The sequence below is a fragment of the Drosophila guanche genome, unplaced genomic scaffold (assembly GCF_900245975.1).
Source record: "Drosophila guanche unplaced genomic scaffold, DGUA_6, whole genome shotgun sequence".
Lineage (NCBI taxonomy): Eukaryota > Metazoa > Arthropoda > Insecta > Diptera > Drosophilidae > Drosophila > Drosophila guanche.
In genome coordinates, this window is record NW_022995743.1 from 5,824,093 (window position 1) to 5,947,300 (window position 123,208).

At 48.3% G+C, this 123,208-nt stretch overlaps 22 protein-coding genes and 2 long non-coding RNA genes across 30 annotated transcripts in view; 14 read left to right on the forward strand and 10 right to left on the reverse strand.

Moving 5' to 3' along the window:
• The first annotated feature begins 20,262 nt into the window (after positions 1 to 20,262).
• LOC117581323 lies at positions 20,263 to 20,603 on the forward strand. The gene is made up of 2 exons (XM_034268434.1): positions 20,263 to 20,393; positions 20,453 to 20,603. Exons 1-2 carry the CDS (start codon positions 20,310 to 20,312, stop codon positions 20,552 to 20,554), a joined length of 186 nt encoding a protein of 61 aa, XP_034124325.1. The 5' UTR covers positions 20,263 to 20,309; the 3' UTR covers positions 20,555 to 20,603.
• LOC117581318 (diptericin-A) lies at positions 20,530 to 21,115 on the reverse strand. Its single transcript, XM_034268421.1, has 2 exons — positions 20,949 to 21,115; positions 20,530 to 20,886 (listed from the first exon to the last, which is right to left on the reverse strand). The coding sequence occupies exons 1-2, from the start codon at positions 21,075 to 21,077 to the stop codon at positions 20,632 to 20,634; spliced, it is 384 nt and encodes a 127-aa protein (XP_034124312.1). The 5' UTR covers positions 21,078 to 21,115; the 3' UTR covers positions 20,530 to 20,631.
• Positions 21,116 to 22,249: 1,134 nt separating this feature from the next.
• On the reverse strand, positions 22,250 to 22,701 carry LOC117582148 (diptericin A). Its single transcript, XM_034269736.1, has one exon. It carries the CDS (start codon positions 22,655 to 22,657, stop codon positions 22,346 to 22,348), a length of 312 nt encoding a protein of 103 aa, XP_034125627.1. The 5' UTR covers positions 22,658 to 22,701; the 3' UTR covers positions 22,250 to 22,345.
• A 566-nt stretch (positions 22,702 to 23,267) lies between these two features.
• On the forward strand, positions 23,268 to 23,711 carry LOC117584434. Its single transcript, XM_034273336.1, has 2 exons — positions 23,268 to 23,380; positions 23,448 to 23,711. The coding sequence occupies exons 1-2, from the start codon at positions 23,327 to 23,329 to the stop codon at positions 23,589 to 23,591; spliced, it is 198 nt and encodes a 65-aa protein (XP_034129227.1). The 5' UTR covers positions 23,268 to 23,326; the 3' UTR covers positions 23,592 to 23,711.
• Positions 23,712 to 25,741: 2,030 nt separating this feature from the next.
• Positions 25,742 to 27,429, forward strand: LOC117579511 (juvenile hormone epoxide hydrolase 1). Its single transcript, XM_034265826.1, has 3 exons — positions 25,742 to 26,260; positions 26,325 to 26,529; positions 26,597 to 27,429. The coding sequence occupies exons 1-3, from the start codon at positions 25,860 to 25,862 to the stop codon at positions 27,395 to 27,397; spliced, it is 1,407 nt and encodes a 468-aa protein (XP_034121717.1). The 5' UTR covers positions 25,742 to 25,859; the 3' UTR covers positions 27,398 to 27,429.
• A 534-nt stretch (positions 27,430 to 27,963) lies between these two features.
• LOC117580252 (juvenile hormone epoxide hydrolase 1) lies at positions 27,964 to 29,747 on the forward strand. Its single transcript, XM_034267090.1, has 4 exons — positions 27,964 to 28,228; positions 28,288 to 28,487; positions 28,629 to 28,836; positions 28,904 to 29,747. The coding sequence occupies exons 1-4, from the start codon at positions 28,028 to 28,030 to the stop codon at positions 29,684 to 29,686; spliced, it is 1,392 nt and encodes a 463-aa protein (XP_034122981.1). The 5' UTR covers positions 27,964 to 28,027; the 3' UTR covers positions 29,687 to 29,747.
• A 675-nt stretch (positions 29,748 to 30,422) lies between these two features.
• LOC117578660 (juvenile hormone epoxide hydrolase 2) lies at positions 30,423 to 32,105 on the forward strand. Its single transcript, XM_034264700.1, has 4 exons — positions 30,423 to 30,668; positions 30,727 to 30,926; positions 30,990 to 31,200; positions 31,261 to 32,105. The coding sequence occupies exons 1-4, from the start codon at positions 30,459 to 30,461 to the stop codon at positions 32,062 to 32,064; spliced, it is 1,425 nt and encodes a 474-aa protein (XP_034120591.1). The 5' UTR covers positions 30,423 to 30,458; the 3' UTR covers positions 32,065 to 32,105.
• Positions 32,106 to 32,223: 118 nt separating this feature from the next.
• Positions 32,224 to 33,364, forward strand: LOC117581756 (microtubule-associated protein RP/EB family member 1). The gene is made up of 2 exons (XM_034269560.1): positions 32,224 to 32,580; positions 32,642 to 33,364. The coding sequence occupies exons 1-2, from the start codon at positions 32,451 to 32,453 to the stop codon at positions 33,298 to 33,300; spliced, it is 789 nt and encodes a 262-aa protein (XP_034125451.1). The 5' UTR covers positions 32,224 to 32,450; the 3' UTR covers positions 33,301 to 33,364.
• Positions 33,303 to 34,404, reverse strand: LOC117581049 (coiled-coil domain-containing protein 130 homolog). Its single transcript, XM_034268305.1, has one exon. The coding sequence runs from the start codon at positions 34,348 to 34,350 to the stop codon at positions 33,361 to 33,363; it is 990 nt and encodes a 329-aa protein (XP_034124196.1). The 5' UTR covers positions 34,351 to 34,404; the 3' UTR covers positions 33,303 to 33,360.
• A 56-nt stretch (positions 34,405 to 34,460) lies between these two features.
• Positions 34,461 to 38,199, forward strand: LOC117585279 (methionine--tRNA ligase, cytoplasmic). The gene is made up of 6 exons (XM_034274706.1): positions 34,461 to 34,675; positions 34,756 to 34,877; positions 34,970 to 35,805; positions 35,861 to 35,965; positions 36,019 to 37,170; positions 37,247 to 38,199. Exons 1-6 carry the CDS (start codon positions 34,573 to 34,575, stop codon positions 37,989 to 37,991), a joined length of 3,063 nt encoding a protein of 1,020 aa, XP_034130597.1. The 5' UTR covers positions 34,461 to 34,572; the 3' UTR covers positions 37,992 to 38,199.
• A 147-nt stretch (positions 38,200 to 38,346) lies between these two features.
• Positions 38,347 to 48,569, forward strand: LOC117578765 (protein dopey-1 homolog). The gene is made up of 11 exons (XM_034264470.1): positions 38,347 to 38,473; positions 39,298 to 39,533; positions 39,710 to 39,888; positions 39,956 to 41,200; positions 41,280 to 41,595; positions 41,663 to 42,458; positions 42,517 to 42,625; positions 42,685 to 47,021; positions 47,093 to 47,288; positions 47,351 to 47,693; positions 47,770 to 48,569. Exons 2-11 carry the CDS (start codon positions 39,381 to 39,383, stop codon positions 47,989 to 47,991), a joined length of 7,896 nt encoding a protein of 2,631 aa, XP_034120361.1. The 5' UTR covers positions 38,347 to 38,473; positions 39,298 to 39,380; the 3' UTR covers positions 47,992 to 48,569.
• LOC117578766 lies at positions 48,546 to 49,745 on the reverse strand. Its single transcript, XM_034264471.1, has 4 exons — positions 49,497 to 49,745; positions 49,041 to 49,108; positions 48,812 to 48,974; positions 48,546 to 48,751 (listed from the first exon to the last, which is right to left on the reverse strand). Exons 1-4 carry the CDS (start codon positions 49,615 to 49,617, stop codon positions 48,660 to 48,662), a joined length of 444 nt encoding a protein of 147 aa, XP_034120362.1. The 5' UTR covers positions 49,618 to 49,745; the 3' UTR covers positions 48,546 to 48,659.
• A 2,215-nt stretch (positions 49,746 to 51,960) lies between these two features.
• Positions 51,961 to 53,131, forward strand: LOC117590373. 2 transcript variants are annotated; one of them, XM_034282932.1, is made up of 5 exons: positions 51,961 to 52,196; positions 52,259 to 52,344; positions 52,424 to 52,577; positions 52,837 to 53,000; positions 53,035 to 53,131. In XM_034282932.1, exons 1-4 carry the CDS (start codon positions 52,010 to 52,012, stop codon positions 52,983 to 52,985), a joined length of 576 nt encoding a protein of 191 aa, XP_034138823.1. In that variant the 5' UTR covers positions 51,961 to 52,009; the 3' UTR covers positions 52,986 to 53,000; positions 53,035 to 53,131. The 2 variants fall into 2 exon arrangements, with proteins under 2 accessions (XP_034138823.1, XP_034138812.1); XM_034282921.1 differs by having other exon boundaries at positions 52,837 to 53,131.
• A 57-nt stretch (positions 53,132 to 53,188) lies between these two features.
• LOC117590360 lies at positions 53,189 to 55,643 on the reverse strand. Of its 2 annotated transcripts, none has more exons than XM_034282913.1 (3): positions 55,411 to 55,643; positions 53,723 to 54,265; positions 53,189 to 53,658 (listed from the first exon to the last, which is right to left on the reverse strand). In XM_034282913.1, exons 1-3 carry the CDS (start codon positions 55,463 to 55,465, stop codon positions 53,339 to 53,341), a joined length of 918 nt encoding a protein of 305 aa, XP_034138804.1. In that variant the 5' UTR covers positions 55,466 to 55,643; the 3' UTR covers positions 53,189 to 53,338. The 2 variants fall into 2 exon arrangements, with proteins under 2 accessions (XP_034138804.1, XP_034138795.1); XM_034282904.1 differs by having other exon boundaries at positions 53,189 to 53,661.
• Positions 55,644 to 56,973: 1,330 nt separating this feature from the next.
• LOC117592652 (kelch-like protein 17) lies at positions 56,974 to 63,934 on the forward strand. Its single transcript, XM_034286597.1, has 5 exons — positions 56,974 to 57,182; positions 59,883 to 60,089; positions 60,357 to 60,540; positions 61,294 to 61,390; positions 61,454 to 63,934. Exons 2-5 carry the CDS (start codon positions 60,064 to 60,066, stop codon positions 62,998 to 63,000), a joined length of 1,854 nt encoding a protein of 617 aa, XP_034142488.1. The 5' UTR covers positions 56,974 to 57,182; positions 59,883 to 60,063; the 3' UTR covers positions 63,001 to 63,934.
• LOC117592656 (prohibitin-2) lies at positions 63,862 to 66,517 on the reverse strand. Of its 2 annotated transcripts, none has more exons than XM_034286602.1 (7): positions 66,500 to 66,517; positions 66,236 to 66,380; positions 65,561 to 65,907; positions 65,268 to 65,501; positions 65,099 to 65,176; positions 64,942 to 65,041; positions 63,862 to 64,157 (listed from the first exon to the last, which is right to left on the reverse strand). In XM_034286602.1, exons 2-7 carry the CDS (start codon positions 66,366 to 66,368, stop codon positions 64,033 to 64,035), a joined length of 1,017 nt encoding a protein of 338 aa, XP_034142493.1. In that variant the 5' UTR covers positions 66,369 to 66,380; positions 66,500 to 66,517; the 3' UTR covers positions 63,862 to 64,032. The 2 variants fall into 2 exon arrangements, with proteins under 2 accessions (XP_034142493.1, XP_034142491.1); XM_034286600.1 differs by lacking the exon at positions 66,500 to 66,517 and adding an exon at positions 66,469 to 66,484.
• Positions 66,518 to 70,458: 3,941 nt separating this feature from the next.
• LOC117592654 (putative inorganic phosphate cotransporter) lies at positions 70,459 to 75,772 on the forward strand. The gene is made up of 4 exons (XM_034286598.1): positions 70,459 to 70,876; positions 73,905 to 74,041; positions 74,104 to 75,189; positions 75,261 to 75,772. The coding sequence occupies exons 1-4, from the start codon at positions 70,792 to 70,794 to the stop codon at positions 75,423 to 75,425; spliced, it is 1,473 nt and encodes a 490-aa protein (XP_034142489.1). The 5' UTR covers positions 70,459 to 70,791; the 3' UTR covers positions 75,426 to 75,772.
• LOC117592658 lies at positions 75,614 to 76,705 on the reverse strand. Of its 2 annotated transcripts, XR_004574560.1 has the most exons (3): positions 76,605 to 76,705; positions 76,217 to 76,479; positions 75,614 to 76,152 (listed from the first exon to the last, which is right to left on the reverse strand). It is a non-coding gene; the product is annotated as an uncharacterized LOC117592658 (long non-coding RNA). The 2 variants fall into 2 exon arrangements; XR_004574559.1 differs by lacking the exon at positions 76,605 to 76,705 and having other exon boundaries at positions 76,217 to 76,503.
• A 138-nt stretch (positions 76,706 to 76,843) lies between these two features.
• Positions 76,844 to 78,329, forward strand: LOC117592655 (zinc finger protein 277). The gene is made up of 2 exons (XM_034286599.1): positions 76,844 to 77,109; positions 77,170 to 78,329. The coding sequence occupies exons 1-2, from the start codon at positions 76,875 to 76,877 to the stop codon at positions 78,267 to 78,269; spliced, it is 1,335 nt and encodes a 444-aa protein (XP_034142490.1). The 5' UTR covers positions 76,844 to 76,874; the 3' UTR covers positions 78,270 to 78,329.
• Positions 78,330 to 78,384: 55 nt separating this feature from the next.
• LOC117592657 lies at positions 78,385 to 79,199 on the forward strand. Its single transcript, XM_034286603.1, has one exon. The coding sequence runs from the start codon at positions 78,460 to 78,462 to the stop codon at positions 79,036 to 79,038; it is 579 nt and encodes a 192-aa protein (XP_034142494.1). The 5' UTR covers positions 78,385 to 78,459; the 3' UTR covers positions 79,039 to 79,199.
• On the reverse strand, positions 79,142 to 84,526 carry LOC117592651 (long-chain fatty acid transport protein 1). 2 transcript variants are annotated; one of them, XM_034286595.1, is made up of 6 exons: positions 84,419 to 84,526; positions 82,964 to 83,154; positions 81,331 to 81,569; positions 80,621 to 81,265; positions 80,359 to 80,560; positions 79,142 to 80,291 (listed from the first exon to the last, which is right to left on the reverse strand). In XM_034286595.1, the coding sequence occupies exons 2-6, from the start codon at positions 83,054 to 83,056 to the stop codon at positions 79,350 to 79,352; spliced, it is 2,121 nt and encodes a 706-aa protein (XP_034142486.1). In that variant the 5' UTR covers positions 83,057 to 83,154; positions 84,419 to 84,526; the 3' UTR covers positions 79,142 to 79,349. The 2 variants fall into 2 exon arrangements, with proteins under 2 accessions (XP_034142486.1, XP_034142487.1); XM_034286596.1 differs by lacking the exons at positions 82,964 to 83,154; positions 84,419 to 84,526 and adding an exon at positions 82,065 to 82,225.
• A 7,124-nt stretch (positions 84,527 to 91,650) lies between these two features.
• Positions 91,651 to 93,806, reverse strand: LOC117591926 (protein twist). Its single transcript, XM_034285319.1, has 2 exons — positions 92,314 to 93,806; positions 91,651 to 92,224 (listed from the first exon to the last, which is right to left on the reverse strand). The coding sequence occupies exons 1-2, from the start codon at positions 93,591 to 93,593 to the stop codon at positions 91,963 to 91,965; spliced, it is 1,542 nt and encodes a 513-aa protein (XP_034141210.1). The 5' UTR covers positions 93,594 to 93,806; the 3' UTR covers positions 91,651 to 91,962.
• A 2,980-nt stretch (positions 93,807 to 96,786) lies between these two features.
• Positions 96,787 to 123,208, forward strand: part of LOC117591857 (Krueppel-like factor luna) — a 32,100-nt gene continuing 5,678 nt past the window's right edge. The window contains exons 1-3 of the mRNA XM_034285227.1: positions 96,787 to 98,362; positions 98,577 to 98,612; positions 101,367 to 101,424. Coding sequence (XP_034141118.1) covers positions 98,351 to 98,362; positions 98,577 to 98,612; positions 101,367 to 101,424 — 106 coding nt within the window. The 5' untranslated portion in view covers positions 96,787 to 98,350. The remainder of the gene's footprint in view (positions 98,363 to 98,576; positions 98,613 to 101,366; positions 101,425 to 123,208) is intronic.
• LOC117591859 overlaps positions 99,551 to 123,208 on the reverse strand; it is a 35,687-nt gene continuing 12,029 nt past the window's right edge. The window contains exon 3 of one of the 2 annotated variants that reach the window (XR_004574496.1): positions 99,551 to 100,244. This is a non-coding gene — a long non-coding RNA (uncharacterized LOC117591859). Of the gene's footprint in view, positions 100,249 to 123,208 lie in introns of both variants that reach the window. The other variant, XR_004574495.1, reaches the window with a different exon arrangement.

Below are 123,208 nucleotides of genomic sequence, written 5' to 3' on the forward strand. Positions count from 1 at the left end.
TTTGAATCCCTTTTATCTTTCACCCCCTGCTCCCATAGCCCTTTATGCGTCTATTGCCTGCAGCAATTGCTGACAAATCATTTGGAATTTGACTGCGCTGAATTTTTTTGCCTCAAATGTTGCAGTTTTTCCTTCCTTCCTCCACCCTCCACCCTCCATCCATTTAGTTGCTCGTTGGCTTTGGCATTTTTCCGCTGCGGTTGCCATTTTGGCATGTGCCAGCCGACATTTTTGAGCCCCATATGTCTGACAGCGTCTGGCTGTATCTGGCCACTGTCTGGCCATTTGTCCATCGATTGTGGCAGTGCACTGCAATGTTGCAACAGCCCTCGCCTCTGCCACACAGCCTGTTCTGTGTTCGTCGTTGTCCTCCTCCTTCATGTTGAGGAATGGATAACTTTACCTGTATCGAGGTCTGTATCGAGGTATTTGTCACTCTGTTTGGGCCAATTGTTGGTGTCGCTGCCAATGCAGTGGGCCATTTTTCACACACATATCAATATGCACTTCAGTCTGAGTATATCCCACTGCACTTGCCCTCCCTTCCTCCCTCCCTCCGCCACTCTTTGGCAGTCGCTCAGTGGGCGCCTGCCCCAAATTGCTGCCCATGTGTCCGGTTTTATACACATTCTATGTATTTAAACCCGATTTATGGACAAATAAAATTAAGAAAAATAGTTTTCATATTTTTGGTTTTGGTTTTTATTTGCTTTTGCTGCAGCAACTAATTAAATTATTCACTTCGCCCGAGAGGAAAACCTTTTAAAAGCTTTCATTTTTGACCGGGAAAATGTCATGGAATTTTGTTTTATTTCATATTTTTGATATGCTGGCGATGACTGAAAGTTTTTGAGCAACAAAATATTTAAGTTTGTACTAAACATTAACTAGAAAGGAGTAATATTATTTAATATCCGAAATCGGCCACGATTTGCGCTTAAATTGTGATTCGTAAATGTTACAAAATAATTTCCGATAGTTGAAGAAATTCGAAATTGAGTTGTTTGCCAAGGCGAAGGGGGGCAAAATTATGTAAAATTTGCCAAATGCAATAGAAAAACCTCCAAAAAGGCAAAAACAATAGATAAAAGTCTGGCTTTAAGGGCCGCAAACGCAGATACTCTTTCAGTTTGAGTGTTTTCGTGGAAGAAGTCTGTTTTTAGGTGTCTTTTTTTATACTTCGCGCGATAAAGACTTCAAAATAAGTATGGTCTGGTCCTCAGACGATGCTATCTTTTTATGGCTGTGCAGGAATGAATTACCCTCTTACTTCAGCCTCAAGTACCCCTCGCAAAGTGTATTAAAATCAACAGAAATTCGTGCACAAGTCATTCGATGGTTTTCCCAACTCCCTGCTCTTGGTTAGTTTTTGCTGCTGCTGCTGCTGCTGCTGGATATGATGATGATGCTGATGATGCTCTTTCCCCGCACCACTCATTCCCATTTTCATTCAGCTGTTGGTTTTGTCCCACTGCTTACCCCTCAAGCCTTGTCGAAGACTGTCACCAATTGGTTTTTGGCTTTGTCTTTATGACTTTATTTTTACCTCTTTTGGCATTTCATAACCGTAAGACCCAATTGGGGTGCTGTTCAATGCTGAAACTATTTTGGCAGCTTCGACCACCATTTGTTGCAATTTGCTGTGGCAATTATTTGCTGCGTCAATTCCGATTTAAGAAGAGTTTCAGAAGTTAAGCTAAAAATGTGGCAACAAATCAAATAATTTCCCCATAAACAATTCTAGTTATAGAACTCAAATTACAGAATATATTTATGGGCTCTGTCTTGCCTTTTTTGTCGCTCTCTCTCTCTCTCTCTCCATCCGAACTCTTTTTATTTCTAATCTCTTCAATTGTAGTTTTATCTCTTAATTTGCTTTGCAAAACTTCTTTATCATTTCACCACTTGTTGTGGTTCTTTTTGTGTCTGTGCCAATTTGTGTTCCATAATTGAATTGCTGAAATCTCCGATATGGAAACATATAATTGAATATAATTTGTGGGCATCGATTGCCGATTGCCGATTGACGACTGACGATGACCTGAATCTAATACCCGGACACAAAACTTTTTGGCTCGGAATCGGATTCCCTTATGTGTTCTCTCTCGCTCTCTCGCTCTCTCTCTCTCTGTCTGTCTCTTTTGCTCTCTTATGGCTCTGCCTTTTGTGGTTTATTTCCTGGCAAAAAGCTGAAAATTCATTATCATTGCCGTAGGCCACTCGAAAGATGAAGAGGGAGGAAAATGGTTGAAGGGAATTTCAAGTCTTTTTTTTTTGTGCTCCACGACGAAGACGAAGAACTTCACGATCTCCAGCGAACAGCAACAACAACGACATACTTGCCACATGCAACATGTTATTTAAGCGTAAATCATTTCTCAACGTTGCCCCAAGAACAGCCACAACAGTGCAACAACGTTGTTGCAAGTTGGAATTGGAATTTCGATTTTTCACAAGTTCACATGTTTGTGCGCCTTCGGGAGTGCGTTGCGCCTTGACCGTGGCAGAGGCAGAGGCAGAGGCAGAGGCAGACCCGCATGGGCAGTGGCAAGGAGTGGTGTGGAGAGTGGAAAAGTTAGCCAGTGGAGCGAGACCATGCCACAGATGATGATGAAGCCGCCAACGCCGCCGACGCGGACGCTGGCCCGCCACAGCATGGCAAGAAGATTTTCCATTTTCATTTTCACACGCGGTCATTAGAGTTGAACCCACTTAAGAAGAGAGTGAGACTGGGGACTGTGGGCTGGGGGACTACGAGACAGAAGACTTGGGGCTGAAACTCCTCTTTTGGCCATTTCTCACACAGCAACAACAACAACAACAACAACAACAAGAGAAAGAGCAAGAACGACAGCAAGAACTCCTCTGGCAGAGCCAGCAATGTCTGTAGAAATAAATTAAATTTAACTTGCATTTTACCCCCACTTCCCCAGACAGACAGACAAAAGGGCCCCTTGCATACATATGTATGCATCTCTTAGATACTTCTCTGGCGGAGAGCAGCCCTCAAGACACCTACTCATACTCCGGTTCTGATTCGGATTCTGATTCTGATTCCTTGCGACTCTGTGGGCTCTGCTCGAGCGCTTTTCTGCCATATGCAAATTACAATTAAAAGCCTTTTTGTACTGCTTAAGTTGATTTTTTTGCTGCAGCCACTCGAAGTTGGACTCGACCTGGAGACTCGTCTTTTGCCTATGACTTAACAATTTGTTTGGCTTGCTGCGACCGCCGCCGATAGGGGCCCTCTGAAGTGTGAAAAATGCCTTCAACTGCCGAGACACACAGATCAGAGCAGAGCAGCGGAAAGAGCAGAGGCTACATAGCTACAGAGGCACTGATTCAGAGAGATACAGATACAACTCAGCACAAAATGGACTGCGAAGCAAGTCTTTGGCCTGTCATTCCCACTTCTCATGCTCCTCCTCCTCTTCCTCCTGCTCGAACGTTTCTTCAATCTTTTCTGGCCAACTCTGACTTCATTGGCGCTGAACTTCTTGAAGCGGAAGTTCAAGGCGTTCACTCAATTGTATCGTGTAATGAAATGTTTTATAACACCAGACAACAGACACAAGACAGCAGAGAACAGAGAACAGAAGACAACCAAGCGGTACGGGGGGGTTCCATTTCGGATGTTGGCCTTCTGGAGATTCATTCCATCAATTCGACATTTAATTTCACTGTTTGGGTCATTGGCTTCTCTGGCCCTTAATCGTTTGTGATTTGATGCCTCATTAGCATGAATATATGTAATATTTATGCTAATATTTGCACTCCCCGAGAGAGAGACTTCTGTTGGTTCTCATCATTTGTCTGTTTCTGGCCATAGCTACTCGTAATTACAGTCAATAATCAAAGCTGGACTGGGAAATAATTAAAACTGAGCTATGGATACGCTTCGGGACCTAAACCGGGCATCGGTTTTAAAACAGAAATTCTCAAATTTGTTTGCCATGACATGAAAAATTGTCTCTTGCAGCTGGCAAACTTCTGCTCAAAGCTCTTCTTCTACACCTTCGTTCAGGGTATCTTGGGGGAGACATGAAAAATCTACCATATCACAAAAGTTGAAGTGACAGACAGCCCAGCCAGAAAGCCAAAGCGGAGCTCTTGGCCCAAGGTTGTAGACCTTCGCAGCACCGAAATGCCACAGAACCCAAAGCGCACAGGAAGGAGAATCGGAGTACGAAGCGCTGTGGAGCTATGGGAGATGGAGATGAGAAAAATGGTGGAGTAGGAAGGCAGAAAGCAACAAAAAATGATAAAGTATTCCAACAAAGGCCAGAGCCAGACGCACATCGAAAATTGACGTAACTTATTCGCATTTATATCACTCCTCTCATCGGGAGAACATCGAAAAAATACATATAAAGAGCAAGAGCAATAGTCGGGGCAAGGGATACAGATACAGATACAGATACCATCATCAGTGTCGGCTCACGCAACGTCCATAAACAACAACTACAACAACGTCGAGCAACATGGGGCAGAGGCGCGTCAAAATTAATACGTTTTTAAATGCCAAAGCCACGCAGCTTCCTGTAGCGAGGGAGAGGCACACACAGCTAGAGAGAGAGAGTGAGAGAGATGGAGCGATCGAAAGGTAGAGGAGACCCTCACAGTGCCAGAGAGCTTTCGTGTGCGTGCGTGTGTGTGTGTGTGTGCCAAAGTCTTACGCACATGCGTGTAATTGTTTTTCATTCTGAGAGCCCGCGCACCCAGGTTTCCAGGTCGGTGGTGGCTCCTCCACAGCCATCAGTTTTTTTTGGCGAGGGTGGCAAGAGAAGTTCGGCAGAGCAGAAAATATGGAAGTAGCTATATTCTCATTTTTGCATAAGCAAACGGAAGCCATTAAAGCATTGCTTAGAGGCATAAATGTAAGCAATTAATTGTTTGCAGCATTTTTGCTGATAAAAAATTAAATTTCTCAACAAATTATTTCAAATTTGATGTCTGCCTTCATTTCCTTATTAAAACATTAAAGTCCTCGCAGCACCCTCGCACCCAGTTAATGATGTGTACAAGCCGCAGCTTGGGCCCGAATCCGATCCCAACCGAACCGAACCGAACACCAACCCAAAGCCCAACCCAACCCATTGTAAACCCTTAACGAAGCAACAACAACAACAACGACAGCAAAGAAAAAAAGCGAAACCGAAATGTAAATTGAATTTTAAAAGGCAATTTAAAAGTGCGCGTTTGGTCCACGCTTGTGGCCATAATTAAAAATTATCTTCAATTTAACACTCGATATGGCTTGAAAAACTTTACATTTTTCTACGTAATCTACGCAATTTATTTATTATTTCGTTGGTTTTTTTTTATTGTTATTTTTATTGTTACTAAAGCTAATTAAGTGAAGACCCCCAGGGCACAAATATTCGCATGAATTATGCATTGCATTTGGAGAAGTATTTTACCTAAAATCGGATTTTTCCTCTGCTGATTTATGGGCGCAACGCAATGTTGGGGATAAACGGACAAATTGCATTAAAATTAATGCCAAATTAATTAGCTGCATTAAATGGTGGGGGGAATGACGGGCACGGCACATTGAAATCGCTTTACCGAGGACTTCAGCTACATTTAGTGGATTTTAATTGAATTTTGTTTGCCGCATTCAAGTGGAAAATATTTGTTTGCTCTCCCTAAGTCCCTGGCTTTTCCATGCCGGAGCCGAAAGGTGTCTGTCTCCATGGGGGATTACAGCAGGATTATGTGGATGTCTGCGCTTTTTTTTTTAGCAGAAAAAAGCGCTTGCCAAGCGAGGACAATATTTCTTCAACAGATTTACCTTTCCAAATGAATTTCGCAATTGTTTTATAAATGATTTATTTATAATCCACTTTCATACCGCCTACACGTCAGTTGGCAATCAAAAACTGCATTTTAATCTCAATACTCCTCGATGATTGCTGTTCTTGCTGCTGCCAGTGGGAAACGTTTTCAATTTGCATAAATCAACAGTTGATTTTGTTTTTAGCCGCAATAAATACAGACGTGCATGCCCTGCCCCCACGTGGCTGAATCATTTGTTTATCGAGTATGCGAGGGTCATGTCATGCATTTAATCTGTCAGTCAAGACTGTCATCCATTCCATCTAAACGAATAATTGAATACCTTTGGGAAATTTGGTAAATGAAGTCAAGAATTATATCCAGGCACAGAAATCGAAATATATGGTGGCTAAAAGTGTTCGCCACACAACTGATTTTACACGGATGGCACGCACTTTACATGCTTGTTCTTGTGTTGTATCGACAGCTGCCAAATAAATACGCTGCATAAAATTTAACGCATTTTTTATGATTAATTCGCTGTCATTTAATTGTCACAAAATGCGACAAAAATCGAGTATTCGCTTGGACCCCCATTTGCATATTTCCGAAATGCATATATTCATATGGGGGATAACAACAAAAAAATCGCTGTCCAATTGGCTTTTCGTATAATCGAAACATGAAATGGAAAAAGCCCAGCAGAGGCGCCACTTGCCGCAGTTTATGCAAATGCTGCCACGCGATTGTTGACATTTATTTAACGAGTAAGAGCGAGAGAGCGACACAGTTAAAACTAGCAGCATTTAGTGGGTCGTGAAATGGCTGAAACTTAAATGGATTCGCCGCCCCACACACACTCTCCCAAGCAGCACCCCAGGGGGGAAAATGTGAGGGTGGATGTTGCAAAGTGTAAACTTTGAATATAATTGAAAGATGCCGATTAGATGCCAAAAGGCTCAAGCCAGTTCTGCCTCAGATGCAAACAATTCGAATTAATTGCAAATTGAAATTTGAGAGATTTTATGGCAGGCGGCTGTCAAGGGACCATCAAGTGTAAGCACTGTATGCGTAAATATAAATATGTTAATTTGTTAATTAGGAATTTATCAATGAAAGCAGAGACGATATTCATGACGGACAAGGGAATTTCCAATGGGAGAACTTCTCACATCACAGACAAAGTTGGAAATGAAATAAGTAATTGAATGAAAGCATTTCCACTGCCATGAAAACGTTTAACATTAACTATAGCACTTTAGTGGTTTTCATCTATTTTGTGTACTTTTCTTTTATTTATTTAATGAGTCATAAAAACATTTGTTTTTTGTTCTTTTCAGAAGACATTTGTTATCTCACCTTTTAAATTGGATCTCAATTGATTGATTTTTATCTACTCCCATTCATTTTGGCCTAGCTGCCCGCTGGGTAATTGTTGCTTAATTTATTCATTAATTGGCCAATACAAATTAAAACACAAAAACGAAACAAACTTCAAAAGTAAAAGAGACACGAAAACACATGAATATTTATCAACCTCTTTTCCACTAACTTTTCTTCACATTCATTTATGAAACACACACAAAGCAAGAAATTGATGAGAAAATTAATATTTGAATTTACATTTTTGCATATTGTGAAATTCTTGATTTATGAACTTTTTGCTTTCTATTTTTCCAACAAGTTATGGGGCAAAAAAAGCTGCAAAGAAATGTAAAGAAAAACAATGAAAATTAATTAAATAAACAAGATAAATAAATGCACGAAATTACAGAAATATACACCAAAGACAACTAAAGCAAATAAAAGAATTATAGCATAAAAGTGAGCAAGTAAACAGGAAAAAACAGCAAATGAAATCAAAGGAATGTTAATACTTTGGTCGAAGCTTTAGATACCCTTCAAAACTGTACCCTTGATAGTAATATTTTGTAATACATTTTACTTAAAGTACACTATATTAGGCGCCAATCTTGGCAGCTTGGCAGCAAAACTCTAGGGTTCTGGGTAGATGCGGGTCCATCGTTCTTCTAATGCTAATCATGAACTTGCACCAGCATCATAGTAGCTCTCTGCTGCTAGGGTATTCATAAAACTCAAATATGAAAATCTGCATCTTTTTGGGTACTTGTTTATTTGGGGAAATGCTCGTACTCTTCGTGTACTTCGTATGGTATGCAAAAGTGGAAGCGCAAGGCAACATGGCAAACATTTGCCGGCAAACAAATGTCTGCGAATTTTCCATTTCCCCTCGCCCTCTCTTGGCTCACGTTCTGCTGCTGCTGCGGCTGCTGCTGCTTCTGGCTTTTGGGCTGTGGTCGAGGGCTTAGGCAAGGGTCTGTGTCGAGGTAGTGGGGAGGAAGGACAGTGGCTAATACTAAAACTGTCTCAAGTTAATCGCTTTTATTTATTTTCGCCATGTTCCAAGCCAAACACACACAGCCAAGGCACACACTCTCATGCACTCACACACACACACACAAAGAAAGACTAACTGCAACCGGTTTTTCCACTCACTCACACACACACATGCATGAATAGGGTTTTTTTTGCGCGCTTTTAGCTATTTTTCTTTTTTGTTTTCTTCTTTTTAATATAAACTTTTTTTTTTGTTTAGCCGCTGAAGAATTTATGAAAATCATAAAACAAAAGCGAATTTCATTTCACATGAGCGTAGGAATGGCTGTGCATTGCTCTCTCTCTCTCTCTCTCTCTCTCTCCGTGTGAGTGTGAGTGTGTGTGAGTGTGGAAGCGCTTAAGTTGCAGTTGCAACAGATAGATACCACAAGCTTTCAAGTCTAGCTGCTGTGTGTGGCTGCTGTCGCTGCTCTTGGCCAGGTTAACACGCCAAAACCTGGCGACGTCATAAAGTCAGCTGCCGCTTCTGTTTTCCTTTTGTTGTGGCAGCAGCAGCAGCAGCAGCCGCAGCAACTATTCGGTTGACAGTGCAGCAGTGCAGCAGTGGCAGGGGCACCAGCAGCAGCAGAGGCTGTGCGACAGCTTTCAAGGCTGTTTAGAAGGCAGCAACAGAGCTGAAGCCGGAGCCCCCCAACCAAACACACAGACAAGACACTCGCTCTGCTCTGTCTCTCTCTCTGTAGCACTCAAGCACTTTTCCTGTACATATTTAAACCATGTTCCTTCCCAGCATTAATATCAAATATTTACACAAAAGAAGGCAATGGCATGGCGGCTACACTATGATGCCCTTAACATAATTAATTTGAACAAATGCTTTATACAAGTTTTTCTTTCCATGGGTGTTTAAGTTGTTGAACTTTTTCTTAGTCTTTTTGGCTTGTTTTTTGTAGTCTCTGTGTTCTTTTTGTTGTTAGTGGTTTTTTTGTCAAATTACCGTTTTTCAATGTGCGGGAGTTAAAAACGTGTTTTCTTGATTTTTGTTTTGGCTGCGGCTTGCGGCAACTGTGGCGGCTGTGGCTTCTGTTGGTGGCTGTTGCTTCTTTTGCTTTCCGTACTACCGCGGACACGAACCACTTCTGACGGACACTCAGGGCACTACTCTGGCAACAGTTCGGACGGGGGGCGCACGTCGTTGTCGTTATCGGCTTGGCTGGCAAAGCTCAACTGAATGCATGCTAGACGGTGGCGAAGCCATGGAGCACAGGCACAGACCCACAGAAGCCGATGATGATGATGGGGGTCTGGCTGGCTGCCGAACAAGAGGAAGAGCTAGCGACGACGAACTGGTTTCGGCCTCGGCTGTGGCTTCGGCCTCAGCCAGCTCGTCGTACTTTGGCATTGCTCTGGAAATAGTAGTAGAAAAAAGTAGTAGATGGATGGGGAAGGAGCCATGGCGTAGGCGCAGAGTGCTAGGCAGGGGTTAGCGGGGTTCGCACATTCAGGATGGAGCACCGGACAGGAAGAAGACCATTGCCATGACAGGAATTCATTTGTGGCCAACATTCAAATAAATGAAGGCAATTACGACGCCTTAGTGTTACGGACAATCCACCCCAGTTTTGGCTACCACTTGCGATATGACTTGGCTCTTTTTGGTGCCCCGGTCTAAGCCTCTCTTAGCTGCTGTCGAAAGAGAGGGCGCCCATTTAACGGAAGTAAAGCGGCGGCAAAGAACAACAAACAGCAACACTGTTTTGTGGTGCCAGCCGGTTTGTTTACCTTTTTTCTGTTGCTGTTATATGTATGCACGCCGCTCAGCTGTTATACTGTTATACCGGCTAAACAGCTGTGGCGGTGGCAAACACAAACACAAACACAATCGAAGCACTTCCGTGGGCTGTTTGTGTTTGTTGTAGGTACGTGTTGTACCCTGCAAATTGAACATCGGCGAGAGAGATAAGAAAACTGAGTATGAGCTTGTACATTTTTTATTTATTCAAGTACTACAGATAATACAAAAACTTTGACGTTAGTGCTAACATCTCTGCTCTTCTGTTTATATTTGGAGCTTCGTGTTTTCTTACACTGCGTAGTACAGGGTATCTCCTAGTCGCATTGCACTACGACTATCAATAGTTCGGTAACTTTTTTTGTTCGTTTTAGTGGGTGTCTGTGGGTTGCTGCTGCTGGTTGCCATGGCGTGTTGATAAATAAACAAATAAATAAACAGTTTCAAGTGTTTGCCCAAATTGAGTCAAATTTTCACTCTTCCTCACTATGTGGTGTGCCAGCCCGCGCCGCCCACACTGGCGGTGGACTGCAGTGAAATAAATGGAAATACTTTTAGAGCCAGATTGATGGCTTCATTAAGTGCAAGTGCAACAATTAACGCAAAACTTTTTGGCCAAATGTGGCAACCATGTAGCAATGGAATGATTCTGAATGGATTCGAGTGTTCCTTTGTGCCCACAACGAAAATGTACAACGAAATCTGATGGCAAAGGCAACACTTACCATATGATATCTACACAGAGATTGTAGCCGTAGCCTGACCCACTAAAACTACGACAAACATATGTTTATCTTTTATCTGCAAGTGCCCCTGTAGCCCATTCCACCCACTATCGCTATCTCTCTCTTGAATCGTTAACCTCAATTATAGCCACAAATTGTAATTACTTCATCGATACAATTGAATTGTTTTCCGACTACTGTTTGGCCCCCACTCAACACTCCACACCCAGAAATAAATACAGCTCGAACATAAGACAGTGGTGCCCCCGCCCTCGGACCAACCCTCTCACCTGTACACTTACTTGGCCACAAAATCAATTGTGAACCTTTTTCTTAGCCATTTTGGTGATTTCATAACTTTATTAATTCATTTGTTCATTGTTTTTCTCGGTGGATCTGTGGAGGGTCGCTGTTTTTTGTTGTATCTTTTTCTTTTGTAGTTTCTGTAGTTGTTTACGGGTGCCAATTCAAGCGCGACAAAAGACAAGAAGCTAGAGCCAAAGCCAAAGCCCCAACCCCAAACTACAATTCCAATTCCAATTCAGGTTGTGGCTGTGGCTGCCAGAGTCGGGTGAGGTGCGGACCAAAGAAATTCCAATTAATGAAAATGAGCATAACCAGGCGAGAACGGTGGGGCTGGGATAGCGAACGAGGAGTGGACGAGAAACAGGCAATAAAATTATGCAAACAGCAGGTGTTACCCATTAGCTTTTCCAGTCTTTTGCTGCAATCACCAATTTGGGTCATTAGCTGGTGCTGTCATCGCGTCTCCATTTTGCGGAATGCTTTCTGTATACCCTAGAAAGAGAGTATCCAGAGGGGAAGTTGAAGGAAATGTTCTTGATGCTTTAAAATGTAGAAATTATCATATAACCAATAGCCCAAAATGGGGATATCCCACAGTCCCATCAATTCCCAGGTGTGTCGCCTTTTTTTCTGGCCCTACACCCTACATTTTGGTGTGTCGCAACCAATCAAAAGTTATTAAAACAAAAGACGAACAGCGCAGAGGGTGAGGGTCTAGCCAGGTCTGTTATTTCTTTTTCTGTTTCAACTTGTAGAAAATTTAATTAACTGCCAAATTAAATACACTTTTCGGCTCTCAACTTTGTTTTGTTCTACCTCTGATTCGCCTTTTCTTTCGTGTTCTTCTGCTGCTGTTGCTGCTGCTATTTTTTGCGGTTCCCCAAAGAGACCACAAGCAGAACCAGAACGATGGTACGTGCCGGCCACTCGTTGTCAGGGGGCTCCACCCGCATTGGAGCGTCCAGTGTGCTGCCCGCTATGGTTGTCGTTGTTGTTTCTATAGTTGTGGCTGCAGTGCGTCGGAAGTTGTCGCCGGTAAACCAACAAACCATAACGCACAACAAACCAACAAACGGGACTCGGCGGGCACCCCGTCGACTGCCGACTGCCAACAGTCAGTGAAAACATTTAACGCCGCTGCTGACTTCACTTCGTGTGCTCATGGCTTGAATATTCCAAATGGAGAAAGAACAAAGAATAAAGAAATTCATTAAAACTTCGTTGGCCAAGCGTTCCCTCAGCAAATTAGCCCAAGCCTAATAAGTGGCCTGAAAAATAGCCAACACAGTATAAATCTGACCACAACCAGGTATTCGGGCGCCACAAAACAACATTTTAAATGCATAAATTGTCCATTTAAAAATAAATGCTACACTCGTACCTATTAGAACGTATTAATAAGTAAGGTGACATAATTATAATTAAAATATTTGTATAACTTCAGCGGAAATGCAACAGAAAATGCAAAGAGGATGTTTTTATGTTATGAAATGCACTTCTCCCAAATGATGCATCGAAACCTCATCCTGTTATGCATAAATATTTATATTTACGATTTCAATCAACCTCAATATTTAATACATCCTAAATGTGCTTAGAAATCTGTTAACCATCCCCTTTATTTACTTTTATTACTCGAAATGGCCAACTAATTTATATCTAACGACGCGATCTGATATATTTCAATGATGCTATTTATCGATGATTATGAATCGCGTTGACCGTATGTCTTATGGAATTTGCTTGGCTTTTGTGCTTCGTTTCGTGGCTGTGTTGTTGTGTTGGTGCTCTTGTACTTTTTTCAATTTCCTAGCTATAAGCTGTCAATTTTATGGCCAAAAACGGCGCTTCTCTTTACGAGTTTCAACACCCATTCCACACATTATGCCCCCCTTCGTAGGCTGTCTGCGAGCACCCTTCAGGCCCCCGACCACCAAACGCACTAAAACAGAATTTATGTTGATGATTTTTTGTGTGCGGCCTATTGCCATAGTCACGAGGCATAGTCGCACAGGCGGAGGGAGAACGCTGCAGACACGAAGCCATCGTCGCAGCCAGAGACAGAGACATGGAGCCAAGGAGTAATGTAGGTGGGTGGTTGTGTACACGATTCTCTTTGACATTCTCTCTTGCTTGATTTTTATGATTCGCACATAGCGGCACTAAAGCTGGATGCTCTTAAGAGAGAGGTCCCTCTGAGTGAGCGGCACCCCAAACAAATATACCTTGGGCATAGCCATCGTCGCAGTCGGGGTTAGAGGCTCTATGGCCCCCCCTCTCTAAAGCTGGCGGCGCACGCAGGCTTCGCAAGACTCAAATTGGAGTTGGCATCGGGTGGCAGGAAGGCAGAGGCCAGACAATGCAGTGACTGCAGCGGCTGTGGCCTCGGACAGCGGTCAATGGACTGTACTGCCCACCCAAAAAGGCGGCACTAAATTGCTTTGAAATGCCGTTAGAACAATAATTGCGCGCACACCAGAACACACACACACACCCATGCATATGCTGGAAACATATGATTGGAAGGAAAAGATAGGCGATAGAAGGAGAGCTTTTGCCAATTTATTGAGTTGTAAAACGGTTGCTGGATGCTCGACGAGAGGGGTGAAGTGCACGGCAGCGTATTAAAAATAAATAAATTAACGTGAGGCTTTTCGAGAGGAGCCGTGCTCATTAGAAGGAAGCTGAAGTAGAAGTAGAAGGAGAAGGAGAACAAAAGTGAGGTTCCGTCCATGTGCAGACTAATTGCTCAGCATAAATAAGAGGCGGAGAAGAAGGAATACGATAATAGTTCAGACGAACGAAGAGAGTCGGCCAGCAGCCGCTGCTGTGTTTTTAGACAGTGACGAATGCCACTTCCTTATTGCAAGGTCAGCTGTCGGCGGCGACTTACACGATATTGCCATTCACCGACGAATTTGCAGCAAACGAGTGCTAGAATCCGTTTATCACCGCTGCGAAGAATGAAAATCGATGGGATAGTTATAAAAAGAGTATGCTGTGAGAGAACTTCTCACTCTCTCATTTCGCCTGCACTTCCTCACTCCAAACTCCTGTTCTCCCACACTCATGTTCTGACTCACTGCCGCGCTCCCACTCTCTCGCGCTCTGCTTCTCCTTCTTTGCCAATGCCATTGATTGATGCTTTGCCAGCTGCCGTTAGTCGTCGGCCAAATGCAAAACTTCACACCAAATTGGCAGAGCCTAATCTGTCCCAGGCCCAACTCCATGTCTCCAGACCCAACAACCATGTCCAGGTCCAAAAATAGTCAGCAACGCCAATTGCAAATTTTTTGTTACTCCAACAATAAACATAAATTAATGAAATGCTCTGGCGGCACCGCACCGCATTCGAAAGAGCGGGACATGTTTATGGGAACTTTTCCGTGGCTTTCTTCCTCTCTCTCTCTCTCTTGCACATGCAGCGGACCAATCTGCCTCTATCTCTGTGTCACCTTGTTAGGGGAACATTTTGTGAGTGTGTGTTTGTGTGTGGCCATTTTTGGGTAATTTGTTGAATTCTCCCATTTAATGTGAGGGAATTTTTGTGTTCTGCTTTGCTTGCGGTGCCTGAACAATTAATATGTCCCCCAACCGAATGCTCAAGAGGGAAAAGGAGGGCCACAAAGGAATTTTAACGACTCAATAAAGAGATACAAAAAAATGACACGACACCTACGGCCCCACTCCACCTCCTAGTGTTGCGTTCTCTGTGCTCTTTCCCCTCCTTAGCTGTTCCATGCAAATCATTAGAATGTTCTCCCAAAGACGCAGAGCTGGAGGAATCATCCGCAGGAGAAGGAAAAAGATTCCAGCGGTAGCACAGTAGTTGAAGCTCATCATTTAGATGTGATTAACTTAAGTACACAAGACATAAATATTTAAACGCTTGCGGCACTCGACAGATGGATGTGTAGACGGACAGACGCTACTCAGATGGACTCACGTCGAAAGCAACAGTCGTCGTTGCGGCAGTGGTCGAGCCAAGTCGAGTCCCCGGCCAAATGAAGCGTGTTAAGTGCGGTCCAGGGGTGCAGCAAGAAGGCGTCCAGATGGGGCGGTGGCGTACAGCGTAAAGGCATAAAATTGCTTTTAGCTGGCACAACGGTGAAACAACTTTATGCAAATGCGCGACCAACCTAACCAGAAGACGGAATTAATTGGCGGAACTATGAACTATGGAATACCCTGTAAAAAGGATGCCTAGGAAAATTCTGAAAAACTAAGATGGTTTCGTCGAATATTGCCAGTGAGTTTTTACGATTCCTGTATCAAGGATCTGCTCAAGTCCCACATACCCTAGAAATACCAGTTAAATACCGCGCATCAGGGGTGCAAAAAAATGCAAAAAGTCTTTGTCATGATGGCAGGGCTGCCAGTGGCCACGGCCGATTGTGGCACCTTGTTGATCAATAATTGCCACACGACAGCTAAATGGGCTCTAATGCCATGTTGGGCCGGCAGCAGCCCCCTTTCCAAGGAAATGCAAATCAAATTCTAATGATGCTGTAATGTAGACACCCCGCGAAGGTATGGCCTGGCCCGGAGAGGGCCAAGCGAACGGCTTAGACAATGCCCCGGCCAGGCACGCAAATGTTTCTGCGAGCAACGCAAAAAGACAAGAGTGCAAGATTATATTATTAGAATTAAACACGCAATCTGACAAGTGTTTTCTTTCACCTCAACCGAGGCTGCCAGCCAGCAGCCAGCAGCCAGCAGAGGGAACAGAATCGTTTCCTGGCCATCCCAGCTCTTGATCAGGCTAATTGCCCGGTCATAAACATAAACATAAACTCTGCACGGCCATGGCCACGGCCTGGCCATCGTCATCATGGGCGATTTATGATTGCATTTCCTGTGGCGGCAGGCCAAAAACCCGAACCAAGAATTGATCGGTGGATCACCGTTGCTTTGTCGCCCATGAGACTCACCGTTCAACGTAAGTTGCAAGTTGCAACGGAAATGCCACAGAAGTCGGTTTCGTTTCTCATTGATATTCCATACAGATGGATTCTGTTGGTCTGCCTGTCCCACTGTGTGTCGCTGTGACGACGACCCTTGTCTAATAAGGTATTAATAAGTTGTTGCCTTGGCCAAGACCAGACAATTGCCGTTGCATTCTTGGGCCTCTTTGTTGGCTGTTAGCTGTTGGCTGATTCTTGTTCCTGTCGATCGTGCTGCTGAATTTTAAATGCATGATTAACAATCCACACTAGACAACGGAATTGCGATGGATTATGGCTTTATGTGAAATATGGCTCTGGCATTGATTTGAGTAGTTTATCTGTTGTAAGCGCTATGACACGGAGTCAACCTCTTGGGTGGGCCAACTCCCAATTAAAACTGAAACTTCCTTCCAACCTGCGCTGCCTTTTGCAAGCCTTCAATTTAGGGGGAGGATGTGGGGGTGTCCTCTTCTTATTGATTGACATTTGAAGAGCACTATGAGCACTCCCCAAAAGGTTCTCTGGTTCTTTGTTGATTAGTGTTGACCAAAGACAATGACACATGCAAACACAACCGCTGACTGACTGACTGACTGACTGACTGACTGACTGATGCAACAAGCTAAAATTAACGTATGAATGTCAGATAGTTGCCGCTGCCTGCTGCTGCTGCTGCTGCTACTGCAACAAAGGTCAGGCAGCGCGTGCTTGATGATGGCTGGTTGAAAGTTGACGTGACCCGTTGGCCAACAATGCTGCAAGTTGTGGCTGACACTGGCTGGGGTTTCGGTGATTAATCAGACACATGACAAAGATGCGTCAGGTTATGGGAATTGAAGAGAGACTCTGACCTTAGCCAAGAGTCTGGGCAATGTCAGAATGGTTTGCCGCAGGAGAGCTGAAGCTGTGGGGAGGAGATGTTGTGGCATCGATTGGCAACAACTGGCACTGGCACTGGCACTGGCCGTAGCTGAAGTCCACTTGTGGCCACTTGTGACACACTCGGACGGCTCTACGTGAGGCTTACGCTGCTCGTGGTCCAGTCCCTGGACCTGGAGTACGACGAAAAGATGCCAATCGAAAGATAACCAACCACACACACACACACACACACAGATACGAGCACACACATACAACCCCACACATGTCTGGCATACAATTTCAATACAATATTTGAAATAATTGGCTACAAATCGTCATTACAACGCTGTTGCTGTTGCTGCAGTTGAAGTTGCAGTTGCAGTTGAGACCGAGATGCTGAGGAGTCCACTGGCATCGATGCCATGTCCTAGGCCACAAATTGCAGTTGGCTTAAACTGCCGCAATCGTAGCTGCCGTTTCTGCCCGTTGCTGCTGCTTCTGCTGTTGCCTGACCTACGACACCATCATGCGGCAGGCCTCCCCCCCAAAAAGCGGCTTCAAATTACTATTGATACTGCTGATACTGCAACTGCTGCTGCCACAAGCTGCAATTGCAGTTGCCAGTTGCAGCAGCAGCAGGCAGCAGGCAGCTCGCAGCAGGCACAACTCCACTTTTGTTCTTGTTCTCTTAATGCGTTACGGTAAATATTTTTGTCTTCATTTTTTGCGGTTAAGATCGAGATGAAGTTGAGGCATCATTGCTGCCTGTTGGGCAGCCGGACCTCGACTCCAATTAGCCAAAAGAACTCCTCTTGCAGCACATGCGGGTTCTCAGAATGGGTGGAGTACGAGGGGGAACGGTGGAGACATGTTGCTGCAGGCTTGGCTTGGCTTGGCTTGGCCAGGTGCCAAGAACTCAATCATTGCATTTTGTTGCATTTGGAACAATTGACGGTCTCCTAATGTGCAAAACGTGAGGCCAATTTGCATGACAACAGCCAAGAGCCAACAGCCACTGCCTCTGTCTCTGTCATATGCAACTGCAACAATGTGGCAGAGTCTGCAGCCAGCCTTCATTAGGAAGCAAAAGAATAAGCTAAGCACTGAAGTGTACTCTGTGTTGAATGATTTGGCCAGCATTAGATGCCGATTTGTTTTAAATCAAAGTGCAACTATTTATTAAACTCTTTTTCTTGGTTCGCATGTGCGCAGGGCTATAGCGATGGGTGCGTGTTTTGGTGTCGTGAGTGTGGAGAAATTATACGAAAGCAAAGCCAGAGAAGAGAGGTCCTTGCAGTACTTATGTATTGGATATTATTTTAACTTTCCTTGATATATTTTCATATTTATTCTCTTTGCCAGTCAAAGCAGAATTGCTCAACTTCCTTTACCTGTTCCCCTTCCTTTTGGTGCCCACTGCTTATAGTTCGTGTCACGCTGCCATCTCCTGCACTCCCAAATCCAGCGCACGTTCTCCGTCTGTTGCCGCTTCTGCTGCTTCGTCTGCTGCTTCGTCTGCTACTCAGCTGCTGCTGCTGCTCCATTCCATAGGTCACGTGTTTCGTCGTGTGTCTGGCCAAAATATCAGCAATTGAACTATAGACATTTTGGCCAAATGCAGTAAGCAGGCCAAAATGCCGCGATCCCGCTTTGTCTATTGGGAGTGGAGGAGGAGTAGGCGAGGGCGAGGGATGTTGTAGTTGCAGTTGCAGTTGCAGTTTGCCGTTTGCTTTTTGCTTTTTGCCGTTAAGCGCTCATCTTGCCCAAATGTCAAATGCAAATGCGAAAAGCCAAAAGTCTGTCTGGCACCTGCTAACTTTTGCACTTTTCATTTTGGTCATTTCTCTTTTATGCATCTCACTCTCTCTCAGTCCGCTCTTCTCCTTCGCGCTCGCTCTTCCTCTCACCTCTTCTCCTTCGCGCTCTCACTCACCGCTAAGCTCCACGCTCTCATCTCTTGCACTCTCTCTCTCTCTCTCTCTCTCTCCGTCTATCTCTACTTGGCTGCGTTCTCTTCTTTTCCGGTTGCCAATCATAATTAATACGCTTAACTTGACTAAGTTAGTCCCACTTTAAGCTGACAAAATGTCCCACTTCTCTTGGGCTTCATTAAAAAGCCATTAGATGGGCCATACAATATCCATCCACCGCTCTCTATCGCTCCGTCCCACCCCCATCTGTGTCGGCGCAAACCCAGACTCTCATTAGAAACTTCTATTATGGAGAGCATAAATCTCTGGCATGTTTGTTTGTTCGCTTCGCCCGATACAATCAAAGACAAGACGCTGAGTGTTGAGTGTGTCAAACAATTTAACTTGCGGCAATCGCTGAGAGTCGCTGTCCTCGGTCCACAGTCTCCACACGGACCTCTGTCCTCGGAGCAAGTTTTGCGTGGGAAATGCCGTCGATCGTCACGATCAGTGCGCCCCCAAGACAGGAAAAGTCTTCACCGTCAACTTTCGGCTACAGGCGGAAAATGTAAAGTTGATTTTATCGTTTGACTCTAACTCTGGGCTCCAGCCCCAGGCCATGTTGTCGCTGTCTCGCTGTCTCGCTGTGCCTGTGTCTGTGTCTGTCTCTGTGCCTAAACTGATTTGCCACTTGACAAATGAGTTGACTGCCACATGTGCAATTTGGAAAACAATCCAAAGCAGCCACCCCACCCCGCACACAATTTTTCAAGTGGAGCCAATTTTCCTCCAACAAAGGGAAAATCTCTCTCTCTCTCTCTCGCTGGAGAAGCTTTGACTTTGACAATTTGTGCATTGATTTAGAAAATGGCTCTTCCAGTGGAATCGCTGCACACTCCTCCACATGAAAATGACATGGAAAACGAACAAACAAAAGAGAAAAGCGCAGCGCACACACAGAAAGATGAGAAGTTCAGCGCAATGATGCAGGGAAGTTCCTACATGCCCTACCCCGGGGAATGGCTTATGGATGTGTCTCCAGTCGCACATCTCACCCTTGCTTAGAGTATAACAAGGAAAATTGGCCAGCAATTGGTGCTATCAAAAGGCAACTTCCAGATTTACCCAAACCTACTTCAAGTCAGTGGCGGAGGCAGACTCAGGGGCAGAGCGAAAATTTCTGTTTCGATTGTTGGGGCATAAGGAAAAAAGTCATCATAGCCTGACCTTCATTGTTGGCTCTGTGCTGCTTCTAACATTTAAATTTTGTTTTCCTTTATATTTTTTTGCTTCATCTTTGTGCCGCTTTTGTGTCGGTTTTGGTTTGGTTTGGTTTGGTTTCTTTTCGATTTCAACAGAAAACGTGCCAAAAAATGTTTGACTGCCAGTTGCACGTTCCACAAAATGTAATACAGTTCAAGTGGGTGTGGGTTTGGCTTTGGCTTTGGCTTTGGCATGGCTCGACCTGGTCTGTGTCTGCTCTGTGCCGCTGCCTCTGAAGCTCTTGACACACATCCGTGCCTTATCAGGGTCTTATCAGCTGGCGGGGGGGGCGGGAGAGAACCGACCGACACCCTGGACAGCAATCAATGTCAGGGCGCAGCTTCAGTTGTGTTTAGCATCTCTCTGAGAAATGTTCGCCGCCCTAAGTCTCTGGTTGATTCTGCATTTGATTGGCCTGCTCCAAGGTCGCTCCATTGTGGGCGAAAGTCAGGAGGTGAGCCCACAGCTTAAAGGTCATTGCTTTAATGTCAATATTCGATGTCTTTTTCCCAGTGGCTGACACCCCAGCCCCAGCCAGATCCCACAATCTTTGTGTATTCCCCGACCGAAAAGCAAGAGATATTTTCAACTGATGTTTGGATGAATAGTTTTTAATGTTCATTTCGAATTATATAAATAAATGTCAATGGCTGGATCTTTAACATAATTGCGGTGGTAGCCTTAGAGATTCCCTAGAACCTGAAGGTGTACTGTCCACCGACGCCGAACTGGGGGCGACTGTTGCCGTAGGGTCCACCGAGGTGTTGGGCATACTGTCCCGTGGCATCCACGGAGTGGCGTCCGTTCTGGCTCTGCCACACAGGGGCACGACCGCTCAGGCTGAGATCAATGCCCTGGCGAGGGCCACCGCCGCCGCCACCCTGCAGCTGCCACTGGCGACGCACACGCGGATGCGCCACATCCACGTCAATGTCATCGGGAAAGAACTAGAAAATAGAGGGGCCATTAGCTGGTGGACTTCTGCAGCGCTCTGGCTTGGGTTACTCACCTGCAAGGGTTCCATATAGACCAGATTCGGTTCATCTTCCAGTGCATAAACCAACGGATTGGGATAGGCAGCGACACAGAGGCAGGCACAGGCCAGGCTGAGCAGCAGGAAACTTGCTTTGAATTCCATGTTGTGGGTTGTACTTTGAGAACTGAATGCTGCTTGGACAGAAGTTTCCTTCTTTTATACCTCGGATTAGGGTCTTATCAACGATTGGGTATTGGGTTTGATTCCCCATCAGAGGGAATCCCATCGGAGTGGGAGAGCAACCCAGCTCAGTGCTTCACAAGTAGATCCCCGCATCTGCCAGCCAGCCAGCCAGCCAGCCATCCGCTGATTGATAAGAAATATGATCTATCAACAAGGGTCGCTCTCTAGACTGAAAAGTGAATCCCAAGGCAGCAACAACGAATGAGGTGAACAAATGAGACACTTAAAGTTTACGGAATTATTCATGGGCGCCTCGTCTTGCGACATGAATAATAAATCTTAAGTTATATATTTTCTTACATAAAAGACCACGGGGGTGCACCTGGCACATCATGGATGAATCTACGAGTACTTTCTGCTACTCTTTCAACCACACAATCTTATAAAACTCATTCGGCAACAGCAGATTGTCTGTCATTAGTCACTCCACCTCATATTTACTTTAAGCTTTTCCCGTATTTCTGTCTGTAGTTCTTGCAAATCTAAAAATCTTTCAAACATCATTCGGTAACCGTGGGTTGTGTGCAATTAGAGGCATTTATCTCAACCATCTCCCGCATCTCTGCCTGTCATAATTGTTTCCCAAGAGGATATCCCAAGCCACCCACGAAATATGCTTCCCCACATCGATCTGTCATGGGCCAAGGTCAGCTAATGATGTGAAAAGCTTTGGCTAAAACCCAAACATGGCCAAGAGTTTAAGCTTTAAAGAGAGCCTAGAACAAGTCGCAGCTAAATGAATCTGATGGCGTAATATTTTCTGTGTGTCTCAAGAGTTTTTGGGATTGAGATGATCTGCTGCGGATGCTGCATGATAAATTTCCACCGAAGGTTCTTTTGACAGTTTACGTAATAAATCCAATTAGCAAAAAACATTTATGTCTTGGCAGGTTTCATTAAGACCGCCCGTCATCGTCATTGGCAGCGCCTAATTGGTTATTACCCCGCCAGATTGTGGCCAAAAAAGATGTATCTACAATTAGCCAATCTGCAAGATCATCCATAGCCCTGTCTCCACCTCAAAACTCGTGAACGCTGAATGGTCCGGGGTAGACGAACACCGTCAAGGACACAAATTAAAAGTTAAAGCGTTTATGGGTAAATATTTGAATTCTTTATTAATAGTTCACAAATATGTGTAGTTGGGGTATGTACAAAGTTCGACAGAGTGTAGATAGGTCTACCATCTACCATCTGTAGCGATAGTTGGTGCCGACGCTGTAGCTGGGCTCCGAGTTGCCCCACTGGCCGCCCAAGCGCTGCGCATAGCCGCCGTTCACATCGATCTCGTGTCGTCCATTGTCGCTCCTCCACACATTCTCGCTGCCACGCACCCCAAAGGTGAGTCCTTCGCGCTCCTGTGCACCGCCACCGCCTTGCAGATTGAGCGGATATCGAGGCGCTGGCGTCGAAGGCATTGTCATGTCATCCGGCGACGGATATGCCACCACAGCACCGACAATGCAGCAGAGCAGAGCGAAAATAATTGTAGACTGCATCTTGATTGGAGTAGCTGAATGCGTTGACTGATACCATTGCTGCCCGCCCAGTGCTCCTTTATATACCAGTCCGGAGGTAGATAATCCCCCTCGAACGCAGGTCAACCCACTGCCGCGTGTGTGCATCCCCCAATGGGATTTTTGCGCCTCTTGTTTGAGTTGACAATTAGCGGCGTGGAAGCGGTGCGGCGTTGAAGGTGCTACTGGTACAGATAATATTGCTGCAATTCATAGATAAAATCCTTTCAATAATTAGACAGCTATAAGTTATGTTCAGATATCACCTTTAAGCCCATTTTATGAATGCAAAATCATGCTTATCTGTCAGACGGAATGCACCATGAAATATTATGCCCCAAACCGTACCGCTCTCTCTCTCTCTCTCTCTCTTATAATTCTTCAATTTTCCACATTTCTCTCGTTATTCATTCATATAAATCTCTCGCTCTCGCTCTCGCTCTCGGGCAAGCGGGCAGCGTCAGATAGAGCGCCGCGACATATGTACACACGTATGTACATATGTAAATACTCGCACAAATGTACATATGTCGGTACATTTTGCATATTTATTGAAATGATTAAAAATGTAGCGTCAACGTCAACAGGAAAACAGTGGCTCCACAGTAGGCTTCAGTGCAAGAGAGAGGGCGGGAGAGAACCGGACACATAATGTGGATACAATCGATATTCCTGCGAGCAGTGACCATTTTGTTGGTTGGTTGGGTAAGCCGAATCAGACAGCAGCCACTTCACAGCAACAGATCCACATACAAATTGTTTCGATTTTAAGCTGGGACACGTCATCTGCCAGTCGGATGAGTCTCATCTGCTGCTGTCGTCTGGCCAGACAGGCGGCGAGGGAGCACCAGCCAAAGCCGAGTTTCCCGTCTGGGATGATGCGCAGGGCGAGTGGCCAGGTGTGGCGGATCAGTGAGTCTAGCACCAAAAATACTTTCGCTTGTTTGCAGCGTAAAAGTATGCAACATTGTTGGGCCACTCAGCGTCTTTTCACAATTTCATAGCATACTTATTGGAGAAATAAAATGTGGAAAAATAATAGAAACCCGCTGCAAGGCGATTAATGTGCCAGGAAATCAATTTTAATTCATTTTCCCACCTATTAAATATTCCATTTGTGGGACTGTGGCAAAGGAATTGCTTGGACTAACCACCTTTTATTGGCTGGCCAGTATTTCCACGATGTTCCTATTCACATTCAGGACTGACCTGTGGAAAAGTGGTGGGAGAGCCAATTTGAAGTTCAATTTCCTGACACTCCCCCACAATTTTCTGTCTGGCTAAAATGCTTCATTCCACTGCTTTTTCATGCAATTTTTGATAAAAGGATTGGTCGAGCACGTGGAAATGGTCACCGAATAAAGGCTTTGCCTGTGTTTGATCATTCAGCTAAAAGATGAACTTCTAAAATCTCAGAACTTTTCTCTGGAACGGCAAATGAAATCAATTTTGCCGCAGTTCAATGGACTTTTACGACAAGTGCGTGTCAGTTGAATAAGAAAATAATTACGACCATTAAAAGCGAGCCCAGCCCAGCCCAGCCCAGCCCGCAATCAAGCTGAGGTTGCCCCGGGTAGCCGTGCCAGTAACTGGAACATACCCACTCCCAGTTGGCAGTGCTCCATCGCAGCCCAGTTCTAGGCACTCAATGAAATGGGAATTAGCCAGGAGTTGCTCCCGCATTAATGGCCACCGATTGGGTGCCTGGAATCCAACTCGAGTTGGGCCTGGAGGAGGTGGCAGCTTTGACACGCTTCCAAGTGCCATTCGCTGTGCCTGCGCCTGTGCCCGTGCCCTTGCCCGTGCCCGCTATCAATGCGATTTGGGGCAGGCACGCGAAGGAAACTTTTTCCGCTGCAGTTCATCGGCAGGATCGAGTCCTTTGGCTGCGGCACAGTAATTGCGTTAATTTTGCTCGAATTACGTTTCACAACATCCAAATTGTTTCTGCCGCTGGCCACGCCTTCTGCCTATTTTGTTTGGCTCCGTGTAAGTGTCTCGTCCTCCATTTGGGTTTGCATGTTTGGCGGCACTTTTGAGGATCCGTGAACGGCCGGTGCCTGCCAACCCACTTTGTCCCTCAGTCGAGCAGTTGCATGTCGACAACATAATTGTTTCGCCTCACAATTTCATACAAATTAAAGCAGGCTCGCTCGCGTCTTGCCTTTGACATGACAAGTGCATGTCAGCCGCCCAAGTTCCAACCACTGACTCACCCAGCTGCCCCAACAGGCTGAAAACAACCACCATCCAACAGGGTACACTGCCTCAGCTCTAGCAATTATACATGCATAATGCAGGGTTTCGACCAACGTGCTTGACCCTCACTGGGTCCACCCACAGGAAGGGTCTCCCTAGTCACGTCCTAGCGGGCACAGCAGACGGGCCAAGGGCAGGAAGTGGTTCGAAGTTCTATCTGCCATGGGAGTGTTTTCCTGAGTGTTATACACGTGGCCCACTGATCTACCCAAATTCATGCACAGCGAGCCACATCCGCGGCGGCAACGGTGCTCAGATTTATGATCATTTACCGGCAGGCAGGCCACAGCGCTTACCAATAAATAAGTTGAGTTCGAGTTCTCTGATAAGATATGACTTGCTTATAAGTAGCTGTGGCTACCCAGCTCTCCCATAGCTAGACGACACATTGTAGTCTCTATAAATGTGTATCGCTCAGCCAAATCAATGGCCCATTCAAGGTGCAGACGTGTGAACGAACCGCAGCTGCACCTTGGTGTGGAACCAGCAGAAATTCTCAATGAAGCCAATGACTTTTTGTTTTGCCCAACTGCCCTATGGCCCCAGACACTTAGTCACTCATTAACAGGCACACAGTCAGTGCAAATAGCCAAAAACATCAGTTAACAGAGAGTTGAAAGATTGAGTGGAAAGGTCGCACAGCATTTGGTCCCACTGTTCACGCGAGTATATGCATGCACGAATTTATCAAAATTTATTATTAGTTTATAGTACATAGAAAAAGACATTAAACTTTGATAGAGCTTTGGGCATCGGGCAGAGTCGTTCGTTGTTGGAGGAGCGGAGCCAGTCAGTTCGATAACGGCTCGCTGGGCGTGCGGTTCTGTCGAGACATTTGAGAAGGGAATCTTGGGACGCTTATCTACGGCTGTCGTTGTGCTCGCAGCTCATTTGAATTCAAGCCAAGAAGAGCTAATTTGCGGCAATGAAGTGCTTGATAATATTCGGACTGATTGTGGCCGTGTTCGGAGCCTTTGTCGGCTATGGCTATTTGGTGTTCACGGAGCTGACGCGTCCGCTGCCGAAGCCAGAGATCAGCGACAACACCTACTGGGGTCCCGGCGATGGCAAGGACTATGTGCCCGATAAGCGCATCAACGAGTTCCGACTGAGCGTGCCACAGGCCGAGATTGAGGATCTGCGTCAGCAGCTGAATCGCACCCTGCGCCTCACCGATCCACTCGATGGCATCTCCTTCGAGTATGGCTTCAACTCGCATGCACTGGAACAGTTTGTCGATTACTGGCGGGAGAAGTATCTGACCAAGTGGGATGAGCGCCAGGAGTTCTTTAACAAATTCAAGCAGTACACCACCGAGATTCAGGGGTTCGTTTGCATTTCATCTCGAAATTTGTACTTTAATCTATTCATTTTATTTCCTTTCTTGCAGCCTGAACATTCACTTTATACGCGAGAAGGCGAGCGAGGAGGCAGCCGCCAAGAAGCATGTCTATCCGCTGCTGCTGCTCCACGGCTGGCCGGGATCGGTGCGCGAGTTCTACGACATAATTCCCATGCTGACCAACGATCAGAATGTGACGGATTATGCCTTCGAGGTGGTGGCTCCCTCCCTGGTGGGCTATGGCTGGTCTGATGTGAGTTTTTGCTACACCAAAACTGCATTCAATTCTTGCTAATCGTGTGTCCCTTGCCCCTGCATAGGCTGCCAGTCGTCCTGGCTTCAATGCCGCCGAAATGGCCACCGTCATGAGGAACCTAATGCTGCGTCTGGGCCACAAGAAGTTCTTCATTCAGGGCGGCGATTGGGGCAGCATCATTGGCAGCAATCTGGCCACACTCTATCCGGAGAATGTCATCGGCTATCACTCCAACATGTGTGTGCTCAACTCGCCCTTGGCCATCCTCAAGGGCATCTATGGCACGTACTTCTCGGAGAAGATTATACCCTCGCGCTTCTTCTACGATCACCACTTCCCCGTGTGGGACAAGTACGCGGAGCTGCTGCAGGAGAGCGGCTACTTCCACATTCAGGCCACCAAGCCGGACACCATTGGTGCGGCACTCACCACCAGTCCCGTGGGCCTGGCCGCCTACATTCTCGAGAAGTTCCAGACCTGCACGAATCCCGGCGTGAAGCAGGACTTTGGGGCCATCGTCACGGTCTTTGGGCTCGAGCCGGTGCTGGACAACCTCATGGTGTACTATCTGACCAACTCGATCACCACTGCGGTGCGTTTCTACGCGGAGAACGTGTCGAAGGCGTACACCAATCTGCAGCTGGACCGAGTGCCCACGCCCGTGCCCATGGGCTGTTCCCGTTTCCGCTACGACCTGCCCTCCGTCACGGACTGGCAGCTGCGCGACAAGTTCCCCAACCTGAAGCACTCCATGTACTTCCAGCAGGGCAGCCACTTTGCCGCCTTGGAGATGCCCGCCATGCTCTACCAGGATTTTACAGCCTTCGTGGGCAAGATCGGTCTTCATGGTGAGAAGCCAAAATAAAGTAGATTTTTGTACCTATGATTAGCAAAGATCAACATCAAGTTTAATACTGGAACGGGTGGGTAGATGGTATTATTGCCCAAATTGGTACGCTTCCAAGCAAAGTTCCAAATTCCAAGAAAAAATAACATTAATTTGTTTATTTACGATCAAAACAAAAAGCAAAACAATTGCTTGGCCAAAGCTCGTAGCAGTTTGATGTCGGTAAAAGCTTCGTTTCCAATTGCAGCTTTCGCCTGTTGATAATTCAATTTGTGGTCAATCCCATAGCCACAGCGAGTGTCAGCAGCGCCGTCGGCACTTTATAATTGAAATTCTAGCCGGTCATGTAGATCACAAGTATATTTCGTTTCGAATTGTTCGTAGTGTTATCCATTAACATTCTAAGCATGAATCGTTTTGTAATAATATCGCCTCATCATGCTCGCATTGCAGGCGCAGACAGTTGCGATTACAAAGCTTAAAATAGAAGCCACAGTCCACATGGAATCCACAAGCAGGCCGGCCGGCTGGGCCAAAGCTTTCGTGCGCCTTGTGTTTGGCAAACCAAAATTATTTCTGTGCAGTGATCCGAGCCGATCGGCTGTGTGCAATTGTGGAATTAAAATAAATTAAAGTAAAGCAAACATTATGACAAATTTATTTGTTCGCTTCCTGGTCGGAGGCCTGGCCATGCTGGCCGCCATTGGGTACAAGAACTATCGCGAGTTGTCGGCGCCCGGCAAGCGGCCCGAGCTTGACAACAATGCCTACTGGGGACCAGAGCTGAGCAAGCAAAACTACAAAGAGAACAAGGCCATCTTGCCGTATGACATCAGCGTCAATCCAGAGGTAAGGGAGCATTTATTCGTGTATTCCATGTGATCTTATTGTGATGCTTTGTTGCCCAGGTCATTGCAGATTTGAAGAGCCAACTGAGTCGTCCCCTGAAGCTGCAGGCACCGCTGGAGGGTGTGGGCTTTGAGTACGGGTTCAATGCGAATGAGCTGCAAAAGGTGGTGAAATACTGGCGAGACACATACCTGACCAAGTGGGGTGAGCGCGAGAAGTATTTGAAAAAACTGGATCACTACCAGACCGAAATACAGGGGTGAGTAGATGGAGCTGCAGCTGCAGCTGCTTTGAACGAGTGCTCGCTCGGTTCGTGCATATTTAGTTGTGGAACTTGGAACGCATTAACAATTGACATTGCTAACCTCTGGTTAAACTCTGTTGCGCACTTTTGTTGCAGATTGAAAATTCACTTTATTCATGCAAAGCCGAGCAAGGAGGCCATTAAGAAGGGCAAGAAGGTGCTCCCCCTCCTCTTGTTGCACGGCTGGCCGGGCACCGTTCGCGAATTCTACGATTTTATTCCCCTGCTGACTGCAGGCAGCGACAAGAGCAACTACGTCTTCGAGGTGATTGCGCCCAGCTTGCCAGGCTATGGCTGGTCTCAGGTAGGTCTAAAAGCGTGCATTACTTCCCAGCAATGATTAACTCTCTTCCTCCTCCTGCTGCTATTAGGGATCTTCAAAGACTGGCTTTGGCGTGGCCCAGGTGGCTGTGGTGTTGCGTAACCTGATGGTGCGTCTGGGCTTTGACAAGTTCGTGGTGCAGGGCGGTGACTGGGGCTCGCTGATCGGCTCCAATGTGGCGTCGCTCTTCCCGGAGAATGTGCTCGGCTATCACTCGAACATGTGCGCAAACAACAGTCCCATGGGCAGCCTGAAGCTGATGCTGTCGTTTGTCTTTCGCAGTTGGTTCGTTGATGAACAGAACGCGCACTTTTATAAGGGCTTTGGCGGCATCTTCTCCTTCCTCATGGAGGAGATGGGCTATGCCCACATTCAGGCCAGCAAGCCGGACACCATTGGCAACGCTTTGATCGACAATCCCATTGGTCTGGCCTCCTACATCGGGGAAAAGTTCTCCACGTGGACGAATCCTGCGTTCAAGACGCTGCCAGATGGCGGCCTTACCAAGCGCTTCACCTACGACCAGCTGCTGGATAACATCATGATCTACTATGTGACCAACTCGATCACCACCTCCATGCGCCTCTACTCCGAGTCAATGAGCAAGGCACAATTTGCCCTGGCTGTCGATTCACTGCCCATTACGGCCAAGACTGGATGCACTCGATTCGCTTATGAACTCTTACACGTGCCCGACGGCGTGCTGACCAACAAGTTCCCCAATCTGGTGCACAGCACCCACCAGCAGGACGGCGGACACTTTCCTGCGTTCGAGCTGCCGCAGCAGCTGTACGAAGACTTCACGGCCTTTGTGCAGAAAGCTGAACTCTAAGCCCGAAATTTCGTACTCGCTTGGAATGCAATAAATACGCTTAGGTTTTCCTCTCTCTCTCTCTCTTCCCACACAATCGCATTCTTGGAAATTAAACTAAACCCCAAACCATTTGATAGCATTTGCCTTATCTTATTTAAAAAAACCGAAAGTTAAAGAGCCTCGCATACAGACAAAGAGTCCCCACAAAGTTTTGTATGTGTAAACTCTGAAACTCTTGCATAACATGTGGAGATCATAAAAGGTAGCTCTCTGTGAAAGCTTCGTGCACATTTACCAACCCCCAAGTCAGTCCCAGAGTGGCAATTTGCCTACCTGGGCCCGGCAACGTTTCAGCTGCGTCGCAAAATATCATCAGCTAACGGCGAGCTCAAAGCTTACTCTCGCTCGCGCTCTCTCTTGCTCAACCAAAAGCTCTGTCAGTAAAATAAACAATCAAAGCAAAAGCACAGGCTTGAATGACCTGGAAAACCGCTACAGAGTGTCAAGTAATGCCACGATAAGCTTCGACTGATCAACTCACCGTGCGTAGAGCATTAGTTTGCCAAACAAAAATGCTTATCATCATGAGTTACAAGTTTGAGAGCGAGAGCTGAGCTGCGCCCACAACAATGATACTCATGCTAGAGCTGCAGCCTAGAAGAATTGACAGTTAGCGTTATACACACATACATGTACATATGTATTTAGTGATATTCTGATTAGACTACGACGGGAGCGGTGCGGTCATTGTGTGTTGAGCTGTCGCGGTATCAGGTATAGTCGCTTCGTTATGTCCGTCACAGTGAAAATTCTGGTGCTGGTGCTGGCCATTGGCGGCGCTTTGGTCTATAGGAATGTTAGCCAACTGTGGGGAGATTTGCCGGCCCCGAAACTGGACACGCAGCAATGGTGGGGCGATGCGGCACAGCCCAAGGACTATGCTGCCTATCTGGCCAACAATTCGGAAGTGATCGGTAATCGCCTTAGCTATCCGGAGAAGGTAAGCCTTTTGAGCAAAGATTCCAAGTAACAGAATCTAAGAGTTTTCCCTTCCCCAGACCATTACCGATTTGTTTGGCCGCCTGAATCGCACTCTCCGCCTGACGCCCCCATTGGAGGGCGTTGCCTTCGAGTACGGATTCAACACAAACTATCTAAAGGAAGTGGTGGAGTACTGGAGAGACGATTACCTGCCGCGTTGGCGCGAACGTGAAGTCTTCCTTTGGCAATTCAATCACTTCACCACCGATATTCAGGGGTGAGGAGATAAGCGCTTATCGCCCGAGCGGGTCCAATGATAATGAATGATTGACAATTTCAGGCTACGCATGCACTTCCTCCACCTGATGGTCTACGACGACAACAAGGTGGGCAAGCACCACTATCCGGTGCTCCTGCTGCACGGCTGGCCGGGATCGGTGCGCGAGTTCTACGATCTGATCCATCTGCTCCATCAGACCAATCTCGATAAGAACAACAAGTATATTTTTGACGTGATTGTACCCAGTTTGCCAGGCTATGGCTGGTCCGAGGTAGGTTGAAGTCAAAGCTATAATATGCTCCTTCCACAAATAATGATCTTTTTGCTACAGGGTACTTCCCGTACGGGGCTTGGACCTGCCCAAGTGGCCGTGATTATGAGCAATCTTATGGCACGCCTGGGCTACAACAAGTACTTCATTCAGGGCGGCGATTGGGGCAGCATCATTGGCAACCACATGGCCACCCTCTTCCCGGATAACGTGCTTGGCTACCACTCGAATATGTGCACCAACATGAATCCCAAGTCCCAAGTGATCGGCGCATTGGCCGGCTTCTGGCCCAGTCTCTTTGTGCCCAGTGGCTTCGAGGACTTCTTCTTCCCCAAGTCGCGCGCCCTAGCCTTTCTCATTGAGGAAAGCGGCTACTTCCACATTCAAGCCACCAAGCCGGACACTGTTGGCGCAGCCCTCACCGACAACCCTGTCGGCCTGGCCGCCTACATTCTGGAGAAGTTCTCCACGTGGACCAATCCCAGCTACCGCGGTTTGCCCGATGGCGGCATCACAAAGCGCTACACCATGGACACCCTGTTGGACAATGTAATGATATATTATCTGACCAACTCGATCACCACCTCTCAGCGCCTGTACGCCGAGGCATACTCCAAAGAGCAGCGTGAGCTGCAGCTGGACCGCGTTCCCACTCCGGTGCCAACTGGCTGTGCACGCTTCAAGAGCGACATCATGCACAACCTGGATATTCAGATGAAGGATAAGTTCCCGAACTTGATACACAGCACATACCACAAGCAGGGTGGACACTTTGCCGCCCTCGAGGTGCCAAAGGTGCTGCACAAGGACTTCCTAGAGTTCGTCCAGAAGGTGGAGCAGAAGTTTAGGGTGAAGCCACTGTAGTCTAATTTTTTTAAAGTTTAAATAAAAGGGCGCTCTTCTGATATCGATAGCTTTGATATCGATAGCACGAGCATGTGAATATCATAATATCCCTTCTTCCCGTCACTGGATCCTGGAATGTATTAATTGGAAGCTGTGCGCCAATCGCAAAAGTGGCGGCAGAAAGGAAGGACAAAGGCAAAGCAACGATAGTTAAATAAAGCAAAAGGAAAACTGAAACCATTTTATAAACGGAGTAGGCCGGGCCCATTCCATACAAGCTTTTAAGTCTCACAAAAATATTATTTTCCTGAGTCAATTTTTTTCGCTTGAGCCAGAACGAACGCGACAGATCCCGTCAACGTTTATTCTAGTGAAAAAAGAAACAGAAACGAAAAGATCGAACAATGAGTGACCTTAAGATGACCGTGTCCCTGACCAGCGTCAATGGAGAGAATATGTCGCGCCATGACATGCTCCAATGGGTCAATACCATGGTGCAGGGCAAGTTCAAGAAGATCGAAGAGCTGTGCTCAGGTGAGAGATGCTCCAAGCACGCTGACGATCTTCATACTCAGTATTCAGGCCTTTCCCTTAGGTGTTGCCTACTGCCAAATGATGGAGTTGATCTTCCCAAGCTGCATCAACCTGAAGCGCGTGAAGATGAGCGCCAAGTTGGAGCACGAGTGCCTGCACAATCTGAAGCTATTCCAGGGCGCTTTTACACGGCTCAAGCTGGACAAAACGGTGCCCATCGATCGCCTGATCAAGGGCCGCTTCCAGGACAACTTTGAGTTCCTGCAGTGGTTCAAGAAGTTCTTCGACTCGCAGGCTCCTGGCATGGAGAATATCAAATCAGCGGCCAACGCGCCCATTCCAAAGCCCATCAAGCCACGCGGCTTCGCCAAGGAACTTGCCAAGGTAGTTTCGCCACTATCCAGCGATATAAGCGCAGAGGACGATTTAACTATTAGCGACTTGATGAGCGAGATTCAGACCTTGAGCCTGAAGACAGACAGCGCCGTGGTGGCACGCGACGAGTGCTACAACAAGCTGCTCCAAATCGAAGGCTTCATGGACGACATGATAAACGGAGGCAAGCACGTGGAGTTCTGCAATCGCATCTGTGCCGTGCTCTACAAGACCATTGATGGCCAGCCCGCTGCAGCAGACAGCCTAGGATGCAACGGAAATGCCAATGGCAACGCCGCTCCCGACACAGCTCTGGTGCCGCCGGTGGCTAATGAGGAGTATTGAGATTGTTTGGCGTGTCATTGTTGTTCTTATTTTAATTTGTATTATTATACTTATTGTGCATTAACTGTTCGAGTCGTTATCCGAGGAGGAGTATTCTCCCACCAGACTCAACGACTTTTCGGGAACAGAAGCCCCATCTTCCGACTTATCGGGAGCAGAAGCCACATCAGCGGACTGGTCCGACTGGACTTGCTTCCGTCGAATGCCCAAATCCTGCAGCTGCAGCTGTGAGTTGAGAATCTTCTGCCGCTTCAGGCCACCGAACGTTGTTGCAGTGGCTCCGGGCAATGCCGGTCGCATGAGTAGATCCAGGCGCTGCTCTGATGCCCGCTCAATGGCCGATTTGGTTTGAAGCTTCATCAGTGCCGCCATTTGCCGGTCCTGGTCTGTTTCTGGCAGCAGAGTTAAGTCGAGACTGCTCTTGGCCAGCAGCTGGCGATCCAGTTCCTGCTGGCCCTTTATTTCCTTCTTTTGGTGACGGAATTCGGTCCGCAGGCGGCAGTTGGCCTCGTAGGTGTCGTCCCACACGCTCTGGTTGCGCTCGAACAGCTTCTGGAGCACAGGCTTGGCGTCGGCGGCTGCCTTGGCATCCTTGGCCTGGTGCTCCAGCTTGTACATGGCGTCGTCGAAGAGCCGCTTCTGCACCTCCTTCGTTTCCGGCACCACCTGCTCATTCTGCAGCGGATCCCAGCGGTTCTCCTGGCGTCGCGCACCAGACAGGATGGTGTAGTCGAGGTTGCCGGGATCTGTTTGGATCTCGAAGTGATTGTCACAGAGGTGGCACTTCATGCGGAACTTGTAGATCGGTGTGGAGTAGTACATGCCCACCTTGGTCTTCTCCGCATTATAGCGCACACCCATCCCGATGTGGTTCTTGCAGCCGTCGCACCAGATATTGTAGGGCATCTCAAAGCGGATGATGATGATGCCCAGGTGAATCTTCCGGGCACGCTCCCGAAGGGCATGCGTGCCCTGGAATTTGTTGAGTCCGCCCTTCTTCGGATCATAGTCGGGCGGATAATATTTATTTTGTCCCTTACGTTCACCCATTTCGCACGAATTTGTAAATAAAACCTGGCTGCTACAGCTGTTTTCAACGTTTCAGCATGCTGTGCAACACTAGTTTATTGTGTCTGAGGTATTTCGATATTTATCGACTATCGATATTTCCGCGTTCACGCTGGCGTGCGGTGCAGCAAAACTTCGTAGAATTTATTTTAACCCTTTCTGCCACGTAAATTGAATTAGAAGTAGTTCTTGGATCTCTGCAAGATGATAATATACACAAACGAAGGCAATCCCCTGGGACTGCAGCTGCTGATGCTGGCCAAATTCGCCAAGCGGTCGGTGCAGGTGCAATTGGTTAACCTAAATGGTAAGGGAAAACTCCATTAGTATGCGGTGCACTGTGACTAACCAATTAGTGGCTCATGCAATAATTGCATTGCGTTACAGATGCCAAGTTCAAGGATTTGCTGATTCTGCCCACACTGGAGCTGGACGATGGACTGCGGCTGTTCTCACCCGCTGCCGTCGCCAAGTATCTGCTGGCGGATGGGGGCCAGCTGAGGGATGAGGTACGGAAACAGGCATAATTGTGCTTAATTTAAGCAATGCCCCTTCAAGGTCAAACCAATTCGTGTAACAATATTTTGGGTTTCTCCCACAGTGGCTGGAGTGGGCGATCACGTTGCTGGCTCCTGCCCTCGCCCATCACATGGCCGTGGGACATCGCGCGGACCCAAACGCCTTGCCAGTGCTGAATGCTCTGGTGAAGAAGCTGGACGATTGCCTGAAAGCCTCTCCGTACCTGGCTGGTGACAAGCTGACCGCTGCTGACATCGCCGTCTGGTCGCTGCTGGCTCCGGATGGCACGCTCAAGGGTGCGCAGAACCTGGACAGTCTGCAGGGCTGGTACAACCGGGTGAAGGCGCTGCCCGAGGTGCAACAGGTGCTGGCCGAGCAGCCGCTGAAGGATCTTAGCTTCAATGCGTTGCAGCAGTCGAATCGCTACGGCGGACTCCATCATGTGCCGCTGAAACGTCTTAGCCTGGCGGATTCGGGCAAACTGTTGGCCGAAACAGCATCCACAGTCGCGGACACAGTCACAGATGCGGAACTAGCTGCAGCAGGCGCTGCATTCACGTACACAGCCCACAAGGATGTGCCGCAGGAGCGCACAGTGCTGCCCAAAGCAGGCGAACGCAACGTGCTCATCACTTCGGCCCTGCCTTATGTTAACAACGTTCCCCACTTGGGCAACATAATTGGCTGCGTCCTGTCTGCTGATATCTTTGCACGCTACTCCCGCTCAGCTGGCTACAACACGCTGCTCATCTGCGGCACAGATGAATACGGCACCGCCACGGAGAACAAGGCCCTGGCCGAGAACCTTACTCCCCGGGAGATCTGCGACAAGTACTTTGAGCTGCATAACTCCATCTACCGCTGGTTTGGCATTGGCTTCGATTACTTTGGCCGCACCACCACCCAGGAGCAAACGGAGTGAGTGAATCTGTCGCTGTGGCTGTGGCGAAATAATATTCTGTTGATTTTGCAGCATTGTGCAGGAGGCATTCAAGGATGTCCAAAAAGCTGGCTACATCATCACAGACAGCGTGGAGCAGCTGCTCTGCCAGAAGTGCGACCGTTTCCTGGCCGATCGGTGGGTTTTCCTGCGTTTTTCTTTGCATTCATTTAATCTTTGAATCTCTTTAGCTTTGTGGAAGGTACCTGTCCGCATCCTGGCTGCGGCTATGAAGATGCCCGTGGCGATCAGTGCGACAAGTGCGGCAAACTGGTGACAGCCACCGAACTCATTCGTCCACGCTGCAAAGTGTGCAACACTGCACCCATCCTCCGCTCCTCGGATCAATTGTTCATCGATCTGCCCAAGGCTGAGCCCCGGCTGCGCGAGTGGGTGGACAAGTCGGAAAACGGCTGGACCCACAATGCCAAGGTGATCACGAGAGCCTGGCTGAGGGAGGGCCTCAAGCCACGATGCATCACACGAGATCTGAAGTGGGGCATCCCCGTGCCCCACAGCGGCTTTGAAAAGAAGGTCTTCTATGTGTGGTTCGATGCGCCCTTCGGCTATGTGTCCATGACCAAGCGCTACACCAAGGAGTATCAGCAGTGGTGGCAGCCAGCCAAGGGCACCGACGTGGAACTGTTCCAGTTCATGGCGAAGGACAATGTGCCCTTCCACTCGGTGGTGTGGCCCAGCGTGCTGCTGGCCATCAACAAGGGGCACACGCTTGTGTCGCACATCATGGCCACCGAGTATCTGAACTACGAGGACGGAAAGTTCAGCAAGAGTCGCGGCATTGGAGTCTTTGGCAACGATGCCCAGGAGACGGGCATTCCGGCAGATGTCTGGCGCTTCTATCTGGCCTCGGCTCGACCAGAGGGCCAGGATTCCAGCTTCAGTTGGAACGATCTGGCCGCACGCAACAACTCCGAGCTCCTCAACAATTTGGGCAACTTTGTCAATCGTGCTCTGGTCTTCTGCGAGAAGAACTTCAACAGCACCGTGCCCGAGGTGGTCGCCACAGAGGAAGAGCTTATTTTGCTGGCCCTGGTCAACCGCGAGCTGCGTGGTTACATCAACTCCCTGGAGAAGGCCAAGCTGCGCGATGGCATTCGCCATCTGTTGGCCATTTCCCGGCATGGCAACGGCTACATGCAGACCCAGCAGCCCTGGGTGCTCCTCAAGGGTAGCGATGAGCAGAAGCAGCGCGCCGCCACCATCATTGCTCTGTGCGCCAACATTGCCTGTCTGTTGGCCAACCTACTCTTCCCCTACATGCCCGCCACGGCACGCACCCTCTTTGCTCAGCTCAACGCTAAACAGACGCCGCTCAATGCCGAGTAAGTAAATGGCCTGGCCCAGTGCCTCAGCAAAGATCTATCCTAAACTAAACTGCGCGTGAAACTCTTTATTTAGGAAGCCGCTGGCCACCGTGCTACTCCCAGCTGGACACAAGATCGGCAAGCCCGCGCCACTCTTTGCCAAACTGGAGCAGTCCTTCATTGATGAGCTCAAGGGCAAGTATGGCGGATCCCAGGCATCGAATACGGTTGCGGACGTGCAGAGCCAGTCAAGTGCCGCAGATCTGGAGCAGGCTGTGCAGGTTCAGGCCGATAAGGTTCGAGAGCTTAAGGCGAGTACCAAGGACAAGGCAGTGTGGCAGCCAGAAGTCAGCAAACTGTTGGACCTGAAGAAGCAGCTGGAGGAGGCTAAGAAGTCCGCCGTTTCGGCGCCAGCTTCTGCTTCTGCCCCATCGAACGGTGCACAGTCGGTGCAGGATCTGGAGAAGGCCGTGCAGGCGCAGGGCGAGAAAGTGCGAAACCTGAAGGGCAGCACAAAAGACAAATCTGTGTGGCAGCCAGAGGTGAATGTGCTGCTCGATCTGAAGAAGCAGCTGGAGGCTGCTCAGAAGGCAGCCAAAGCGGCTCCCGCTGCAGCTGCTCCTCCTGCCCCGTCGGTCGATGCAGACAAAGTGAAAGCGTTGGAAGAAAAACTTAATCAGCAGGCTGAAAAGGTGCGAACCCTAAAGGCCGCTGGGGATGTCGCTGTGTGGAAGCCCGAACTTGAAATTCTATTGGGCCTGAAGAACGAACTGGCGGCTTTAACTGGTGCACCCCCCGCTGGCGGACAGGCCAAGAGCAAGGGCAAGAAGAAAAAGTAAAGTGTGTAAATCCTCCATTAGTATGCTGGACATTTTTACCTCAACTTTCTAATCACGCATTCGATGGCGACAAACCTTAGTCGTGGACTGGCACATCTCCAGTCATTTTGCTTAATTAATTTCGTTTGCATTTAACAAACTTTGTATTTATTTGAATTGTACCCAGATTCAGTTAGTAATTTAATGAGTTTGCGAAAGAGGCATTAAATCTATTGACTTTCATTCAAATTCGAATATTTGTTGCAAAAATCTGTTAAAAATTTGATTATTCACAATTAATAGCGATTATTTGGAGTTGGGTGAGTATCGATTACTTTATCGGTTACTTAAAAATACTTGTGACAAGTCACAGAGAGATAATATAATCGGCCATCTCTAGCAAGTTACAGCAAAAAATTTGCCATGTAAAAAAAACAACACACAAACAGAAGTGCAATATTAAATAATGTGAAATGTATTAAAACCAACCAACGAAAGCTGTGGTATGTGCCCCAACATTGCCAAATGCAATAATCTAATCGCTGCAACCGAAAAATGTATATGAATCGAAAACAAACACAATACAAGTCTGTCTCTTTCTGCCTGTACGAACTCCGCTTCGCCATCGTCACGCGCACCGCGCTGTCCCTCTACCCGCTGGTCCGTGCATACAGCAAAAATTCGTCATCAGCTGGTCTCTAGTCTCTGCCAACAGTCGCTGCAGTCGAGAGGAGAGAGCGACTTGGACGAAATAAAATACTTTATCCTGCCACGCAGAAGGGCAAGATTTTCGTCGGTTCAAATAAATTCTCGAGAATTGTTGATAACAAATAAAAAGTGGAATACTCTACGCGGAACGTAACGGGGGTTAACAAGGTGAAATTCGAAATTGGTTTAGAAACTCAATTAAGCGAAACGTATGTGGGGTACGTGCTGTGTCTGGCGGCGGTGTGTGTGTACATATGTAGGAATAATCAGCCAACAAAGAAGCCACCCTTGCCCGTTCCCGTGCCCCATCCCGTTATTCCCTTTCTCAGTTACGACAACTGCATTTAGCTCAAAAAATCAGCCAACCCCCCCTCCTACGCCCCTTGTGTAAGCAGGCAAGTGTTCCGGATGCCACACTTTTCCAATATGCAGAGCAGGGGCAGCGGAGCGCTTTAAAATTGAAACAACTGTAAAGGGCCATAAAGAATTCAAGCCCAAGGACACGCGACGCGAAGCGACGACGCGACACGATGACGACCACCGAATCGGACTCCAACAACGGCAACAAGTGTTTGTGTTTGCTTTCTGTTAATTACTATTGATTATTTTTTTTGTACAGTGCTCCAACTAAGCCAACGGACTCAATCTTGAAAGCAGTTATATTGAAAAGCGAACAACAGCCGACTGGCAAAAGACGTCGCCATGGAGTCTGCAGACGCACTCATGGAGGAGCAGAAGCTCATGGCCGAGGCCAAGTACCGCAACTACATGACGAACATCGACAAGGCGCTGCGCAATTTCGAGTACTCCAGCGAGTGGGCGGATTTAATATCAGCCCTGGGCAAACTTAGCAAGGTATTGAATCACCCAGCATCGAGCACCAGCCCAAGGGGGCTTTTATCGCCGCCAATGTGGCAACCGAGATATGACCGGGTCGAGCTCGGATGCGTGTGCTGAATCACCAACCATTCTTATCGCTTCGCAGCTTGTTTTCAACTGAATTCATTTTTGTTTGTTCTTTACTTTGGCAGGCAATATCAAGCAATACGCAGTATCAGGTCATACCCAGACGCCTGAAGATAGCCAAGCGTCTGGCCCAATGCATGCACCCCGCCCTGCCATCGGGAGTGCATCTGAAAGCCCTTGAGACCTACTCGGTGATATTCAGCAAGACTGGTCCCGAGCGTCTGGCCACAGAGTTTATTTACAGGTGAGTCTACAGCATACCGCTGCTCGTAGATTATTCTCTAATCCTTCTTCTGCATTTGCCCTTCCAGCGCTGGACTGTTCCCGCTGCTCGGCTATGCTGCCATGAATGTGAGGCCCGCACTGCTGGCCATCTATGAAACATATTTCGTGCCGCTCGGAGACAAGCTGCGGCCTGCTCTGAGTGGATTTCTGAACGGTGTGCTGCCCGGCTACGACTGCGGCCTAGACCACTTCGAGCGGATAAGTGCGCTGCTGAAGCAAGTGTGCAATGCCGTCAATCCCATGCACTTCTACACGGTGCTGTGGGAGTCGGTGGCCAACAATGCGGCGATCCGTTTGCCAGCCATCACCTACCTGCTGGAGCATTTCAATAAGCGACTGGACATGCAGGAGCAAATCTATGTCATGGGCCACAATCGGGAGATAATGATGTCGGCGCTGTGTGCCTGTTTGAACGACTCTCTGATCCTGGTGCAGCGCAACACGCTCGAGTTTCTGCTGCTTGGCTTTCCCATGCACACGGGCCTGCTAGCCGAAGATGATCTGGTCAAGCTGGTCACCAACGGCCTTAATACAATACTGAGACGCGACATGTCGCTGAACAGGCGACTGTTTAGCTGGCTGCTGGGCAGCGAGGTGGCCAAGAACTCGCCCACCTATGACACCCTCTCGCTGGACGCCTCCTCAGCGCCGCTGGACGAGCAGCCAGTGCCGTACTTTGTCAAGCATTCGAGGCACGTACTGATCCGGGCTCTGATCACAACGCTGCGGCTGAGCCTGGAGTGTGCCCCCATGGACCTGAAGCCCTATCGGATTATGTTGTCGTTGCTGGACAAGGCAGAGATTGGCAGCGCAGTCCTCGACTACGTCCTGCACGACATCATACGTGCCATGTACATATCCAGCGGCAATCCGGAGGCTCTCAAGTCCGCCAACCTGCTCTTCGCCACCTTCGATCCGGCGTACATATGGAGCTACATGACCAACATGTTTGAGAGGGCCTGCCAGCAGGCAAACTCCTCGCAGGACAAGCAGGAAAAACTGCAGGCGAACTCGCCCGAAGCTGATAAATTTGCCTGCGACGTGGGCTCTGGCGATCCGTGCGTGCTGGAGATCTGCGTGCTCACCGAGTTCCTGCTGGAGACCGTCTCCCTGGAAATGTACACGGAGACGACCCGCGTCTATTTGCCCAAAGTATTCCTGGCCATCACCCAGCTGCTGTCCCTACACATGGATCGCGTGACCAGCAGCGAGATTACCGCCTCCCTCAAGCTCTGCATGAAGATCGTCTCGAGGGTGCAGCCCATGATAACGTAAGCAAAACAAAAGCGAACACAGACAATGATCTTTGGTAACCTCTTCGTCTTCCTATCTGTTGTGTTTCTCCCACAGAAGTCCCATTAAACTGAACAAACTGATGGAACAGTGCGCAGGCTCCTCATCGGACGAGAAGATTACAGTCAATGCGGTGGCCATCGACAGTGCCAAAAAGGGGGTGCCGGGAGGCACGCACACGCAGGGAAATTCTCTGGAGAAGAGCAAGTCGGATTCGCGTCTGAATCAGTTTGCGGAGAACTCGCTGCAAAGCGCAGATCCCAACGACGAGGATCTCATACGACGCTCGGCCTCCAATCATAACGTGGGACGGCAGAGTCCCAGCAAGAAGAAGGCCAAGTCCATTTCACGACTCTCTGAGCTGGACAAGGACGTGAGTAGTCTCGTGTGGCAAGATTTATTGAATACAAATGACCTGAAAACCCGTTCTCGTTACACAGATAAGCGCCTCGGACACGGGCCAGCAGTCATCCTCGGACTTGGACACTCCGCGGAGCATCAAGAAGCTCAAGGCCAAGGCCAAGGTGCCCTTCATACGTAGTCCCAAGAAACAGCGACCCAAAGACATTGTACTGGTGCAGTCTGCAGCCGCCAATGACTCCGCTGACAATGGCCACGATGCCGAGCAGCCAAAGAGCGCCCCACCCGACCAGTCGCCGCAGTTCTATCTGGACGAGGAGAGCCGAGCCACCCAGCAGCGAGGATTCTCTATACTGGAGAAGTGCATCCGGCAGTACGAGATCTTTTTCGAGGTGTACGTGGCCCGCAAGCTGCTGCAAATCGAATCGGATGGCACGTCCGAGTGCTCGGTGAAGGTTCAGCTGCAGCGCAGCACCAGCAGCATCCACAGTTCCCACACCTCCAGCCTCTTCTTGGTGGAGCAGGTGCTGGAGTACGAATGCCCCATTCGCGAGTCACAAATCGAGCGTCTGTTCAATCTGCTGCGCGTGGACAAGGTGCCGCGCTCTAAGCAACTGCAGCGCCTGCTTAATCACTCGCTGCCACTGCTGGCCAGTGCCAGCGAACTAAGCAGCGACAGCGAGGCCACGGAGGCATCGGAGAGGCAGCAACAGAGTCTGCCGCTCATCGATGCCCAGACGCAGCGCAGTGTTCAGCAGCTGGCCGAACTGCAGCTGAGTTTGAGCATGCGCGGGGCCGTCAAACTGGCGGCATCATTGCTCGTGGAGATGTCTACGTTTCCCAACTGCAACAAGCACATTGTGCTGGACAAGAGCGGTGAGTGGTCTGGCACTTTCATAGAGTGAACTTTCCCTTAACGTTGTTTCTCCTTTAGAGCCAGAGCTGCCGAACTGGCTGAAGGTGCTGTGTCTGGTGGCCTGCTTTGCCCAAAGCGACAAGGAACTGCAGGTGTCGGCCATCACAACGCTCTTCGATTTGATCAGGTAAGCGACCAGAATCCTCTCCGTAGTCTGCCGACTTATGCAACGACTTTTGTTTACAGTTTACTACGCTCCCAGATCGAGCACACAACGAGTCCGGGAGTGACCTTTGTGGTGATGCTGCCGCTGCTAAAGTTCGGCCACGTCAACTACATGGAGCAGCAGACCCGAGTCTTTCAGCTGGTGAGCTCCATTCTGTGGGACTATCTGGGATCCGCCTGCACGGATCCAGCGCAAATTGCGGCGCTGCTGCATCAGCTGCACAGCTGCCTGGAGAGCGGCCTGGTGGAGACTGTCATAGGCAACCGAATGCAGGCGCAGCATCTGCTGCAGGCCCAGCCCATACCTGGCAGTGGGAGAACCGCTTTGCGCAGCTTCCAGCTGGAGCGGCTGGGCGATGCCCAGCTACTGTGCCCCACAGAGTCCACCGAGCGGCTGAGGGAGAGCCAGGCACGCAGCTTCAAGAAGTTCGAGCTGCTGTGGCATCTGGGCAGGGACAAGCAGACGTCGCGGGGATTCGAGAAGACCCTGCTCAAGGTGCTGGACACCTTGGGCCTGCCCCACTACATGTCCGAGCGGACATTCGTCACCAACTGGCTGCAGGCCTCGCTGCTGCGCGGAGACCTAGCGCGCCTGACCAAGCCGCTCTACAAGATTCTTCTCTCGGCCAACTCGAAGCGAGTGGGCATCGTCCACATGCAGCAGCTGTATCGCGAATCTACCGAGGCCGAGGGTGACACTGCGCCTGCCTTCGAGCGGGATGTGTACGCCATCAGCTCGGAGCAGGGCAACGTCAAGTATCATCACATGGAGACCTCCAACGGGACCAAGAAGAAGAGTCCCATCCGAAATTTACCCAAGAAAATCTTCGGGGTGACTCTGAGCGGTGGCAAGACCAACAAGACGTCCAACTTTGTGAGCGACAAGACGGCCATGGCCACGGAGGCAGCCCAGGATGTGAGCACCATTGGACTGATCATTAATCCCCTGGAGAGTGCCACCGACTTTGACGATGAAACAGATCTGGAGGAGCCGCGCATCGAGATACCTCACAAAGAGACGCCGCTGGAGCAGAAGCTGGCCTGTGCCATGGACGAGAGCGACCAGCCATCGCCACAAGAGCAGCAGCCACAGCAGCAACAGCAGCAGCTGGATCAGTCGTCGCACTTTGACCAGGACATAACCGACAACTCTGAGAGCAGCGACTTCGAGTCAGACTCTGAACTGCGAGAGACAAGCCTGGAGAAGGAGGACAGCCTCACGGTCAGCTCCAGTGCGGGGGTGAGCGATGATGTCAAACGATTCGTGGGCGACTGCGAGCGAGTCACTGAGGCCCTCACGCAGCACGAGAAGATCAAGAGTCGCAAGACGTATCGCCTGACACGAGAGAAGACGCCCGGCGAGACCAGTCTCAACTCTGTGGCCACAGACCAGACAGAGCACAGCCTGGCGGACACGCACGCCGATGCCCTGCCAGCGGATGAGTACTTCCGCGAGGACAAGAAGCAGAGCAAGCGCAAGAAGCTGCTGACGAGCAGCGACAAGAAGCGGCTGAGTTGCATTTCGAAGACGTCGACGGACAGCAACCTCAGTGGCTCCTGCTCCCAGGTGGAGGCAGCGCCCGAGGGTGAGCACCAGGGCGAGGAGGAATCGCCATCAACATCGGCAGTTGCAGCCACAGACTCCACCATCAATGTGGAGGATAAACGACGAAATCTTAGCCTGGAGACCAGCAAACTGCAGCCCGACTGGCAAAAGACCCTGGAGAAGGGCAAGCAGAACGTGGAGATTCTGCGCCAGAATGCAGCGGCGGCTGCAGCAGCGGAGGAGCAAACCAGTCTGCGAAGCTCCATGAAGAGCAGCAGCTCCCTGGCCGACGCAGCCCATCTGTACCACAACCACTTGCTGCTCTACCTGGCCATTTACGACACGCGCCAAACGCTCTACGCCCTGCAGACGCTGCGCAACATTATATGCTGCGACAAGCGCACCTTCCTCTGCCTCTCCATCACCACGTCCTTTTCGAGCGCCAGCCTGAAGCAGCTGCTCGTCCGACACCGCAAGAGCATCTCCGGCAAGGGCTTCGACGGCAGCGTGGGCAACTCGGAGTACGCCCAGGGCTATCGCGGATGCATGCAGCTGGAGCTGCTGGTCACGCTGTGTCTCTTCTATGCTCGCGGCTACTTCCAGCGCGAGTCGCTGGACGCCCAGCGGCAGCCGCCCACGCTGCAGGACGTTGTCAACAATCGGAGGATCCAGCTGGAGAGCATTGAGCTGCTGACCCTGATTTGCTCAGAGCTTATTGAAATTGTGAAGGGTATGGGCCGTGGCCTGGCGTGCTACATCGCCGATCTGCTGGCCCGCGCCAAGCTGCAGAAGGTGATGCTGCACTGCCTCAACAGCTCCGTGTGCAGCTACGGCCGCAGGGCAGCTACCGGCAGCTATGCCGAGCAAGTGCTCAGCTTCAACGATCCGCAGGACGATCAACTTCACGCAGACTGCTTCCAGCTGCAGCTGTTGCGCCTCCTGCTGTCCGTGATTCGGCTGGAGCACGAGGTGCACCAGTTGCGGCAGGACACACCGCCCGCAGCTGGCGAGGACTCGACGGGCAACGCCTCGCCCACCCGTCTGGCGGAGGGAGCGGCAGCCAATGTCAAGTATCTGCCCAATTGCCTGATTAGCCAGCAGCCCATGTTCCTAGCCGCCGTCTTGGGCGCACTGCAGCAGGAGCGGCTGCGTCACCTGCACCGCAACTGGACGGATCTGGTGACCTCTTCGCTCAACTGCTTCACCTTCAGCTCGCTGACGAACATCGTGATTAGCGTGGTCCATCAGCTGTGCAACAACCTCGACCGAATTTCCCGACTCGGCCTCCAGCAGCAGCGTCACTTTCCGCCCGACTATGTCCTCTCGCAGCTGGAGGCTGTGACCATTCTCTGCCACTACTGCCTGCTGGACAACACACAGCAGACGGCTCTCTCGCATCTGTTCAACCAGGCCTATCCCCAGACCAGCTCCTCGGCCCAGAGCTCCAGCACAGGCCAACTGCTGAACAGCATTGTGCACTCGTTCCTCTCAGCCAGCGAGACGACAACCGGCACATCGGCGCCCGCACCTCGCAATCCGCAGCTGCAAGCTGCCCGCAATGCAGTGCTCTCGCACCTGCCGAGGATCATAAGCAGTGTGGCGGCCGTTTGGGACAGCGAGCTGGGACAGCTGCGACCCGTGCGACAGCAGTTGATGGAGTTCCTGTCGCCCGTCTCGCTGCACCATGGCTGCAACTTCCTGGCCGCAGTGGCAGTCACCTGGCAGATGCGGGGCACCAGCAGTGCCTCCAATGGCGGTGGCTTGAGCATCTCCGACCAGTTCCAGCGCAACTCCACACTGCAGGCATGTCCGGGACAGCTGTCGCTGGTCTCCCTGGTATCCAGCATACGGGTGATGCCCATGGACTCGTTCGTGATGACACTGCACCAGGTGGTGAGGTCGCCACCACGCATCCATCGCCCGCCCGCCCATCTGAGCATCGAGGTGAGCGCCCTGGAGCTGTTCTACTTCTACATGAAGTCTGCACCTGGCTCACAGCTGGCGGATGCCTGGAGCTCGCTGCTGGCCCTCATTCGGGACGGACTAAATCTCTCGCCGCCGGCGCAGTTCGCGCTGCTGATGCTGCTCAACGAGTTCGTGCAGCGGTGTCCCCAGATGCCGTTCCAGGACAAAAAGGAGGTGCGGGAGCTGCACGATGTCACCTCGCGGCTGGTGGACTCGCTATCGGGTGTGGCCGGATCCTGCCTGGAGCAGACCACCTGGCTGCGTCGCAATCTGGCCGTCAAGGAGGACACCGATGGCCTGGCCAAGGACAACAGCATCGGCGGCGGCGGCATCCAGCAGTACTCGCTGCAGGCCCAGAGCGTTCTGGCCACCATTCTCTCCAACCTGCTGGACGTGGCCTACGGGTCGCAGGAGAAGGACAAGGTTGTGAATATTGTGACCCCACTGCTGTACAACATCACCCCGTATCTGAAGAACCACACGGCTCGCAATGTGCCGTTCTTCTATGCCTGCTCGGCGCTGTTGGCCAGCCTCAGTGGCTACCAGTACACGCGCAAGGCGTGGCGCAAGGACATGCTGGACCTGCTGCTGGACAACTCCTTCTTCCAGATGCACATCTCGTGCCTGCCCTTCTGGCGCATGATCATGGACAGCCTGATGACCTACGACAACACCACGTTCCGCGAGCTCATGACCAGAGTGTCGCTCTCACAGGCAGGCAGCCTGAACATCTTCACGTCGCGGGAGCAGGAGTTCGAGCAGCGGGGCATGCTGCTCAAGCGCCTCGCCTTTGTCATCTACTGCAGCGAGTTTGATCAGCACAACAAGTACATGCCAGACATTCAAGGTGAGTAATTGAAATCTGTCAAGCATATCGGGGGTTGCATCCACTCAAATGTTTCATTTTTACATGCTCAGAACAACTGGCAAACAGCCTGCGACTGGTGCCCATGGGACCGTCGGTGCAGGCGGCTGTATTCCTATGCTTCAGGGTGCTGCTGCTGCGCATGTCGCCCGATCATGTCACCTCGCTGTGGCCCATCATCATAGCAGAGATGGTGCAGGTGTTCCTACAGATGGAACAGGAACTTAAGTCAGAGAGCGAAGAGCGCAGGTGAGTCCACTAGACAGTCGACAGTTGCAAGTGTCTTGTAATCCAAACAATCCCTTTCCTAGTCAACAAATGCGACTGCCGTCTAGCATTGATGTGTCGTGGTCCAACAATTCGGGTGCCAGCAACGGCATCAATGCACAGACACCGATGCAGCATTGGCGATCAGTTCAGCTGGAGGCCTGCAAGCTGCTGGAACTTGGCTGTGTGCTGCCGGCGACCAAGCTGCCACACTTTCAGATGTATCGATGGGCCTTCGTGGGCACAGAGTTCGATGTGCACGAGGAGGAGGTGGGTCTGCCCAACGGCAGCCTCGAGAACCTGGCCACGCTACCCAGTGCGCTATATGTGCCCCATGTGAGACGCGTGGCACGGCTGATGGACATGAAGTACACCAGCCAATCCCCGGTACGTCATTATCTGCAGATATCGTGTCTGCACGTATCTTTAGCGCCAACTAATCCCCAAATCTTGATATTTGTAGGTGCTGCAGCGTCCCAGCAATCGTCATTTGATGCTGAACTTCCAGCAGCTGCAATCGCTTCAGGAACTGTACGCGTTCTTCTCTACGCTGGGAATTAGCTGTCCACAGCCGCGAAACTTTGCCGACACGGAGCGGGATGTGGCCAATTGCCTGGAGGAGATCGAGGATGTGCTGGCCAATGATTTCCTGGAGAAGCTGCCCAGTCTCACAACGCCCAGATGAAAACTGGCTGCGCCCCTTCGGCAGACCCTGACACAGACGCAGACGACGCGGCACGGCCTGTCGCAGTTTGAGCTCAAACTGAATGCGGATCTGGGCGAGTTTGCCATGCAACCGGCGGCACATGGCGCCCGCGGCCAGGCAGCTCGCATAATCGCCGCCATGCAGGCGACCCTCGCAAGCCAAAACGCCGAGACGAGCTTCATGCAGTTGCAGACCCACAACAATAAGAAGACCAACTTTCCATTTTATGTTTAAGTAAAGCTTACGCCGAGTATGATAGTTAGCTAGCTAGCAAGAGCACTAAGGGGCGCAGGGGACGCGTGGCGATATAGTTTACATATAAATCGTCTATATACGAGTAGTGAGTGTAGAGTGTGATCTGTCGTTTTAGCTGTTGAATGTATAAGAGAGAGAGATAGAAGGATGGATGGATGCCCCCTTAGCCTTAGCCCAATAATAACCCTTTAGCCCTTGTATTGTATGTAATGTATATGTATTTAATCTGGTTTAAACTGTTGATAGTTGCCCCGAAGTCGAAGTGAATAAGAGACGTGTTTACGACAAATTGCAATCAAATACAAGAACGTATTTTATTCCAAGAAAAAACACACAGAGCTAGAAAACGGATAAACAAAACTAGCCGCCTATGGCTATGGCGTCAATGAATTTCAAACGACAGGCACGGCCTGGGGTGTGCCCTGGCGGTTCTTCAGTTGCAAGTAGTAGGAATAGATAAGACGGGCGCAGAAGGCAACGATTACTGCAACAAAGGAGAGGTCTATACTTTCTGTCAACCATTTGGGCACAGGATGGCACTTACCGATCTGTACAATATACGACAGCAAGGCGCCAAAGATGTTATTGAATCCGGTGGCCTCGCGATACCCTCCGTAGTGGAAGATGACGCCGAATATGGCAAAGGGGAATCCAATGGCACAGATCAAGGCATATATCAGCCAGCCAACCAGCAGCTGGTGCTTGTACTGCAAAGGTAAACAGGGATTTATGAATCATAGATAAGAGCGTGCATGTCTATATCTTCCACTCACCTTAAGGCAGCCGATCAGCAATAGTACATTAGCCGCCACTGCAATGGCAAAGCCCACAAAGTTTACCACTGGAAATATATAGAATCGAGAAGTCAGACTGGATTATTGTGTGACACACAGACGACACATGTCGTCATCATCAGAAAAGTTTCACGGCATTCAATTCAAAAACAGAAACGACTCTGGGAGCGTGTTTCGTTTTGGGAGATGATTAGCTCATGCTTTATATGCATGTACACATGTATACACATATTAACGTTTTGGTATTCAAATGTATATAAATGAATACATGTGTATATGTATATTTATCATTGTTTTAAGGCTAGCTATGTAAGCTACATATGCACATATTTAGGCACACTAGTATACAATTTTATTGTGTTGTCGCAAGCGGACAAGCGGATTTCTCCAAATAAACAAATGCCACGCCTTGAGTTCCACACACAATTCACATACCATTTGGCGCAAAGAGCACACTAAATGTGATAGTCACCAGCGAATAGATCGCAATGCCAAGGCACCAGCCCCTGAGTTCTGTGTTGCATGGCCCCTGGTCGACAGACAGATCGATTTTCATCTTTAGATTCTTTGGCTTCGGTAGTCTTTTGAATTTTCCACAAAAGTGAAAACCGGTCGAGATTCTTTGGAGCTCTAACAACAGCCGACGACCACAACGCGCGAGAGATAAAAATTGAATGAGCGTCTGTCTAGTTCTGCCGACGGAGCAACAATTGCTAAATGGAGAAATGCTTGCCAGTTGTGTAGCTACAGTGGCTCTCACCTTAAATGAACCAAAGAATTGTTCAAACTTAAAAGTGGTATAACTTCTGAACCGTTTAAATTACCGCTGAAAATGTGTGAATGATTTTAACCGTACAATGACCGTAACCAAAAATCGAAATAAATCGGGATTTGCTCGGAACTCGACCATTTTAAAGTGCCTAAAGTTAATAATTCCGTCGTCTCAATTTTCATTTTCACTGGTGAGTTAGACGGTTCAGAAGCTATACGACTTGAAAGCTTAAACAATTCTTTGGCTCATTTAAGGTAAGAGCCACTGTAGCTACGTAGGGGGTTACGGTGCGTCGCGCTAGGTCTCGTTTTGAGTTGAATTTGTATTGTATTTTGTATTTTATAGTACAATTTCTACTGTTTTAGATTACCTCATGTCTGGATACGATTTTTATACACCTACATAGGTAACTTTTAATAACTTGTTTTTATTAAAGTCGGATCTCTGGATATAACCACTAAAAATGTACAATGGAGCCTGAACGTTAATGGAAACGCACTCGAAGAATTGTACATTAGCGTATTCAGCTCGCACCTCAAATGGCAGAAAAGGATTAGGATCGGATTAGAAAGTGTTAGCTGTACAACATCCACTTCATTTGCACAGTAGCCCCACATCGATCAAGATGGTTATTTCTGGAACTAAAAGAGCGTAGTTCGAGAATTAACCGCTCATTGTTGGAGCGCCACTGTTCTAGGTTTGCTTCACAGTGGCGACACGGAGCGGCCAACTCTCAAACTATGCCATTTTAGTTCCATAAATAGCCTTCGTGATTGCGGTGGCGCTACCGTGCTTATGAAGGGGTTGTTGAACAACAAACACTTTCTTGTTGTACAAGTAACCACGTTTGTTGTAAAACAACATAAATAGACAACAACCACTGGCAGGATTTGTTTTGTTGTTTACCACCGAATTTGTGGGCAAATCAGGACGTGCCAGACCTCCTCGTGATCAGGACAATGCGCTGATCGTTTTTAATCACTTCGGATGCAAGGACATTAAGGATATTGATATTTTAAGGATGTTTATGATATAGAATCCCCACATCGCCATAACTCGGCAGTTTCCTGTCGATTCATAAAGGACTTCAGGTCATGGCTGTTTTAAGCTATTCTCTAATAGTGATAAATGCAGCCTGAAAGTATGCCATATTTTTGTGCATAACACTAGCACAATGATTTAGTATATTTCTGGGGTATTTTCGCGCTCATGTTTGAAACGCAAACGGGCGAGCGTCTGGCAGGAGAGAAATTCCACCCCTACGCACGCAGCCGTATTTTGAATTTAAGGCTGTTTTATGACCGAAGAAGTGGCATGATCAGTTCTGAGAGCCCTGGCTTGTAATATTAAATAAAATATCAAAATCGAGGAAAGTGATTTAGGGATCGGTATATTTTTGGACTATTTTGATAATAAGATGGTATTTTTTTGAAGTTCATGTGGTATATTGAGTCTATAAATCCGCAGTCACACTGCGGATATATATTTTACTTGGAAAAAATATCAAAATAATATAAAATATATCACTATATATCGATATATTTGATATTTTTTGCTTGTAAATATTTACTTAAATTACTAAAATAACCCCCATAAAGAAAACAGAAACCTTTCGGAGGTGGTACTTGGGACCAAAGCCCTAACCATACAGTCAACGCACTAACACACACATGCGGTGTCCGTGCAAAGTCGAGAAAACCCCAGTTTCGAGAGTAAAACTTGTGAGACGCTTCGTACATACACTTGTATCAGTGTGATATCACAGTAATCTGGTTTCTGAGTACTAGACGACTAGCAAGACTGCCAGACGGACAGACAGACATGGCTATATTGATGCTGATCAATACTACTAACAACAAAATATATTTATGGGGTCGGAAACATTTCTTTCTGTTCAATACATAAATCCACCTTTGTGCACAATTACAATATACCCTATATATTTATTTGGATCCTGTAGTTAGTTACCGAACTTGAAATATTAAAAAATAATACAAAAACATATCAATATTTGGGGGAAAAACAAATCACTATTGAATATCTTTTTATTAAAAAAAATATCGATATATTGATATATATTTGACAACCCTACTGTCCATTCAAACAACAATTAGTAACAAAAAAAACTTTAACCTGATAACATCTTGCGAAAACCAGTCCGAAAACCCTAGTGAATATGTTAACCAAAGTACTTGGTATGCGGTTGAACACCTACGGTGTGGTTGTGGGATGGCTGGGAGCGATTTGGTCGTTCTTGACAGTGATCTTGCTATCCACAGCCCTCGGATTTTCTGATGAAATCTCAGAGGAGATAGCTAAGTCGTCCAACGATCCAAATATGACTGTCAGCAAAGTTCGTACTAGTAAGTGGTTAACCGCGTGCATTACATACACATGTACATGTGCATCCGTTATTCTTTTGCAGTGCTGGTAATAACGTGCAGCATCTTGTTGGCTCTGAAAGTGATCAATCTGCTGTCCTCGGCCCTGCTGGTGATGGGCACTGTTAAGGTATTCTAAATCCCAATCTCTCCCTGATGAAAAGAAACTGCATAATGGTTGTCTCTCTCTCCCTCACTCTCTATTGTAGGAGCGTCACCTTCTCCTTCTGCCCTGGCTGATCAACTCCGGAATAACGCTTGTCTTCACCATCACTCTGACTGTGCTCTCTTGGGTTTCAATCATAGTTAATGAAAATATTCTCCAGGCTCTTCCAGCGGTCCTCTTCACTGGCGTTCTTCTCGGTATGTAAAGCGTGAATCACGCACAAACACATGCACATCTGTGCACATGCATACAGCTATAATTGGAAATGGTATACAAAAAGTGTTGTGAAATTGCACACGCCATAGAGCTTATCGCTCGGGTTTTCTGTACACTGTACAGCTGTATGTGCATACTCGCATGTACAAATATATGTATGTACATACATATATGTAATTCTGTATTCGCAGATAAATCCCTAAACACATGGCTTTAATTGCGTATTGTTCTTTGTTCCAGTGCTTTGGTGGTACCTCTACTACGGCGTCTACTCTCTGTTCAAGCACATCCAGCGCTCCAGCGATCAGCAGCGCCCGCTGATCCAGGGAGCACCCCAAAGGTCAGGCGACCACTCGGCCACCACCTATCCGAACTACACCAAGATCTAAATGGAAATGGAAAACCAAAATATTGTATTTTCGAGGCCATGCTCAAGTGCAAGTCACCCGAACAAAGAGTTTTCCCTTTCCTACTAAATTTACACACACATATACACTATGCATATATAAATTCGCAATACTTACCCACACACACACACACCCACGTTATCGTATTCCCCATCGAATGTGATCGCCAAGATGCCAACAGAATATTTTTTTGCCATTTTTGCTGATTACCTTTAAATATATTTTATACACCGGCTAAAAACAAACAATAGCTCTGGGGCGGCCTACAACTAAAAAGCAGCTGCACACTTTATGGTTTTTTAGGGCCAGTCATAGGGCATTGGGCGGCGTTACTGTCATTTGCCCAGACCCAGCCACATGTAGCTGGGATCGATGAGCTGCGACCCGCGATAGCCCTGTGGATTGCGCGACACCAGCGAGCGGATCTTCTGCGAGGGTCGATAGGTGCGTATGGCATGCAGCAGCTTCGAGGTCTTCTGGTCCTGCTCCTGCTTCTGGACTCTGTCGTCGGTCGCATTGAGGGGTGTTTTCATTTGGAGCGGATGCGGATGTCTGCCCTCAAGCAGGCGGGCCTCCGACTCCCCCAGCTGCGACTGCTCCGCGAAGCGCACGTTCTCCTCTAGGTGGTTGAAGAAGTTGCCCAGATTGGTCATGGCTCCTAGAAGAAGACGGAAACAACACTCAGAGGCATCGAGATGGGGCCAGCCACAGCTACCCACCAGCACTGATCGATGGCATGTACCGGAGAGTCTGCATCTGCAACTGGTTCTTGCGCTTGCCGGGCCGCTGTCCGTTGGGCCAGAAGTAGGCGTACGGATAGCGCGGTTCTCCTGCCGACGGTTGCTCCACATTCTCCTGACTGCCCGTGGGGCCATCGAAGGGCCATTGTATGGGCGACCGCTTGGGCTTGGCTCTGGCCCTTGGCGGAGATTGCCACTTCTGCAGAACCAGCAACTGTTTGATGTAGTTCTCCTGGCGCTGACGCCATTCGCGGCTCATGAGCTCCGGAAACGGCGGGAAATAGTCCTCCATTGTCGAATCGCCCAATTCGTTTGCCATTTCCGCAGCCTTCCTTTTTGGCGAAGGACTTCCGTTGTCAACAAAATCAAGGTATGGGAAACGGAATGGGTCTGCCGTTGTCGCTTCTGGCTGGACCCATTCCCAATCCCTGTCCGGCAACCGCGCTCGCTCCTCCGGCAGCAAATCCCAGGGCACTGTTTTCCCCTCTGCTCGGCTGAGGGGTGCCGAACGCATCGGCGCTGCTGTGGAAAGAATCGAGGGATGATGGGCCATTAAAAGTGAGTTCCCCAAGGATTTTCAGGATAAACGCGAACAGGCGCGGAGGCATGAGCGTTGGCGTGACCTCGAAAAGGGTGCGTTGCGCTGTCCAATTTCCGTAGAAATTCTAAAGATGTTAATTACTGATAGGCGCCACTTCCCTCGACCAAAGGTCAATGTTCAATTTCGCATCAAGCGCTAAACAAGTTTAGTTTGCACGAAATAATATTTGTTGGGGTCTCCACCAGATGCGATCTCAACTAAATAAATGTATTTACTGTATGTATGTACATGTATGTGTATGTTCTGCATGTCCATGTTTCTGATGTGCACTTGCTGCAGGGTAACAGTGAAAACTCTATTTGCGGACATTATCTGCGACTTATTGTGGGATTTTAAAGAGAAATGTACGAGTATTTTATGCATATTAATTCATCTCTCTCTCTCTCTCAAATAATCGGCCTGGAATCATCTGTGGGTCTGTCCCAAAGGTCGTTTACTGTATTACTTGTATGTACTGCAATTGCTTCTGCTAAAAAATGTAAACATGTTCTCTGATTCAACGCAAATTGGTTGGTTGTGTATGCGTATTTTTGTAGACCACATAATGCACTCTAGTGCCCAAGGCACTGAGCAAGAGAAAACAAAGTTGACTCTCTCACTTATTTTGTTTGATCTGATACCATGTCGACTGATAACCTAACCATACAAACGTACATGAAGTAGCATTTATCTGTCTCTCTTTGTGATCCTCCTTGTTCTTATAATGTTTCAGTGTACATAAGTAGCTGTATAGCTGCTCTTGATTAAAAGTTATATAGATCCCATGATTTGGCTTGTTCTTCAATCGTTTGGCTACTTTTACAGAGTGCTTGAAAAGTATTAGGCTAAAGGTTTACAGCCAGAGGGAAGCTTTTCCGATAATCACTTTTCGCTTATGAGAGTTAAATAATTCACTCAATGGAACTGTAGTACCGTCACACTGGTCCTACTTTCTTTCTGCTATATCCTGATCGTTCTGCTAGATTTTTGCTTAAGTTTACTACACCATGGGATTGAGTGAGTCCGAACTATCCCATATTTGGGCACATTTTTGGTATAGATTGAAGGAAAGCAAAAAAAAACTCACCTGCAGATAGAAGGAACAGCAGCAGAACCCAACGCCTCATCACTAGATGCGACATTTTGTGACAATATTTCAAGCGTTGTTAGGGAGCGTTGTTACATTGTCTTGAAGGGGAAACCTCAAGACTAACCTTTTGGCTAAATAGTTTTGAAACACATCTCAGGCAGCTTAATTTTACACAATTTCAAAGGAAAACTGCTGCTCCCACTTGAGGGATCGAATTTCACGGCGAAGCTTCTGCAAGCGACTGACCATGAAGGCGGCCGCTTCATGCGTTTTTATAGCTCCACCAGGATGCGAGCTGAGCACGACCGAACCCATCCTTTGCCAACCAACACACCTACAAGCCACGAGCACCTGTTGCCCCTCAGCAACGACAGAGACACCGATAGCAGAGGCAAACTCAAAGGCAAAGGCGACGCTGGGGACATGCGCAGCAGCTCTGGACGACGCACTTGTCAACTTTGGTTTGGGGTTTTTGAAGTGCGACCTGAGCCGGGAGATTTTCTAATATGCAAAGCAATGGTAGCGGTAATGGCACTCGGAATGCGAATGGGAATGGCACCGGCAATGGGAAGATGGGAAGCGGAGTCGAGTGTCTGAGGAGTCGGTGCTTCGAGTGCTGCATTGAATCCTTTTGCTATTGGCATTTTAAAAGGACAATAAGGCTCAGGTGTGCCAAAGGTACTCGAGATTCGGGCAACGGACGCAATTATCCTGTCATATTGCGCAATTTTCCTAGTTTTTGGTATTGCATCTCCTTGCCAATATCCCGTTCAGGCCAGATAACCGACCGTCTGATGTGACGTCAACGTAAGTAAGCCTTTCGCTTTTTCAATTTTATATTTTGTATTAACATAATTGGGTCAGTGGCTGGCTGGTGGTTTCCCACCACTGGCCATTGTGCCATCCATCCAGCCATCCATTGTGCTAGTCCAGCCAGACCAGCTTTTGGCCCTGGACAGACCCCTGCCCTGACCAGTGCTCCTTTTCAGTCGCATACGTAATTGGATTTGTGTGCAACGCTTGCAGCTTCTGGGCGTGTTTGAAAGTCCAGAAAACTAGCCATCAGCAGTCAGTCCGGGCGGTACGGCAGCCGGACAGCCGCCAGCCATGATTGCCAGCTTCCAGGCGGCAACTTTCACGTAAAGTATTTGAAAAAGTTTAGTTTCGATCAACAGTTGACAAAAAGAGTTTCAACTAAAAGTTGAATAATTAACTTAGCACATATGTACGTATGTACTGCATACGTAGATATATATTGAATTATGTAAATTACTTTTCAACTGTGAGTTTAATGTGTGCAGAAACTACTCTATTCCAGCTGGGGCAGCATGTAATAATGCAACAAATGGCAAATTGAAAACTAATTTAACGATTTCTGTCATCTACATACATATTTCTGTACAAATGAAATGCCAGGCTGTAGCGCATTGACAAGTCGCCGCTTACCGTAAAAGCTTTCTTGCCGTTCCACTTCCATGTCGTTTCACTGAGTGCCCGAGCTTTGCTTTGGGGCTTTGGGATTGGGGCGCCGGCCTCAGCACTGCAGCACAGCGGTTATTGGGCCTCACTCGAATTCAAGCTTTCGCGCCGTGAAGTTGTGGCCTGCGCATCGCAGTTGTTGGAGGCGACAGAATAATTGGCTAAGCAGCGATTCGAAATTTGTAGTGCAAAGTGAATTCCGGTAAATACGGACTCGCGCCAAGTGCCGTTACAGCCAAGGAGCATCTTCGGAAACTCAAAAGGAACTCCTCTTCAATTTAGGGGAAAAGGTGCGGCAGCCAGGAATAACTTTCTTTCTTGGTCGGCAGGGACAGAGCAGAGCGCTGGGGTAAGGGTCTGCACATGCCGTTGCATTTGCCAGGAGAGAAGCCAACTCCCACCTCTGGAGTTGCCGGATGAGTGCGCAGACGCCATGGGGGAAAACGGCTGTTTTCACATTTCCCGCGTTGCCAGCAGGTTGACGACCCGCCGCATGCCGTATGCTGTACGGAAAAAGCCGGCTCTGACAATCGCCCGGGCCTGTTCCGGGGCTTCCACGCTCACTTTCGTTCATCGCGTCAAGGGGGTTGCGTCGTGGTGTTTGTAGTGTCCCTCCACCCTCTATCCGCTACCCAGTGATTCACACAGCCGATTCCCAAATAGAACAATCTGTCGGCTTACGCTGCGTATGCTCAATGCCCTGACAGCTGCCCATCGCTGGTGGGCCGTACGCTGTTTACTTGGCCCACATCCCGGGGTAACCCTTAGCCATATTTGGGGACGGATTATGGGAACCTCTTCGCCTAGCACGCACTGGCACTTGATTTCTGGGGGCGGCCTCAAGAGCCTCACTCATGCTGTTGTGGCTGGAACCGAAAATATGTGCTAAATATGGTAAGAGTTTCTGGAGCTCCAGTGAACGATCTTTGGATGCCCTACAGATACTCGATTGATGTTTATGAATGGAATGCTGTATCCAATGTCCGCCTCCGGTGAGCAAGAGCTTCCATAAATCTGCATGTTAGTCATTGATTTAAGCTGTAATTACGGCTGACTCGATCGAATGACACTTCCGCTGGCTACTGCCAAAGCAGTTAACCTTGGGGCTGCTGAGACAATGATGCAGTGCTGCATCAGCACCCTCTAATCATCAATGAAGCGTGCAACAAGAATCGCAATCTTGAAGATCTCTAAAAGCAGCAAGTCACGTGGAGAACATACTACAACATTTCGTTGGTAGTTGCTTGATGGCCAAGCAAATGTGCCGAAACAGCAAAGTTTTGCCCCACACACAACTATTGTACAACCAAGCAACCAACCGGTTCAATGTTTGCACAATTTTTGTCGAGTTTAGGGTTCTTTTTCTGTTGTTTTTGTTTCTGCGGTGCTTTTCGGTCTGTCGCCAAGCATTAAATATTACTGAATGACTGCGGCTGGCTCTCCCATCGTTCTGCACACAGTTGTAGGGTTGGGGGATCTACGTGTGGAGCATACTTTGCTCCGTCTCCAGCTGGTTAGCTTGTTAATTTGAATTTCACACAGACAAACACACACGTGCACACACACACAGCTTCTCTACCGGTCGAACGCTCTTTCTGCTCCCCTTGTGATAAACATATTTTCACTGGAGGGAGTGGAGTTTGGGTTATATTTAAGACAAAAGCTTTGGCCACCCTCGCACCGATTTGCCACACCTGAAGGTCTCCCAGAGTTACACCTAAACGAAAGGCACTTCCTGCTACTAACCACCTACGCCTCCCCCTTAACCACTTCCTGTTCCTGTTCCTGTTCCTGTAGTTTCGCTTCCTTTCCAGTTCGCCTTTGCGTGTGAGTCGAACATAAACAAATCGTGTTTCCAGTTAACTTTTAACATAATTTCATTGCTGCTGGTGCTGCTTGTTGGTTTAGGTGGCCACAAGCCACCGTTAGCTGTGCTCTGTTACTGAGACACAACCGCAACACACTCTGACCCTGGCTGCCTGCCTTTAATTACCCAAACGCCAAGTCGTGTCACGACTAGTGCTGACCCCGCCCAAAATGGCCGAGGAGTACGCAGCGAATGCAATGCGAATTGAGGGCTATCCCACGACTGCAGCTTGTTCTACGCCCCCTCCACACCCCACACTATTCTACAAACATAATTTGCTCTGCTTTTTGTTTTGCCTTTTGCTGGGCAGTTAACATTTGCCTAATGGGGCTTCTTTACCAGTAGGGGTGTCGAGCCCCGGGGACATTGCCCTCCAACACAATTGCGCCCTCAAGCATGGCAGAGCAGAGGCCTCTCTCCCTCTCCCCGTTTCTGGCAAAAAAAAAACTAAAAACCGAAACTGAAATTGTCGTCAATTTGTTTTGTGTGCAAAGTGAAATTTTGTTCGAGCATGTTTCAAGCTCTGGCTGCCTGACTGGCTGACTGTTATTTCTGTAGCTGTTGCCGCGTTTTGTTAATGCAGCGATAAATTCGTGATGTTCGTTTCATACACGATTCCCCACCACCCCACGGCCCGCCAGCGATGCCGGGGCGATGCGAAAGCTCTCCACTTCACTCTCTGCACTCCTCTCAACTCTACCTCGTTGAAGTATTTATTGTTTAGTATTCATCAAAACGGGGGGGGAAATGTGACTGGCAAAAATGTGCAAATTGCATGCGACAATCAATTTGGCCAGGCCACATCCTGGCCCCATTGCCTGATCCTCTTGCAGTCCCAACAATGCCTTGCCATCAGGACATCAAACGGGAGAACAAACAATGGCCAAGAGAACGGCGAGGATACTTAACCCAGTTTTTAGTTTCATTCAGATGCTTCGCATTCACTTTGACATGCCAAAAACCCCGGAATGATATCATGTCGGCCCTCGGCCCTCGGCACACGGCCCACGCTCTACGCTCTAATCCTCTGCCCTGCCCCCCACCAGTGACCTAAATTCGGCTCTATTCCATGCGGGTGGCCACAACAATTGTCCCAGGTATTGATTTTTGGCCTTCGTTTCAGCTGGAGTTGGAGTTGAACTGAACTGCCAATGAAAAGACTGAACAAACCGAGGACCAAAGCAGGGGAAGATGCGCTGAAGAGAGAAGTAGCTGCTGCCCTGCGATAAGGAAATAGCAACACAAGCAAACACATCTCCACATCAATATAAACATAAACGAAGCCATCAACAGACGAGGCCGCAATGTTTTTGCCTGTGAAATCAAATCAGTAAGTAGACAGTGAAATTCGAGTGGAGAGTCTCAGCTCCAGCTGGGGAGACTCCCCATTGACACCATTCCACCCCCGAAACAGTGGGCTCCCTTGGCAAAGCATAAACATGAACATGAGAACATGAGAATGCGAGGGAGCATGAACAACCCTCGAGCGAGCTATGGCTATGCCGGCATAGAATTTTCATGTTTCCTGCGACATCTTGGCGCCACACCAACATCATCATCGTCATCATTATGATTATACAATTTGATTCTGTTGCAGCTCGGGGGAGGCGAGTGGCAACAACGAGGATGTCACCACCACCAGCAACAATTCCACACAAACGCCCAGCGATCTGAGCCCACCGGGACCCAATGAGGAGGTCTTGCCCCAGGCACATCATCAGAATCCAGGACATTGCATTGCCTCCTTTGCGGCCATCAATCAGATGAGAACTAATGCCCAGGTATGTGGCAATCTATCAAAATATATCTTTGGGGGTTATTTAGGATAGGGAGTAGACCCTGGAGAGCTCTCAGCTTTGGTTTTTTCTTTAGTTTTTTTTTGGCAAACAAAGAAGAGGAGACTTCACAGTCCGAGTACCACTTGAAAGGGCATTGAAAACTGGCCGCGATTAATTGACAGATCTTGATATTGCTGTACTAATTGCATTAGGCGTGAACATAATTAAAATATTTATTTAGAATGGGCGCGTGATTGAGGCCGTCGCATGTTTTAGTTGCCGCTGTGCCACATGCCGCATACTTAATTTCTTTCGTTCGCTTCTCTTTATTTGGTCAGTCGGCAAACGATTAATTGTCACCCAGCTACGCCACCCCCCGAGCACAGAGTTCACCAGGGGTGGGGCCATTCGAGCAAATTGCCGTTTTAGAGCCTCAGCGGGCGGCTCGGCCTTAGCCCGAATCGAAGCCATGATGTAAGCGACACTTTGCCATCAAAGATGGGTCTCAACCGGGAGGGGGAAGGCATTGACTGCCGTTCGAAAGTTATTAATGGAATATGTCTGTGTGTGTCTGGAACAAGTCACTGTTGTAAGGATTCAAGGGGAGCCGCAGGAGGAGCATTGCAAAATTGAGCACGTAGCCAGGAATTAATCGGATTTGTCAAGCGACACTTTGTCTGGCCGTAACAGACGGGTGCCATGGGTACTCCATGTGTCAACAGCGTGTGTTAATGGTTCCTCTGGTTATCCTTTCAGCTCTGCGACGTTCGCCTGGAGGTGGGCGGCGACACCATCAATGCCCATCGAGTGGTGCTGGCCTCTGTCTCGCCCTATTTCTATGCAATGTTCAACGGTGAGTGGAGTTCAACGAGCGAGATGCTTGAGATTACTCACCCTAATATCTCTTCCCTTCCAGATGACATGCTCGAACGCACGCAGGGTCTGGTGCGACTCCACGACGTGGACAGCACCGCTCTGCGCCAGCTGATCGACTACACCTACACCGGGGAGATCACAATCACGGAACAGAACGTGCAGGTGCTGCTGCCAGCCTCGGGACTGCTGCAGATGCATTCGGTGCGCGACGCGTGCTGCAAGTTTCTGCTGCGGCAGCTGCATCCCTCCAATTGTCTGGGCATCCGCAGCTTCGCGGACGCCCACTCGTGCAAGGAGCTGCACACGCGCTCCCACAAGTACGCGCTGCAAAACTTCCAGCAGGTGGTGGGTACGGAGGAGTTCCTGCTGCTGCCCTTCGAGGAGGTCAGGGAGCTGATATCGAACAGCCAGCTGAACATCAGCTCCGAGGAGAAGGTGTTCGTGGCGGTGGTCAACTGGGTTAAGCACGATCTGGCCACGCGGCGGCTGTACACGTCGGAGCTGATGTCGCACGTGCGCCTGCCGCTCGTCAGCCGCGACTTTCTCATGAGCTGCGTGGAGGCGGAGACGCTAATGCGCGACGACTCCGAGTGCAAGGAGCTGCTGCTGGAGGCCATGAAGTATCATCTTCTGCCGGAGCAGCGCAGCGTGAATGGCAGTCAGCGTACGCAGGAGCGGCGGCCGGAGGGCATGAAGCCGTATGTGTTCGCCGTCGGCGGCGGCAGCCTCTTCGCCATCCACAACGAGTGCGAGGTGTACAATCCGAGGAGCAACAGCTGGAGCCCGGTGGCTCCCATGCTGTGGCGTCGCTCCCGCTCCGGGGTCACGTCCCTGCACAAGCAGCTCTACGTGGTGGGCGGCTACGACGGCGTCAGCGATCTGGCCACGGCCGAGAGCTACAATCCGCTGACGAACAAGTGGAGCAACATCACACCGATGGGCACCAAGCGCAGCTGCCTGGGCATCTGCTCCTACGACGCTCTCATCTACGTGTGCGGCGGCTACGACGGCGCCTCCTGCCTGAGCAGCATGGAGCGCTACGATCCGCTCACTGGCATCTGGAGCTCCTGCCCGGCCATGAGCACGCGGCGTCGCTACTGCCGCCTGGCCGTGCTGGAGAACTGCATCTACAGCCTGGGCGGCTTCGACTCCACCAACTATCAGTCGAGCGTCGAACGCTTTGATCCGCGCGTGGGACGCTGGCAGCCCGTTCCCAGCATGACCGCACGTCGCAGCAGCTGTGGCGTGGCCTCCACCGATGGCCATCTGTACTGCATTGGCGGCAACGATGGCACCATGTGCATGTCCAGCGGCGAGCGCTTCAACCTGAGACGGAACACTTGGGAGCCCATTGCAGCCATGCATTCGCGCAGATCCACCCACGAAGTGGTCGAGGTGGAGGGCGCATTGTTCGCGCTGGGCGGCAATGATGGCAGCTCCTCGCTGAACTCCGTGGAGCGCTACGATCCGCGGCTCAACAAGTGGAGCGTGGTCAATGCCATGGTGGCTCGCCGCAGCTCAGTGGGCGCTGCGGTGCTGGAGTGTTTCCATCTGGAGCGCGGACTGGTGCAGACAACGAACTTATGACCCTTGGCCAGCATCAGCGAGTCCTTCGCCGCTGCGTCAGCGAGCGCCGCTAGCGGCACCAACGGAACGGGAGGATCATCAGTGGCAGCATCAGTCACCGGAGGCACACTGACCGTGCCCAGTCGGGCGGAGGCGGCTGCGTTCACGGCCAACATTGCATTGAGCAGCTCGGCGCCGTCAGCCAGTTCCACATTGCGACGACACCGACGCGACACTCCCGGCCTGGCCGAGACCCGGAGAACCAACAGCAACGCGAGCAGCAGCAGCGGAAGTGGCAGCGGCAGTGAGAGTGGCAGCAGTGCCACCAGCGGAACAGGAGCGGCAGCAGCAGCAGCAGCAGGAGGAGGAGGAGTAAAGCCACCGGCGACAGCCTGATCCTGGTCTACGTCGCGTCGTTTTTAAGTCTACAAAAACTACAAAAAACTTACACTTACATACAAAGCTAACCCCACGCCTAATGCAGGAATTTGATTGATTGTTCAGTTCGTTATTAATGATAGATATATAGATGGATAGATACTCGTATATGTGCGACTATTCAGCCCGACGGAGATGCATGCAGCAGCCACTGACTGGGACAGGCCCCTGGCGGTTGTTCAATTGCTCAACAATGGATGGAGGAAAACAGAGCTACCAACAAGCACACATATTTCTAGTCAAGATCTCTCACATTAGACACGCCCACACACCCTAACACACACACACATTCACATTATGTACATGGGCATGCCGTAGGGGGCCTGGAGGAGCGCAGTCTGCTAGCAAGGATGTGGAGACAACAAACATGGAGAAGCAACCTAATCTGCCTACAATTTACATACATAAATCTCTATACACATAAATTATATACTATATACACTCTTATGTACTATTCGTATGTATTTTATACACGCAATTATAAAGATAAGTAAATGTTTCGTATTTGAAGACGGTCAAAGTCATCATTGTCTGCTATTTTGGTACGTTCCCCTCGTCGATATCTTGATATTTGTACTAGAATCAGGGGAACTGTGGCCTAAGTCAGTGCCCGAATCAAAGCATCCGTCCCGCTGTCTTGTGTGCAACATTGCCCACGTTGTTACTGCCGTTCTCCTGCTGCCCCGATGCGGCGACCATTTTTCCTGGATTAATCCAGTCCTTGGGCAGGCCCGTGCCAACTGTAAGAATGACGGGGATGGTGATTATTGAAGAGTGCATATGTGCAGGTGGACACGTCAGTTCGTTTTTTCACGAGTGTGTGCAGTGCAGCAACCGGTGGGAGACAAGAGAGAGAGAGAGAGAGCTGGAATCCATATTAACAATCGGCCATGGGGACATGGCCAAGCAATCGACAAGTTCGACAAGATCGACAGTTCTCAGTACGCATTTATTGTATTGTTTCCGTTTCACGTGATTCTTGATGATGGGACAAGGAACGTTAAATGCTGATGCGGCCATCTGCCCGCGTCGGCTCCCAAGCTCACAAACTGACAGCGGCGCTTGGCCCGTTGTGGTGCTGCTGTGCCCTGGCGCTTGCGACTCGTAGATGATGTGGGATGAAGCTGTCTCCGAGTGGCAAGGCTAGCGCACAGACAGCGCGAGCTGCGGCGCAGACAGTTCGTGAAAAAATGAGGACGACATGCCGCTTGAGAGTGGTTAAAACTAAACGGTACTTAGGCACTACCTCGAAAATGTGGGATAAGAATTAATTAACAAGGAATATTGGTCGCTTCTTAGTCCAAGTCGCCAGCTACTGTGTTGCGCGGGTGGGATGGAGTGGAGAAACGTAAACAGAACGAAATGTATGCGGCAAAAAGAGAGAGTACGAAGAACGCGTTAGAAGTTACTCAGAGAATATTAAGGCTATGTCTAAGTCTTGGTGGCCAATGATTGGAACCAAAAACCGAAACTGTTCAACTTAAAAGTAAACTCTTTTTGTTAATCAAAACGAGAGCTATTTACTTTTGTAAACCTTCTCGGTCATGTCATCGAAGGCAGAGTCCTGAATGTTCAACATCAAGCTGTCAGCCGACAGGTAGACCTTGTTCTGTGAGCTGGCAATCTGTGGAAAGAGATTAGATGTTAACATATATATTGGCTAGGTGAATATCAATCATACCGTGCGGGCAATGCTCTGTGCGGCACGCAGCTTGCGCAGCTTCAGATAGGCTGGGTTCTGCTTCACGGCCAGACCTAAGTAAACATATCGGTTAAGGGAGAAACCAAGAGGCAAATCGAATGGGAATTCCTAAATCTAAAGATAGGTTTGTTTGTTTGTAAAAGGATATCATTTTGGCTGCTTCGGCTTCACCCTCAGCCTGGACAATCTTCTGTTGCTTCTCCTGCTTGGCACGCTCCACGAAGAAGACGGCGCGCTGCGCCTCCTGCTGGGCAACCTGTTTGGCCTCGATGGCGGCAGTGTATTCCTTGCCGAAGCTCAGCTCGGTGAGGGAGACATCGTCCAGAATAATGTTGAAGTCACGGGCACGCTCAACCAGCTCCTTGCGAATCAGCAGCGACACCTTCACACAGGGTTATCTCGATTAAAATCAGGTCAGAAGGGGCTGCTCAATTCACTCACCTGTTGACGCTGTGTAATCAGCTGCGAGGCATTGAACTTGGCAATGACGCTCTTCAGCACCTCATTGCAGATGGAGGGCAGCACCTTCTCGTCGTAGTCCACTCCCAGCTGCTTGTGCAGGGAGGGTAGGTTCACAGAGTCGGGACGCGACAGCACACGCAGCGAAATGTTGATCATCTGCAAGTCTTTGGAGCCGGTGGGCGAGGTAATTTTACGGGGACGAGAGCGAATATCATAGATAATGGGATACTGGAACCATGGAATGCGGACGTGCAGACCCTCGGAGAATATATCATTCTGTATGCCGCCGACGCGATTGAAAATGATGGCGCGATGACCGCCGTCGACTGCAAGCAAAAAATGTGTGGAGTTTGTTATGCAATCGACTTCATATTAAAAATTAGTAATGGAAATACTGCAAGTTGTCAGAACTTTTACTCAAGGATGGGTCCGATCCTTAAAGCTTCCATTACCATTGGAGATTCCATTTAAACGAAGATTGTGCAAGGCTTTTTATTAGTTATGAAATCTGGAGATAGCGCAGGCCCTCGCACCCATACACTCACACCTTGGCACTGAATCGGGTTGAGGTTATGTGCACATGCCGCTTCGGCGTCCATGTTTCTGCTCTTATTCATCAATTCTGCGGAATTATTATGATGAACATTTCCTTACCTGTGTAAAAGGACTGGCTAACACCATAGGCTGCAGCTCCGGCGACCGCCAGAAGCTTCAATCCAATACCCAGTCCGGGTGGGCCACCTTTGCCCAGCTTGCCCGCAAGATCATTCAATTTGCTTTGTGCCATGTTGTTTGATTTCTAAATAGACAATTTGTTCATGAGTTTCTGTTTTTGAAGTATTTGAGAGCAAGGTTTGATTTAATAAAAGCAATAATTATGAAATTACATCGACAAAAAAAACCGCACGTTCTATTTACCTGGATTAGTGTGACAGCGAAATTATTAATTAAGTATACCGACAGACCCTCGCAAATATACCCTTTCATTTTTAAAATATACTGTAAATATACCATAAATCTATAATCATTTTTCGCGACTTTGATCTACTGTTTAATATTACCAGCTAGCTAAGTCTTCCAGCCCAAAATCTATAATTTATTGCGATTAACGAATCAACTGTCTATAGATTGACAGTCTTGCTTGCTGGAAATATGCAAAAGAAATACTCAAATAAGGAGAATTCGATTTCTAAGCATATGGTTCAGTGTATCTTTTACGACCACCCTGCTTAGGTAGCACACCTTGCAGTTTTCCATAGCTTTTTGAGTATTTAATCGACTTTCAGTATCGATAATTTGGAAAATGAACGCGTGGCCAGAGAATGGAGTATTTGTTGAGTGCGCAATTTAAATTTGAATTTGAATATAGTTGGATTTTATGTGCACATAAATATTAAAGGAACAATTAATTAAGTTGCTTGAAACTGAATAATTTAACTTCTCTCTTTGGGTTTTCTCTCTCAATATTTAATCTAATATATTCTGGTTTTCTTTAGCGAAAATCACACTTAGATTCCCATGAATTTATGGAGGTTTATTACGTCTCGTTGCCATCCTACCTTATCACGACAGTGCCAAGACTTGCCTTCAAAGCATTACAATCTTTTGCCTCCGCTGCGATTTGAGGATTTCTCTCTTTGTTTACGTATTTATTACTTAGCCCTGATACGGAAGTGGCAGATAAACGTTCGATGGCTTTATGACGCTCGCCCTAAATTGTTCACTGATGGATTTGTAATTAATATTGTATTGACTCCAACTCACCGATTAGATTAGAGCTATTAATTATAGCAGGTTGTTACCAGTGTTTAAGAGCTCTTCCGTTGTGCCATACACATCTCAAGTGTTGCGGAAAATTAAATGCAAGATGCGAAGATTCACTCCTAGTCTGACGTCGATAGGGTGGCGACGGGCCAATGTCAACGTAGGCAGAAATCAGCTTCGAATTGTACATATAAGAAAGTAAAAATGAATATAAATTCGATTGCTTTGCATTTGTAGAAATCCCCGAGAGAATCCCCACCACAAATGATGGCAAATTTATAATGAGAGTTGGGTGGAGAGACCGCAGAAATCCAGAGTAGAATAGTTAAGTTCCAGGCGGTGGGTGGGCGAAGGGGTTCGTCAGGAGGAGGAGGAAGTTCCTGGTTGTGGCTGTGGCCCAATCAATGTCATCTTGCTGGTCGAGCGCTTTGAGCGTTAATCGCCAGACAATATCGGCTATCAGACGGCAATTAGCATGCGCAACGACCCGCCGCCGCTCGCATATGGTCGGCCACCATAACACCGCATGGCAGTTGGCTGGGATTTCGGCATGGCCTAACAAAGCTTGCCAATTTGGCTGGATAGTCACTTGAACTTGGATTTACATGTGACCAAGTGGTGCGTGGGCGGGGGGAGAGTGTGCGAGTACTTAGGAATTGAGGAACTCAATTCGAGCCGAGACTCACTTGTCGATGGTCAAGTTCAAGCTGAAACGGCACGTTTTGCATGTCAGAACAAACATTAATCGAATGTGGGGTAAGATTATGCAATCGATTGACAAATACAAAACAGATACGAAAAAGGGAAAGAGAGTGGGAGAGTGGGAGAGTGGGAGAAACAAATAAATCTGAATTGCATTAACAACTGCACAACTGCACAACTGCACTGCGCTGTAAAAAATAAGTATGTCCAGAATGTAATTGCTAGTCCGTCAAACAGCTGCTCGGCCCGACGTAATATCTGCTGGAGGATGTGTAATTGCATTGACTGGCAATTATTTTGTGCGCCCCAATTCAACGCCCCCCACCCGCTGCCAGCCACCTCATGACACGTGAAAAACTAAAACACCAGCCTCAGTCTGAGCCGTACAATATTATTACCAGAGCATAGCGTGTTTGTTCCGATATAGCGGGTGGGAATGAAAAACTCTAACCCAAAAACTGCTGCATCATTTGGCAGCGGAAGAATCACGAAATGGGGGAAGAGGGTAGCTTTCCCATTTACATAAATCTACATTCGATTTGAGACCATACTTAGCCGAGCTGAGCAAAAACCCATTAATTGATCCACAAACAAACTTGGCTTGCGGTTCGGTTCGTCTGGTGGAAACTGTTGTGCCAAGCACGAGATTTGTAAAACGGCAACAACATTCGGCCAGGGGGACAAGAGCAATGCTCTAAAGCGTACTCAGCATATCAGCAAAGAAACAATTGTTGAGCATCCTAGGGGATCCTTTTTGATGCCCCAGAAGTCTGCTGCAAAATATATATTTCTCACCTTACACCTGACACCGTAAAACTGAAATAAATCACATCAGAAAAATCTGCACTGAACATTGACTGACTGCTGTGGCGGCTGGCTTTCCTGACAAATCCATCAATAAAATCCTGAGAGACTTGTGCCCCAATGGACCATAAAATTAAAACAGTTTTGATAAGACCTCACGCCAGAAGCATCATGACAAATGGATTAGACACTGCCGCGTCCCCTCTGGACCGGTGCTGGACCGCACATCAAGTAGGAGAGGATTTAAGACCGTTTTGCACAATGTTTGATTTTAGTGTCCCATTGTTTAGCAGCTTTAGAGTCCAACACCGAGATTATCACTTGTTTTTCTAGATGGATCGACATGAGACGAGCGTGTGGCTGAAGGGTGTCTGAAAGTGCGTCACCTCTTGGAGGGGAGGCTATCTAAGGCCTTGGTTGTACGCTTCGTTTGCACCTCACATCCGATCAGATCGAACTTTCATTTGGGGCAGCAGCGAATGGCTGTTAAAGTGAGAGTCGAGAGTTGGCAAATAAAATACGTAATAGGATTAACAAGTGCACAATCCATTGGTAATGGCAAAGAATTCTAGTTATTCTCCCTCCAACAATAAAAAAAGGTTGTTAGTACACAGAGAGAGAGGGAGGGAGAATGGAGGGAATCGGAACCAAAACGAATTCCATTGGATCAGCCAGGCATGAACTATGCATAGCCAAGAATTTTTAAATCGCACATACTAAATACTTAGTTACTGGGGCTCTGGCCTCGGGGAGAGAGTGGCTGATGCTTAGAACTATTCCCCCTTTATGCTGCCCAGGGGAAAGTGAAAGTAATCCACTCTTACTTCACCCTGTCAGTGTAATGTCAAGAGCACACCTCCACTCCCCCACTACTCACTCAATCACTACTCGGTATCGGACCGCAATCATAGCTCTCGGAACTCAGCTGGGTGGCATCCACGAGTAGGGCGGCTGATCGTTTAACCAGTTTGGTTTTTTCTGCCACTCTGTTTCGGGATTCCCTCGGAGCAATAATTCAATTTGTTTACCCAAACGTTTCATTCATACAAAAATCAAAATCGAACGCGTAAAAACAAAAACTTTGTAGCCATAAATTTTCCATTGGCCCATTTCGGTGGCTTTGCTGTCTTTTGGTGTCTTCTGGGGTGGCTTCCGCCCTGATTTCATATCACTTGTGGGCTCTGCTCTGCTGCTACTTACACCCAAATACATATAACACTGTGTCAAGAGCATCATATGAGCCTCCTTTGATTGGGTGCGAGGCGCGAACACTTCACCAAGGGGCCCTGACTTGCTCGTGGGCATGCCCCGGCCATGTCTATTGTGCTAGGTGTAATCTATAGATGATTCTGATAAGATTCGATTGAGTCGGATATCTGTGCCTGTACCTATGTACCTATGTACATTTGTATAGATGGACTCCCACGGGCTGTCCACGGGGCGCGTAAGTGGCCTGCCCTGGGCATTTCTCGGCAGAGTCGAGAGCTCTGCTTCGGTGACGTCGCCAAATGTTCGATACACGGAGCGGAGCGTGCTTGAGTGCCTCGATCGGGGCTCGCGTATAAATGGAGTCCCAGCGGCGACTCAGCGTTCAGTCGGTCTGAAATTGTAAAGGTGGCTAGAGCGAGAGCGAGAGCGAGAGCGGTACTAAACGGTAGCATCCGTCGAGCGGTAGAGAATCGAAACAGAATCTGTTACAATTTTGTGCTTTGTTGTGGCACCTGCAACCTGGCATCTGGGACCTGGAACACCAGCTAATATGCGCACATTTTCCTCGATCGATATCGAAACATTTCGAATTGCTGGCCAGCAGTGAGCGGGCCAAGAGACTGCGATTCCACGCCACAATAACTCAAAACGAACCATAAAAGTGCTAACACTCTAAAGAACAACAAGAATTTAACCAGTAGCTTTCAGTTCATTTAACTAAAACATTCAACATGAAGCTGCTGTGCTGTGGTGGGAGCAACAATAACTCCATGGACCTGAAGGACTCCAAAAAGGAGGATGAGGCCGAGGGCAAAAGTAAGTGGAATCCTTCGATAAGATCAGGCTTTAGATCTGAAATTGCATTTAGCTAGGGGAAGGGGAAGGGAACACTTCTGAAAAGATTACAGTCGATCCAAGGGAAATTACTCCAAGTCCATTAAGTGCGAAGTTTGAAAAGTCTTTAAGTGCTTTGTGAGTAAATCAAACAAATAGATTGTCAATCCACTGGCAAGTGGTAAAACTTGCGATTAAATCCAAAGCGCCAGTCAGCAAAAGCTGTCTTGTGTTTTTTAATCGGTGCCACGCGGTGCCAGTCACCTCCCGTCAATTAACAAATGAAATGTGCATCTGCTTTAAGGCAGTCAGTCCCTCATCCAAGGTGAACCAATTAAAGGTATCAATAGCAGTAACTGCACTGGCGCCTGGCCAGCAGTATGGGCAGAGACAGGAAGCTGACAGCCCACAAACATAAATCATCAAAGTTCGTATGCAAATTTGAGTCCAGCGCACAGCCGACAAGTGTCAGCACACCGCACAGATACCCCCCAGATAGTCGGATACACCGGCAGTACAGCGGCAATCTATCGGCTTTGTTTGGGTGTCTGTCTGTCAATGCGAGCACGGCAGCAAACACACACAAAGAATGCTCCAATACGCGACAGACAGACCGACAGGCAGTCTAACGTGAATCCAGTTTAGTACGCGTACCGGCGGCGACTAATGAGCAGCAGCAGCAGCAGCATCAGCAGCAGCAGCGACTAGCACTAAGCGGCGGCGACTAACGAAAACACGGCAACAAATCGGCTATAGATTTAGATAGCAGATACGTAAGATACGTTCTTTGAACAATTAGAGTCGATAGCAGTCGCTGCGTTGTCGCGTATAAGGCCAAAACATAAATCTCACATATTTCCTATTATGTTCCTGCTTTGACTTAACTTTTGCGCACTTGCCGCAGGCGCAGGGGAGGGAAGCAGAGTCGAGTTGCTGACAAACAGAAACCAAACACTGAGTGAAACCTTTTGGCAAATAAAAAGGGAAAGGGTGTATGGCGGATATCCTTACAGCTGATAAATCACACAAGTCTTTATTTAGAGCTGCCGCTGGCTGGCTGGCTGGCTGGCTGCTGCGTGCCGCATATAATTATCGTCCATTCGACTTCATTAACACTTGACAAAACACTGAAAATCTTCCGTCAGAGCATAAATTAATCGAGTGCGCTCAAAATAAACAACTAACTGTGGATTATTGTACGTCATATACATATGTGTACAACATATTTAAATAATTTTCACTAAATATTCAAATTGGCAAGGCAGGCGCCGCGGCAGGCGCCTAGCCGAGACGAGGCTGACACGCGGGTCGGCACCGCAAGTCGGGTCACAAATCAGCGACTTACCGAAGGTAAGGTTATCCTCCTGCCTCCCCGCAGAGACACTGTATGGGGTGTACCCCCCATATATGGGGAGGATCTAACCAAACCTGATACGTCTCTTGCTGCTCGATCAAAAGTCGGCCAAAGAATTCGTTTGATAAGGCACGGGCACGTGATTGGCTCTCGTCTGAGGTTGTTGTGACATCGATTTTGGATTTCTACATCCACTCGAAAGCAGTGGGTGCTCACTCCCTTCCCCCCAACCCTTGACAGGTGGAGTGGCACCTTGCTATCTGTTGACTGAACATTTGAAAGTCGTTTGGGGAAAGTCGGCCTCCGACTCTGGCCAACCCATATTGTTATCAGCCAGCGGCGTTCGATGATAAGTCGGTTAAGCTCTGATGCATTTATACAATAAGCGTGTCCAGCTACGACACCTCGTCCATCATTCCTCAATACGTTGCGCCCCCCGCATTGTAGTGGGAAAGCACTCCAAAGCACTGACACAAATTCAATAACAATTTGAATTATAATTGAGAATTAGTTGAGTTTGATAATTGCTGCCATAATTGCGTGACTTGCGGTTGCCCATTCCACCAATCCATCTGCGCCTTTAGCGGGTGCACACCGTAGCCAAAACCAAAACAAACGAAGCTTTCGGCGGGCTTTTTGGAGCAACCGAAAAGCTCTTCTCCTCCCCACAACACGAACAAAATTCAAGTTCAAAGCTAACGGCAACCGCGATTCAATATTGTCTGTCTATAAATCGAACGAACGAACAGTTTGATCCGCGATTGAAAGCTGACAGGCAGGCAGAAGCTTGGAGTGTCTATCCCCCTGGGCCATGCCTTGACCAAATGCCAGCCTCCCCCCGTTATCCCGTTGATGCACTGATGCACACGTAATGGCAGCCAGAATGCCAGCATTTGTTACAGCAGTGTCTGACGTACAGTTGATAAGCCGAAACCAAATGGAAGCGTTACAAGCCCCGAAGCTTACGTAGGGGTGGTGGTGGTGGCACGGTTCTGGGTCTGCATGACCAACGCACTTGAGATTAAGCCCAGCAAATGAATAGTTAAATATACACAAATTCCCACTATTGGCAGAGTACACAAAGAGGAGGGAAAAGGGGGCCGCCGCCGCCGCCGCCGCATCGTCGCCATTCCCTAGAATGGAATTTTTCCGCCAAAAATCTGTCGCGTTATCCAGAGTACCCGAAACCAGAAGCGGCCCAAATGCAAATACATAGCTGGTTCTGGTTGGGCTATCTGTCTGCCAGATAAGGGATGATAAATTAGAGTTAAATTACGGCAATCATAGAGGAGGAGCAAGAAGTAAACGAAAACCCGAAAAATAAGTGGGGGGGGCATAAATCTATTTCCAGCTGTGGCCAGTTCGAGTGGGTCGCACACGCAATTCAAAATCTGGGACAGACTTCAGCCTGCAGGCGACCTACAGGTGACCTACAGCAGGAATATGAATAGGAATAGGAATAGGAATACGAATACGAATACGAATACGAAAACCCCTCCAGAGCCACTCCACAGATAGCGCGGTCAATAGGCTGATAGCCGATCGATTAATTGAACTGACGGCTGAGCTGGGGCGCGCAAACGATAATCAGATTACCCAACCGCACCGCACCACAAAGTACCTCCCCGCTTACTAACCGATTCCATTTGATTGCAGGTTCCGGTCTGGGAGTACGCCACTTCCAGGTATTTCTGCTCTTCTGCGCCCTGACGGTGGCCTATGCGCAGCGCGTCAACCTGTCCGTGGCCGTGGTGGCCATGATCGATTCCGCCTCCGCCAATCCAGACTTTCCTGTAAGTAAACCTCACTGCACCATACCCAAAGCGAGCGCTAACTCAACTCTTTTGCTCCGTAGGAATACAACTGGTCGGATAGGATCAAATCCCTGCTGCTGAGCAGCTTCTTCTGGGGCTATGTGGTCACCCAGGTGCCGGCCGGCCAGCTGGCAAGGAAGTTCGGTGGCAAAGTGATGATCCTTTCGGGTCTCACCATCTGCTCGGTGCTGAACATCCTCACGCCACTGTGCGCCAAGCTGGGAGGCTGGCAACTGGTCTGCGCCTTGCGTGTGGTCGAGGGTCTGTGCCAGGGCGTGGTCTTCCCATCCACGCACACGATCCTGTCCCAGTGGGCGCCGCCGAAGGAGCGCGCCACACTCGGCACGTGCGCCTATGCCGGCAATCAGTTTGGCACGATCATCATGCTGGCCACCAGTGGACTGCTGGCCGCCTCCTCGGCTGGCTGGCCCAGCATCTTCTACATCTCTGGGGGCGTTGGGTGCGTCTGGTCGATCGTGTACTTCCTTTGGGGCGCCAGCTCGCCGTCGGAGTGCAAGAGCATCACGTCGGAGGAGCGCAAGTTGATTGAGTTGGCGCAGGCCGGAGAGGTGACCGCTGGACAGGACCAGCCCAAGGAGCAGCCGCCCACACCCTGGCTGAGCATGTTCACATCGCCCGCATTCCTGGTCCTCATCGTGGCGCACTCCACCCACAATTGGGGCTTCTGGACCCTGCTGACCGAGATTCCCAGCTACATGAAGAACATCCTGGGCAAGGACATCAAGTCGAACGCCCTGCTCTCGTCCCTGCCCTACGTGTGCATGTTCTGCATGTCCTTCGTCTTCTCGGCCATATCCGCGCAGCTGAACAACCGCAACTGCATCTCCACGGGCACCAGCCGCAAGCTGTTCAACACGATCGGCACCTGGATCCCCATGGTCACACTCATCGGCCTGGGCTACACGGGTGCCGATCAGGCCACGCTGGCCGTCGTTCTGCTCTGCTTCACCGTGGGCACCAATGGCGCCACGTACCTGGGCTTCAACATGAACCACATTGATCTGTCTCCGAACTATGCCGGCATCCTGATGGGCATCACCAACTGCGTGGCCAATATAATGAGCATCATCGCCCCGCTGGTGGTTGGTGTCATTGTCACCAATGAGGTGAGTCCATCGGCTACCCCTTTCCAATCTGTTACCACTTGCTGAATCAATTTCTACCTTTTGCTTTACAGAAAGATCCCGATCTGTGGCGCATCGTGTTCTTCATTGCCGCCGGCTTCTACCTGGTGGGCAACGGACTGTTTGTGCTCTTCGGCAAGGCCGAGGTGCAGCCCTGGAACGATCCCCCAACGAAATCCAAGGCGGACGCCACGCCTCAAGTGGAGTCGCAGCACTAGAGAGAGAAGAGAGAGAGAGTCTCTCTCTCCGCTAGTCAGCTAGTTCAGTTTTCCACCTAAACCACAGCCGCAATCAGATGATGGTCGGCCTGTCAACTGTCAATCCTAACTCTAATGGAGCGCAAGGCAATGCATTTTCGCATTATCCAAACTAAGTCGCGCTCCGTCTACACTGTACATATCTTATTTTGTTGTACATAATTATATTTGTAAACTATTCGTTACTGTGCTCCGTATGTGTGTACTCGCGTTACCCTCTTAGGTCTTAGCTTTAGTTTTAGAGACTAATTTATGTAAGGACAAAGTGAAGAGGAAACGATAATAATAATGTGAAAAGAAAACCAAAACCCACAAGACTGTTTGATTCCCAAACGACATAACCCAAACCCACAACTAGTGCAAGGTGAATTTATTATTAGGGGTCTATGAGTCTCTCTGAGAGCCGAGCGAGCGTGTTGAAAAAGTGTTTGATCCTCACCACAGCCATGAAGTAACTATATAAGGAGGTACATAATTCGCGTATCGTTTATATTTATAAACTTTATGTGATACTTAATCCGCATGTTTGCTTTGATTTGCTTGAAGTATGTTTCTGCGAATTCCAAGTATTTATTGCGGGTCGCAATTGTTGTTCAAAGTAACACAAGTCCAACAGCAATCGGGAAAGTCCATAGTCGTGTCTGTGACATTTTCCTTACACTCTTGGAACAAAGCCGGGGTTTGGCAGCTGAATTGAATACATTTATTTCATATTTCGAAGAACAATTCGACGAACCAATTCGGGTACTTACAAGCTGAGAGTTATAGTATTGGATCCATACAGGGAATACGTATCGTCGCATGAGAAGATTCCGCACAATCCTTTTGGTTTCCATTGCGTGTTAATTAATTGCCACTCATCAGTTTCGTTGTGAATCCTGCATCTGTCTTTCTTCAATGGTTTAAATGGTGCCAGATGGCGAGACATGGAATTCGCGGAGGCCACGAAAAATATCAGGCATAGGATGTACTTGAGAGCAGCCATATTTACAGACAATATTGTATTGGACTCTGGCTTAAAGAAGAGCAGAATGCACAATGAAGATGTCGCCTGGATTGGCGAGTTCATTTTATAGGCCTGAATGAAGTGCATTTCTGCACAGCTGCGCTTCCCATTAAAACTAGGGCTTAGGCGTGTACTTACTGCCATAGGAACGGTGTCCGCTTACATTGCTCAGCATTTTGTTTCATACAATTCCTTGTAAGTTTGGCATGTTGCACAGCAAGCCCTTTTATAGAGCATAGATTCGACCCAGTCGCCACCTGTTGGTGTTTACGCGAACTATACCCCAATTGGCATTTCTACATAAATCTACATAAATATAACCCACTATATAATATCGATGTTATATTACAATTATCGATATATTGATATTAATGTTTTTGTTTTGCTTTGGTAAATAACAAAAAATGGAACACGCGGCGGACACTGTGCCAGAAGTGGAAATCAAATGCAGTGCTACCCTGAAGCCGACGGCAAATACAGCCGTCAAGTGCCTGAAATGCGACAAGGTGTACATTTTTCCCGCAGACAAAGACGACTGCCTGGCGCATCTGTATCTTGAGCATCGCCTGGTGATTGCCGATGTGGAGGACATCGCGCTGCTGGAGGACTATTTGCAGTACTGGGAAAAGGAGTTTCACAGTGAGCGGCAATAGTGCAATTTCGGAGATAAATCCCCTTATTAAATATGGTTTCTTTCAGGCCATGAATTCGAGCAATACTGCACAACCATGTTCCTGGACCAGCTGCCCGATGGGACATATGCCAGGAACGAGAAATACTATTTGCTCTGTGATATACTGCCGCAGGACTACGAGCTGCGTCAGCGACTGCGGGAGCAACGACTGAGGACCGCCCTGGAGCGCCACCAATTCGAGCTGACGGACCGCAACTTCTCCAAGGAGTGTCTCTTCTGCCGAACCGTGATCCAGGGCCTCAGGGCCGACTATCTGGATCATTTGTTTGACAAGCACTTTCTGCTGGTGGGAAAGCCCGAGAAGTTGGTCTACGTCGACGAGCTGCTCAACCAGCTGGAGGCCAATTTGAATCAATTGGTTTGCCTGTACTGCGAGAAGATCTTCAAGGATCGCACCACTCTGAAGGAGCACATGCGCAAGAAGGGACACAAGCGCATCAATCCCAATCGCCGGGAGTACGACAAGTACTTCCTAATCAACTACAATCGCGCTCCGGTGGCCACACCTCGGAAACAGCAGCACCAGAGACGACGACAGCCCTCTGGATCCATGCCCTCAGATGCGGAGAACGTCAGCGTGGACTTTGACAAACACTTTTCTCGTCCCGACTCGGAGGGTGAGCACGATTCGGACTGGTCGGACTGGGCCGGTGATGGCGAGCCACACTCACTCAAGTGTCTCTACTGCCCGCACCTAACCGAACACTTCGCTGGCCTCAAACAGCACATGATCGATGGCCACAGCTTGGATTTCGATGCTGCCACCAGCGCACTGAACTTCTATCAGCGTGTCAAGGTGGTCAACTATGTGCGCCGCCAGCTGTGCATGCGTCGCTGTGTTAGCTGTGACCTCCAGTTTGACGAGCTCGACCTGCTAACCCAACACATGGCCCAGGAGTCGCATTGCGGCATAGGCGAGCGATCCAGCTGGGACAAGCCGGAGTTCTTCTTTCCGTACATGGAAAACGATGGCCTGTTGTGTGTGCTGGATGATACAGCGGACGATGAGCCCGATGCCGATGTGGTGCGCATCATCTCCGAGGACAGTCTGGCGCAAATCAACAAGGATGCGGAGTCGTTATCTTTAGAGAATTTCAAGTTGTAAAAGATTATAGTGGAGATATTTATATTACTACCGTACAATAAACGGTCGCCAAATAGTAAACAGCTCCGCATATCGCACTAAAGTATCGATATCTAGTCGAAGTATCGATATAGTGATTTATCAATACAGAAGCATCTCTAGCACAAGTGACATCATATCAAAATAGGAAAACAATTAAAAAACATTGAAAATGGAGGCACTGGACATTCTGGAGAAGCGTATCGATGCCCTAACCCGAGTCCTTGGGCCTGTGCGGGAAGCGGACACCGGCGAGGGCATAGTGGACTCTCTTTGTTCTGCCAACGCGCTGCTCAGTGAGGCGACCACTGGACGCACACAGCTGCAGCAGTGCGTGAGTCGGGCGGGGGAGCTGGAGAAGTACTTGGACCCAAACTTTCTGGACGAACACCAGCAGGTGCGCTCCAAAGAGGTTTACCTCAATGCGGTGGCGCCCGAGCTGCACACCCAGGCCGAGCAGCTGGAGCGGATAAAGCAGCTGGAGCCGGCCCTGGGTGCGGAATACTTCCGCAGCATACCCAGCGAGTGCCTGGATCAGCTGAAACAGGTTACTCAGAACAATGGGGAGTATGCACAGCAGAGTGAACTGATCGAGGAGAGCCTCATACTGGCCATGAAGCGGTACGGGGAGATACAAGAGGGTCTGCTCTCCTCGCTGGACGCCATGAGCGAGCGACTGGACCAGGTGGAGCAGCGCATGGAGCAGAAGAAGAAGAGCGATCTCAACAAGGATGTGCCCCCCACCGACTAATGGCTGATGGCACAACCATGCGAGACTGTCGATAGTATTTCCGATCTACTCTCCATCTATGACTGGGGGGAGAGCAGATGCAAGATGCTCTTTCCATTGTAAGTTTCCTTTTTATCATTATTTAATGCTAGCACAATAAACACAACTCTACCAAATTAAACCTAACAGCTAGACAAAGATTATAACTGGCGGGTAATGCCTTCCCTTTCGCATCGAAAGTGGAGGCATTGGCCCTAACTTCGATTCGATAATGAGGGGCACAGTCTTAGCTCAACCATGGAGATTTTACCTCCTCCTCCTGCTGTCTCCCACTAGAAGCGCATCTCGTTGCGTTGAATCCGCTCGTAGACGGACTGCGTGAGAGGCAAGTAGACACCATCGGATCCTACGTAGAACAACTCATCCTCAATGGCCGCCGGATCGAAGCCCTGCTGCTGCAGCTCCACCTTTCGCAGCTTGAACGTGCCGGTCAGGTCGATCTTCCGGAGGAATCGCAGGAACTGCGGGCGTGCATAGTTGGGCAGCACCTTGGCCAGCTCCTGGCCCAGCAGCTCCACCTTCACCTCTCGCGTGGGATCGTAAATGGCGGCCATGCCGGCACGTCCCTCCGTTTGGGGTATGCTGACTCCGTACACGATGACATCCTTGTAACCGGCCAGATTGCTGAGCTGTGCCTCCACCTCGCTGGTCGAGACATTCTCCCCCTTCCAGCGGAAGGTGTCGCCGGTGCGGTCCTTAAAGTAGAGATAGCCCCGCTCATCGGACACCAGCAGGTCGCCAGAGATAAAGGCCATGTCGCCCTTGGCAAAGACATCGTACACCACTTTCTTGGAGGAGGCCTTCGTGTCCACGTAGCCGAGGAACTCGCGGCAGGGATTGCCCTTCACAATTTTCCCAATGAAGACGCCCGTCTCGTTGGGCTCGCATCGCTCACAGAGACCCTTCTTGTTGCGCAATGGCTCGCCCGTGTGCGGATCGGCACGTATGATGGATATGGGATAGATTTGTGGCAGTACTCGCGACACAAAGCCAATCGCTCCCACAGTGCTGTCGTTGTTCATGATGTTGGCGTTGCCCTCCGTGGCTCCATAGAACTCACCGACACGCTTGATGGCAAAGCGCTCGACGAAAGGCGTCCAAATCTGTGGCCGCAGTCCGTTGCCAAAGACCATGCGCACCTGATGCTTGCGGTCGTGTGCTGCCGCTGGTGTGGACAATATATAGCGGGCCATCTCCCCAATGTATTGGCCAATCTGTCGGAGATGAGATGGAAATAGTGAGAAGGAGCGGAGGGGCTACCATGTAAGTCACTGATCTTACGGTGCACTGGAAGCGTGCGCAGTCGGCAAAGTAGCCTGAGGCACTGAACTTCTTGCGTATGACCACCGTGGAGCCAAACAGCAGGGCCTGGCCCATGCTCATCACTCCGCCAGCAGTGTGATAGAGTGGAAGCGGTGTATAGAACACATCCTGGTCCCTAAAACCGAGGGCATAGTGGATGCCAGCGGCAATAAAGAAGTAGCTACAGGATAAACGATAAGTGTCAAGCATCAGCGGATGATCGGGAGAAGGAAATGCTCACCGCGAGTGCGTGATTACGGCTGCCTTGGGCAGCCCCGTGGTGCCAGAGGTGTAGATGTACACCAGTTTGTCGTGATGATCCGCTCGAGTGGCGCCTGCGGCCACTTTATCTTTGGCGGCCGTGTCCAGCAGTCCGTTGAGCTGCTGGGCCAGACCCTGGCTCAAGCCCTCGGCGACGACATGTGCCTGGCTGCCCTCATCGTTGAACTGGTAGAGCCCCACATGGGCGGGCAGATCCTTCGCAATGTCCATCACAGCCGCTCGGAAGCTGGCCCCGTAAATCAAGGCCGTGCACTGGCCCACCGTGATGCTGTGCTGCAGCGAGGCGCCCCGCAGATTCGTGTTGATGAGCGGTGTGATGACACCAATCTTCGAGAGACCCAGCCAGGTGGCCACAAATTCGGCGCGATTCTCGAGCAGCAGCCCCACCACATCGCCCTTTTTGTAGCCGTGGCTGTGGAAGACGTTCGCCACGCGGTTCGAGTGCTCGTTCAGCTGTCGGAAGGTCCACTGCTGGGACTCGCTCACGATGGCCAGTTTGTCGGGATGCCGAGCCACACTTGCCTCGAAGATGTCGCCAATGTTGAGGTTCTTTCGCTCCTGTCGCTTCACAAACAGCAGCACTCGGATGTAGGCAAAGAGAGCACTAAATGGGGAATATTCTGGCTTGAGATTCGATTGGCGAGGGCCATTGCAATGCCAAGAGCTTACACAGTGTCGCGAGGACCAGTCACCGCCGCTATATAGAACCACCTCCAGCCGGGCCGCACCAAGAGTGTGGCTATCACGCCGCCATAGAGAGCCGCCAATCCATACCAAGCTCCCAGGTAATACCAGAGCGCTGCAGTGCCTACCGAGAGGACGGGCACCATTATCCACTGCAGGCAGCATCGCCAGTTGCGTTTCTTCTGTTCCTGCGGACTCTGACTGGGATCTATGGGTATGGAGACCTAAAGCAGCAGACGAAAGACTCTTAATATGGCACTCATACTTGACGTAGAGTCTCTTGTCAACGACTAATTATCCACTCAATACACCCCGGAACCTCCTCCATGTGGAGTTTCTTCAAAGCTTTTCTTGATCTTTTGCTAATTAGCTGCCATTTTGTTTGCACTTTAGTGCTGGACAGGTAGTCAGCATCTATCATTTAGCACTTTATTTAAACAATTTGCAAACAAGACAAACCAAATATAAACACAGAAACGTTGTATGTACACATGTGGATGTATGATATGTGGATACTAGTATCCCATTTTATGAACCTTATGACTCGCGGAGATCTCCCTGAAATGCAACACAGCTTTGTGCTCCGCCTCGGCAGTCAGTTTGTTGGATAGCCGGATCAAAACGCAAATAGTCAGAGCGGAGATGAGGCCCAGCATAAAGAACAGCAACTAAGATTGGGTCTTATAGCTTGGGTGGGCTTGTAAGGGAACTCCCCTTACCTTGTGCCAGATGGTCAGGCGGTGTTGAGTGGCGGCCAGGCCGCCCTCCTCCACCAGCGGGTCGATGTCGGTGCCTGTCATCATTTTGGACAAATTTTTGCTCAACTTTTTTGACTCTTCTCACGCTTGAATTGTTCGGTATCGACAGGGTTTTGTTTTGAGTACAAATACCAAAGTAGACAGTTTTTTCACGGGTGGTTCGTTCGGACATGTCTAACGGTCAATGATGTCACTGGGAAAAGCTTCTTTGAACGTTAACTAATATTTGTAGTTGCCCTGATCTTGACTTTCAAGTTCGTTTTAGCGCCAAAAATACACCATCAAGATGCAGTAACACTGCCACATAAACCTGATACAAAGAAAAAAGACACCAAACAGACGTCAGTTCGCATAATTCTCGCAAGACCCAGACCTAGTCCAACAAGTAAACTGGTTTCAGTTTTAGTTTAAGATCTTGTTGTACTCTTTGCAGGGGGTATGATAATTTGGATAAGATGTTTGCTATCGGCACTACTGTGGGATATGAATGAACTCAATCTTTACAAGTAGAGTGCAGAAGAGTTTTTCTGGGAGAAACTTTAAACCAGTTTCAACTCATGTGACCCACATATGAACCCGCAATTTGATTCAAATACGATACTCATGTTATATAAAAGGGTATCTACTACTTCGACCACCGATCTGCTTATAGTTTTGGTTGCTTTAATGGCAACGCGAGTATTATTGTCGTCAGATAAGGTGGCGGCCCCAACCAACTGAATCACAAAGCGACATCAAGCGAAAACCGAAAATATGTTAACCATATACACAACTGCAATAAATACTAGTATCACCTGCATGTGTGTGTGTGTGTGTGTGTGTGTGTGTGTGTGTGTGTATCTTTTGTAAGTGGCATTTACCTGGTTGGAGTTCAAGGCCGTCGAGCCATGGCTGGGGCCAGCAGCATCAATAGTAACTGCGGCAGCCCCATCATCAGCGGGAGCAGTGCACATGGTATGGTGTCGATTTTAGTAGCACTTAACAGTGCCTGCTGCCAGTATGTGGGTAGATGGGAGGTTAGCTCTGTTGTTCCTATCGCTTTTGCTGGTTACTTTCGCAACCAAATGATGGGTAATTAGTCGACACAGGCAGACACAGTCGAAGGGAGGAGGAGGAGTAGACAAAAAGAGAAAAGAGGTGAGCGCTAGCTGGCAAGATGAGGAGCGGAGCTGTGGGGAGGAATTCACAATTGTAGTGCAACTGTGACACAAAAGAAAGAAGATGAAGAAAAATTGTCTTTTTTGTTTCTCTCGGGGCTGACTGATGCTGTGACGCTTTTGTTTTGAGTGTATATATTTGTGTGCTTGTGTGTGAGTAGCTGAGTGTCTGAGTAACTGTGTGCGAGGAGTTAGTGCTTTCAAGGTGAGTTTTGGGGTCTGCTCTGCTTGCTTATGTGCGTCCAATTGCAGACTAAGCCAGAAACTTTGGCTTAAGCTGGCCGATAAAACCCGTTAATGGGTGGTAAAGCCGCACTTAATGTCAGCGACAATTAAACCACGTTTATTATTTAGGAAGTAAAACGATTGTACGCAGCAGTCGCTCTGCATTCAAAGGGGAAGTAAACGGTTAAAGCGATCAATGAAAGATATTTAGCATGAAATTAAGGGTTTAAAGCATTTACAGAATGCTGAAGGCTTTGTTTATATTGAGTAAATATTGAGTTAATAAAGAACTAGCCAGTATAGTAAACAGCTAACAAAAACTCTATGAAGACCTTGTTTTTAAATGGGTTTATTGGCTAGGATTGGACTCTGATTTGACCACAAATCGAAACTGTTCGCCAAAGGTATGAAAAACTCTCCTATTTTTACTCTTGTCTTGTTCCATTTTGAGCATTTCGCATTTCGAAGCACCCCATAAACAGCACTCTCTCACTTTCTGTTGGACTCAATATTTAAATTTCAGTCCTCAGGTTAAGTTGTAAATTAGTTTTTGTTGTTGTTTCTTTTACAACATTTGCGCATGCAAAAATTAAGTGTTGTGGTTGTTGTTTGTTGTTTGTTGCTTGTGTCTGTTTTTGTTGGTGGCACACATCGGCAGACATCATTAAGAGCCCAACCTCATCAAGCGCCTGAGACGCGGATGCGGTTGAAGCTGCGCCAACTGATGCTGCGCGACGCTTCATCACTTTCACTAAAATCTTCTTCTCCTTTCTTTTGTTGTATGTATTTCTTAGCTTGTATTTCCCTCACATCTCGTACTGCTCTCGAGACTAAGATATCATCGATCTCGGAAAGTATGTGAGAGATGAGCGTGGAAATTGCCTATGAAATTGTTGAGCACTCGATTACGCTTGATTGATTCACTGCACGCACTTGGTAGAACGAACATCCAGTCAGGGCTTCTCGGTTGGAAGTCGGAGTTGTGGAGTTTATGGGAGCTTAAAGCCGGTCGCGTCTTTCGGCCAGCAGCTACGTTCATCAACTGCGCCCCAAAAACCTGACAGCAGCCGGTCCGCAGCCTGGCGCTGACTCCGAAGCTGAAGCTCTGCCAGCGTCAACAGGTCGACAGCAGCGCACGAAGCTCGCTTCGGGTCGGAACATTAAGCTCTACCTGCACCTGAGCTAAAGTCAGAAACGGAGCCACACACAGCCAGACACAGGTGAAGCAGGCGTGTTTGCATGTGTCTGCGTGTGTGTTATTTGCATTGTTATTAAGCTGAAATTGTCGGTTGCGATTCTGAGATTGTGGTTTGCACGTGATTATTCCGCATGCAGCATGGAATTTGGTCTTTTATGCGGGTTTCCCTTTTGGCCATCAACATGTCAACAACCACACAGCGTCAAGAATGCGCTTCTAATGGGCGACGGCGGAGTATGTACTAGTCGGCACGGCGCGGCGCAACTTCGTTCCCCAGCTGAGGGGAATGGCAAAGCGCAGCGAAAAGGGGTCCAAAGAGTGCGGGAGAGAGCGGACAGGCATTTAATTCAAAACACGTGTTTCGCTTTGCACTCTCTTCGCTATGCTCTACCCAAGGCGGTGTGTTACATTTATTGCAAGTCGCAACACTCACGAGCGTGTGACCCATATCTGACTGCCTCAAAGAGTATTTAAAGCTTCGACTTTATTGACTGGGCTTCGGTTCTTGTTTGAATATACGCTGCTGTCTTTGCCGCTGACTTCGCTGCTGTCTCTCTGATTCTTTTTCTGTCTTTTGCTTTACATTTATGCATTTGCCTCTATACAAGACTGAGGAATTGATGCGTTACCAATTCCCTGCCCTCCACTCTGCAAAGCCCTGCAACAAGTGCAGCGCCGACAGTTTATTACATGTCGTTTTGCATGATGATTTTCCCAGCTCAGATCGTTTTCCATGACTAAGCTAAATTGTTTTAAACAGCCACGGGACGGACTGTACTAACTGAATAGAGGGGCAGCAAGGCAGTTCGCTTTAAGTGATGGTAACCTGTAGTGGAGTTGCACTAGCGGGCGGTTAAACTGGCTCACTTTGGGTGTTGCACAACAATTTGAGGCTCGTTTTGGTGAAGGTTTTTGGCAATCTTACCATTCTAAAGCACTTATAACTCCAAAGAACGTGTCTTTCTTCGAGCGTTAAGTAACAAAAACGGTCTTAACATATCAGAAAACGTATCTATGAGAGCACATTTGAGATAAAAACAGATATGACTGACACAACTATTAATTTCAATCATAAAAAACGAATTGTTTTCCAAAGCGAATCATTTGTCGCCCAGCAATCAATTTAGCATCGAGTCATGCTTGTTTATACGAGTGCCATTACGTACTGTGGCCTGGAAACCCCGTTAACCAGGTTCTCATTCAGGTTAAGTACTATCTGCCATAGCCAAAGCTCTTCTATTATTAAATGAGCTTTGGCTTAACCAGCAATTACAATTCAATCAGGAGAACAACTTGAATTACAGAGAAGAAAACATTTCCGTTAATCATCAAGAGCAGAACTCTAATCAGACAAATCCATTAGGTAGCGAGATGTTTGGATGATAAGAGAGAGAGAGAGTAGCAGAAGATATCTTTGACTTTAGGTGAAAACATTAAAACTATCGTACAACTAGCTGAGCATTTCCCAAGGTTTTTGGGGTAATCTTGCACAATTTGTCACCTCCCACATCGTGGCTATAATATTTATTTACCTGTTCATCGTATTTCACATCTTTCAGCAGAAACTTTCAATGGCATTTCATGGCCTGTTGGTGCTCTAAAAATGTTTATAGTCTCCTGCCCATCAACAGCTCGACTCACGCCTCGCACCAATAATAAGGCTCCAAAGATATGCCCGACATTCAATGGCCTTTTTCACACATACTCGAATCCCACCAGACATAAAGTGTCTGTGCAAAAATGCACATATACATACATATGTATGTACAGGGTGTTTATGTACAAGGTCCCCTCGCCCTTGTATATAGTTTCGATCCCCCTTGAGGGATCGGGCCCTTCGCCCTTGCGGCACTTGAGGAGGAGGCAATGGGAAGAACGAAGCAGACTTTGCCTGACTGCCTGAGCGATGCTTCTTGTGGATTTTGTCAAGTGGATTTTTGTCGAGTTTTGAGATCATTAAAACAACATCGTTAGTGCGTCCATAATGAAGTACTAAAGAGGAACCCCAAGAAGCAATCCCCAGAGCAGAGACTCTAAGAGAGAGGCAGCGAGACAAAAAGAGAGTCCCAAAATGAAGGCATTCAATTTCAAGTCGATATTTTATGTGTCTCTGCGCTTGGCACATGATTAGTTCTAGAGACGTGCTGACGCCGACTCCTATGTGAAATCCTTAGATCCGATCTGGTATTCCGACTATATATGGGATATTGTATTACGCTTCGCTCTGTGCGATTGATGGATGCGACCGTGAAAAGCGCGGCGTGGAAAACTCTGCCTGTACCATCCACATCGATGTTCGTACATATCCATCAGCGAGGGCATAAATAATTTTCGCTTTTTGCGTTCTCTTTGCTTGGGTTTCGAGGGTATTTAGAAGAAGATGGCAGGTTTGGCCATGTCTGGCATAAGTTGTAATGAACTTAGGTTAATTTTCAGGTAGGAAAATATTACGTGTTGCTGTTTTATCTAAATTATTTTATGGAACTGCGGGGTACATGCCTGGTCGACCCACTTGTTGGTTTCGTATTTGTCTTTTTGCCGCCAGCAGACCTTCCTCATCTTTGTATCCACGCCTTTGGGGACGGCTCCCGCGCTGTCAGAAATTAATCTTTTCCCTTTCGCCAGATGTTGAATGCCGCCGCCTGCGGTTGCCCAAAGGCAAGGGGAAGTGAGCTGGCAGGGGCATGGCTCTGGATGTGGAGAAAGATGAGATCTTTGGCGCAAAGTGTCAAGCGCTTACATCAAAATCGAGCAAAAGACCCTAGCGAATCCTTCTCAGAACAAGGAGAACACCATTTTGCTTGGTTTACTTTCTTAACTTTCCTTTTCATTTTGTCAGCAGGGAGTTGGGGGAATTTGGAAACCAATTTTCAGTTACTTCCTGGCGAGAGTGGGAGGAAGTCAAACAGTTTTTGCCTGCGCGGCCAAGTCACTAAAATGTTTTTGTGTAAATAAACAAAACTTTGGTTTGGTTTCCTTCAGTTCTTCACTGATTTTCCTTTTTGGATGTCGACCGACCGACCGCCAACGCTGAGGCGCAACGTCGCAGCATCTCGACATCGATGGGGCTTTTTTTATGGATTGTTTTTTGTTTATAGACAACTACGGGTACACCCGCCACTGGATCTCTGTCTTCTACTATATACTGCCTGCCAGTAAACGCTTGTGTGTCCGTCCAGCTGTCCAGCTGTCTGTCTGTATGTGAGTTTGCTTTTTATGTGCCTCGCGCATCTTCGGCTGAAAAAATATAAAAGGAAAATATTTATGCCACCGACGAGGGGCTCCGTACAGGCGAGAGAGGGGTAACAGCAACGGCCACAGAGAGTGCGACAGAGATGGAGCTGGTAGCGAGCTCGTTTTGCTGCTTCCCCTTTTTCGCGCCTCTGAGCAATTACTCGATCTCGAAACACCCTAAAAATGTGGTTAAAGGCAATGCAGTATATGCGCTAGAGGCAGCGAGATGAAAAGTTTTGAATCGAACTCCATTTGATGATTAGATGTTTGATTGAACTCCAAGCCGCCAACTTGGTTCGTTTAAGACATTTAAGCTCTAATTGATTGCCTTTATAGTTTTGGGCTATCTCCAACTTTGATGCTGTCTACTGTCAATAGGTTTATTATGCGCGTGGGATGCAGTTCATGGGGAAACATGCAAAGAGCAACAAATATTCGTTGCAACTGAACTAGAAATCATTTTTCACTTGTCTTTTTTATGAACTTCCACTGACACACGCTCGTGGATACACAGGCAAACATACATATGTGCATATGTACATAAAATGTACATATGTATAGCTAATTGTAGGTATGTACACATAGCCATGGAGACTATGGATCTCTGTTTTGTGATGTCGGTACATTAGTTGGGCCTTTTGTTATTGTTGCTGATGGACAGATCGGCCGACTTCATCATCGGTGGCCATTAGTCAGCAATGCTCCCCCACCCTAAGTATTGGGAGACGAACTGCCACCCCTTCCACGAGCCCAACATATATGAACTTTGATCGCTGATTGATTGGCCAAAATGCACTCGAAATGCAGGCGGCACGGCACCTCTATGTTTAGCACTCGTACGAGAGTATCGATGATTTTAATTACTCGAGCAGTTTGCATATTTCGCTGTCGGTGGCAGCGTTGCGTGAACCAGATGTTGGCGCTGGCCCCCCGGCATAGGGGCACTGGGACTGAGACTGGCAGTGGTGTGGGGGTTTGTGCTTCCCACTGGCAATCAATCAGCGGGGCACAAATGAGTCTGCGAATGGGTCACAACAATGCAATCTCATCTCCAAGTGGCCAAATGCTTCCGTTACACGTCCGTCCGTCAGTCTGTCTGTCCGTCTGGTTCTTTTACTTTGAAATCGGAAACGCTTCGTATAATTTTTGGACACAGCGTTTTGACTTTAACATGGACACGGATACGGTCAGCTGCATCATTGGAAGGGGATGACTAAGGAATGGGGCTGTTGGGCGGAGAGTTTCATCGTACAAATATCAGAATCAGTCAATAATTGAAGGCACTTCCTTGGAATATAAACATTTTCTTGGTATACTTATTGATTGATTATTAAATTCAAATTCAACATCCCATATCATACGTAGTAAGTGTGACTTGAGTCTCATAAATTCTTATTCATTTATTAAATAACCAAAAGAGCCAAGGACTTCAGTAAATATTTGTGCTCCTAATGCACTTGAACTCGTCTTACCCCGTGAAAGACAACCCCCAAATTCAATTGTGACAAGGGAAAACCCAAGAGAAACCAAGGGGAAAGTCTCTACAAGTCGCATTATTCACTGTACTCAAGTCGTATTAGTTTCAGTCGCTGCAATTGCAGCATAGAGTTTCCATCGAACACTGTGTTTGGGTTGTGCCCCCCAGAGAAGAAACTGAGGGATGAGCCATCACGGAAACCACCTTGTGCCGGGACGGGGGGAATGTGTCATTCAATGCTACCTAAAAATGGGAGATTTCTCCCTCACTCAGGCGGTACACAGAACTGTCAACGCCCCCAACTCCATTTTAAAATCAATGTTGTCCTAGGGGTTCCGTAAAAAGTGCTGGAAGAGCGGCTCAAATAACGATCGGCCATAAATTCTGCATCTAAATATAGAAAGAACGTAGGGATGAGATGGCAGGCAGAAGGGCACAGTTAGGGCAGCCAGGCACAGTGCAGGACAATCGATGGCCCGGGGCCAGTCGAGATGTTTCTTTATAGGATTTAACTAGACTTTTTTTCGCAGGGCTAATTCACATGGAGGACGGACGCGCTCTCACACATGGTAATCAATGGCATGTGCTATGCGCCTGAGGACCCTCCTAAGAGGACTGCAAAATCTCACTGAGCGCAGCGAGAAGGACACGGACCTCATGCCAGGGGACAAACCGTGCTCATTCCCAACATATGTGCGGTGTGGGCGAACGATTCGACTGGTAAATGAAATGAAAACAATGCCAGCCAGGATATGCCCAGGCAATGGGTCCTTTATCCATGTTTTTTCTGCTCGGCCCTCGCTGACTCTCCGACCTAGGCGCCGCCGACGCTACTCCTGGAATCTGTGTGATCTACGATCTATAATGCCTCGGGCTATGGTTCATTCATCAGCCAGGCAGCCATTCGGCGGGTTGTTCAAGCGAGCAATACTCGTATAAATCAATTGTTCTTCCACTCCTTCCCTCCCTCTCTCATGCTATGGATCTTATGACTCCTGTCTCATTTCAGCTCAGTTTGCCGCCTTGGCTGCTTAATTAGATGCGGAAATTCTAGGGAAACTTCATAGAATATTGGGAAAAATAAAGAAAATGGTGTTGTTTGGTTGGGTTATCGATTTGGAATGCGATGCTGCGATTTCCTGGTATTCAAATAGGTGCGAGAAGAGAAAGAAGAGTTCATTGATGGGTTTTCACTTTTGATAAGCGATGAAAATAAACCAACTGATTGATTGGCATATCAGAAATTACAGAAGATAAGCTGCTATTGTGTAAAGTAATAAAACTGCTGAGTAGCTCACACATTTCCCAAGTGGAATTCCCCAAACTCTGAACTCCTCGAGTGTGTGTCTCAATAGTATAATCTCTATGATGATCTAACACTTTGCACCCCAAAAACACGACAACCTGTCAACATGACAGCCTGCAACACGCCAATTTATTCACATAAACATATGGGAATACATATGTATCTGCATACGAGATACACGAATACTCGAGTGTTCAGTTTAGAGCTCTTTAGAAGATCCAAAATAAGCATTCTACTTTGTATATAGAGCAAATAATACTTTGGCAAAGAGCTCTCCGTGTCGAGAGCTGTCATTTAAAAAGCAATTAAGTCAACAACTATGAACGAGAGCGATCGGTGGAGCAGCCGATGCCGATGCCGATGCCGATGCCGATGCCGATGCCGATGCAGATGCCTCATCCTCTGGCCTTTGATGAGGCTGGCAGTCAGGCAGGCAGCGTCCAGTTGCAGCGACTAAATTATCTGACTGGGCTAATTATGAGCATTTTAAATACGCATTTTGGCGACATAAATACTCTGCTCTGCTGTTTCAGTGCTCTGTTTTGGGGGTTTTTTTCGGTATACTACTTTGTAAACAGTTTTTATGTTTTTGAACATAAATCAACCGGATGTGGATGTGTTCGCTGCTCCATGTCTGGGGTTGGCTTCCCATGAATAAAGGCTGCGCCAGAAGACACCACACCAGCACACACGCAGAAGTATCTGTAGGAGATGCATATGTATCTGGAAGATATGTACAGCTGTCCCTCTCTGGAATGACGTTACGCTCTAAGTATGTCGACATTCGCTGTCGCTTTTTCGATTGTCTTCGCTTATAAAGAAGTCCGATGGGGGGACGTTGGAGACTGTGCAACGGGATGGACCCCCCCAACGAAGAGACATTTTCGCGCCCAATTTAATGGCGGGGCAGGGGCGTGCCAGAAAGAGAAATAATTATCAACAAAATGGCGTTTTTGTGTATTTGGGTTTTCCCTTTGTTTTTTGTTTTCATTGGTTTTCCACCTCTCGCACCGCTCGATCGCTTGCTTTACAATTAATTTAGTTTAAACTATAAAATTAAATAAGAATAAGTTTAGGCTTAGACATCTACGATCTATTAGACATGTACGTAATATATAGTATATGGAAAGAGTGATAGAGAATTGAAGAGTGAGAGCGGCTGGGGCTCTGGAATTCACACGATTACTGTTGCTGGAAGCCCTCCCTGGAACTGCGCACAAATAGGATATAAATCTCTGAGCTCTAGATCTCGATCTGAGCTGCTATGCCTTCTGGTGCTGCACATCGCCTTCCATGCGCCACACCCCAAAGAGATAACTCAGCTTCTCGGGCGGGATGATGGGCGCTCCGTTTGCCTTCCGCAGGCACTTGAGATCGGCATCGGCTCCATTGGCCGCAGCGCTCAGCAGTGTGCTGGCCGCCCCATACGGGGAGGAGGAGCCCATGGGCGAGACCTGTGCCTCCAGCGCCTTCAGCAGTGAGATGTCACTGGAGCTGAGCATGCGACAGAGGAAATCGATGTATCTGCAAGATGGAATTAAGTTTGGGTTTAGCTCAGAGCGAAGGGAAAGCAGGAGGAACGGTTGCTGAGGGATTGGGTGTCGTTTCCTTACCTTGTGGCTAGCTTCAGGGTTTGTATCTTGCTCAGCTTATCGCTGGGCAGCGTCGGTATTATCTGCTGCAGCGACTTGAAGGCATCGTTGAGGCTCTGGGTGCGCTGGCGCTCCCGCACGTTGGCCATCACCCGCTGGTTGCTGAACTCGTCCGTCTCCTCCGTTTTGCTGGGCTTCCGTTTGAGGCGTCTCCGGGGCTTGCGAAAGGCCTTGCCGCCGCCATCGACACCGTCCAACAGGCTGCCCGAGCTGCCGTCATCCGCCAGGCAGGCCGGCGACATGCCACCTCCGTTGACTCCCACTCCAGCGGCCAAATCGCTGACCGAACTGAGGGCCGTGTGCCGCACATACTCCATGTCGTCCCGGTCCGAGCTGGAGTAGGCGCTGCCATTCAGGGAATTGGCCGGCTCGTAGGAATCGAAGCTGTGCCGGTAGCCGTTCTGGAAGTGGAGCTGTGGATTCTGTTGATGTTGATGTGTCGCCTGCTGCTGATGTGTCGCCTGCTGTTGCGGCGGCGGCTGCTGGTTTGTGTAGAGGGGCAGGAAGACCTGAGTCTTGTGCTCCGGCAGCTCCTCCTCGGGGAACTCAAAGTGTGAGTGGGGAGAGGTGCAGGTGCTCTGGTTCTGTGCCGAGGCCACCTCATCCACGGTGGTGGGTAGATAATCCACATAAATCTGTTGCTGTTGCTGCTGCTCCAGATGTTGCTGTTGCTGTTGCTGCTGCTGCTGTTGCTGTTGCTGGTGTTGATGCTGCTGTTGGTGGAGCAGCTTCTTGTGGTCCGGCTGCATGGCCAGTGTGCCACCGGAGTGGCAGTCATAGTCGCTGCTGCTTCTGGCCCGCTTGCCGTGCTCGTTCCAGGAGGAACCCGACCCGGCCACCGACTGCTGATCGAACCCGTTCTGATTGTTGCTGCTGCCGTTGCTGTTGCTGGCCGTGTGGTTGTTGTTCAGCTCCAGGCTGGCGCTTTGGGCACTGTGATTGCTGTGCGTGCTGCTGCTGGTGCTCAGGATCTCGTTGCTGGGTATATTGTAGTCGGTGTCCTCCAGCTCTGTAATGCCATAAGCCGCGTACTCCGATGGCAAGGGCGCGTACTGGGGATGCTGCTGCTGTTGCTGTTGCAGGGAGGACTGATGGATGTAGTGGCTGGAGTGCACATACGCCTGCTGCTCCACTTGGATTAGCTTGATCACATTGTGCTGCAGCTCCATGATATTCGGCAGCGTGGGCTTGTAGCTAATGTCCAGCAGCACTTTGGGCGACACGGAGCGAGTGCTCATCATTTGTGGGGCTTTCTTTTTGGCAAAGTTCTCGCCTAGACTTTTGATCAACAATTTCTATTCTTCTATCGACACAGTTTCTCAGCAGTTTTCTTGCTGTGATTTGGCACTTTGTCTTTGAAACGGAGTTCGATCGCTGTCTTGGAGTTTTTACGCGCTCGATTCTCTTGAAAGATCTTCACGCACTCGACGACGAAACGCTTCTGACGCACGATCCTTCCGGCCATTGCTCAAATTGACATTTTGCGGCTGCTCGTCGGCCATTCGCTGTGCGCCACAGCCACACTAGCCGTCCCACTCGCACACTCGAGCACACAAAGCGCTTACACACTCGAGACGCTCGCTCTCGCTCTCACTCTGGCTCTTGCTCTCTCGCTTGCTGGCTATGGCCGACGCAGGTATGACGTCAGCTATGACGCCCGCTGCGGTCTTTGGATTTTCTCAACGGCAAACGGCAAACGGCGGCTGCGAAATTTCTGCATTGCCCGGAGAGATTTTCGTTTGGGTTATTCTTTTTTCCCTTTGGGATTTTGATTCCGCGGGGAAAATTCTGGCTCTGAACAAATATATGCATAATTTATCGGTTGCATCTTACACTGATCCACTCAGGATATTCTCTCTTTCTGAGTTGTAAGAAATCATTCACAGGTTACATACAAAAAAACAAACACTTTGCTGAATCGTACTGGCATGAGTCTGATTAAGAAGACTTCATTGTGGTCAGCGGATGTCTCTCTTCTCAGTCGAAATGCAAAATATAGCTTCAATTTCCTTCACAAAATTCCTAAATAATCCGAGAGATTTCGCGGCAGTTAAGAGATAGCCCAGCGAAATATATTTATACATTATATAATCATCAGTTGAGGATCATCGTAAAGCTTCCACGCTCTCGACCTTCAACCCTAGCGATCGATGGGAAGCCCACGGAAAGGTTCATTATGCCTAATTAGTGAATTCCCACACACACGTACCGAGAAAAATACACAACTCGCGGCACGGAAAGTCAAATTTCCGGATATAATTATCTGCCTGCCTGCCATGGCGACGATCAACAAAAATACCCGATTAATACGGAGCGCGCGAACTTCCGCTGGAAAAGACGATCCCCGGCTTAGGTAACCAAACCCCAGGACGAACTGAAGCACCCTGGTAGAAAACCCGACGTTAGGGTTTTGCCCCTACACAAAAAGGTACCTGGCTCTGTTTATTATATTATTAATAAAGTATATAGTTTGTTATTTATCATCAGTTGTATAAAGGAATAAAGGAACTTTTGTGTGTAAACAATAATAATTATTTCTCTGGGGAAACAAATAAGCCAAATTAATTTAGCTGCAGCTTTTTAGGAATTCTTGGGTAATTATTTTTATATGTCGTGCAGTATTATGCAGAAGTTGCCTTCAAATTGGACATTTTTTTGGGAAATTAGTTGGGAAATTCATATTTTTCTATGCCAGCATTATTATCAGTAAAGCAATCCCCAAAACTGCTGTGCATAAAATTGTTTGAATCAATTTTGTCATAATTTCATTATGAGACTTTGAGTTTGTATTTAATTTGGGTAACGCCTCCTACATGCTCTTTGTAATAAAGATCCACTGGCTTTACTCATGCAACATTCAGTGCCGACTTTGCGGGTGCATTGCACGCAGAACTCGTGCCAACTGCCACAGATGGAGGCAGCCGGTGCGCGCCACAAAGTATTCCACAGAAATGCTGAGTGTGCGCATAGGGAAATTAAATTATCTCCAAGAAGTGACGCATTGGACACGCTGGAGTCACGTAGTATATTGATTTCAATTGCATTTATGCACCGAAATGGCAAAGAAATCAAACAAAAACCGAACTCAAATGAGAGAAGCTGCAAAAGGTATTTTGCGTACCACGATATATATATTTTTTTGTGTTCCCCCTAAAGTTGGTTATCTGAGATTGTTTAATGAAATTCGGTGTGTGTGAGTTTTGCGTGGGGGATTGCACAAAACGACACGATACGAAACGGATTTTCCAAGCGGACAACTTTCCATTTTGACAATGCTCTAATCCTGAATGCATCGCAAAAACTATCTGCCTCTGCCTATGTGCCTGTGCCTTTGAGTGTGGAGCGTGAGAAGAAACATTTGGTGCACGTAAATCTCGCTCGACAATCAATTAAAATTAAAATATTTTTTGTATCCTACAATGTTGGAGGAGCAGCGGTCTGGCAGAGCGGAGCGGAGCAGCAGCAGTCTACATATTCGAATTGACTTTTGATGATGTATCACGATTTATTGTTACCAAAAATGGTCGTCAAAGCGCGTGGAAAAGTGGATCAGGTAGTCGTCGTCGTCGTCGTTGTCGTCTGCAGGCAGGCAGCCAGACAGCCAGACAGCCATACGCTGATCGGGTCAGCCAGAGTCTTTTTGGATGGGGACTCCCACAGCTTTTGCGCCTCGTTTTTGCAAGAGAGAAACGTGTGGTGTGTGATGCAGCCTCTGAGATTAGGCATCTAGCAGCAGCGGCAGCAGCAGCGGCAGCACTAGAAGAGCCGCAGTTGCAAGAGCAGCAGCGGCGGCACCATCAGCAGATGATGGACGCAGCTGTCAGCGAGCGACCTGTAGATTTTGGGTTTTCTCTTTTTGTTTTAATTGCTGCACACGGTACACACAGCACACCCACCCATCAGAAAAGTGTAGCGCCACATAGTGGCAGGCAGCCAATGGGGTGCTGTGGCGCCAAAACAGCTACAGAGAGCGGACAAGGCGTGTCTCTGTGTATGTGCATGTTAATTAACGGTTCATGCACACACACACACACAAACAGGCACAAACAATCTGCGCTCTGACAGCGGGAACACACACGTATGCGGTGGAAGTCACCCACTGTTGGCGTTTCACACTTGTACAATCTTTCCCCCCTTTAGCACCAAACACACACACAAATGCACACACGTATAGTCATGGTAGTAGTAGCCGCTCGGCCACCCAATAACATGAGCGCCAACTTGTCATTTAAGCCTAGCTCCACCCTAACCTAAAACCAACAAACAAACCAAAGTGTGGCACACACACAGACGAACACGCCACCCAATCCACCTCTCTGTAGTGTGTTGAACTGGCGGGGCGAAAAGCCACCACGAAACTTTGGCGCTAGGCCCCCACCTGGCGCTCAACGACTGCTGCCTGGCCTCAGTGCAACTTTGCTGCGCGCCCCATTCAAACGTGTTCGTGTCCGCGTTCCGTTTTGTTTCAGTTTTCATTCGTTTTTCGTTTCGTTTCGTTTCGTTACGTTTCGTTTCGTTTTGTTTCGTTCGTTGCCGTTGTTGTTTCGTTACCGTTGCATTACGCTTTGTGTTCGACGTTCGCCGGCTTTTGGCGCATGCGTAACCGCCGTCTGTGGTCGTGTCCGTTGTTCTTCCTGCGCAGCGAGCGTTGCATTGTATTTTGTGGCATGTTGCGTGCGTGCGTTCCGTGTATTGTGTGTCTGATTTGAATGGCGTTTTAAGTGAAATTAAAATGACGGATGTGCTGTAATTTGCACACTCTATAACATAGATAGATTATACACCACCAGCACTCACACTCACACTCACACACACACACAAAGAGTGTCAATAAATACAACAAAAAATAGAAATAGAGAGAGAGAGAGAGAGAGAGAGAATATAACGAGCAGCTTGTTGTTGCATGCAGCATGTGCCTCTCCAGTTGATCGAATTAAGTGCCAGCTAATGTTCTGCGCTCGCAGCGCCCGCGGGACCGGGACCCGGGACTGCAATTGACTGCCACACACCGGATATGCAAGCGGCGCAACGTTCGTCGAGAGAGAGAGAGAGAGAGAGAAAAGAGTGTAACACCCCCGCCCAGGAAGCTGCAGCAATAAGTGCTAATCAGTAGTAACCCAGAACCACGCAGCGGCGCAGGCCCACACCCCGGCCCCGGATGTAGGGCAATAATTGCCAATTTCAATTTCCAAGTCCAATTGGAGAAAAATCTCGAAAATTGTGTGTGTGCTTTGTTTTGTTTTTTTTGTGCCAGTCCGCAGTCATGTCATGCCCAGGCAACTCGTAAAATACAATACGAGTACGAGTACACGAGTTCGAGAGTATTTCTGGCAAAAAAAAAATCCAAACTCTGACTCCAAGTAACTCTTGACTGCGCGTCACGCACCGCGAACAGGGATCGGAGCGGAGCCTCCCTTTCTGCCACTGCCACTGCCACTGCCACTCTCCTTCCTGCACTCTCACAATGCACAGGCTGGTGCTTCTTCGACTGCTGCTCTGGTGGCCAGCGGCGCTGCGTTGGCTGCCCTCAAGCCGCTCTTTTGGCAACAATCCCCCCTGCCACTGTTGATAAAAGGGGGATCCCAACACACAAACACACACAGAGACAGAGAGAAAGAATCGAAAAAGGGGGTAAAACTGCCAGCAAAAAGAGTATCAGACAGAGACAGAGACAGAGACAGTCTTAGTGTAAAGGTGCGTTGCACTTCCGCGCTCTTGCTCGTTGCCTTTTTGTTGTCATTGATTCCGCGGATAGCATGCGGCAGGGGCAGCGAACGGCAACAGCTGCTGCGACAATACTACGAGACGACGAGACGAGCCACAATAGTTGCAGCGATTATTTCGAGCATCCGCCTTCCACTGCTGCTCGCCCGCCTCCACCGTCTCCACCGTCTCCACCGCTCCTACTTGCCACCGCTGTAGTTGTTGCTGCTGTCTTCCGTAACGTGGCCAGAACGTTGCCGGGCAATTATTATTTTGTAAGACGTTTTACAATTTAATGGTTTTCATGGTAAGTACAACAGTACGCCAACGCCATATGCCATGACCTCCCCTGTAACTCCCTGCCTCGCTCGCTCACCAACTCCAGCAACTTGGCCCTCTATGTGGCACCTCAATGTTTGCTATAGGCACAAGGGGGAACAAAATAGGGGTAGAGACCAACAACCACTTGTTGCACTTTTTAGGGTAAACTTTAAATACTTATTATTTTTTATTTCTTGCAGAATGGACTTGGATCCGACCCTCTGTCAGCAAAGGAGGTGAGTTTTTGGATGGGAATATCTTTGGAAATAACTTAAGATGCTTTAGAATGTTAGATACGGAATCATTCTGATTGGATAAGTGGCTAGAATTATGCCTAATAGGTTTGGAGACAGAACGTGTCTTCGACACACCATTTTCTGATTGTTTTTCATGCTAAAAGGTATCCATTGATGGTTCTCCCTTATTTCTTAATGACATTTCTTTATCCACTTTCGATAGATCTTTCTTAGCGACGGCCTTGAAGCCAGCGCCATACAATGTCTTTTTCCGTGGCCATTATATTCCGCTAATAATTTAAAGTCCAAATTTATCAACTCTCTAAAAAACCGTTGTGCCAAATAACTGCTAATTATAGTCTAGACTCGCCGAAACCTTTTAACAATTATGCTTGAGCAGAGTGAAATATTTTCATGCTGGCGATACACTTCGGGCCATGCGAAATGACAATTGCATAGGAGAATTCCCAGTTGGCCAATTCGTTTGACTGCCTCATAAAACCCATCAATCTGGCTCAAAGGCAAAAGCCGTCGCCAGTAAAGCGCAGCAGCAGAGGAGCCGCATACCGAGCGTAAGACAATCCATAAAATTGAGGGAATGGAGGGAGCATTGCAACAGCAACAGAAACTGGGGGAAAAACTGAGTATGCCAACTAATGTCCAGGCGATCATTCTATCAATTGCGGCGCCTATGAGAAATTTCAGCACGTCTCAGCACAAATTAGCGGAGCAGAGAGACCATGCAGCGCCCCATAACAATATCATAAAGAAGCTGCAGGGGCAGGGGCAGGAGCAGGGGCAGGGGCAGGGGCAGGCTGCAGGATGATGTGCGGAGAATATGGGAAGGGGAATGCCGCCTTCCCCATCTCAATAACAATAAATCAATAGCCAAATGGGGCAATTAGATGGGAAAAAGAGAAAAATATAAATATAAATACCTTTGGACGGGGCAACATCAGTCGCGCATATCAATGGAAATCTTCAATCTGCTACATGGATTCGCTACCATCTTGATCTAGATTTTAATCTACATCTCCTGCTGCATCTCCATCTCCAACTCGATCTCCATCTCCTCTCTGCGGGCTTTGGCCAATGAAGTTGTTGTCAATGTTGTAGGATATAAAGCAGCGCCAAAAAGCCAAAGCCAAAGCCAAAGACATTGGCAATTGGCCCCGCGGCTGCCATTCGACACAATCGAAGACAAACTATCTAATCTAATGCTGGCAATGAGCATTTGTTTGTATAAATACGAGTATCTGTGTATCCGTATCCTATGGCTGTGGCTGTGGCAGTGGCAGTGGCAGTTGCAGTATCTGGCTGGCAGTTAGCGGCGACAGCACTAAACAACTGCTCTGATCGCGTGGCCAGCCAGGTTCTGGGTTTCTCCATCCACAGACCATCCCGTCTCCCTCCACCATGGGCATTGGTTTCGTTTCTATCGCATCGCCCACTCGCCACTGACATTTTTTCATAATTTGCGCTACAAGCCTGACAATTGTCGTTGTTGCCCACTGGGCACACTCTGGATGTTGAATGTTGGATGCTGGATGTGGCGGTTGATTCTCTGGTGTTGGTGGCATTGCTCACAGTTGTTCACAGTCGTGTTTCTGGCAGCAGGCACTGCTGCCTACCCTGCCTGCAAGTAGAATAAATAGGGTTACTCGGGGTGATATGTTTGGGTTCAACATTGTTAGCAACTTGTTTCCAGCAAGAATCATGAGCCGTTCTTGCTTTGTGGAAATATCTTAATTCCAATGAGGAATGATCCATCAATAAGAAGAAACCTTATTTATGTGTCTCAATCGATCTCTTTACCCATTTTATGCCAATATTCTATCTCAGATTTATTAATTTATTAATTGATTTACTTTTAATGCAACAACTTCCATCAACAAATAATAAATTCATAGACATCAGATATTTAACCACATTTATCCGTGTCGCCTCCATGGTAACTCCACGTCCGCGACAAAATAAATAGCCAAGTGTTGTCGCTGACGACTCCTCGAAGGTATCACCCCCCCGCAGCACACCACCACTCCCCCCACCACTTCGAATGCATATGCAGTGCCAAATTAAAATTTATCCATTTTATGGCGCTGCGGGCAGCTCATAACTGTTTCTTTGTTATTTCTTTGGGTGCTATGTGTGTATGTAGTACATTCGTGTGTATATATTTTGGTTATGGTTTTTATTGCCGTTAGTTTATTGGCTGAGTTGGGGGGCATTTCGTAAGCACATAAAATGCGCAACAATTGCGGTTTCAGTTTCGGTTTCGGTTTCGGTTTCATTCCCTCGCAATCTCCCTATCACTGGCACTCTCCTCCCAGAAGATTAAAGTGGCGAATGGAGAGGAGATACTCGCACGAGCCTGAAAAAGATATCGACGGAAGTCATTTGCGGTTGTTCCAGGCAGATGAATTCAATAAGCAAACAGCTACCAGACACGCACAAGCACAAGCACAAGCACACACACATACGATGGCTACATTCCAACACAATGCCCCCCTCCTCCACACAATGTTCTTCGCCTGTTCCCCTCTTCGCCCATCACTTTCGCATTCTCCATTCTCCACTCAGTGGCATTTTGTCAAACCTGATTAGGCAAAGCATCGGCTATGACTCTATTTTGTGGCTGGGCTGGGGTGGGGTGGAGTGGATATTGCATATTTAATAAGATTCCCCACTGCTTCTCACCCAGTCAATCCTATAATGATAATCTTTATTCTCTTTCTTCTACCATCTCCCATACAGGCAGAGGGCCCTCCGGTTCAGGTTGAACCAGTTGATTTGAGCCTACGTTCGCCGCGCGGTAAGTTGCTAATTATATAGTTAGTTAGTCAAGATCAACATCTATCTATGCATATCTGTGGGAAGAGAGTCTCTACTCTACGCTCTACACTCTTCCGAAAAACAATTAATCAATGGAGTTGCTCGCTCTAGAGGAAATCAGGTCACAGCTCGAAACGAAACTCTAGAAAAGAAGACACAAACCCAAAGCAATCGAAACCAAATCAATTTGCATTTCTACCAATATGAATATTGAATAAAATTTGGTAGGGCATTTCGTCTGGATTGCTTGAGAGAGTCTTTTTGGGGAAAGACTTCGGCTCCGCGTTGTGGGTGGATTCATGGAATTCATGGAATCGTTTGGCACATATTTTTTAACGATCGCTGAGGAGTTTCGTTAATCAGATTATATTTTATGAGCTGTTATTGTTTATGTAGAATCTAAAGGGAACAACGAGATTGTATCTATTCGTGACGATAGAAAGTAAATCTTTAGCAGCTGGCAAATGTTTGCCGAGGCTTTTCAGGATATGTTTCAAACACAATTTGCGGTCTGTGCAGCGGCTAATGAAAGTTCTAATGAAAGTTTATTTAACATCTAACTCTTCATTGTTTTTGTTTTCCCATCGCTATCTGTTCAAATCGTTCCGCAACATTCCTAAAAGCTTAATCCAAAACTAAAGCCACTGCGCAGGGGGGGGGAGCTTATCTGACAATCTTGCAGACAAGTGGAAACAAAAGAGGAGACAAAACGCTCATCAAGCCCAGCCATTCATACATGCATGAATGAATGCCTGAATGTCTCTGATGGATACACTCGTATCTGTATCTGTTTCTGTATCTGTTTCTGTTTCTGATGATCAACAGCAGTTGGGCTTATCGATCGATTGAGGGGGGAGAACTGCTGCTGCTGGGGCCCATTAGCTCCATGCTGATTCCCTGCTTATCGCTCTATATCCGACTCCAAAAGCGAACCCTTAACTGAACATGAACCTAAACGTAAACATCTGAGAGTGAGGGTATGGGATGTGGTGTGGGTTTATGTGTTGCTTTACCCACTTGACCAAACCAACCACCAACTGTTTTGACCATTTGACCTTTGGCAGCCTTTCTCTTTGCCTCACTGCAGAGTGTGTGTGTGTGTGTGTGTGTGTGTGTGCTGGAGTATGGAGCATGGAATATGTGTGAAGTTAACAGCAACGCCCCGCCAAATGTAGAAGGGAAAAGCTAGAGCTGACTAGATAAATAGATGGCTAGATGGTTGGCCATCCAGGTCGCGGGGTTTCGGAGTTTCGGAGTTTCGAGCTTCGAGCTTCGAGCTCGTCTTCTTCCACTGAGTAGCCGTAGGGTGCCCAGCGAGCGGTACACCTAATTTAATTAAGAAGCCAGAGAGCAGAGAGCTTACCTTAAATGGCTATACAGTAAGATGAACAGCTAAACAAAATAAAAACAGAGCCTGAGCCGAAGCCGAAGCCGAAGCCTAAGCGCGTTCATTAAAGCCCCCTAAAGCCCAAATCCCAAGCAGCCCAATCCACGTCGTAGACGCAGACGGACTCGAAGCTGTTGTCTCGCCGCGCATATTAATCAATTAGGCATGATATTAGTGAGGGCATCATTAATTTTGTCAATGCGCTCACCAGCCACCAAAAAGCCATTTGAGAAGCGCATAGAGAGGAGCGACGAGCGAGAGGGGCATGGGCATGGGCATGGGCATGGGCATGGTACGGCACGGCCAGAGCAATCTCTCATGCTAATGGTTTATGGCGTGCTACCAGCCACTACACCACACCAGCCAATCCACCAACCACAACAACCACAACAAACGAGCGACGATCGAGCGACCACCGAGCGGCCCAAAAGATCTGTGGCGAATGTGTTAAATAGCGTTAAAATTTGTAAAACAAACGGCACATAATGGTGCGGCTTAATTTCCAACCTTAACGGTCATCAAAATGTACCAAGCGGAGCCACGGACATCTCGCTCTCCCTCTGTCCCTCTGTCCCTCTCCTGTCTAGCGATTTTTCGGCTTACATAAATTATGGGTTTTAAATAATTATGCAATTAGCCAACGTAGCGATAGATAGCCTCAAATTGCCAATGAATGGAGGGCAGGCAAAGAGTCAGCAGAGACTCTGGAGATGGTGATGGTCCCGGTGATGGTGATGGTGATGGTGCCTCTGCCTGCAAGCCCCCAAGGCATTGCCCGAGGAGGAGACAGTGCCAAATTCCCACCAACTCTAATTGCAGGTAACTGCAGGGAGAGGTGAGAGCTTGAGACAATCTCTCTCTCTCTCTCTCTCTCTTTCTCGCTCTGGGAATCTGCAGCCGAAGATTCACGGCAACAACTACAACTTGATTTATTTAAGCTACCCAAACAGCCCATAAATAAAGCTGTTGAACTAGCCACCAGCCGACGAGGCGGGGCCTGGGGAACGGGCGCAGAAGGGTGGAGTCGTAGCCTCCCAAAAGCAGGAGAGCCCGGCCGATCGGGACATTGCGGCAGTGCCTTACCCAGAAAAACAAAAACAAAAACAACAACAAAGCAAGCAAAACATCTTAAAATCCCACACCAGTCACAGCACCCAGCACCAGCTACAGCTCCAGCCTGATCAACAGCCACACCACAAGCACACCGGCAAGCGATCGGCCTCTCGCCACTCAGGGGCATAGGCTTTCCAGGTTAAGTAGATGCGGCGACACGCGGGTCGTTGCCAGCGAGCGGACGACCTTAAGACGAAGGAGAGCCAACCTCACTGAATCGAACCTCACCTCCACACGGCGCAGCAGAGGAACGGAGGAACTAAAACGATGCCAGCCGCAGCATCCATCGAATGATATGCAACATTCAGTGAAGTGCACCCCAAAGTGCACCCTTTCGGGGCAAGGGAATATTGATTGCCAGGTGAAAATGTGACAAACAGGTGGAGGATGCAGTGGGAATTTCGAGCTAAGGAGTATTCCATTATGCATAAGAGATACAGGGTAGAAGTGATGAGCAATCGTTACAGGGCAATACCCGGTCTAATCCTTCAATCAATTGAAACTCTCTTACCGTTGCTGCACTTTTCATACTCCGAGTGTTTCGGGGGTGCTGCTGATTTGCCATCTGCAACTAAATCTTCCACAGAGTCACTGCAATCTCATAACTGCTGGCGGCACACACAGAGAGGAGGCCTCCACCTCTAGATAGCCTCGCCCAGATCCGCCGATTCCAAGCCCGCACAAAGCGATCCGGGGCAGGGATAGACAACCACAGGCAGGACGGACTGTGGTGATTGTTTTTTAATTATGCTTCAGCTGACACCCATGCGGATGCCCATTGAGGATGGAACTACGCTTGGGACGAGCTCTGGCTATGTTTCTGGGGTGCTGGATCTGTGGTACTTGGGCTGGGACATGGGCTGGTTAACATGGCGATGGCGCGTATGTAGCGCGGTCTGTCTCCCCTCCTCCCCCCGCCGGTCTGTATCGAGTTGACTTGACTTGACTTGACTGAGTGACTGTGACTGGCTTTTGGGGTTATGTGAAAGGTCAAGTTCGTGATCGCATTCAAACATTTTTGCCAACCACTCATCTTGCTGCGCAGATCGGGGCCCAAAGACCAGGCCCAGACCGAGACTGAGACTGAGACCGAGACCCGTCCCGGGCTGCAAGGAACACGAGTGTGAGTCGCAGCCGAAAAAAAGCACACAGAGAGAGAGAGAGAGAGAGAGAGAGAGAGCAGAGAGAAGAGACTCGAGCCAAGCGACGTCGCATCGTAGAAAAATTGAAGATGAGCGTGCCACCACCACGCCACGATTCTGCCATTCCCGTCTCTGTCTCTGTGGCTCTTTCTCTGTCCTAGTCCCAAACGCAAACCCAAACCCAAACCCAAACCCAATCCCAGAGTCAGTCTTCAGTCTCAGTCTCTCCCCCATCTGGTGGATCCCTCTCACCTCTGCACCGAATTGAGTGAATGTAAACTGTGGTTTACTTGTTTCCAGCGTTGTCATAGTAATTTTTCTGCACTATAACAACGGAGAGCGTCGCCTCCAACTCAGCGAGCGAACAACAAAACTCTGTGGCGATCGGGTGTACCGGTGCACGGGTCCTCGGGACAACCAGCAACAAACCAACAACGGTGGCAGCACTCACCCGAAAACATAGGAGAACAAGCAGAGAAAAATGGAGATGCTGATGACACTGGAGACACGTTGTCTCTGGCAATCGTGCAGCTGACACACCACCACCACCAGCAGCAGCAGCAGCAGCACCAGCAACTGCAACAACAAATACCAGACAGCATATGCCACACGAAGTTGGCAAAGATTACACTGGACAACAGGGACAGGGTGCGGCCTGCTCGCTGGAATGTCGTCCCAGGGGAGGGGCTGAAAATTGAAAGTTTTTGGATATTTGTGAGGAAGGTAAAAAGTAGATAACAACTTTGAGCTGAAAGAACCCATCAGCCACTGAAGAGCCCCCTAAGAAGTCCCCTCTTGAACCCAAATGAAAGCTCAGCTTAGTCTGTGCACGCTCCGTGCCCTTTGGGTGGAACCACATAAATCAATGTCCCCCCAAGACGGACGACTGCAGCTAGCAGCGAAACCTGCTGCACAGTGTTTGTTCCAGGGCAGACGTGTGCGCATCTTCTCAGACCCAGACCCAGACCCAGAACCAGACCCAGACCCACTAAGAACAAGAAAAAAAGAGGATCATGCGAAGAGATCCCAACCGAAAAAGTATCTCGTACACAAAACGAAACGAAAAATTGAGGGCCAGGCAGGCAAGACAACCACGCAGTGGCAGACACCAACAACACCACACCAAAAGTAGATCCACGCTCTCGTGAGCAAACAATTCGAAAGCTGACAACAACGACAACGACAACGAGTGCCTCTGAGGGGAGATCTTGGCGACGATCGATTCGTGTTAGTCATCACAGTCGACCCACACGAATCATAATGAAGGGGATTGGGGCTGCCAGTTGGCTGCCAGCATGTTGAAGGAGCTGCAGAGATTTCGGGGCCATTTATCGAATCGATAAGCTGGAATCGCACATCTGCATCTGGTAGCCAGGATCTAATGGCCCACAGTCACCAAGTCGTCTGCGGGTTACTCAAGATTTTGTTCGTGTAGCTCATTAGCCTGGCAAACTAATTTCGCAAGCGGCAGACAATGCAAACCAAAGAGACTTGCCACAGGCATGAGGCATGAGGCAGCAGTCAGCAGGCTTGTTGCATATTTATTGGTCATAAGTGCGACAGGCAGACAAGCAAAACAAATAAACTCCATGAAATAAAACACAGCACACAAGGCAGCACCAAAAATATTTGAAAATTTGTCTCCAACTCCGACTCTGCATAGCAATGGCATATTAGCAATTTGCATTGTCTACTGGAGCACACACTGAGCACCCTCCTCCGACGACGTCTGCTGCCCGACTTCAGCTCTGGTTTACCTTTCCAAAAGGTGCACCAATTGTTGTACCCTCAAAGAGGGTACTATCATGGGGAGAACATCAACAGGCAGAATAGATCTCAGCTACTCAGAGCAGATTCCCTTATGGCAGGGAGTATCTTTAGTCGATTATCAGCAGCTCAAAATTTCTAATCTTATAACTTAATTTACCATTAGAACAAAATATATATTGGTAGAGTATCTGCATGGTCGACACCCAAGAAGCCAAGCTTCCTTTCCATGTTTGAAGCTGTGAAAAAGAATTCTTAAGCAGCCTCTACAAATCGTGCCACAGCCACTGCCATAGTCGTAGTCGCGGCCACGAGAGCAGCTCCCTCTTCGTGTTGCCAGCAACAACAGAAATTTGACTCATGACTCGATTGCCTCCACCGTCGGCATCCCAGCCACCCACCCACAACCCATTCACATCCTTTTTTGGCCTGGTCCTGGCCTTCTCTGCTCTGCTACACTTTTGGTTCTGTCTCAAATTAGTTCGTGTGTGGAGGTGGATGTGGATGTGGCTGTGGCTGTGGCTGCTTGTGTGTGGCGGGGAATGTTTCTACAAATTAACGCCAATTTCGTATCACGTTATTAATAGTTAACCATTAAATTGACCGCCCCCAACTCAGATCATTATCTGTTTTCGGCGGCTAACAAGGCTGAGCCGGCTCTAAAGCCAACAACAAAGCCCAAAAACCGACCTGGCAGAGCAGGCGGAGCAGGCAGGCAGGCAGGCAGGCAGGCAGGCAGGCAGCAGCCTAGCAGCCACCGTACAGTGATTCCTTTTTGGCCGAAATTGGTCTGCTCGGGGTCTGCTCTTGGCTCTGCTCTATGACTCTGCAGCTGGCGAACCAGTGAACCAGCGAACGTCTTGCCTTAATTATCTGCATAGGCCAAAAGGAAAAGCAGCAACAAAAAATAGCTAAAATAAATACTAAATGTGGGATGTATGTACGCTGCTTTGAGGTGGAACAAAAACAGCTGCAGCAACGGTCGCGTCACCTTTGTTTGCCGTATCGAGCGATAAGCTTGTTAACTGTTAACCAAATCTGTAGCGACCGCCGCAATAAACATCGACGACGACGACGACTACGACGACCGTCGCTGGCCATATCGTGTGAGCCAAGAGCACTTTTTGGTGCACGGTGCATGGTGCAGTACGCCCACCTTCTACACAGATAGATCTCTACACTCGGCTAATTCCTCAATGATTCAGCCACAGCGTTGGCTAATTAAGTTCCAGATGCAGTTTATAGATGGCAACCAAAACGTATCCAAAGCTGCCTGCAAATGGAACACTTTTTGGTGGTGCAAGATGCATTCTAGTTCATGGGAAATGATTACAGCTGAAAGTTTCACTTTGAGTGGAGTGTTTTAATGGATTATCATTAGAGATGGTTGAACTAAATATAACGATAACGATAACGCTACTGGACCCTACACAAAAAGCAGAGAATTTCAATTGTTTCTACTTATGAATAAAAGTGATCTTCAGTCTATCATCAACAAAATATCATTCCCAGAAGGCAAAAAGACAATTTCCCACATTGCTCAAATATTTAATATTCCCCCCTCCAGCCACCGTTGTTGTTTAGTACAGTTTAACCCCATTTAGTTTCGCTTTGGCAGCGTTATCGCCGCTGCTCTCGTGTCAAGTGTCCATCTCTAAGTCATGTGTAAAGCCGTGGCCTGTGGCCTGGCCGCTTGGCCGCTTGGCCGCTGCATCGATGCATTAAGATAAACAAATGCGGATCGAGATCGGATAATGTCATGTAGCCATGTCATATGTTAGGCCAGCAAAAGAGCACAAAAAGAAATACTCTAAACTGGAGCACTAAGTCAAGCAAAAACCAACTGACAAAAGACAAAAAGCCAGAGACGGAGAGAAGAAAAAAAAAACATTCTTATCGATTACACCTGAGACCTCAATCAATAAATTGATTGTTAGCGATCAGTTTAAGGCAGCCAGGCAGTAGGCAGTAGGCAGTAGGCAGGAGGGAGCGGAATGGGACCGGCTCCATCGGTCGATCGGTCTATGGGTCCATCGCATGTGCTTCGCATACAAAAGAGTTTTTCTTGTTCTTGTTGTTGCTGCCGCTGCCGCTGCCGCTGCCGCTGCTGGTCCGGACTCTTAAGATAAGCCGCCTGGTGGCTGCTGTACGCTCTCTGTAGGCCAAAAGACTGAGCCAAGAGCCTGAGCTTGAGCCTGGGTCCAAGCACTTTTGATCGCTGCCATGCGATAGGCCAGCAGAGACTCGACTCGACTCGACTCGACCAGACCCGGACAAGGCAGACCCGACGACCACAGGCCGTGGACCGGGCCGGGGCCGGGGCCAGGCGATCGGCGGTCGTCGCTCGGCGGTTGGCGTTGTTAGGAAGTCGTCGTCGTCGTCGTCGACGACGTTTGTTTGTTTGTTTTGGTTTTCCCTCGGTTTGCCTCCTTGTGGTTGTTGTTTCATTTCATTTGAGGCATAAAGCAAGATTTGTGTAAATGTCAGGTGGTAATAGTGACACTGTGCGCCACTTGATTGGTTTTACTTTGGCCAAGAGAGCCACACATCCACACAACCACACAGCCCCAGGAAGGCACCGGAGTCCCAATTTTTCTTGGCTGCAAGGTTGTTACGGTTCTCGTTGTTGCTCTCGTTGTTGTTTCTGTTTCTGCTGCTGCTGCTGCTGCTGCTGCTGCTGCTGCTGCTGATACGTGTAGCATTTCTTTAATTGGCTCATTTTCGCGGCACATGTTCGCCGAAAAAATAACCAGAAGTCCGCACAGAAATTTATTGCAAGTGAATTAAAATTGATGGAAAATAAGCAAAAAAGAACTCCAACTGCAGCCATCAATTAAACATGTAAATAAAATGCAGCAAACATCAACTATTCGCAGTCCCATGTGGCGGCGTATGAGTAATGTTCGTGGCTTGCCATTTGACAGTTTGTCTTCTGGTTGAATCGCCAAAGAATTTGGCTATTGCATTCTGCTGCCTGTCAGCGGAGAAGAATGGCTTTGACTGGCGTAGATCCTTTTATAGGAAACTTTCAGTTAAACTTCGTCAAGAGTTGAACAATTCAATAACCAAAAGAACCAACACGGAATGTGCTTTAATTAAGCTACTTTTTGGCACTCAAGAATGTCCAGAATGGGAGCGAAATCTTTCGATAACTAAAGTTGATACTCTCTATCCTGTAAAATCCACCAGAGTGGAGTTATTCTCCCCAATCAAAGCTTCCTTTTCTCCCTCTCAAATTCAGTTGTCATTTTTTGGTCAAATCTTTTTGGGGGAAAACTAAGGAGCGTCTCTGCGCCGCAAGGTCTTGACCGATTTGCGGTAGAGCAATAAACTTTTCCCACACGTGAGCACAACATTTGCCAACAGCAGAGGTCGAGCGAGCTCTTGAGCTGCCAAAGTTGAGTGCAGCAGTGGCAGCCGCAGCAGCTGGGAGGAAAATAAAAGTAATAAAAGAGATTTAAGAGACGCCCACTGAACGCTGCTGCCACAGAGGCAACACCCTCACACAGCATCCATCTAGCAAACAGCAACAATAACTTGCCTCATGCCTAGGAGTCGACTTGTGTTTGTAAATTGAAAGCACACGCTGCGTCATCAAAGTCATTAAACTGTCGACTGCTTACGGAAGTTTTCGTTTCTTTCAATGGATCTTGGTTGGGAATTGTTGTGGTTGCTGTTGTTGCTTTTTGGGTGTGGATCCCGATCCCTCTGCGTTTTGTAACTGATATGCGACAAGAACAACAACAGTCAGGGGCATGTGGGAGCGCAGCAGCAGCAGCAGCAGCAGCATCCATGTGTGTCTGTGTGTGTGTGTAGGTGTAGGTGTAGGTGTAGAATGTGGCAAGCCATTCACTCAGTTGTGGCAGCCAGCCGACAGTGTCTGCCTCAATCGTCTTGCCTCTCCGGCGTCGGCAATTGGAAGCTACCTTCAAGTGATTTAGAAAGAAATAATAAGTGTGGAGAGGCAGAGTCATGTCTGCTGGCAGCATTCCGAATGGGCAATACCCTTTGGCAAGATAACAAAGAGGAGAACTTTTGCAATTCATTAATATATCAAAAACTCTCAACACTTTTCGTGCAGTGTATACGATTATAATAAATGCCGCAAAATGCTAAAGCAGCTCCGGGTTCGGTTCGTCTCTCGCTCTCTGCTGCGGATGGGTTGGTGATGGTGTTGAGATTGGTGTTGGGGTTGGGGTTGGGGTTGGGGTGTGTCTCTAACTGGCGACAATTTCGCAACCCGAATAGGTGTGTTCTGCCGCGTTTCTAGCGCCCTGCAGCATGACAGATACCGAGTCTCCTCATTCACTGCACTGCACTGCAGGCGGTGCATTTCAAACGTTGTCGGCGTTTTAATGACACGCGCTGCACAACGCTGCAGATCCGCCGCTGATCCCGCTGATTGCCACTACTCAACGTATGCTAAACATAAGCCTAAATACCTCAAAGAGAATTGCTAAATTCTGGATGAATGCGAGCAAAAAACGTCTCGGCGATGCTCAGACAGAAGAATCGAAGCCGTCAAGTCCGTCATTCGATTCGGGGAGTGTGACTTTGCTTTAATCGTGACTTTCACAACCAACCTTCAGAAAGGTTTCGAGAGAGACCATAAAGACGGGGACGACAGGGAAGAGTAGCGTGTAGCAGGCGCAAAATGGGCTGCAGACAACTACGACAACTACAGCCACAGAAAATGCAGAGGGAGACAGAGAGACAGAGGGAACCAGGGAATAAACTAACAACTTTTCAAAGCGTTTACTTTGGCGCTTCATCGAATAATATTTCTCACGTTCTATTTTTTATGCCGCCGCCGCCGCTGCTGCTGCTGCTGCTGCTGCTGCTGGTCCACTGCTGCTCTTTCTTGATTTTTGTTTTTGTCTATCGATCGTCGTCGTCTGTTTCGTTGAGATTGACTCCAGTGCAGGGCACATCCACAAGGCAGACAGGCAGAGACTTTGCTTTGGTTTATAATTTGATCTATCATCTGCTCTGCCTCTCCCAGTGCCTCCCCCACGGATGCCACAGCCTCCACTTGGCTCTGGAGCAATTTTGATCGTTTCGATATTTTGGGGGAACTCTTTTTCACGACACACAATGGAATACATGAAACAATAGCGGCAGAAAATTGTATTTCATGCATATCCACAGATCTCTCTGTCAAGGGTGGCCACCAATCCGACGATTGTCAGCTGTCAGCGGAAGTAAAGTAAAATTCTTTCCAAGAAAACTAACACACAATTTGGCAAATGGATCTTCAAATTTGTGTCTCTTGTTAAGCTATAAGTAAACACTCGCTAAGGTGTATGATAATAGTTACCTATATTCATTAATTTCATTTCTTACAACCAATTAAACTTCGCCAAGTCTTTGCAATGTCTTTCGTGCCTCTTGATGGACATTTGATGATTATTATTTGATGTAATTTGGGGCACATTTAATGCCTGTACTTTGGGAAGTTTGTTATCACCCGACTACAGATAAAGACAGTGATAAAATTGTTTCTAATGTCCATTAAAAAGTCATTAATTTGATGATCATCCAGGAATCAGATCAGATCTGTGGGAGATCCCAGCACAGATTAAGCAGAAATGCACAAATCAATTTCGTTGGCATGCAACAGTCAGTCGACAGGCTTTCGGACCAAATTCTCCACCAAGATGACTCTCAGGGGGACTACAGCTGGAGGCGGAGCAGAGACCAGAGAGCAGAGACCAGAGAGCTATGTAAATGGAGGCCATATCCATTTGGCATTGCAAATGCGTTCCTTTTGGCCATTCCCATTCATTAGTTGGCCATTTCAATTAAGCCATAAAAGCCAAATCTAGCTGAAGACCAATTGTGCCAAATCCTTTGCCTACCTCCTGCTCCTCCACACCCTCCACCATCAGCTGACTGTGCAGCACCCTGATGCCCCGCCAGATTCTTCTCCATGTCCAACAGGGGGGCTGCCACAATGTTATTGCCTTTGCATGTTGGAAATCATAAAAATGTTAAATGACAAGCGCGCGCATGTTCATTTTAGCGTTTGTCTGTCTGCGGCTGTTGCTGTTGCTGTTGTGACTGTTGCTGTTGCTGTTGTTGCTGTTGCAGTTGTTCGCATTGTCAAATTGCGATCAAAAACGCAACAAACGAAACATGCCACACGGAGCCTGGCCCCCAAGCCGAAGACGGGGACCTCCTCCTTCTCCTCCTTCGACCAGCAGCATCATGAATCAAATGTTGGGCTCCAAGCACCAAGCCACCATCAAACACACTCTCTGGAGTGCAACAGCAACAACACTGACAACTACTGGTGCAACAACAACAAAAGCAACAACGAGCAGAATCAGCTGAACGCTGAATGCGTTTTAACGGCTACTTGTCTTTAGCTATTTATTGAAAGGATTTTCAACACTCGCACAGAGAGCGAGCGAGCACAACGCGACCTGACTCCCAGACGCTGGCTACACTGAGAGAAGTGGCAGTAGGAGTAAGAAAGAGAGTTTCCCGAGATTAAACAAACAAGGGTATAGGAAAGAGTAGACTTCTTCATTTTCCCTCAGTGCAATCGCTTCGCTCAATCTGCGTTCGCTGCCACAGTCTTCAGTTTTCGGTTTTCAGTCTTCAGTCTCCTGTCTTTTGTCTTCCCGTCTGCTGTCTGCAGTCTTCAATCTGCCAGTTGCTAGCGTCACTCATTCATGCATTCAATCATTTAATTCAATTTGAAATTGTACAACAAGTCGCACATTTGCGCCTGCCACATGTCCATGGCAGGTCGGACTCCAACTCGGCGACAGATTCAGAGTCGGATGCGGATTGGTAGCTGAGAGCAGCTCGGAGATTGAGAGGGATGTGGACCTGGTCCTGGAGCTGAAAAAAGTACACACACATTTGATTATGAAAAGCCTGCGTCTGCGTATGCAACTGCGTCAGCGTCAGCGTCAGCGTCTGAGGTCTGCTTCTGCCTCTGCCTCTGCTTCTGCGTTTTGTGGCAGCAACCAAATCGATAAAAATAATTGGTTGACTGTTGCTCACTCAGAGGCAGAGACTCGACTGCGCTCGAATTCTGTTGAAAATTTCAGTTTGACATGGATTGCCGCTGCCGCTCTTGCTGCTGCTGCTGTTGATCGGTTGGTCCCGATCAGGGATCGACAACTATGGAGCGACATGGGGACAGGGTGCAGGGTACACTGCATAGTGATGAGGGGCACAAAGGGGGCTCTGTTGCTGTTGCTGTTGCTGGACGACCATTACAACATGGACAGACACAGACGTTGGCGGCAGTTTTCCCACGTTCGTGAAAATATTTTTTCGCAAATTATTGGCAAAAATAAAATTGTGCACATTTTCGGCCTAACGATTTGAATGTGTTTTTCCACTGTGCGGTGTTTACGGTGTGTATGGATGCTGGTTGGTGGTTGGTGGTTGCTGGATGGTTGGTGTTCAAGGAAATTAAGGCCGGCAAAATGGTGTAATGTTGTATGTAATCCTAATGAAGCCGTATACCATATATACGCCATATAGATAATTGATGAATTCGATTATGAAATCAGTGTGAGAAGTTTTTGCAGAGATTCCATTGGGTATTTGGGTTAGATTTAGATGACAGAAAGGAAAAGCAAGCAAACTGGAAGTGGGTTGTGAACGATGATGGCATTAGGGGAAAGTGATGCACAAGATAAATGGAAGATTCTCTCATAGAGATTCATGTCTGAATTGATCAATAAAATAAAGGATAAATATTATAAATATACAAAAAGAAACACAAATAAATATATCAATAAAAACAGTCAACTAACAAAGATTTCTCGTTGACTTGAACTCTCCAAGAACTCTTCTCTCTTAGCTTAATCATCCAATTAGCAGCGAAGTTCTAATCCTCCTAGAGTTACCCATAAAGTTCCTTCTAATGAACAACCCAGCAATTAATTTTGTGGTCCCTCTCCTATTGCACAACTAGTTGCCTGCCCTAAATCATCTTATAAATCTACAGATCAACGGATAGGAGAGTGAAAAATTCCTGCGCAAATTACGCAAAAGCTGGAAAAACAAATGTGAGCAAATTTGTATTTACTTAACGTGTGTACCTGCTGACAGTTGTCACGGCGAGAGGAGAGAGACTCTGAATCGGATTCAAGAGACTTGCAGTCGGAGTCTTGGGGCAGAGACAACACTTTAAAAAATTAATTGCTGAGATTTATGAGCCAGTTAGTGGATCGAATCGAAGCGAAGCCACAAACCAGAGTCGGAGCTATGTCCAAGTCCAACTTCTGCTGCTGCTGCTGCTGCTGCTGGTCCCGGGTCCAAACTGAGTCCAAGTTGGTGCTAGAGATGATGTCGAGAGTCGAGAGTCGGAGTGCGTGCTCGGTCCGTTAGGAGTTTAAGAGTTGAGAGCCTTATAAGGCTGCTGCCGACTCTCGACTCGACTCGACTCGACTCTCCGATGGCGCGTTTTATGCATAAGCTGAACCACATTTTCCAGCCACTTCACACTTTTATCAGTTTAAAATATGAAGCGGCAAACTATGGGAAAATCTTTTTATAGACCTGCCCCTACCCCTGTCGTGGAGGGGGGACCCCTGAAGATCCGACTAAAAGAGCCGACAGTCAATTGTGTGGAGAAGAGATTTGCGAGACCTGATAAAACCGAATGCAGTTGGATGCACTCGTGAGATGGCTTTGAGGGGGGAGCTAGCTGCTGGGAGATGGGGGGTCTGAGAGAGTCGTTTCCCTCGCAGCATGGAGTAGCCGAAGCAGCAGCAGCAGCAGCAGCAAAAGTCTTTTGCGGTTTTCCACTTCACTTTTTTCGCCTGGCCACACCATAATTAGACAATAAACAAAGCCACAGCAGACAAAAGATACCAGGCATTGGGTGTTCATTTGGGGCGTGGCCAATGCATCACACACACACACACAAACAACAGACAGACAGACAGATACAACAACCAATGGGCAATCAAAATCAGCGACAAATTGTGCATTTTGTGGTCACAAATTGAGTTAACGCTGCCAAATTAGCGGCATGAATTTATCGCTCGGCCAACGGCCAAGCCACAAAACAAAACAAAACCAATCCAAAACCAAACCAAAGCACAACAACCACAAAAGCCCACAGACACAGAGAGATACAGATACAGGGAGACTACAGAGACCGCAGAGCAGCGATACAGGGAGAGACAGCAAGACAGAGCGAGAAAGAGAGAGAGAGAGATTCGTTTCGGGTTCGGGTTCGGGTTCGGAGACGCAGACCTGAGACTGGGCAAAACGCTTTAATTAAGTCTTTACGAGGCCAGGCACACGGGCAGCAGTTGCAGCAAACACTGAGAGAAATTGTGGGTCTAAGCAAGGATAATAATGATAGAGTTGGGAACAATCTTAAAAGCTTAAGAAGGGTTGGGCATGGACCAAGCTGAGCAGAAAATGTGTGGAAATGTTTGATGTTTTGGTTCAATTAAACAATTAAACTGCATTAAACAAACCCAAATAAGATGGACATTTCATGTGCCATTTAGTTCCTACCCAACCATTTCCCTCAGTGTATGTCTGGATTGCCAGCATCATTTGAAATTGGGTGCACCGCCACTTTGGCTCGCTTAAATAAATAAATCTGCTGCTGCTGTTGTTGCTGTTGCTGTTGCAGTTGCTGCTCTGTGGCCAACAACAATTGGCGCTCGCCTCTTGCCACCAATAAAAGATCGCAGCTCGCTGATTTGACAGGTGAACAATTTTGGGGTTGGGCAGTTTTCCTGGGGTCCGAGCAGCAGCCGTAGCCACAGTGTGCACCGCCTTAGCAGCAGCAGCAGCAGCAGCAGCAGCAGCAGCATGTGTCGCTGCCTGCTGCTGCCTCCGTGGCTGGTGGCTGGTGGCTGCAGTGCCCACCCACCCGGCTTCGATTGGAGCAAACATTTGTTTTCCGCGCCAGATTATTTCAACAAACTGGTGACAACAAATTAATTTAAAAGATTGTTCAGATATCCGCACGGTTTATATACTCGACTTGGATTGTTAGGCATCCATGGCAGCATCTGTGGGTGGCTGTGGCGTGTTGTTAGCACCACAGATAACTCGCGGAAGATATAGTTGGACAGGAGAAACCATTTCCCTGCAGACTGTGGGAATGGCTGGGAAGATGGCCAGCGAGTTAGAGAGTGTACAGTTAGAGGTGAAAGGTGGCTTTGTCTTTGGCTAATTATATATGAAAAGTATTTATTAAATAGCTACATTTCTGAGCTGCATGAAGCATGTACGTGGGCTATAATCCTACAATCCTTTGCCTACCATTTATAGATCTCAATTTTCTGTCAATCGGTAAATCTTAATCGCATTGTTCGCTTAGCTTCCAGTATGCAAACATTTTGCATGGATTTCATGAAAACAAACAACAAAAACCAAGACAAAATTGATTGCACACTTCAAATATCATTGAGTAGGAGTAGAAGGAGGAGGGGGCGGACTCGGACGCGCATGACGGATGCGATCGGATCGGCCGTCGAGACAGGCACAAATAAATATCACAATACCGGGCCATAAATAAAAAAACCAAGCGAAAAATGTGCCGAAATCGAACATTGAACATCGATTTTGCAAGGTCAAACGGAGGAGTTGGAGTTGGAGCTGAAGCCAGCGGAGTCGGCGCAGTTCGGGATGAAAAACTGGCTGTGAGAGATGGCCCGGGTTTGGGGCCCTTAAACTTTTCAAAAGTCAACAGCAGTTTAAACTCGTTTGCAAAACACTAACGGGGCAAAACGCCTCAGCGACGTCCGTCGCCCTCCTGCCGGGCTCTACACTCAATTTGTTTGCCCAGCGGCATTGAGAATTGGAGTGTCAAACTTTCAGCTTTCAATGCACGCCAGGATCCAAGAGAGTCCCAGGGCAAGCCAAGCCACAGACAGCGCTGGAGCTCCAGTTGGTGCTGCAGCCACAGAGGAGTTGCTGTGGGATTGCTGGTGGGGGGGGGGGGGGGGGGGATTGAGAAATGTGGGCAAGAGCGGGGGGGGTTGGGGCGGGGTGGTGTGTTGTGGCTTTTTTGGAAACTAAAAAGAAAAAAAAGTGGCAGGAGGGGTTTTTTGTGNTGACATTAAATGAAATAATCTGCGATGATTGTGCATTAGTTGCCATGGCCAGGGACTAGGACTGGGGGTAATAGTTCTAGACTGCTTGCTGCCTTTTGCTGTGCAGCACCAAAGAAGTGTCGGGAAGTGCGGTGCGGCAGACTCCGCGCTAGTATCTGGGGTACCTGGGGAGGACGACTGCTGCGCGGTGCATCGGTGGTTGGTCGTCGTGGTTCCCATGGCATGATTTTGCATGAAATAATGTGGCGCACGAGTGGGCGGGCAGTACCGTGCGGGGGGCCACTTGTCGTGGAGCAGTCTTTTTGGCATTGCGAGAGGCTCCCAGGCACAGTGGTTGCCACACAGCGAATTGTCTATCGTAGGTTTTAGCTAATTGGTTTAGCTTTTATGGTTTTGTTTTTAGAGCCACACTCATCCATAGACTCTCCTCTCCCTGTAGTTAACATTTTATTTTATTTATACATTTATACATTTTATTCCCTCTTTGCACCACTGTGCAGTGGAACCTTGTGCCCCCCCATCCCCGCTTTGCTGCCTTTTGGAAGCTTCATTCAGGCGCTTGTCTTTCGGTTTCTGTTTCTGTTTCTTTTTTCCGTTCTTTTATTTTTTTTTCTGTTTCTGTTTTCTGCCGCTCAACCAAATTTGCGATGAAACAGGAACCGTTAACTGCGGCAATTTGTGCCTGCCTGCCTGTCCGTCTCTCTCTCTCTCTCACTCTATCTCTCTGTCGCTCTCTTTTTGTGATTCTCTCTGGGAGTTTCCGTGGCTGTCTGATAGTGTGTCCCTCAGTTAGTTTCCCACGTTATAATTCGTTAGATTTGCAATGCTTTTTTCGATGTATTTGGACTTGGATTCGGATGGCTGATGGCAACTCCTCCACTGATTGACGGGGCTGGGGCTGGGGCTGTGCTGGAAGTTCTGCAAGTGCCCACAGTTGACACTTGGAGTTCGGGTCTGGGCTCGGGCATGGAGTTCGGGTGTGGAGTTCGGTGCATTGCGTGAGGCCCATCCCGGACCGGCCTTTCTCTTTTGTTTCTCTCTCTCTCTCTCTCTCTCTCTCCGCTCTTTCACTTGGCATCACGTGCAAGCAATTATTTTATCAATCATTTAGGCGCTAGCCTATGCTGCTTCTGCTGCTGCTCCTCCTCGCCTGGCTAGGCCTAGACCCAGGCCTCGGCCCCAACGACGTTGTATTTAAGGTGGTGCTGCAGTGGTGCGGCATGGTGCTGCAGTGGTGCTCAAACAGCGAAAACGCATTTAATGTCTGCTTAGTGTGATTACGACGCATTAATGCCGCGCTCCAGCCAGCCAGTGAGCCAGCCAAGCAGTCGACCAGCCCCAGCCAGCACCGATCAGCCGGCATCGTCTCCGCCTTGTAGATTTCGTTTTGTTTTTGCTTTTAACTGTTTTACAGTCACCGGGCCCGTTCCGTACCGGGTCTGGTCTATGGTCTGTGGTCGCTTCTTCCAGCTGGTGTTGTTATATGTGTGTTAACTTTCAAATAAATTAAACATGAAGCTGGGATCATTTATTTCACTCGCTCCACCTAACCAGAGATTCGATGCCCCGCAGCAGAAGAGAGTGCTACAGCTAGACGCTCGTTTGGGGGCACAACACAAACACAACACACAACACACAACACACAAACACACACATAGATATCTTCGGGGTGTACTCTCTCATGCTGCAGACACATAAGTACATTAGCTTTAGACCTGGCCAAAGAGACCTGCGCAATGTTTCTTCATTTTCACATTAAATGTGCAATCCCCGACATTTGTTTGAATTAACACGCGGCAATTACCGCTCACCAAACTCCCGACTCCAGACTCCAACTCCAACTCGAACTCCAAGCTGCTAGCTGCTAGCTGCAACTGCAACTCCATTCCCAGCTCCATTCGCTCACTTTCTGGTTAGTCCCAGGCTCTGGCCTGTGCAGCCTTTCGGCCACATTTGGGCACTTTTTAGGGGGTAGTAAAAGTCGCCGCTTAACAGACACAATCGATCAATCTATCGATAATGTTGGGTTATTGTGAGTGTGAGATCGGGATACACTGATTGCAGTGTGCTAATTCATCGATAAACGACATTAATTAATGTCGCACGTGGAGCTGCCTCTGCTCTACAGGATCTTTAATCATTTCCTAACATTTATCAAGCCTTTAATGGCTGCAACTAGCTAGAACGAAGTGCTTTGGGGAGTTCTAAATTGAAGCAAAACCCCGAATTAAATATAGCTCTGCAAGGAATATGTTTTTGGAATACTTGTTAAAGGAGTTTCCACTCATGGATGAAACTCGCATTGAGTCCTCTCCTGCCAGCCACAATCGTTTACATTATGCGCATCAATAAATCAATGAAATGTTGCATAAAACGATCATTTAATGCCTCTACCTCAGCCCAATCAGAATTCTGCGACCAAAGCATTTATATGGCTAAAGTTATAGGCTGGGGAGAGCTAGAGCTGTTGACCATAGAGGAAACCACTTAAACTGCTTTGCCGCTGTTTATCTCGTACGGACGGACGGAGCGACCGACCGGGCAGACAAAGAAATGCATAAATTATTTCTCACAGGCATTTTAAAGCGGCTGTTAGGCGAGTTGGCCGACTGCCGACTGCCGATGGCCGATGGCCGTTGGCCGATTCCCGATGCAGCAGCAGCCGCCTCTGCCTACTTACTGGCCATTTAGAAAGCCTTCGGCTTCGCCTGCGCTGTGGCCGTGTCCACGCTTTTGTCCATATTTGTACACAATTAGCAATGACACAAAAAAAAAAAACGACCAAGAGGAAAAGAATCGCAGCAGCAGCGGCAGCGACAGCAGCAGCAGCAGCAGCAGAGTAGGCACAAAAAATGCAAAAGTAAAGGAAACAAACTTCACACACCATAAATCGATTATCATTGCACACAGATACACACATACACATCCATACACAGACACACACACACACACACATGGGCATTAAATCAAATTGCGCATTTTACGCCTCGTCTCTGGCTTGTGCATAAATTTATTTATCGGCTTGTCCATCGACACTGGCTGCCGTCGCCTTATCGCACACGCATCCACGCCATCGACACACATATCCCCTCACATCCCATCCTCATCATCATCATGATCATCGTGATCGTCATCGACATGGACATCGACAACGACAGCGACACGGACATTGCGTATACGCCGTGTGCCCATGCCCGCGATCTGTTTCTGTGTCTGTTTGTCTCTGTCTCTGTCTCTGTCTGTGCATGCATAAAATGTATAACAAAATTGTCATTAGCGTAAAGCATTTGTTAAGCACTCACAGATCAAGCGATAAGTCAGTGAGGAGCAGTTGGGGGGTACGACACCAGAGCAGAGTCAGAGTCAGAGCCAGAGCCAAGAGCTTCCCTCTTCCTCGCTGGGGGGACAGTGCCCCAATGCTGACTGACCAACCAACCAACCAACCATCCATCCATCCATCCATCCATCAACGCCATCGTCTTTAGCTGGGAGAGAACACGCGCTGACAATCAATGGCGACAAGCGAAGCTGCCTGAAACGAGTCCGGTTGGGCGATGTGGATGAGGTGCGATGCAATGAGGTGCGGCGATGTGTGGTGCTGATGTGGAGGCATGGTTTGGTCCGGGTCCAACTATTTCACACCTTCGCCTTCGCATTCGCATGGCTCTTGTTCGGCCTGGCCAGGGTCTGTCTAGTGATCCAGCTCTTTGGATCTTTGGCTTTTTTTTGGCTCAGACGACCACGATAATGGCAGCGGCATCCGAGACCAACTCATGGTGTAAAATGCCTGCATGATTGGCATTGCTTGCTGTATCTTCGCTCGCTGTGTGTCTCTGTGTCCATGTCCGTGGCTCGTCGCCATCGTCAGCTTATTGACAATGCGTCAGGCGTTTGCTCCGCTGGCGGTGGTCAGCTTTGATGACTCCAGATACAGCCAGAGAGCTGCAAACTGATGCTGACGCTGAAGCTGTAGCTGAAGCCTGAAGTTTGAAGTCTCAAGTCTACAGCTGCATTGGTCTAAAAACTAGTTGCGTTGACATACCAATTAACTTGACAAATACATAATTGGTAGTAAAAACAATTAAATGTTGCACTTTTTTGTTGTTGTCTTGAGCTGGCTACCGCCTTTTGATCAAGAACTCCATCCGTGGCATGCCCCCAAACACACGACACACGACACACGACTCTGATCGCCCATTTCGCTGTCAGCTTATGAGTCTCAGAAATTCATTTAAATTTATCTAGTTGTCAGCGTTTTTCTGCCAGGCTCTAAGATATTTACACAATTTGCTCATAAAAAACAAATCAACAAACGAAACAAAAAGACTACACACACAAGTACAGTGGGTGCGAAGGAGACAGCGACAGGGAGCGAGAGAGAGAGAGAGAGAGAGATGAGGTGGGAGCGGGCACAAACGGCAGCCACTAACGAAGCGCCGCCAACGTCTTGGCGATGCTGTTTGCTGATTTTTGTTGTGGGCAGCCCTCGCTGCCGAAACGATACCCTAAGGTTTGTTGGGGCATACGGGAAATATTGGGTATTAAAGAAAAGAAGTTCCACATTAGAGAGATTTTTACTTGGCTTTAGCAGTTCTTCTATCAACTTCCCAATGCTGCCTCCAAAGTGCTGCCCAAAGGGCATTTAATCTTCGCCATATCCAGCTCCAAATTATTTCTCCCAGTGCCTTCTTTTTTTTTTTTTGTTTTTTTGGCTCTGTGCCTCTCTTTGGCAGGTGCAGTTTGCATTTGCCGCTGCTGCTGCTGCTGCTGTTGTTGCTCATTAGCTTTTTTCTCGCTGCTGCCACAAAGTCTACGTCTGTTACCATTTTGGGCTCTCTGGGAATCAGGCGCTGGATTAGCCAGGCAAACGGGCAGCAGGCCACAGGCAGGTAATGTAAGGTAAGGCAAGGCAAAGTACGGTAAGGCCTGGCATGGCAGCCGCCAAAAGGAAAATCCAAATGCCTTTGCCTTTGCCTTTGCCGTGCTGTGCTCTGCTCTGCTCTGTGTGTGCAGTGTTCAGTGTGGGAAAACTTTTATTTCAAGGTTCAAAAGACGCCCGCAGAGTGTGAAAAATGGCTAAAAACAAAATGCTGTAGCTGTAGCTGTGGCTGTGGCTGTAACTTTAGCTGTGCAATTGCAGAGGGTATATAAATGGGGGATTTTCGTATAACTAGCGGCGACTGCCCCCACGGCGTATGCGCAATGCCATAAATTCAATGTGACTCGCGGTGGTGGCCCAAAACCGATTCAATCCGTTGCGGTCAAAGCCTCAAACTTGGTCAAATGATGTGGCGGTGGCAACAC

Excerpts from the sequence above, each read along its gene's own strand:
- LOC117581756 (XM_034269560.1), top strand. The coding sequence starts at position 32,451 with ATGAGTGACCTTAAGATGACCGTGTCCCTGACCAGCGTCAATGGAGAG. Across the intron at positions 32,581-32,641 it reads GATCGAAGAGCTGTGCTCAG|GTGTTGCCTACTGCCAAATG; the intron begins GTGAGAGATGCT and ends CCTTTCCCTTAG.
- LOC117578765 (XM_034264470.1), top strand. The coding sequence starts at position 39,381 with ATGGAGTCTGCAGACGCACTCATGGAGGAGCAGAAGCTCATGGCCGAG. Across the intron at positions 39,534-39,709 it reads CCCTGGGCAAACTTAGCAAG|GCAATATCAAGCAATACGCA; the intron begins GTATTGAATCAC and ends TTACTTTGGCAG. Across the intron at positions 39,889-39,955 it reads GCCACAGAGTTTATTTACAG|CGCTGGACTGTTCCCGCTGC; the intron begins GTGAGTCTACAG and ends TTGCCCTTCCAG.
- LOC117592651 (XM_034286595.1), bottom strand. The coding sequence starts at position 83,056 with ATGTGCACTGCTCCCGCTGATGATGGGGCTGCCGCAGTTACTATTGAT. Across the intron at positions 81,570-82,963 it reads CGGCCTTGAACTCCAACCAG|GTCTCCATACCCATAGATCC; the intron begins GTAAATGCCACT and ends CTGCTGCTTTAG. Across the intron at positions 81,266-81,330 it reads ACTGGTCCTCGCGACACTGT|TGCTCTCTTTGCCTACATCC; the intron begins GTAAGCTCTTGG and ends TTCCCCATTTAG.
- LOC117592656 (XM_034286602.1), bottom strand. The coding sequence starts at position 66,368 with ATGGCACAAAGCAAATTGAATGATCTTGCGGGCAAGCTGGGCAAAGGT. Across the intron at positions 65,908-66,235 it reads TAGCCAGTCCTTTTACACAG|TCGACGGCGGTCATCGCGCC; the intron begins GTAAGGAAATGT and ends TTTTGCTTGCAG. Across the intron at positions 64,158-64,941 it reads GACCGAGAAGGTTTACAAAA|TTGGCACGGGCCTGCCCAAG; the intron begins GTAAATAGCTCT and ends TCATTCTTACAG.
- LOC117582148 (XM_034269736.1), bottom strand. The coding sequence starts at position 22,657 with ATGCAGTCTACAATTATTTTCGCTCTGCTCTGCTGCATTGTCGGTGCT.
- LOC117590373 (XM_034282921.1), top strand. The coding sequence starts at position 52,010 with ATGTTAACCAAAGTACTTGGTATGCGGTTGAACACCTACGGTGTGGTT. Across the intron at positions 52,345-52,423 it reads TGGTGATGGGCACTGTTAAG|GAGCGTCACCTTCTCCTTCT; the intron begins GTATTCTAAATC and ends TCTCTATTGTAG. Across the intron at positions 52,578-52,836 it reads CTTCACTGGCGTTCTTCTCG|TGCTTTGGTGGTACCTCTAC; the intron begins GTATGTAAAGCG and ends TCTTTGTTCCAG.
- LOC117585279 (XM_034274706.1), top strand. The coding sequence starts at position 34,573 with ATGATAATATACACAAACGAAGGCAATCCCCTGGGACTGCAGCTGCTG. Across the intron at positions 34,676-34,755 it reads GCAATTGGTTAACCTAAATG|ATGCCAAGTTCAAGGATTTG; the intron begins GTAAGGGAAAAC and ends ATTGCGTTACAG. Across the intron at positions 34,878-34,969 it reads GGGGCCAGCTGAGGGATGAG|TGGCTGGAGTGGGCGATCAC; the intron begins GTACGGAAACAG and ends TTTCTCCCACAG.
- LOC117580252 (XM_034267090.1), top strand. The coding sequence starts at position 28,028 with ATGACAAATTTATTTGTTCGCTTCCTGGTCGGAGGCCTGGCCATGCTG. Across the intron at positions 28,488-28,628 it reads TACCAGACCGAAATACAGGG|ATTGAAAATTCACTTTATTC; the intron begins GTGAGTAGATGG and ends CTTTTGTTGCAG. Across the intron at positions 28,837-28,903 it reads CAGGCTATGGCTGGTCTCAG|GGATCTTCAAAGACTGGCTT; the intron begins GTAGGTCTAAAA and ends TGCTGCTATTAG.
- LOC117592652 (XM_034286597.1), top strand. The coding sequence starts at position 60,064 with ATGTTTTTGCCTGTGAAATCAAATCA. Across the intron at positions 60,090-60,356 it reads TTGCCTGTGAAATCAAATCA|CTCGGGGGAGGCGAGTGGCA; the intron begins GTAAGTAGACAG and ends ATTCTGTTGCAG. Across the intron at positions 61,391-61,453 it reads TTTCTATGCAATGTTCAACG|ATGACATGCTCGAACGCACG; the intron begins GTGAGTGGAGTT and ends CTTCCCTTCCAG.
- LOC117591926 (XM_034285319.1), bottom strand. The coding sequence starts at position 93,593 with ATGATGAGCACTCGCTCCGTGTCGCCCAAAGTGCTGCTGGACATTAGC. Across the intron at positions 92,225-92,313 it reads ACCCTGAAGCTAGCCACAAG|ATACATCGATTTCCTCTGTC; the intron begins GTAAGGAAACGA and ends TCCATCTTGCAG.
- LOC117578766 (XM_034264471.1), bottom strand. The coding sequence starts at position 49,617 with ATGAAAATCGATCTGTCTGTCGACCAGGGGCCATGCAACACAGAACTC. Across the intron at positions 49,109-49,496 it reads TGTGCTCTTTGCGCCAAATG|TGGTAAACTTTGTGGGCTTT; the intron begins GTATGTGAATTG and ends ATATATTTCCAG. Across the intron at positions 48,975-49,040 it reads TGCTGATCGGCTGCCTTAAG|TACAAGCACCAGCTGCTGGT; the intron begins GTGAGTGGAAGA and ends TTACCTTTGCAG.
- LOC117592657 (XM_034286603.1), top strand. The coding sequence starts at position 78,460 with ATGGAGGCACTGGACATTCTGGAGAAGCGTATCGATGCCCTAACCCGA.
- LOC117581049 (XM_034268305.1), bottom strand. The coding sequence starts at position 34,350 with ATGGGTGAACGTAAGGGACAAAATAAATATTATCCGCCCGACTATGAT.
- LOC117581318 (XM_034268421.1), bottom strand. The coding sequence starts at position 21,077 with ATGGAATTCAAAGCAAGTTTCCTGCTGCTCAGCCTGGCCTGTGCCTGC. Across the intron at positions 20,887-20,948 it reads TCTATATGGAACCCTTGCAG|TTCTTTCCCGATGACATTGA; the intron begins GTGAGTAACCCA and ends TCTATTTTCTAG.
- LOC117590360 (XM_034282904.1), bottom strand. The coding sequence starts at position 55,465 with ATGTCGCATCTAGTGATGAGGCGTTGGGTTCTGCTGCTGTTCCTTCTA. Across the intron at positions 54,266-55,410 it reads GCTGTTCCTTCTATCTGCAG|CAGCGCCGATGCGTTCGGCA; the intron begins GTGAGTTTTTTT and ends TTCTTTCCACAG. Across the intron at positions 53,662-53,722 it reads CATGCCATCGATCAGTGCTG|GAGCCATGACCAATCTGGGC; the intron begins GTGGGTAGCTGT and ends GTCTTCTTCTAG.
- LOC117592655 (XM_034286599.1), top strand. The coding sequence starts at position 76,875 with ATGGAACACGCGGCGGACACTGTGCCAGAAGTGGAAATCAAATGCAGT. Across the intron at positions 77,110-77,169 it reads CTGGGAAAAGGAGTTTCACA|GCCATGAATTCGAGCAATAC; the intron begins GTGAGCGGCAAT and ends GGTTTCTTTCAG.
- LOC117592654 (XM_034286598.1), top strand. The coding sequence starts at position 70,792 with ATGAAGCTGCTGTGCTGTGGTGGGAGCAACAATAACTCCATGGACCTG. Across the intron at positions 74,042-74,103 it reads CCGCCAATCCAGACTTTCCT|GAATACAACTGGTCGGATAG; the intron begins GTAAGTAAACCT and ends TTTGCTCCGTAG. Across the intron at positions 75,190-75,260 it reads GTGTCATTGTCACCAATGAG|AAAGATCCCGATCTGTGGCG; the intron begins GTGAGTCCATCG and ends TTTGCTTTACAG.
- LOC117581323 (XM_034268434.1), top strand. The coding sequence starts at position 20,310 with ATGTTCGCCGCCCTAAGTCTCTGGTTGATTCTGCATTTGATTGGCCTG. Across the intron at positions 20,394-20,452 it reads TTGTGGGCGAAAGTCAGGAG|TGGCTGACACCCCAGCCCCA; the intron begins GTGAGCCCACAG and ends TCTTTTTCCCAG.
- LOC117578660 (XM_034264700.1), top strand. The coding sequence starts at position 30,459 with ATGTCCGTCACAGTGAAAATTCTGGTGCTGGTGCTGGCCATTGGCGGC. Across the intron at positions 30,669-30,726 it reads GCCTTAGCTATCCGGAGAAG|ACCATTACCGATTTGTTTGG; the intron begins GTAAGCCTTTTG and ends TCCCTTCCCCAG. Across the intron at positions 30,927-30,989 it reads TTCACCACCGATATTCAGGG|GCTACGCATGCACTTCCTCC; the intron begins GTGAGGAGATAA and ends TGACAATTTCAG.
- LOC117584434 (XM_034273336.1), top strand. The coding sequence starts at position 23,327 with ATGTGGATACAATCGATATTCCTGCGAGCAGTGACCATTTTGTTGGTT. Across the intron at positions 23,381-23,447 it reads CCATTTTGTTGGTTGGTTGG|CTGGGACACGTCATCTGCCA; the intron begins GTAAGCCGAATC and ends TTCGATTTTAAG.
- LOC117579511 (XM_034265826.1), top strand. The coding sequence starts at position 25,860 with ATGAAGTGCTTGATAATATTCGGACTGATTGTGGCCGTGTTCGGAGCC. Across the intron at positions 26,261-26,324 it reads TACACCACCGAGATTCAGGG|CCTGAACATTCACTTTATAC; the intron begins GTTCGTTTGCAT and ends CCTTTCTTGCAG. Across the intron at positions 26,530-26,596 it reads TGGGCTATGGCTGGTCTGAT|GCTGCCAGTCGTCCTGGCTT; the intron begins GTGAGTTTTTGC and ends GCCCCTGCATAG.